Here is a 142,358-nt window from a genome sequence, read left to right on the forward strand (position 1 = left end):
CAAATGAACAATCTCAAACTGGAGGACACAGCTGCCTATTACTGCTCAACTTGCATAGTGAGAGGAAATGAATCTGAAACTGAGCAAAAACCTTCTTATCAGGGCAGCTCTGAAAATTGAGTAAGAATAGAATAGAGTAGAATAGAATCGAGTTGAGTAGTGTAGAATAGAATAGAGTAGAGTAGAGTTGAGTAGGGTAGAGTAGAATAGAGTTGAGTTGAGTTGAGTTGAGTAGAGTAGGATAGAGTACAGTAGAGTAGAACAGAACAGAACAGAATAGAATAGAATAGAATAGAACAGAATAACAAAGTTGCAAGGGACCTTGGAGGTCTTCTAGTCCTATTCCTGTTTAGGCAGGAAACCCTACGCCACTTCAGACAAATGGTTATCCAACATCTTTTAAAAAATTTCCAGTGTTTGGAGCATTCACAACTCCTGGAGGCAAGAGGTTCCAATAATTGATTGTTCTAACTGTCAGGAAATTTCTCCATAGTCCTATGTTGCTTCTCTCTTTGAATATTTAGTTACAGAAAGTTTAATTGGTCTACTGGAAGTGAGAAACAGCTGACAAATCTCCATAGTGATATGTGGAATCTCAGAACTGATCTTGGAAGAAGAAGTTGGGACTCTGTTTAGCTAATCTCAGAGAAGTATTGAATTAAAATAAAATAACAGAGTTGGAAGAGACCTTGGAGGTCTTCTAGTCCAACTCTCTGCTTAGGCAGGAAGCCCTACACCCCTTCAGACAAATGGTTATCCAACATCTTCTTAAAGTATTCCAGTGTTGGAGCATTCACAACTTCTGGAGGCATGTGGTTCAATTGATTAAGGAAATTTGTTCTTAGCTCTAGGTTGCTTGTCTCCTTGATTAGTTTCCACCCATTGCTTCTTGTCCTGCCCTCAGGTGCTTTGGAGAATAGATTGACTCCCTCTTCTTTGTGGAAGCCCCTGAGATATTGGAAGATTGCTATCATGTCTCCCCTAGTCCTCCTTTTCTTTGAACTAAACTTACCTAGTTTCTGCAACCCTTCTTCATATGGTTTAGCCTCCAGTCTCCTAATCAACTTTGTTTCTCTTCCCTACAGAAATATTTGAGGTAGAAATATGGATTGCTGTCCCAGGCTGCAAGGGGGACTCCATGTCCCACCTTAGGCAGGTGAACTGGCCAAGTTCTACATGACAATCTTGTGAGGTGGGTTGGGCTGAGAGAGAGAATAACCAACTCAAAGTCACCCTGCCAGTTAACTTTTTCTGCAATTTCCCAAATGCTTTCCTATCCATTTAGCAGGGATGTCTTAACTGTATTATGACCCCGAATAGCTGAACTCCAAATCTTTCTGATTGAAAAGCTCAGTGTCTTAGCCACTGAGCCACCCTAAAATTAAACATATATTTATTTTTTTGGCACTTCCAACAAAATCGCTGTTGAAACATTAAATATATACTGGCCACAACAATTAATCAACATGATAAACATTTGAACAATACACGATGCTTGAAAAAACACACTAATACTCAGTAAGCCATTCAGTTGATGTTCTTATATGATACAAGATGCTTTGAAGGCTTAACATTCACAGATTAGTATGGGGCTCCTATGCTTGTGGGGCCGCAGGCATCGGGCCCCTCAGTTAAGGCAGCCCTGATTATCCTGGCATAAGACAGGAAATGAAGCATAAGGATGATCTTTCTAAATATCCAAACTGCCACACAGATATTGAGGAAACATCTGGACCTAAAGAATCTCCTCAGAGAATTAGGAAGATTGTGTCCTATCCTCACTTTGAACACCAGGGGGCAATGTTATCACACCAAACTCCAAGGACTATGGGTTTTTTTTTTAGTTTTAGTTTTATTAAACATTTATAGGCCGCCCTTTTCCCTGAGGGGACTCAGGGCGGCTTACAATAATAGGGAAGGGGAGTGCAGGACAAAACACAAAAAGAAAATGTGAAAAAGAAAAAAATAATTGGCGGTAAAAACACAACATTCATTCAACATTCGGGAGGGGCGAAAGTAAAGTCTTATCCCCAGGCCTGACGGGATAGCCAGATCTTAAGGGCCGTGCGGAAGGCCTGGACGGTGGTGAGGGTACGGATCTCCATGGGGAGATTGTTCCATAGCGTTGGAGCTGCAACTGAGAAGGCTCTCCTCCGCGTAGTCGCCAGTCGGCACTGACTGGCGGATGGAATTCGGAGGAGGCCTACTCTATGCGATCTGATGGGACGGAGGGAGGTAATTGGCAGAAGGCGGTCTCTCAAATAGCCATATATGGGGGTGGGGTAGAGAATAAAACAAGCATTTTGAGATATTGCTACATTTTGAAAATGTGACAATTTTTTTATTTTATTTTTTGTCATAGTTCACTGAATGTTCTCTCAAAAGAATTTCATATCTCAGAGGTCCTTTGGTCTTGACCACAAAGCTGAGGATTTTGATACAATTGTTGGTGTTTTTCAGGAGGGAAACTGCCTGGAAGGTTAAGGGTATTTCAAATTTCCCTGCAGAGACATCACCCTGGCAACAAAAGTGTGTATAGTCATGGCTATGTTTTACAATTTTGTTGTTCAATCAATGGACTATGCAGCTATTCTGTCTGTAATAGCGTAGCCAAAATAATTTGTCTGTGGTTAAGGGTTAATCAATGCCCCTTTTGACTCTTTTATCCCAACAGATATGCAAATCAAGACACAATTTCCCCTTTTAAGAAGCGCAACTTACTTTTAAGACAACACGCACCAACATAAACCTTGTGCTTTTTCCAGAATCCTCTCCTATCAATTTCATCTATTCATTACAAGGAGCAAAATGTTGCTAAACCTTCTGTCCATACTTGTAATCCTTAAAGGTAATTATTACCACTACATAGTTGATTTCTATGCTCTCCTCTTGCATGCAAGGCATCTATTTAAAAAGATCCTTTCCTTTTAGGAGTCCAATCTCAAATCCAGTTGGTGGAGTCTGGAGGGGATGTGAGAAGACCTGGGGAGTCCATCCGTCTCTCCTGCCAAGCCTCTGGATTCACCTTCAGCAGCTACTGCATGGACTGGGGGAGACAGGCTCCAGGGAAAGGACTGGAGTGGGTGGCATATATAAGCTCTGGTTCTAGCCCTTACTACTCTGACAAAGTGAAGGGACGCTTCACCATCTCCAGGGACAATGCCAAAAGCCAGCTGTATCTGCAAATGAACAGCCTCAAACAAGAGGACACAGCTGCCTTTAATGTACTGGAAACACAGTGAGAGGAAATGAATGTGACACCAAGCAAAAACCTTCTCTTCCTTTGAGAAGATTTCCAAAGCGATTAAGTTACAGAAGGTTGAATCCATCGCTGAAAAGCCACAAGGAGTTGGTTGGTGGCCTAGAGGTGGCGCTCTCACCCTCACAAAGTTTGATACTAGGCAGAGACATATATTTCTCTCCCTGGGCACACTGAGAGCATATCTGCTGAACAAAACTCCGCATTGGCAACAGGAAAAGCATCTGGCCATCAAAACACTCTTCTAGCCTCATTCAGTTGCCTACACTCCACCTCACAGGGGATTATAGGGTCATTAAAAGGAGAAGATGATGATCACTGAAGAACGACACATAAAACTCGATCGTTGCTTATTCCTGGGCTGTTCTTGGAATAAGAGGCAGGGAACCTGTTTAACAGAAGGGTAGCAGATGAGCTGAAAATTGCAAGGTAGTACAGGTAGTTCTCGACTTGCAATGCTTCATCTACTCACTGTGTAAAGTTAAAACTGCACTGAAAAAAAGTGACTCATGAATCTTCTTTAGCATTAGGAACTTTGCAGCATCCCCATGGCCATCTCATCAAAGTTCAGAATCTTGGCAACTGACTCATATTGATGATGGTTATATTGAGTCATGTGATCACTTTTTGGGACCTTCTGATGTGCCAAGTCAATGGGAAAGCCAGTTCACTTATCAACCGTGTTACCCACTTAACAGTGACAGCGATCCACTCAACCGTTGTGGCACGAAGGGTCTTAAAATGAGGCAAAACTCATTTAACACATGCTTCATTCGCCAACAGAAATTTGGGGCTAAATTGGGTCCTTAAGTCAAGAATTCAACAGTACTAATCATGTATCATTATTACATGATGTCCAAGAAACTGCAAATGCTATACAAAGGTGTTGTGGCCCAGCAGGAGCCGTTGGCGCTACAAACAGACTCCGCCAGCGAGGGGCCTTATGAGTTGGCTCTGGAAGAGGTGGAGGACCCTGGACAGAGTTCAGACTCTGAGCAGGGTGCAGAGAGGCTGGTTGGCCACCAGGAGACATCTGAGGCATGTAGCAGCAGTGAGAGCCGAAGGGAGTGTGCTCCTGACATCATGCCTTGGAGTAGGGATGAGGAGACAAGAGAGGTGGTCTTGGATGCCCGGCAACGCCGGGTAGATCGACATAAAGAGCAGCTGCACAGTTACAAAAGATGATTGGATTCAGGTGGTTGCAATTAGGCTCCTCTCAAGATATTATTTAAGGAGATACTCGGGGAGGAGTCTGATTTGCAGGATTCAACGTCATTCTTAACACTGGAGAAGCTGTTGTCTGTCGAAGTGTGAGTTGCTGCTAAGGTTCTTATCTGTTTGTTATGCTTGGCTTTCAGCCCCTGATGTTTTGGTTTCTGTGCTGTGAAATTCCAGTTAAGCTTGTCTCGGCATTCGTTACTGGATGGAAGTGTGGGTCAGAACACAAAGGGTTTTTAAATGTTTGTTGAAAGGGTAATTATAAATAAGGTACTTTTTATCATCTTGGATGGACTTGTGCTAAAGCCAACAAAGAGGATTTTGTACAAGCTTATTCTAATATGTTGAATTATGTTTTGAGAAGAGGTGAAATTTGGCAGGTCTTTGCTTAACTTACCCCCAAAAAATCCTGCCCTCCTATTCTCCTATCAATACACAGAAAGAAAAGAACTTGTCCTCACTCTTCTTCAGAGTGGATTGCTATTTGAGAATCATCATCATCATCATCATCATCATCATCAATCATCGTCACTGTCTACCCACTGCAAGATGAAGGCTTCTTCCACACGTTTCCAACCCATATGGTCCTGAGCTTCCTTTTCCCAATTGGACCCCCCATACTTGCTGATGTCTTTGATCCACCTTGTTTTAGATCTCTTCAAGTGGGATCCGTTCTATGACCTTCTTGGTCCACCTGCTCTAAGACATGCATTGTATATGCAAGATAAATCTGCATGATTAATAAAAAGAAGAGCTTTTGTGGCTTCCGGTTTGATCAGAGGGTCGTTTTAACTTCTCCTAAGGCTTCAGGGAAACCTCCTGAAGGTCCCTGAAGGGTTCAGAGAGCTTAAAACGACACTCTGAGCAAATCGGAGGTGACTTGGTTGTGGGGTATGGAATAAAACAAGTGTCTTTAGATATTGTCTCATTTTGGAGACATGAGCATAAAGTAGGATAGGACAAGATAGGATAAGATAGGATAGAATAAAATAGAATAGAATAGAATAACAGAGTTGGAAGGGACCTTGGAGGTCTTCTAGACCAATCCCTGCTTAGGCAGGAAACCCTACGCCACTTCAGACAAACGGTTATCCAACATCTTCTTAAAAAACTTCCAGTGTTTGAGCATTCACTACTTCTGGAAGCAAGGTGTTCCAATAATTGATTGTTCTAACTGTCAGGAAATTTCTCCATAGTTCTATGTTGCTTCTCTCTTTGATTAGTTACAGAAAGTTTCACTGGTCTACTGGAATTGAGAAACAGCTGACAAATCTCCATAGTGATATGTGGAATCTCAGAACAGATCTTGGAAGAAGAAGTGTGGACTCTGTTTAGCTAATCTCAGAGCAGTATTGAATTAGAATAGAATAACCGAGTTGGAAGAGACCTTGGAGGTCTTCTAGTCCAACCCCCTGCTTAGGCAGGAAGCCCTACACCACTTCAGACAAATGGTTATCCAACATCTTCTTAAAGACTTCCAGTGTTGGAGCATTCACAACTTCTGGAGGCAAGTGGTTCCACCGATTAAGGAAATTTGTCCTTAGCTCTAGGTTGCTTCTCTCCTTGATAGGTTTCCACCCATTGCTTCTTGTCCTGCCCTCAGGTGCTTTGGAGAATAGATTGACTCCCTCTTCTTTGTGGCAACCCCTGAGATATTGGAAGATTGCTATCATGTCTCCCTTAGTCCTCCTTTTCATTAAACAAAACTTACCTAGTTTCTGCAACCCTTCTTCATATGGTTTAGCCTCCAGTCTCCTAATCAACTTTGTTGCTCCTCCCAACAGAAATATTAGAGGTAGAAATATGGATTGATGTCCCAGGCTACAAGAAGGACTCCAAGTCCAGCCGTAGGCAGGTAAACTGGCCAAGTTCTACACCACAATCTTGTGAGGTGGGTTGGGCTGAGAGAGAGAATAACCAACTCAAAGTCATCCTGCCAGTTAACTTTTTCTGCACTTTCCCGAATGCTTTCCTATCCATTTAGCAGGGATGTCTTAACAGTATTATGACCCCCCCCAACCGTTGAACTCCAAATCTTCCTCATTGAAAAGCCCAGTGTCTTAGCCACTGAGCCACCCTTAAAATCAAACATATATTTATTTTTTGGAACTTCCAAGAAAATTGCTGTTGAAACATTAAATATATGCTGGCCACAAAAATTAATTGACATGATAAACATTTGAACAATACACGAGGCTTGAAAAACACAATAATGCTCAGTAAGCCATACAGTTGATGTACTTATACGATACAAGATGCAATGAAGGGTTAATGTACACAGATTAGTATGGGGCCCCTATGCTTGTGGGGCCACAGGCAACAGCCCATCAGGCCCCTCAGTTAACGCAGCCCTGAGTATCCTGGCATAAGACAGGAAATGAAGCATGAGGATGATCTTTATAAATATCCAAACTGCCACAAAGATATTGAGGAAACATCTGGACCTAAAGAATCTCCTCAGAGAATTAGGAGGATTGCGTCCTCTCCTCACTTTGGACACCAGGGGGCAATGTTGTCACACCAAACTCCATGGCCTATGGGGGTGGGGAAGAGAATAAAACAAGCATTTTGAGATATCGCTTCATTCTGAAAATATGACAGTTTTTTATTTTATTTTTGTCATAGTTCACTGAATGTTCTCTCAAGAGAATTTCACATCTCAGGGGTCCTTTGATCTCGACCACAAAGCTGAGGATTTTAATAAAAATGTTGCTGTTTTTCAAGAGGGAAACTGCCTGGAATGTGTAAGGGTATATCAAATTTCAAAGCAGAGACATCACTATGCCAATAAAAATGTTTATTTTCAAGGCTATGGTTTCCCCACTTGCAGTGTATGGCTGTGAAATTTGGACCATAAGAAAGGCTGAATTGAGGCCTTTGAACTATGGAGCTGGAAAAGACTCCTGGGAGTCCCTTGGACTGCAAGGAAATCAAACTGGTCGGTCCTATAGGAGATCAACCCTGACTGCTCTTTAGAAGGCCAGATCCTGAAGATGAGACTCAAATACTTTGAGCAGCTAATGAGGAGGAAGGACTCACTGTAGAAGAGCCTCCTGCCAGGAAATATTTAGAGCAAAATAAGAAGGAGAATGAGGTGGATCGATGGAGTCAAGGAAGAATTCAGCATGAGCTTGAATGGACTCCAGACGATGGTAGAGGACAGGATGTCCTGGAGGAATGTTGTTTATGGGGTCACAATGGGTTGGACATGACTTTGCAACTAAGAAAAAGAAATTTCAAATCTTTGATTAAAATGCAAATAGTTCAGGCTCTTTTATCCCAACAGATATGCAAATCGAGACACAAATTCCCCTTCAAAGGAGACCAATGGTTTGCCACTTCAGACAACTCCCATCAACATAAACCTTGTGCTTCCTCCAGAATCCTCTCCTATCAATTTTACCTATTCATTACAGGGAGCAAAAATGTGGTTAAACCTTCTGTCCATACTTGTAGTCCTCAAAGGTCATTATTGCCACTATATAGTTCGTTTCTATTTTGTGCTCTTGCATGCAATAGATCTATTTAAAAGCTCCTTTCTTTTTAGGAGTCCAGTCTCAAGTGCAGTTGGTGGAGTCTGGAGGGGATGTGAGAAGACCTGGGGAGTCCCTCCGTCTCTCCTGCCAAGCCTCTGGATTCACCTTCAGCAGCTATAACATGCACTGGGCGAGACAGGCTCCAGGGAAAGGAATGGAGTGGGTGTCATGGATAACCTATCATTCTGGCACAATTACTTACTCTGACAAAGTGAAGGGACGCTTCATAGTCTCCAGGGACGATGCCAAAAACCAGCTGTATCTGCAAATGAACAGCCTCAAAACTGATGACGCAGGAGTCTATTACTGTGCAAAAGACACAGTGAGAGGAAGTGAATCTGAAGCCAAGCAAAAACCTTCCTTTCTTCATTCTCCAGCTATATGGAACCGAAGGCATCAAAAAAAGGAGGCTACATAAGACGTTTTGGTGCTCCGGTGGGTGGCTGGGAGCGGGCGGGCCCTGGAGGTGTCACCCACAGTCCAGGGCTACTGGTTCACCCAAACCGATCCGAACCTGCTGAATGCCCCCACTGTTCTTGAGAGACTATAATCCTTACATTTAAGCCATGTCTGAATTTAGAACAGAAATCGGAGCATATTGAGGTTTCCCTGCAATTTAATGTATTTGGGGTTTTCCATACTATAAAAAAGTAATTTTGCAGCAAACATCAGAAGTGCTGGCATTTTGATGTCTTCTGTAATAAATAAGTTTACTCTCTATTGTTTTGCATCATTTTGAGAAATACTGATTTTATTTTCAAGCCTTTTTTTCCCCTTAAATTACAATAAATTAGTCCTTTCTCCCATGAAATGAAAGGGGGGGGGAAACGTAACACAATCCCTTTCTAATTCAAATATACATTTAATGTATTTGGTTCTCCATAAAATAAAAAAGTAACTTTGCAGCAAACATCTGAAGTGTTAGCATTTTGATGTCCTCTCTAATAAATACATTTATTCTCTATTACTGTGCATCATTTTGAGACATGTTGGATTTTTCCAAGATTTCCTTTTATTTAATGTACAATCAACTGCTCCTTTCTCCCATTAACTCACAGGGGAAACAATTGTGTCCCAATCCTTTTCTTAATTGAAAAATGCATGTGCAAGTTATTTTCACTGAAATGTTTTAGTCAATGCCCTGTGTGGCTCTTTTATCCCAACAGATGTCCAAATCAAGGAACAATTTCCCTTTTAAAGTTTGCCTTTTCAGACAACACCCACCAACATAAACCTGATGCTACTTCCATAATATTCTCCTATTACTTTCATCTATTCATTACAGGGAGCAAAAATGTGATAAAACCTTCTGTTCACACTTGTAGTCCTCAAAGGTAATTATAGCCACTCTATAGTTAAATTCTATGTTGTGCTCTTGCATGCAAGAAATCTATTTCAAATTATTGTACAATAATTTATTTGGCAAAAACAAATGCAAATTGTCTTCTGCACCTTTTGGAAGCAATAGATGCAGAACCACTAGTCACAATATTGTTGTGCAATTAACAACTATGCAGATAGAGCTGTCATTATGACCTCATGTCTGTAATAGAGTATCTGAAATAGTACTTCTCTGGATAAGGGTTAATCAATGCCCTGTGTGGCTCTTTTATCCCAACAGATATGCAAATTGAGACACAATTTCCCCTTTTAAGGAGCCCAATGGTTTGCCGCTTCAGACAACTCCCACCAACATAAACCTTGTGCTATTTCCATAATCTACTCCTATCAATTTCATTTATTCACTACAGGGAGCCAAAATGTGGTTAAACCTTCTGTCCATACTTGTAGTCCTCAAAGGTAATTATTGCTACTATATAGTTGATTTCTATGTTCTGCATGCAAGACATCTTTTTTTTAAAAAAACTTTTCTTTTCAGGAGTCCAATCTCAAGTCCAGTTGGTGGAGTCTGGAGGGGATGTGAGAAGACCTGGGGAGTCCCTCCGTCTCTCCTGCCAAGCCTCTGGATTCACCTTCAGCAGCTATGAGATGGTCTGGGTGAGACAGGCTCCAGGGAAAGGCCTGGAATGGGTGGCATACATAAACACTGGTTCAGGAACCCTCTACTCAGACAAAGTCAAGGGACGCTTCACCATCTCCAGGGACAATGCCAAAAGCCAGCTGTATCTGCAAATGAACAGCCTCAAAACCGAAGACACAGGAGTCTATTACTGTGCAAGAGGCACAGTGAGAGGAAGTGAATCTGAAGCCAAACAAAAACCTTCCTTTCTTCAGAACAGCTCTTCAGATGACTGAGCCCCAGATGATCCTGGATTAGTCAATGAGGATTGATCACTGTTCTAGTGAGGACTTCACACAGTACTGATTATTTTTTAGGTGTCACAGTCTTTGCTATAAGAAAATGAAAAATTCACCTACTCAGTTTGAATGCCAATGTAATCCTAAACTGTGTTAAACAGAGAGATAGAATCAAGATCATGTGAATTACCAGCAAGACTACACAACTGGAACAGTGCATCCAATTTTGCTCACCACGTTATACAAAAGTTGCTGAGATTTTGGAAAGAGAAGAGCAACAAACATGACTGGGCACCTTAAGGCTGAGACATATGAAGAACAGTTTCAGGAATTGGGTAGGGCTAGTATAATAAAAAGAAGGACTAGGGGTGACACCATTACAGTATTTTGAAGGGCTGGCACAAAGAAGAAGAGGTCAAACTATTCTCCAAAGTACCAGAACGCAAGACAAGAGACAATGGATGGAAACTAATGAAGGAGAGGAGCAGCTTAGAATTCAATATGAAACTGAGAATTTTCATAATGAGATGGATTTTTAGTTTTCGTCCCCAGAGAAACTTATCAAGGTATTTCAAATGTTTGCTGGAAATGGAAACAAAACAACTTATACCTTGCACATATAAATCAGTTAAAATATATTACAGATAGAAATATATACGCCAATCCAGCAGATTTTAATTCTCTCAATGCAATTCAAAAGAATCTAGAATCTCAAGCGAGTATAATACTTGCTGGGAAGCCATTCCTGGGTTCAAACCAGGTAAAATACAACAAACACAATATTTTGCATAATACAACGTTAATTATTTATCATTCTGTTTGAATTGAGATACTTTATTTGGTCAGAATGGAGGCCTTTGAACTCTGGTGCTGGAGAAGACTCCTGCGAGTCCCTTGGACTGCAAGATGATCCAACCGGACAGGCCTAGAGGAGATCAAACCTGACTGCTCTTTAGAAGGCCATATCCTGTAGATGAAACTGAAGTATTTTGGCCACCTGATGAGAAGGAAGGACTACCTGGAGAAGAGCCTCATGCTGGGAATGATGGAGGGCAAAAAAAGAAGGGGACGGCAGAGAAGGAGGTGGCTGAATGGAGTCACCCAAGCAATGTTCCCTCTAATTTTTTTTCAATGTGAGCAGAAAAGTATAGTGTTTGAGTGGCATATTTTCATCCCTGAGCACCTGAATTTTTTTCACAGATGTCACCTAAGACAACAACGAAATCAGTATTATTTGAAACTCAAAGTTATGTTTATTCAAGGTACCCGCTTAATTAAAAGTGTTATATAATATCAGTATCACTTAACAACACAAAATGTTGGCTCAGAAAGTCTGGCATTTGAAGCACGCAAGTCTTAAAGCTGTTGTTACAAGATCCTTGCACCCATAACCCTTTAGGGAAAAAAACCTTGGGGTCTTCAAACCTGACAGCTTTAAGACTTGTGGACTTCAACTCCCAGAATTCCTCCTCCAGTCATGTTGCGGCGACATCATCTGCGTGGATCTGCTCCATCTTCATTTTTTTTCACAAGGGGCAGGGCTGCCACTGAAGATGCCAATGAGCCCTTGCTGTCACTAGAATAACTGCTGCCACCGCCTCCTCCTCCTCCAACAGCACCACCACATTTGCTGCCCAGCGCTGCAGCTGAGGTGAAGCTGCCAAAACTCCCGCTGGCGCCCCCGCCCATGGCAGCGACGGCGGTGCCTCCCCCTCCTCTCGGAGCACCTCAGCTGGACTCCAGGTTACCACTGCTGGCGCCTCCACCTCTGCCGTGCTTTTGAGAAGCCATGAGGCCTTTTTTTCCTGCTCCCGCCCCCTCCGCCGCCTTCCTACTAGCTCCCGCGGCCTCATGGCTCCTCAAAGGCACGGCAGAGGAGGAAGGGGGAGGGATAATGCGGGGGCCAGCTCAGGTGCTCCATGTGGAGGGAGAGGCACCACTGCCACAGGCGGGGGTGCTGATGGGAGCTTTGCGGCTTCACCTCAGCCGCAGCGTCGGGCGGCAAATCTGGCAGTGCTGTTGGAGGAGGAGGAGGTGGCAGCAGATATTCTGGTGGCAGCGGGGGCTTTGGGGTTCACTTCAGCCGCAGAGCCGGACGCAAGCAGCTAGGATTGGCCGTCCAAAAAGGACCTCCCTGGGCTTGCTTTGCTGAACACGGGGCGACTGATCCTAGTTTGAGTGGACGCAGCCGGCACAAACTACCATCAATCGCTCCATGCACATCACAACAAGTCTGGGGTGGTCCTTTGTGGGCGGCCTGTTCTAGCCACCTGCAAAGGACTTCCCCACGTTTGATTTGCTGAACGTGGGGCGACTGACGGTAATGAGCGGCGCAGCCGGCGCCTAGGAGGTCCTAGGAGACCGGCTGTGCTGTGTAAGTTCCTGCCACCATCCCCGTGCCCGTGCTAACCCTAGATTTCCTGAGGCCACTCAGCCTGTGATAGAAATCACTGCACGGCAGTTAGAAATGGCTGCGCGGTGTTTTCTTGCCACGTGCACGGCCGTGCAGCCGCGCATCTTAGAGGGAACAGTGCACCCAAGCAGTCGACGTGAGCTTGAATGGACTCCACAAAGGATGGTAGAGGACAGGAAGGCTTGGAGGAATGTTTTTTATGGGTTCATGATGGGTCAGTCATGACTTCGCAACTAACACCAACAGATTTCAAATCTTTGATTAAAATGCAAACAAAATGAAAGGATTTTTTTTCATGGAGTTATGACTATGAGTGTTATTATTATTTTGATTTTTATGGCTGCAGGTATTGGTGAATTATTCCTGAGAAGAGAGTGGACTGCCATTTGTCAGAAATGGTGTTGGGTCTCCTGTTCAGGCAGGGGGTGGACTAGATGACCTACAAGGTCCCTTCCAGGTCTATTAATCTGTTTAAGGTTACATTAAAAAAAGAATTGATCAAAACAACACACAAAACAGCAACATGTGGAATTGTCCGCTGCCCTGAGTCATTGGATGTGATGTGAGACTATAGATGTTTAAGGTAGCCCTCAAATTTAGGCAGTCATACAAATTTGAATATTGCACTAGGATTGGGAAGGGCTGAATAAATCTATATCAATTCAGTTTAGTTTGTTACAGTCATAGACCAGCACAAATAAAAACACTCACTAAATATACAATTGAAAATTCCAGGATAAAATAAATAGATAACAACTAAAATCAATGATAAAATCTCATCTGTCAATGATACATGGTCTAACTCAGGGGTTGGCAACCTTAAACAATCAAAGAGCCACAAAGGTCTTAACCAGAGGCCCTCCGTTCAATTCTTGAGCCAACTGGAAGTCCCATTGACCCACCATAGAGTCCACTCCTTTTTCCTCTACCTGTCCTAACTGAAAGCCCTATCAATTCTGGAGCTGACTGGAAAACCCACCAGTTGCCATTGAGTCTCCAACTGGAGTACCCTGTTCTCCCAAACTGGAAGCTCCTCTCAAATTTGTGGTGCCGACTGGCGATAGGGAGTCGCAGCAGATGGATGAAAGAGCCACATGCAGCTCCAGAGCCATGGGTTGCTGACCCCTGGTCTAATTACACTAAAATTATAATCAAACTGTGTTGCCCATAGTCAGTTTTATACTAAAGGATTAAGTAGTGCAACGGGTTTCCAACATTTGTTGTCTAAGACAACTATCGTGTTTTAGACACGTTTTTCTGATGGGTGCAGAATGTAGTTACCTTCCCTCTATTTATGGAATGTTCATTCTCAAATACTTTGGCCACCTAATGAGAAGGAAGGACTCACTGGAGAAGAGCCTAATACTGGGAACAATGGAGGGCAATAGAAGAAGGGGACAACAGAGAATGAGGTAGCTGGATGGCATCAAAAACGTAGGATGTTTTGCATCCACGGCAGGAGGGTGGGTTGGCAAGGTCCCCCACCCCCAGTCTACTGCTTCCAGTTTGGGAGAACCCGTCCAAACCGGCTGAATACCACCTCTGTAACCAGAAGATTCAGCAATCTATTACTGGGCAAGAGGCAAAAAAGGGGGAAGTGAATCTGAAGCCAATTGAAAATGTTTCTTTCTTCACTCTTCAAATTTACTAAGTCCCAGGTCCTGGACTAGTCAATGAAGTTTGATCCCTTTCTAGTGAGAAATTCAGGTAGAACTGATTTCTTCCAGGTAGCAAAGAGTTTGGTGTAAGAAAATGAAATATTCCAAGTTAACTTACTTGGTTTGAAAGCCAGTAGTTGCATTACCAGAGGGATAGAATCAAGATCGTGTGAAGTATAAGTAGCGCTTCATAAAGCCTTAGTAAGGTCACACCTGGAATACTGCACCCAGTCCTAGTCACCACATTATTTAAAAGATGTGGAAACTTTGGAAAGACGACAGAGAAGAACAACTAAGATGGTTAAAAGTCTGGAGGGTAAAACACATGAAGAACGGTTGTAAGCTTTATTTTGAAATTTTCAGATCTGTAATGTTCCCAGAGAAGCTGAGAACGTTTATAAAATGATTAATGTTTGTCACCAGATAAAATGTCTGAACATTTCAAATCTTTCCTGGATATGAAATCATTGAGGTGCATATTATATTTGGCTCATGTGAAAAAAACATCTTTAAAAATGCATACAGATATATACACCAATCTAGAAGATTGTAAAGTTCGCCTCAATGTATTACAAAAGAACTTAGTTGAGAGACTATAATCCTTACTAACAAGCCATGTTGGACTTTAGAACAGAAATCAGAGCTTATTGAAGCTTCCCTGCAACTTAATGCATTTATTCATTTTTATTTATATATTTTGTTTGTCAAACATGCACAAGGTAGCAGGAATAACCTGAACGAAGGAAAAGGGGGTAAGTAGGACAGGGATGGTAGGAACACTGGTGTGCTTATGTACAACGGGAATGGGAAGAGGTCCATGGTAGACAGTTGGAGGTTGAAGCCGTGAAGGATTCGATGATGTAACAACAGAGTCAGGTAGAGCATTCCAGTTGTTGACCACTCTGTTGCTGAAGTCGCATCTTCTGCAATCGAGGCTGGAGGGGTTTACCTTGAGTTTGTTTCAATTGTTTGCCCGTGTATCATTGTGGTTGAAGCTGAAATAGTCACTGACAAGTAAGACGTTGTAGCAGAGAATTCTGTGTACTGTTGCTTAGATCACATCGTAGGACGTATTTGAGGTTTTCAATAAAATAAAATAGCAATTTTGCAGGAAACATCAGATGTGGTAGCCTTTTGATGTCGACTCTAATAAACAAGTTTACTCTCGATTGCTTTGCATCGTTTCGAGAAGTGTTGATTTTATTTTCAAGCCTTTGTTTTACTTAATATACAATAAATTTGTCCTTTCTCCATTAACTGATTGGGGGGATGTAACACAATCCTTTTCTTAGTTGAAAAATGCACAAGAAAGCTATATTCACTGAAATGTATTAATCAATGCCCTGTGTGGCTCTTTTATCCCAACAGATATGCAAATCGAGAGACAATTTCCCCTTAAAAGAGCCCAATGGTTTGCCTTTTCAGACAATTCCCACCAACATAAACCTTCTGCTATTCCCTGAATCCTCCAGAATCCTATCAATTTCATCTATTAGCAAAAATGTGGCTAAACCTTCTCTCCATATTTGTAGTTCTCAAAGGTAATTATTGCCACTATATATATTATATTTTGCTATTGCATTCAAGAGATCTATTTAAAAAAGCTCCTTTCTTTTTAGGAGTCCAATCTCAAGTCCAATTGGTGGAGTCTGGAGGGGATGTGAGAAGACCTGGTGAGTCCCTCCGTCTCTCCTGCCAAGCCTCTGGATTCACCTTCAGCAGCTACTGGATGGTCTGGGTGAGACAGCCTCCTGGGAACGGACTGGAATGGGTGTCCTTCCTAGACACAGCTTCTAGCACTTACTACTCTGACAAAGTGAAGGGACACTTCACAATCTCCAGGGACAATGCCAAAAGCCAGTTGTATCTGCAAATGAACAGCCTCAAAACCGAAGACACAGGAGTCTATTACTGTGCAAGACACACAGTGAGAGGAAGTGAATCTGAAACCAAGCAAAAACCTTCCTTTCTTCACTCTTCAACTTTATGGAGCCCCAATCCTGGATTAGTCAATCAGGATGGATCACTGTCCACTGAGAGCTTCATGAAGGACTATTTTGTTCTTGATATCACAGAGTTTGCTGTTAGAAAAATTTAAAAAGTTCATCAGTCTGTTTAAAAGCCAGGGCAACCCTAGGCTGCATTGACAGACTGATAGAATCAAGATTACATGAAGCATCACTTTAAAAAGCCTTTGGAAGATCACACCTGCAATGATGCAACCAGTTTTGGTGACCACATTATAAAAAAAAGATATTGAGACTTTGGAAAGAGGGCAGAGAAGAGAAATAAGTTGACTGGCATCTGGAGGCTGAGACATACAAAGAACAATTGCAGGATTTGTGTATGGTTAGTCTAATAAAAAGAAGGACTAGGGATGACATTTTTTGCATAAAGCAAAATAAAGGCTAAGGGGGCAATCTTATAGTAAACATCAGCTGTTCTAGCCCTTTAATATCTTCTCTAATGTTCGGACAGTGCTGGCTTTTTGGCTTTGAAACGGAGATGAGCAGCCCACCTAAGATTTGTTAAAGACTAGCAGATATGTACAGTGCATATAGGGATGAAAGTAGAACCTATTTTTTCTATTTGCATTTTTTTTTGTGCTTTTAAACTGCTAGATTAGCAGAAGCTGTGGCAAGTAACTGGAGCTCCCCCCCCCCCCCCGTTATGCAGCATTAGGGATTGGAACGACTGAACTGCTGACCTTTCTGATTGAAAAGCTCAGCGTCTTAGCCACTGAGCCACCTCGTCCCTTAAAGTTAAACATATATTTATTTCATTGGTGCTTACAACAAAATCAGTGTTGAAACATTAAAAGCATGCTGTGGCAGAAAAACTAATCAACATGATAAACATTTGAACTATAGACGAGGCTTGAAAGAACACAATAATACTCAGTAAACCATACAGTTGATGTACTTATATGATACAAGATGCATTGAAGGGTTAACCTACACAGATTAGTATGGGGCCCCTATGCTTGTGGGGCACAGGCAACAGCCCATCAGGCTCCTGAGTTAAGGCAGCCCTGAGAATCCTGGCATAAGATAGGAAATGAAACACGAGGATGATCTTTCTAAATATCCAAACTGCCACACAGATATTGAGGAAACATCTGGACCTAAAGAATCTCCTCAGAGAATTAGGAGGATTGCGTCCTCTCCTCACTTTGGACACCAGGGGGCAATGTTGGCACACCAAACTCCATGGCCTATGGGGGTGGGGTACATAACATAACAAGCATTTCAAGATATTGCTTCATTTTGAAAATATGACAGTTTTTTATTTTAAGTTTTGTCATAGTTCACTGAATGTTCTCTCAAGAGAATTTCACATCTCAGGGGTCCTTTGATCTTGACCACAAAGCTGAGGATTGTTGTTCAAGAGGGAAACTGTCTGGAATGTTTAAGGGGATTTCAAATTTCCATGCAGAGACATCACCCTGCCGACAAAAGTCTGTATAGTCAAGGCTATAGTTTACAATATTGTTGTCCAATTAATGGACTATGCAGCTAGAGTGTTCATACCAGAGGTGGGTTCCTACCAGTTCGCACCTATTCGGTAGAACTGGTTCGTCAAATCTACTGAACCAGTTAGAAGAGGTTCCACCAGTGGACCCGGAATGCAAGCCACACCTACAGAAGGAGAGGTTCCAAAAATTTTTGAAACCCACCACTGGTGAGTGTGTAATGTCCCGCAGTTATCTACGCATTAATAATGATCTAGTAATATTTCCTTATACATTTTAGAGACCTTTCCTTACATAATTGGTGTTTTCTTTCATACTTTTGGATTTCTAATTTCTGTTTCCGTTAGTTGGCAATTGCTAAAACCAATCCCACGTGAAAAAGTATTGAAAGCCTTCTTGATTTTAATTGTCAATTTATTTATTCCTGCACATTGTAATATTTCTTCATTTACATATCTCTGTTTTTCCACTGTTGTGCAAACACAATTCCAGCAGCTGCTAACATGTGTAAAATTAAATATATATTATAATCCCTTTCAAATAGCCAACAAAATATTTCTGGTTTTAATTCCATATCTTGCTTTACGATTGCTTCTAACCACTAACTTCTGAATAGCTACTTGGACTGACCTAAGTACTAATTCATAATTTCATATCCGGTCACATGGGTGGCAAGCCACTCCCACAAAGGAGGCCACACCCACAGAGTACGTTCCAACAATTTTTGAAACCCAACACTGGTTCATACTGTCTGTAATAGCGTAGCCGAAATAGTATGTCTGTGGTTAAGGGTTAATCAATGCCCCTTGTGACTCTTTTATCCCAACAGATATGCAAATCAAGACACTATTTCCCCTTTAAAGAAGCCCAATTTACTTTTAAGACAACACCCAGCAACATAAACCTTGCACTATTTTCAGAATCCTCTCCTATCAATTTCATCTATTCATTACAGGGAGCAAAAATGTTGCTCAACCTTCTGTCCATACTTGTAGTCCTCAAAGGTAATTATTGCCTATATATATGTGTGTGTGTGTGTGTGTGTGTGTGTGTGTGTGTGTGTGTGTGTGTGTATCCATCCATCCATCCATCCATCCATCCATGCAAGGCATCTATTTAAAAAGCTCCTTTATTTTTAGGAGTCCAATCTCAAGTCCAGTTAGTGGAGTCTGGAGGGGATGTGAGAAGACCTGGAGAGTCCCTCCGTCTCTCCTGCCAAGCCTCTGGATTCACCTTCAGCAGCAACTGGATGTACTGGGTGAGACAGGCGCCAGGGAAAGGACTGGAATGGGTGTCACGGATAACTCATGATTCTGGTGCTAAAATATACTCAAACAAAGTGAACGGGCGCTTCACCATCTCCAGGGACAATGCCAAAAGCCAGCTGTATCTGCAAATGAACAGCCTCAAAACGGAAGACACAGGAGTCTATTATTGTGCGAGAGACACAGTGAGAGGAAGTTAAGCAAAAACCTTCCTTTCTTCAGAAATGCTCTTCAACTTGACTGAGCCACAAATCAGGGATCAGTTAATGGGGATTGATGACTGTCTAAGGAGAAGGCCAGGACATTTTGTTCTAGGTATCAAAGGGTTTGCTGTGACAAAACAAAAAAATCCAAGACAGCTTCCCTGTTTGCCAAGTTATTTGGCTTCCCTGGAATGGAATGTAGTTTTTTTAGTGTCAGGGCAGAAGGATGGAATGAAACTTTTGGATAATCCTTCTCAATATCCAATCTGGCAAGCACACATTGAAGAAATAGCTGCCGTTATAGAATCTCCTTGGAGATTCAAGAAGAGGCGTCCTCTGCTAAGTTTTGACCCTGTGGGCAATGTTGTCACAGAATCCAACTGCCTTTGCAATTGGAGAAGTTGTGTTATGGAATAAAACATGTATAATTATATATATTTTCTTATCACAGGATAACAGAGTTGGGAGAGACCTTGGAGGTCTTCTAGTCCAATCACCAGCTCAAGCAGGGGGCCCTATACCTGTCATGGCGAACCTATGGCACGCATGTCACAGGTGGCACATGGAGCCATATCTGCCAGCATGGAAGCAGCACGTATGTGCGTGCTGGCCAGCTGATTTTTGGACTTCTGGAGGGCAGGAGGAGGCAGCTTTCCCCCTCCTGAGGCTTCAGAAAAGCCTCTGGACCTCGGGGAGGGTGAAAAACAGGTCCAATGGGACAACTGGAATTTTGTTTCTGAATATGGTACATTGTGCATTGTGGGTGTGGGGCATGCGCTCATGTGCTATCCCACATTTTGGCATGTGTTTACAAAAAGGTACCCCACATCATTTAAAGACTATAGTTGTACAGCCTCTTCTTAAAAACCTCCAGTGATGTGACCCCCAGAAAAATTAAGTGGCCTACTTCCACTTAATCCTCCAGGGAAAGATTGAAGGCAAATGAGGTCCAGGCAGAAGAAAAACACCATGGCTTCAAAACTTAAGGGACAGGTTTGGACAAAATTCAGAATCACTTTTTCATGGGGCTGTTGACAAAAATAGAATTGCCAACACGACCACCCGCACTGCATTTCGGACATTAAAGCATTAAAGAGAGTCCAGAGATGTTTTACATGAAGAGTACTCAACTTCTCTGCCCGTAATAAAATTCCTTATACCACCAGGCTTGAAATTTTAGGCCTTGATAACCATGAACTGCGCCGTCTACATTCCCAACTCAGCTTAGTACACAAGATTATCTGCCATAACGCCTATATAAAGTATATATTATAAAGATATTCTGTTGTTGATAAATGATTTTAATAAGGAAGTAATCAAAAATTGGTCTATATATGAAGTGAGTATTTAGAATACCTTGCTGAAAAATGAAGGAATAACATCTTTGTTTGAATGTATGATGTACAAGGACAATAATGAACATAAGCATACTCAATAGATGATTGGTGGGATTATACATAATTGAAAATAGTGATATACAAACATAAATAGTGGGTAATTCTTTTTTTATATATTGTAAAAGTATTCAGAATGGGATAGGTGATTATATAAAGGTATATTATTATTAAACAGACAATCAAGAATGTAAGGGAATTAGGTTTATTGAAAAAAAATATTCATTGCTATTGAATATATGTTGTACAATGAAAGTGAGGTATTCAGTTATATTAGATGGAAAATATTTGATTATATATGTAGTTGAGAATATGGATGCAAAAACACTTCTAATGAAACGACGTGCTGTATATAATGGATGAGAATTTTTTTTATGTTGTCTTTTTATGTTTAAACATAAAATAAAAAAATTGAAAAATAAAAGATTATCTGCCATAACGCCCTGTTAATGACTGCTTTTACTTTAACTGCAATAACTCAAGGGCTATCAATAGATACAAGCTAAATGTAATCCATTCTTATCTTGATTGTAGGAAAAAGGATTTCAGCAATAGGGTAGCAAATGTGATCCTCTTGTTAGTTCCTCTAAACCCCATACCTTTTTACCTTTAACTGTCTACCGTGGACCTTATGCATTTTTTAAAAGCTCCCTAAGGGGGAGTTCAGAAGTGCACCAGTGTGCCAACCATCCCTGTCCTACTGTCCCATTTATATGTATTCTTTTTATGTGTGTTTATGGCTATGTTTTCCTTATTTATATCCATTTATTTGTGCCATTTTATCATGTGTTTTCAATCTTTTTTCCTTGTACTTGTTGACAAACAAACAAACAACAAAAACAAATAAACATTTGATGATGAATATGGCACAACAAGAAGAAGGAGATGGAACATCTAACGTAAACAGAAAAAATTTTCATCAACGGTGTTTGTCATCGAAAATGTGTCGATTGATTTCAAATCTTTCCTGGAAATGAAAACGATATGAAGGACTGGATCCATTTTATTTTATTTCTTTAATCGTTCAATGAAAAGTCCTCAGGAAAATTGTACATCTTGGGAGACTTCAATGTGAAAATGAGAATTTTCATTAAAAAGATGGATTTGGGGTCCTCGTCACCAGAGAAACTTATCTAGGCCTTTCAAATCTTTTCTGGAAATGGAAACAACATAAAATAATCATATTGTCTTATTCCAAAAACATATCAAACAGCTAAAATATTATAGATATAAAGATGTAAACAGAGGTTTTTAAACTTTCTCTCAATGGAATTCCAAAAACTTAGCATCTTGAGAGAGTATAAGCTTTATTCGGAAGCCATTTACACAAGATAACCGAAAGCAAACAATATTTTTGATAATACAAAGATAATGGTTTATCATTCTCTCAATTGTTTATTAATTGAGATACTAAATTTGGTCAGAATATGAATTCAGTTTCTGAGTTGATTTGACTCAACTAGTCTAGCATTCAAAGTGTTCCTTGAAGCTTAACTGTCATTTAATGTATTTGGGATGTTCCATAAAATAAACAAATGTTAAGGAAGCAATTAAGGGATGCGGTGGCTCAGTGGCTAAGATGCTAATAAACTCTAATAAACAAGTTTACTCTCTATTGTTTTGCATCATTTCGAGAACTGTTGATTTTATTTTCAAGCCTTTGTTTTACTTAATATACAATAAATTTGTCCTTTCTCCATTAACTGACGGGGAGGGGATATAACACAATCCTGTTCTTAATTGAAAAATGCACAAGAAAGCTATATTCACTGAAATGTATTAATCAATGCCCTGTGTGGCTCTTTTATCCCAACAGATATGCAAATCGAGAGACAATTTCCCCTTAAAAGAGCTCAATGGTTTGTCTTTTCATAAAACTCCCACCAACATAAACCTTCTGCTATTTCCATAATCCACTCCTATCAATTTCATTTATTCACTACAGGGAGCAAAAATGTGGTTAAACTTTCTGTCCATACTTGTAGTTCTCAAAGGTAATTATTGCCACTATATAGATTATTGCTATATTTTGCTCTTGCATGCAAGAGATCTATTTAAAAAAGCTCCTTTCCTTTTAGGAGTCAAATCTCAAGTGCAGTTGGTGGAGTCTGGAGGGGATGTGAGAAGACCTGGAGAGTCCCTCCATCTCTCCTGCCAAGCCTCTGGATTCACCTTCAGCAGCTATGGCATGTACTGGGTGAGACAGGCTCCAGGGAAAGGACTGGAATGGGTAGCCCGCATAAGTACAGGCTCATCTCCTCCCACTTACTACCCAGACAAAGTCAAGGGACGCTTCACCATCTCCAGGGATGATTCCCGCAGCCAATTGCATCTGCAAATGAACAATCTGAAACCGGAGGACCCAGCTGTCTATTATTGTGTGAGAGACACATTGAGAGGAAGTGAATCTGAAACCAGACAAAAACATTCTTATCTTTCAGTAGCCCTCAAATTTAGGGAGTCATAGAAATTTGAGTATATTTTTTGCACTAGGATTGGGAAGGACTGAATAAATCTATATCAGTTCAGTTCAGTTTATTACAGTCATAGACCAGAACAAATAAAAACACTCAGTAAATATACAATTGAAAATTCCAGGATCAAATGAATAGATAACAACTAAAATCCATGATAAAATCCCGTCTGTCAATTATACATGGTCTAATTAAGGGGTTGGCAACCTTAAACAATCAAAGAGCCACAAAGGTCTCAACCAGTGGCCCTCCATTCAATTCTTGAGCCGACTGGAAGTCCCATTTACCCACCATAGAGTCTACTCCTAGTGCAAAATCCTTTTTCCTCTACCTGTCCTAACTGAAAGCCCTATCAATTGTGGAGCTGACCAGAAAACCCACCCTTTGCCATTGAGTCTCCTCCTGGCGTATCCTGTTCCCCCCAAACCGGAAGCTCCTCTCAAATTTGTGTTGCCAACTGGAAACAGGGAGCCGCAGCAGAGGGATGAAAGAGCCACATGCAGCTCCAGAGCTTTGGGTTGCTGACCCCTGGTCTAACTACACTAAAATTATAATCAAACTGTGTTGCCCATAGTCAGTTTTATACTAAATGATTAAGCACTGCAACGGGTTTCCAACATTGGTTGTCTAAGACAACTATGGTGTTTAAGACATGTTTTTTCTGATGTGCGCAGAATCCAGCTACCTTCCCTGTAGTTATGGAATGTTCATTCTCAAATACTTTGGCCACCTAATGAGAAGGAAGGACTCACTGGAGAAGAGCCTAATACTGGGAACAATGGAGGGCAATGGAAGAAGGGAACAACAGAGAATGAGGTGGCTGGATGGCATTGAAAACATAGGATGTTTTGCAGCCATGGCGGGTGGGTGGGTTGGCGAGGTCCCCCACCCCCACCCCCACCCCCAGTCCACTGCTTCCAGTTTGGGCGAACCAGTCCAAACCGGCTGAATACCACCTCTGTAACCAGAAGATTCAGCAATCTATTACTCGGCAAGAGACACAAAAGGGGGAAGTGAATCTGAAGCCAATTGAAAACGTTTCTTTCTTCACTCTTCAACCTTACTGAGTCCCAGGTCCTGGACTAGTCAATGAAGTTTGATCGCTTTCTAGTGAGAAATTCAGGCAGAACTGATTTCTTCCAGGTAGCAAAGAGTTTGGTGTAAGAAAATGAAATATTCCAAGTTAACTTACTTGGTTTGAAAGCCAGTAGTTGCATTACCAGAGGGAATGTGTGAAGTACAAGTACCGCTTCATAAAGCCTTAGTAAGGTCACACCTGGAGTACTGCACCCAGTCTTAGTCACCACATTATTTAAAAGGTGTGGAAACTTTGGAAAAACGACAGAGAAGAACAACTAAGATGGTTAAAATTCTGGAGGGTAAAACACATGAAGAACGGTTGTAAGCTTTATTTTGAAATTTTCAGATCTGTAATGTGCCCAGAGAAGCTGAGAACGTTTATAAAATGATTAATGTTTGTCACCAGATAAAATGTCTGAACATTTCAAATCTTTCCTGGATATGAAATCATTGAGGTGCATATTATATTTGGCTCATGTGAAAAAAACATCTTTAAAAATGCATACAGATATATACACCAATCTAGAAGATTGTAAAGTTCGCCTCAATGTATTACAAAAGAACTTAGTTGAGAGACTATAATCCTTACTAACAAGCCATGTTGGACTTTAGAACAGAAATCAGAGCTTATTGAAGCTTCCCTGCAACTTAATGCATTTATTCATTTTTATTTATATATTTTGTTTGTCAAACATGCACAAGGTAGCAGGAATAACCTGAACGAAGGAAAAGGGGGTAAGTAGGACAGGGATGGTAGGAACACTGGTGTGCTTATGTACAACGGGAATGGGAAGAGGTCCATGGTAGACAGTTGGAGGTTGAAGCCGTGAAGGGTTTGATGATGTAACAACAGAGTCAGGTAGAGCATTCCAGGCATTGACCACTCTGTTGCTGAAGTCTCAATAGACTGTATAGTCAAGGCTATAGTTCACAATATTGTTGTCCAATTAATGGACTATGCAGCTAGAGTGGTCATTCTGTCTGTAATAGCGAAGCCGAAATAGTATGTCTGTGGTTAAGGGTTAATCAATGCCCCTTGTGTCTCTTTTATCCCAACAGATATGCAAATCAAGATACAAATTCCCCTTTAAAGGAGCCCAATTCATTTTAAGGACAACAGCCACCAACATAAACCTTGCACTATTTCCAGAATCCTCTCCTATCAATTTCATCTGTTCATTGCAGGGAGAAAAAATGTGGCTAAACTTTCTGTCAATACTTGTAGTCCTTAAAGGTAATTATTGCCACTATATATATATATATTATTTGATGTTCCTCTCTTGCATACAAGATAGCTATTTAAAAAGCTCCTTTCTTTCAGGAGTCCAATCTCAGGTCCAGTTGGTGGAGTCTGGAGGGGATGTGAGAAGACCTGGGGAGTCCCTCCGTCTCTTCTGCCAAGCCTCTGGATTCACCTTCAGCAGCTACTGGATGGCCTGGGTGAGACAGGCTCCAGGGAAAGGACTGGAATGGGTGTCATGGATAAGCACTGGTTCTAGCACTTACTACTCTGACAAAGTGAAGGGGCGCTTCACCATCTCCAGGGACAATGCCAAAAGCCAGCTGTATCTGCAAATGAACAACCTCAAAACCGAAGAGACAGGAGTCTATTACTGTGCAAGAGACACAGTGAGAGGAAGTGAATCTGAAGCCAAGCAAAAACCTTCCTTTCTTCACTCTTCAAATTTTGGAGCCCCACGTCCTGGATTAGTCAATGAGGATTTATCACAGTCTACTGAGAGCTTCATGAAGGACTATTTTGTTCTTGATATCACAGAGTTTGCTGTTAGAAAAATTTAAAAAGTTCATCAGTCTGTTTAAAAGCCAGGTCAACCCTAGGCTGCATTGACAGACTGATAGAATCAAGATTACATGAAGCATCACTTTAAAAATCCTTTGGAAGATCACACCTGCAATGATGCATCCAGATTTGGTCACCACCTTAAAAAAAAGATATTGAGACTTTGTAAAGAGGGCAGAGAAGAGTAACAAGATGATGAACATCTGGAGACTGAGACATACAAAGAACAATTGCAGGATTTGTATATGGTTAGTCTAATAAAAAGAAGAACTAGGGATGACATTTTTTGCATAAAGCAATATAAAGGCTAAGGGCAATCTTATAGTAAACATCAGCTGTTCTAGCCTTTTAATATCTTCTCTAATGTTCGGACAGTGCTGGTCCTTTGGCTTTGAAACGGAGATGAGCAGCCCACCCAAGATTTGTTAATGACTAGCAGATATGTACAGGGATGAAAGTAGAACCTATTTTTTTCTACTTGCATTTTTTTTGTGCTTTTAAACTACTAGATTGGAAGAAGCAGTGGCAAATAACTTGAGCACCCCCCGTTATGCAGCATTAGGGATTGGAACGACTGAACTGCTGACCTTTCTGATTGACAAGCTCAGCGTCTTAGCCATTGAGCCACCTCGACCCTTAAAGTTAAACATATATTTATTTCATTGGGGCTTAAACAAAATCAGTGTTGAAACATTAAAAGCATGCTGTGGCAGAAAAACTAATCAATATGATAAACATTTGAACAATACACGAGGCTTGAAAGAACACAATAATACTCAGTAAGCCATATAGTTGATGTACTTATATGATACAAGATGCATCGAAGGGTTAACATACAAAGATTAGTATGGGGCCCTTATGCTTGTGGGACTTCAGGCAACTGCCCATCACGCTCCTGAGTTAAGGCAGCCCTGAGAATCCTGGCATAAGATAGGAAAGAAACATGAGGATGATCTTTCTAAATATCCAAACTGCCACACAGATATTGAGGAAACATGTGGACCTAAAGAATCTCCTCAGAGAATTAGGAGGATTGCATCCTCTCCTCACTTTGGACACCAGGGGGCAATGTTGTCACACCAAACTCCATGAATTATGGGGTTGGGGTACAGAACATAACAAGCATTTCGAGATATTGCTTCATTTTGAAAATATGACAATTTTTTATTTTATGTTTTGTCATAATTCACTGAATGTTCTCTCAAGAGACCTTCACATCTCAGTTGTCCTTTGATCTTGACCACAATGCTGAGGATTTTAATAAAATTGTTGGTGTTTTTCAGGAGGGAAATTGTCTAGAATGTTTAAGGGGATTTCAAATTTCCATGCAGAGACATCACCAACAAAAGGCTGTATAGTCATGGCTATAGTTTACAATATTGTTGTCCAATTAATGGACTATGCATCTAGAGTGGTCATTCTGTCTGTAATAGCATAGCTGGAATAGTATGTCTGTGGTTAAAGGTTAATCAATGCCCCTTGTGACTCTTTTATCCCAACAGATATGCAAATCATGACAAAATTTCCCCTTTAAAGAAGCCCAACTTATTTTTAGGACAACACCCAACAACATAAATCTTGCGCTATTCACACAATCCTCCCCTATCAATTTCATCTATTCATTACAGGGAGCAAAAATGTGGCTAAACCTTCTGTCCATGCTTGTAGTCCTCAAAGGTAATTATTGCCACTATATATATATTATTTTTATGTTCCGGTCTTGCATGCAAGATATCTATTTAAAAAGCTCCTTTCTTTTTAGGAGTCCAATCCCAAGTCCAGTTGGTGGAGTCTGGAGGGGATGTGAGAAGACCTGGGGAGTCCCTCCGTCTCTCCTGCCAAGCCTCTGGATTCACCATCAGCAGCTATGGGATGCACTGGGTCAGACAGGCTCCAGGGAAAGGACTGGAATGGGTGGCATACATAAGCTATAATTCTGACACAATTAGATACTCAAACAAAGTGAAGGGACGCTTCACCATCTCCATTGACAATGCCAAAAGCGAGCTGTATCTGCAAATGAACAGCCTCAAAACCGAAGATACAGGAGTCTATTACTGTGCAAGAGGCACAGTGAGAGGAAGTGAATCTGAAGCCAGGCAAGAACCTTCCTTCCCTCAGAGCACCTCTTCAATTTGATTCAGCCTCAAATCCTGGATTAGTCACTGAGGATTGATCACCATCTGGTGAGAACTTTAGGGCTCTTTTCCTCTGGATGTCCATTTGGAGAATTTGCTGAGGGAGAAAAATGAAATGCGAGGAAAATGGCTTGACATTCCCAGCTTCCCAATGTAGAAGGTGATCTGGCTTCTTGGGGGAGGTGTGTGGAATCCACAGAATAGGCAGTAGTTCTTTCGTGTCATGGTGGAAGCAGAGGCCGGTTTCACATAAGTTTACCACCAGTTTGCCGCACACCAAAAATGTGACCGCACATGCATGCACACTCTCTTTGCAAGCATGCATCCCTTCTGTGCATGTGCTTTGTTCACACACAAAACTTCCATACATGAATGTGGCTTAGAAAATGTGGCTAAGTAGGACGACATATTGCTGGAGCGGATGCCCGAGGATGGACTATCTGGGCTGTCCTTCGGGGGGAACATCCATAGCCACTCAGTCTTGTTGGGATTGAGCACTCAGTCTTGTCGGGATTCTGCATGTGTGGAGGACAATTTCAGTCAAATGAGCATGCACAAGCAATGTACGGTTGGTGCATGTTTAAAGTGAAGCCAGCAGCACATGAGCTGCATGTGAGGAAAGAATGCGTGAAGCGAACTGATACCAATCAGTACAGGAACTCTCCCCTAAGTGGGAGGTGAATTTCATTACATTATTTTATTATTAGTTTTACTGTTTTTAGATGTGGTTTTTATATTCAGTAAGCTGCCTTGAGTCACCATGGATGAATAGGCAGCCATATAAATTTAATAATAAAATTAAAAAGTAAAAATCTAATGTTCTGGAAACTGTCAATGAGAGACAAAGGTTTCTCAATTTTTTGCTGAAAATGCAATTATAAATAAGAGAGCCAAGGTGGCGCAGTGGTTAAATGCAGCACTGCAGGCTACTTCAGCTGACTGCAGTTCTGCAGTTCGGCTGTTCAAATCTCACCGGCTCAGGGTTGACTCAGCCTTCCATCCTTCCGAGGTGGGTAAAATGAGGACCCGGATTGTTGTTGGGGGCAATATGCTGACTCTGTAAACCGCTTATGAAGCGGTATAGAAGTCTAACTGCTATTGCTATAAAAAATAATAATAATAATAAGGAACTTTTATTATCTCTGGTGACCTGGTGATAAAGCAAAGAAATATTGGGGCCAGATTTCAATTACCTAGAAAGCTTCCTTCACATATTATTTTATACTTCAATCCCCTTCTTTCTAGCAATATTGTATTGTATTATATTGTATATCTTATTTTATTTTCTTTTTTAAAATTTATGCACTGCATGTCTCCACCAAGAGCAAGTCTAGGGGGTGTCAAATTTCCTAACAATGCCCTAATTGATCCATAATTATTGAGTCAAGTCATTAATACAAAACCAGTGATTTATTAGGTGCTCCATTAGGCAATATCTGTTCGCAGTCAAGACTGTGCTTTGTTTGATTTACTTCTGAACTTTACCCCTGTTCCTTCCCTACCCTCGGTCTGTGTCATAAATCACATTACCCTATATATGCACCCCTCCCAAATTGGATAAAGTAATCTGAGTTCTGACTCCAGCCGACAGTATATGTGGCATGAACTCCCACTCATTCTGTCCCCACGACAACACCGAGAGTTGACAGGGGGCTCATACTGCAATAATATAATATTAACAAGATGCCATTATTTATTTCTTTTCTACAGTATATTATTTATCATTCTTTGGTTGCCAAATTAAAAACTAAATTAATAAGAAACACCTCACCGGCTTCAAATATAATAACTTTCTTTCCTACTTGGAAACTCAGATGTGGACATGTAATACAACTATCGGCTTAAAATTATGCTTTATTGCTTGGCTTACAGTGTTGTTTTGCTTTTTCAGCATTATGCTCTTTGCAGTATCCCCATCATCATTTGAGTTTCCCTTTGCTGTCAGCCTCTGTTTTGCCGCTTGCTTTCGGCTGACATTGAAATGGGGAGGGAGGGCATGGAATTTGGGAGTGGGAATTAATCTGTACAGGAGGACTGTTAATTGGGATCTATTGCGCATGTGGAAAGGAGGGGAGTTTCCCGCCAAGGCCAACTGACCGGCATACCAACCTGATGATGATTTTTGAAGCTGTCTCCCATCTGACAGCTGTGGAGATATGGGATTGGACTATGGGCTGGGGTTACCAAGGGGAGGGGAATGGGTCATGTATTGATATCAAATGCTTTGCGCGCTTTTGCTCAGATCCAGCTTTGCTTAGCTTCTACTTACTTATAATCAGTACTCTTAATTCTGCAAAATGGAGTTATTTCTCGGTTATTAAGTGAAGCAGCCTTGACATTTGCTTTCTTAGGGTTTTCTAACTGTTTTCCTTTCTTTCTTAGGATTGCAAAATTACATAAAGGTGAATGAGGTGAATGCACTGGGGAGATCTTTTATCTCATCCAATATGCAAATGGAGACACAATTACCTCCTTAAAAGAGTCATGGGGTTTCCCTTCTCAGGCAACACCCAGAGATACAAATTGTGTTCACTTGCCCAAATCCTTCCCTGCCCATTCCTTCTCACAGGGAGCAAAATGTGGTTCAACGTGGTGTCCTTACTAGTACTCCTCAGAGGTAACTATTCTCTCAATAGAGTGTCTATATCCATGCTCTCGTTTTAGGTGTAAGAAATCTCAATTAAAATACTTTTCTTTCAAGGTGTCCAATCTGAGGTTCAGTTGGTGGAGTCTGGAGGGGATGTGAGAAGACCTGGAGAATCCCTCCGACTCTCCTGCCAAGCCTCTGGATTCACCTTCAGCGGTTATAGTTTGACCTGGGTGAGACAGGCTCCTGGGAAAGGACTGGAATGGGTTGCATACATCTATCCTGATTCTAGTGGAATATTTTACTCAGACAAAGTCAAGGGACGCTTCACCATCTCCAGGGACAATGCCAAAAGCCAGATGTATCTGCAAATGAACAGCCTCAAACTAGAGGACACAGCTGTCTATTACTGTGCAAGAGACACAGTGAGAGGAAGTTAATGTGGCACCAAGCAAAAACCTTCCCTTCCTTTGAGCAGCTTCCCAAATTGATTTAACTACAGAAGGGTGAATTTGTAAAACCACCACTGAAAAGCAGCACATAAAACTCCATCATTGCTTATTCCTGAGTTGTTCTTGGAATGATATATAGTGTCCTGCAGAGGTGAGTTCCTCCTGGTACGGTACAGTACACCAAAAGAGGTAGTAAAAATCTGGCATTCCGGATAAGTCTGGTAGTAATGGTGGCCTGGCCATTCCAACAAACTTTGTCAGAAGCTTTTTCTTAAAAAAAAGTTTTTCTCTCTCCCAGTTCTGGCAAGGGAAAAAAAGCTTTAAAAATAAAAGAGAGAGGGAGGGAGGGAGGGAGGGAGGGAGGGAGGGAAGGGAAGGGAAGGGAAGGGAAGGGAAGGGAAGGGAAGGGAAGGGAAGGGAAGGGAAGGGAGAAAGAAAGAGATAGAACTTACTTTGCAGCCAGGAGATTCAGCAAAGGAGAAAAACAAATGCTGTCACTTTAAATCGGAACTGAGCATGCTTGGCTGTGGAATTCTGGGAGTTGAAGTCCACAAGGCTTTTTTAAATATTTTTTTATTTTATTTTCAAAACAAACATCCTTCTTTACATGCTGTAGAAAGTGTATCAGTTGGTTACAAAAAGACTTTTGTGCATCTCTTCCACAGTCAACAAACATAATTCATATTAACTCAAGTATTTTAACTCAGATATTTATACATGTTACCATCATCATACCTCCATTTTCATTTGACTATAATTATTTAAACACCCTTCATCATAAAATATACCAAGATTTAATACATAACCACATACTGGCCTTTCATTTACTATTTCTAAAATCCTCCATTGACACTGAATCCTTATGTCCCATTCTATCTAAACATCCCTAATATTTAATAACAAAAATTTCTAATCCTCCGTTCCAAATCACTGTTTACAATTTACATCCAGTTTTCTTATGTTATACCCTTATCTATATGTACGTTGTTAACCTTATCTCTCCTTTATTTAACTATATCCTGTATCATAACATTTTCCCCTAATAATCAAAGCTTTAAGTATATCTAACAGTTCTTTTTTTATTAACCTTCATATATAATCCAAAGGGATAGCTAATCTTCCTTTCATGGGTACCATTCAATATTCATATTCAATTATTACTCATCATGACACTACACATTGCATACAATAGTAACATTATCAATTATTTATTTGACTATATCTATTGTCACTAAATTCACTAAGTTTGACTAGTTTTAAATTATACTCTTCCATCTATCAACCTGTATCTTTCCAATAGCAAAACAGACTCATATCTTCTGCCATTTGTGGCGTCAATCCTCTAATCATCTCCTTAGTCAACTTTGTATGGACTCCTCTTAGCAACTCCTTGCTTATAAAATCTCTCATGTAATCTCGATGCTCTTCTTCTGTTCCTTAATCAGCTTATCTTTGATTGTTAGTGGTGTTATCAATGATATTGCTAATAAAATTTCTCTCTTTAAGTCCATAAATTCTTTTGTTTTTTCTTCTTCTATATCTTGCCATCTGGGATAAATTTCCCCTCCATTTAGTTCCTCTTTCAGTATTCCACTCTTTTCATTTTCAGAGACAAACCAATCACCATAAATATCAGCAAATTTAATTTCTTTATATTCATTTTCCACTTCATTTTTTTGGCATTTAACCACCACATTTTCCACTTGATAAACATCTTCAACTTCTTCATCATATTTTGCTGTTAGATGCTCTAAGTCTTCCAGCTTCTTCTCTATCCTCTCATATGTATTTGGTAGTTTCTGTATTTCTGTGAATATCTTTTGCAGACTTATTTCTTTCTGCTGTTGAAATTGTGCCATTATCCCCAACTAACAAACACAGCTGCTCTGGCTTGGAAGGTTAATAAAATTAAGCATAGATTCACAATAATATTTTGCTTTCACTTTTTTTCTGGTTAAAGATATACTTCAAAGGGACATATATGTGCTTTCCTTCTTATCAGTCTCTATAACCAAGCAGTGAGACCTTGTACTGCTAAACCAAAATAATCAGTGAGAGAAAAAAGAATGTTTTGTTTCCTACACAAACCTTCCAGCCTCCAAGTAGCAGTATTATGTTGCAATTTTCCTTGTTTCTTTTTGTATTTCAAGTTAAGAAAAAAAGTCTGATTCTTAAATGAGTTAGGAGAACACCCACAGTAATGAAAGAGAAAAAATTTAGTCCATAGGTTACAGAGAATAATAAAAGAAAAAAAAATAGAAGAAAAAAACTTAATCCATTCATTTTAAAAGGCTTGCATAAATCCCATCCATGAAGATAGCATTTAAAAGGTAAGATAACCTCCTGTCCAAAACCATTCCAAATTTAATTCCCCCACTTATTTCTTCTGTTCTTCAATTTAAATTAATTTTAAGTTTTTTAATAGGCAGTCTCTTTAAAAAGGTAAAAGCTCCACACCAGCTGGAAACACTTTCTCTTTCCATATCCTTCCATTTTGGAGTCGCCCCGACTTCTTCAGCCTTGGCTGGATTTTTTGTCTCCAGCTTGAAGAACTTCTCTTGCATCGATCAGGGACTTTGCGATGTCCCTGAGGTCAGAAAGACATATTCTTCCTGTTCACCATCTCTTTGGGACGGTTTAGGTCCGATTGGACCACCCAGCAGCATTGAGACCGCACGTCCGTATCGTTGCGACGTTGGCCCCTCCTCCGAAGTCCACAAGTCTTGATGCTGCAAACTTTAAATTGAAATCTGCTTTAAATTGAAAAGCTGCTCAGAAGGAGGTTTGCAAAGTGACATTCGGCAGTTTATTTTTGGGTCAGCTGAACAACAAACTGGATAAAAGGTAGGATTCTTATGTGGTTCTATGTTTTTGAAGTTTTGGGGTTTGGATGATTCCCTGCTTGTGAATGGAGCCAAACTTTCTATAGGCTCATTATCTCATTATCTCTGGCAGGAATATGAAATGAGCCTTCCTGGGAGTAATATTTTATTTGGGGGGGGGGTTGGTTGCTTCCCACAGAGGGAAGGGAGAAAGAAAGAAAGAAAGAAAGAAAGAAAGGAAGGAAGGAAGGAAGGAAGGAAGGAAGGAAGGGAGAGAGAGAGAAAGAGAGAGAAACAGCACAGTAATTTAAGGCTAGAAGGCTCCTCAAAGGTCATCTAGTCCAACACCCTGCTGCAATAGGAAACCTTATATTGTCTGGATTATTTTGGTGCCTCTAACAGAGAGGAAAATTGTCAGAAAGGAGAAGGAGTTTACTAGGACAAGTAACTGCCACGCAGAGGAAGGCAGAGATAGTCCTTGATTTATGACTACAATTGAGCTCCAAATTTTGGTTGCTAAGCAGGAGGGTTGTTTAGTGAGCTTCACCACATTTTACCCAATCCATGACATTTCCTGGTGAGTGACATCAAGTTGGCCATGCCCACCCTGTCACATGACCACCAAGCCACACCCACAAAATAGGCCATATCCAAAAAGCAGGTAGTAAAAAAAAATGAAACCCACCCCTGGTATCCTAAAGTTATGTGATTACCTTTTGGGACCTTCTGACAAGCAACGTCGATGAGGAGGTTTGTTCTACTGAGCAACCATGTTACCAACTAAACAATTACAGTGATCCACTTAACAGTCTTTGCAAGAAAGGTTGTAAAATGAGGAAAAACACTCATACCACATGTTTCATTTAGTAACTAATCCTGTATTGTTATTATGTTAAGCCCAAGAAACTGGAAATGATATGCAAGTTTAAGCAAAGAGGATTTATTACCAAAAAAATAATAATAACCTTGAATATAATGTTGCTCTTTACTATCATACCATTAGGCAGGAATGAAACTTTATGATCATCTTTCTAAATATCCAAACTGCCATACACATATTGAGGAAACAGCTGGACATAAAGAATGAGGAAGGTGTCTCCCCTCCTCACATTGGACACTGGGGGGCAGTGTTGTCCCATGAAACCCCATTGCCTCTCCACCCAGTGGGGGTGGGGTAGGGAATAAAAAAATTGGCATCAGATATTCTCTCATTCTGGAGGCTATTTTTTTTTATTTCCGTAATAAATAACTGAAAATATCTCACGTAGGTTTCACATTTCAGGAGGGGAGAATTCTCACCATGAAACCCTAAGTGCAAAAGGAATCTACAAGAATAATAAAGAGAAGAGCGTCTGTTTTAATTACTTTAATTAATTTTAATTGCCATAAGGAAGAGGTTTCCTTTCCTTTCTAAGGGTTGCAAAATTGCATAAAGGAGAATGAGGAGAATGCACTTGGGGAGTTCTTTTATCTCATCCAATATGGAAATGGAGACACAATTTCCTCATTAAAAGAGTCATCTGCTTTCCCTTCTCAGGCTACACCCACCCATACAAATTGGGTTCACTTGGCAAAATCTTTTCCTCTCCATTCCTTCTTACAGAGAGCAAAATGTGGTTCAACCTGGTGTCCTTACTAGTAGTCCTCAGAGGTAACTATTTTCTCTATAGAGTGTCTATACCTATGCTCTCGTTTTAAGCGTAAGAGATCTCATTTAAAATACTTTTGTTTCAAGGTGTCCAGTCTCAAGTCCAGTTGGTGGAGTCTGGAGGGGACGTGAGAAGACCTGGAGAGTCCCTCGGTCTCTCCTGCCAAGCTTCTGGATTCACCTTCAGTGGCTTTTACATGGGCTGGTTAAGACAGGCTCCAGGGAAAGGACTGGAATGGGTGTTGTTATGTATTCTGAAACATGCAAAAGGGCCAGCAACCGCTCTGCTGCGCCCTGATTGGCTAGGATGCATCAGAGGCTGTTGCTAGCCTTCCTTAACAGCTAATCTTCCCTGATTGGCCGAGGTGCTGCATCAGCAGTGGCTGTGCAGTACCCGGCCCTGATTGGTTATTATAATTGTTACAACTACTATAAATACTGGGCGCATTTTGTGAAAGGTTCGAATCGTGGTCATCTTACTTCTGTAACAATAAAGATCATCTTTCTGGCTATCCATGGCTCCTGCGTTTCCATCCACCCAATCCTTAAAAGGTGTCATACATCTATACCGATTCCAGTAAAAAGCTCTACTTAGACAGAGTGAAGGGACGCTTCACCATCTCCAGGGACAATGCCAAAAGCCAGCTCTATCTGCAAATGAACAGCCTCAAACAAGAGGACACAGCTGCCTATTACTGTACTGGAAACACAGTGAGAGGAAGTGAATGTGACACCAAGCAAAAACCTTCTCTTCCTTTGAGAAGATTTCCAAAGCGATTAAGTTACAGAAGGTTGAATCCATCACAGAAAAGCCACAAGGAGTTGGTTGGTGGCCTAGAGGTGGTGCTCTCGCGCTCACAAAGTTTGATACTAGGCAGAGACATATATTTCTCTCCCTGGGCACACTGAGAGCATATCTGCTGAACAAAACTCCGCATTGGCAACAGGAAAAGCATCTGGCCATTAAAACACTCTTCTAGCCTCATTCAGTTGCCTACACTCCACCTCACAGGGGATTATAGGGTCATTAAAAGGAGAAGATGATGATCACTGAAGAACGACACATAAAACTCGATCGTTGCTTATTCCTGGGCTGTTCTTGGAATAAGAGGCAGGGAACCTATTTAGCAGTAGGGTAGCAGATGAGCTGAAAATTGCAAGGTAGTACAGGTAGTTCTCGACTTGCAACGCTTCATCTACTCACTGTGTAAAGTTAAAACTGCACTGAAAAAAAGTGACTCATGAATCTTCTTTAGCATTAGGAACTTTGCAGCATCCCCATGGCCATCTCATCAAAGTTCAGAATCTTGGCAACTGACTCATATTGATGATGGTTATATTGAGTCATGTGATCACTTTTTGGGACCTTCTGATGTGCCAAGTCAATGGGAAAGCCAGTTCACTTATCAACCGTGTTACCCACTTAACAGTGACAGCCATCCACTCAACCGTTGTGGCACGAAGGGTCTTAAAATGAGGCAAAACTCATTTAACACATGCTTCATTCGCCAACAGAAATTTGGGGCTAAATTGGGGCCTTAAGTCGAGAATTCAACAGTACTAATCATGTATCGTTATTATGTGATGTCCAAGAAACTGCAAATGTTACATAAAGGTATTATGACGAAGCAGGAGCCATTGGTGCTACAAACGGACTCTGCCAGCGCGGGGCCTTATGAGTTGGCTCTGGAAGAGGTGGAGCACCTTGGACAGGGTTCAGATTCCAAGCAGGGCGCAGAGAGACTGGTTGGCCACCAGGAGGCGCCTGAGGCATGGAGCAGCGGTGAGAGCCAAAGGGAGTGTGCTCCTGACGTCATGCTTTGGAGTAGTGACAAGGAAACAAGGGAGGTGGTCTTGGATGCCCGGCAATGCCAGGTAAATCGATGTATAGAGCAGCTGCGCAGTTACAAAAGATGATTGGACTCAGGTGGTTGCAATTAGGCTCCTCTCAAGATAGTATTTAAGGAGAGACTCGGGGAGGAGTCTGATTTGCAGGATTCAACATCATTCTTAAAGCTGGAGAAGCTGTTGTCTGTCGAAGTGTGAGTTGCTCTTAAGGTTCTTATTTGTTTGTTATGCTTGGCTTTCAGCCACCAAGGTTTGGTTGCTTGCTAATAAAGTGCTGTGAAATTCCAGTTAAGCTTGTATCGGCATTTGTTACTGGACGGAAGAGTGGGTCAGAACACAAAGGGTTCTTAAATGTTTGTTGAAAGGGTAATTATAAATAAGGTACTTTTTATCATCTGGGATGGACTTGTGCTAAAGCCAACAAAGAGGATTCTGTACAAGCTTATTCTAATATGTTAAATTATGTTTTGAGAAGAGGTGAAATTTGGCAGGTCTTTGTTTAACTTACCCTAAAAAAAAAAAACCTTGCCCTCCTATTCTCCTATCAATAGACAGAAAGTAAAGAGCTTGTCCTCACTCTTCTTCAGAGTGGATTGCTATTTGAGAATCATCATCATCATCATCATCATCATCATCATCATCATCATCATCATCAATCATCGTCATTGTCTACCCACTGCAAGATGAAGGCTTCTTCCACACGTTTCCAACCCATATGGTCCTGAGCTTCCTGTTCCCAATTGGACCCCCCATACTTGCTGATTTCTTCGATCCACCTTGTTTTAGGTCTCTTCAAGTGGGATCCATTCTATGACCTTCTTGGTCCACCTGCTCTAAGACGTGCATTTTATGTGCAAGGGAAATCTGCATGATTAATAAAAAGAAGAGCTTTTGTGGCTTCCAGTTAGATCGGAGGGTCGTTTTGACTTCTCCTAAGGCTTCAGGGAAACCTCCTGAAGGTCCCTGATGGGTTCAGAGAGCTTAAAATGACACTTTGCGCAAATCGGAAGTGACTTGGTTGTGGGGTATGGAATAAAACAAGTGTCTTTAGATATTGTCTCATTTAGGAGACATGAGCTTAGAGTAGGATAGGACAAGATAGGATAGGATAGGATAGGATAGGATAGGATAGGATAGAATAGAATAGAATAGAATAGAATAGAATAGAATAAACAATGTTAGAAAGGACCTTGGAGGACTTCTAGTCCAACCCCCTGCTTAAGCAGGAAACCTTATACCATTTCAGACAAATGGTTAACATTAGAAGAAATGGATAATAGAAAAAAGTTTTTTTTTTCCAATCATAAATAAAGTGTTAATATTGTTAATGGGCTAAAATATGCTGCAGGAAAAAAAACCATTCTTGATTTTTTTTCAGTCTCTCTTTCTGCCTTTATTATCATTTGTGTTTGTTTTGTATGCAAAGAAACCTAGGAGACCAATGCACGGAGGGCTTCTTTGATCCCAATGTTTATGAATTCATTCATTCATTCATTCATTCATACACTCACTCATTCATTCATTCATTCATTCATTCATTCATTCATTCATTTGCTTCTTTGTTTATTTATATCATGTTTTATCTTATATATGTTGTTGTTATGCATTATCCATTTTAACGTTGTAAGCTACCAAAGAGTTATCTTGTGTTGAGAGGGGTGGCAATTAAATTTCAAAAATAAAGTAAAGTAAAATAAGGTAAGGTAATTAAAGTAAAGTAAAATAAAGTAAAACAAAATATAAAATAAGTAATTAACTACATTTGTGTTCTGTCCCCCCTTCTCCGCTCGTTAACCGACGACAGGCAAACAAACTTAAAAGGAACTCTCTTTATCAGTTCTCGGCTCAAACTGGCTGCGAGCCCAAAAATAAACAGAAATAAAGTCTCTTTCAAGAAGATAACAGAATACAAAACAAAAACTCTTACAAAGCAATGCACTTCTCCAAGTTCCTCCTTGAATCAGGGTTACAGAAAGCAAATCACTTCTCCAAGTGCTCTCAAATAAACCACAACCGATGATCAATGAATGCATGAATGAACAAAGGAACGTTGACTCCTGCAACCAGGGCGTGGCACCATCCGTCCTTTTATAACCAGACAACCCACTAACGAGCCCCAGCTGCATTGTTAAACTTGCATCCCGAAAAGACTCACAGAAGACTGCTGCTGAGTCACAACACATTTGTATCTTGCCAAGCAGCCGTGGTGGTGCAGTGGTTAGAGTGCAGTATAGCAGGCTACTTCAGCTGACTGATAGCTGCAGTTCGGCAGTTCAAATCTCACTGACTCAAGGTTGACTCAGCCTTCTGTCCTTCCCAGGTGGGTAAAATGAGGACCCAGATTGTTGGGGGCAAGAGGCTGATCTGGAAACTGCTTAGAGAGGACTGTAAAAGCACTATAAAGCGGTATATAAGCCTAAGTGCTGTTGCTATTTTTTAATAAATAATTCAAGGTGGTGAATATATCCGACCCTCCTTTCCTTCTCTTATTTTCCCTAGAACCACAACAACAACAAAAACACCATTGTGAGAAGGTTTGTGCTGAGAGAGAATGAGTAGCTCGAGGTCTCTCAGCTGGCTTTCATAGCTAAGACAGGCCTGAACTCAAGGTCTCTTGCTTCCTAGCCTCCTGCCTTAACCACTAGGCCAAACATATCTGGTTGGATAGGCAAATTGAGGCAAAATGTCCTCTTTAAAGGAGCCTCTGTGCTTTCCCTTTTCAGCCAACACGGTTTGTGAAGTTTCCTGAATCCGTTTTTATTCATTGCAGGGACAGAAAATGGTCTTGTGGCTAGTCTTGGTATCCATATTAGTCCACTTTCAAGGTCATCCTTTCTTCTCTAAACAATTTCCTTCCATTTCCTGTTTCCTGATCAAAAAATCTAATTGAAATATGTTTTTTTTTTAAAGGAGTCCAATCTCAGGTCCAGTTGATGGAGTCTGGAGGGGATGTGAGAAGACTTGGAGAGTCCCTCCGTCTCTCCTGCGAAACCTCTGGATTCACCTTCAGCAACCATTACATGTACTGGGTTAGACAGGCTCCAGGGAAAGGACTGGAATTGTTGGCCAGCATAAGTACAGGCTCATCTCCTTCCACTTACTACCCAAATAAAGTCAAAGGCCGCTTCACCATCTCCAGGGATGATTCCCGCAGCCATCTGTATCTCCAAATGGACAATCTCAAACTGGAGGACACAGCTGCCTATTACTGCTCAACTTGCACAGTGCGAAGAAGTGAATCTGACGCTGAGCAAAAACCTTCTCAGAGCAGCTCTGAAAATTGAGTTAGAATAGAATAGAGTAGAATAGAATAGAGTTGAGTAGAGTAGAGTAGAGTAGAGTAGAGTAGAGTAGAGTAGAGTGGAGTGGAGTGGAGTGGAGTGGGGTGGGGTGGGGTGGGGTGGAGTGGAGTGGAGTGGACTAGACTGGATTGGAATAGAATGGAATAGAATAGAATAGAATAGAATAGAATAGAATAGAATAACAGAGTTGGAAGGGACCTTGGAGGTGTTCTAGTCCAATACCTGCTTAGGTAGGAAACCCTACACCACTTCAGACATATGGTAATCCAAAATCTTCTTTAAAAACTTCTAATGTTGGAGCATCCACAACTCCTGGAGGCAAGATGTTCCAATAATTGATTGTTCTAACTGTCAGGAAATTTCTCCATAGTTCTATGTTGCTTCTCTCTTTGATTATTTAGTTACAGAAAGTTTAATTGGTCTACTGGAAGTGAGAAACAGCTGACAAATCTCCATAGTGATGTGTGGAATCTCAGAACTGATCTTGGAAGAAGAAGTGGGGACTCTTTTTAGTGAATCTCAGAGCAGTATTGAATTAGAATAAAATAACAGAGTTGGAAGAGACCTTGGAGGTCTTCTAGTCCAAATCTCTGCTTAGGCAGGAAGCCCTACACCACTTCAGACAAATGGTTATCCAACATCTTCTTAAAGACTTCCAGTGCTGGAGCATTCACAACTTCTGGAGGCAAGTGGTGCTCCTGATTAAGGAAATCTGTCCTTAGCTCTAGGTTGCTTGTCTCCTTGATTAGTTTCCACCCATTGCTTCTTGTCCTGCCCTGAGGTGCCTTGGAGAATAGATTGACTCCCTCTTCTTTGTGGAAACCCCTGAGATATTGGAAGATTGCTATCATGTCTCCTCTAGTCCTCCTGTTCATTAAACTAAACTTACCTAGTTTCTGCAACCCTTCTTCATATGGTTTAGCCTCCAGTCCCCTAATAAACTTTGTTGCTCTTCCCTACAGAATTATTAGAGATAGAAATATGGATAGATGTCCCAGGCTGCAAGAGGGACTCCATGTCCCACCTTAGGCAGGTAAACTAGCCAGGTTCTACACCACAATCTTGTGAGGTGGGTTGGGCTGAGAGAGAGAATAACCTACTCAAAGTCACCCTGCCAGTTAACATTTTCTGCACTTTCCCGAATGCTTTCCTATCCATTTAGCAGGGATGTCTTAACCGCATTATGACCCTGAACCACCGAACTCCAAATCTTTCTGATTGAAAAGCTCAGTGACTTAGCCACTGAGCCACCCTAAAATTAAACATATATTTATCTTTTTGGCACTTTCAACAAATTCTCTGTTGAAACATTAAATGTATGCTGTCCACAACAATTAATCAACATGATAAACATTTGAACAATACACGATGCTTGAAAAAAGACAATAATACTCAATAAGCCATACAGTTGATGTACGTATATGATACAAGATGCATCAAAGGGTTAAGATACAGAGATTAGTATGGGGCCCCTATGCTTGTAGGGCCGCAGGCAACAGCCCATCAGGCCCCTGAATTAAGGCAGCGCTGAGTATCCTGGCATAAGACAGGAAATGAAACATGAGGATGATCTTTCTAAACTGCCACACAGATATTGAGGAAACATCTGCACCTAAAGAATCTCCTCAGAGAATTAGGAGGAGGATGTCCTCTCCTCACTTTGGACACCAGGGGGCAATGTTGGCACACCAAACTCCATGGCCTATGGGGGTGGGGTAGAGAATAAAACAAGCATTTTGAGATATTGCTTCATTTTGAAAACGTTACAATTTTTTATTTTATTTTTTTGTCATAGTTCACTGAATGTTCTCTCAAGAGACTTTCACATCTCAGGGGCCCTTTGGTCTCGATCACAAAGCTGAGGATTTTAATAATAATTGTTGGTGTTTTTCTGGAGGGAAACTGCCTGAAATGTTTAAGGGGATTTCAAATTTCCATGCAGAGACATCACCCTAGCAACAAAAGTGTTTATAGTCAAGGCTATAGTTCACAATATTGTTGTCCAATCAATGGACTATGCAGCTAGAGTGGTCATTCTGTCTGTAACAGCGTAGCCGAAATAGTATGTCTGTGGTTAAGGGTTAATCAAGGCCCCTTGTGACTCTTTTATCCCAACAGATATGCAAATCAAGACACAATTTCCCCTTTAAAGAAGCCCAACTTACTTTTAAGGCAACACCCACCAACATAAACCTTGGGCTATTTCCAGAATCATCTCCTATCAATTTCATCTGTTCATTACAGGGAGCAAAAATGTGGCTAAACCTTCTGTCCATACTTGTAGTCCTTAAAGGTAATTATTGCCACTATATATATATTATTTTATGTTCTGTGAGATCTATTTAAAATGCTCCTTTCTTTTCAGGAGTCCAGTCTCAAGTCCAGTTCGTGGAGTCTGGAGGGGATGTGAGAAGACCTGGGGAGTCCCTCCGTCTCTCCTGTCAAGCATCTGGATTCACCTTCAGCAGCTACTGGATGGACTGGGTGAGACAGGCACCAGGGAAAGGACTGGAATGGGTTTCAAGGATACATCCAGGTTTATCTCCAATTTACTACTCAGACAAAGTCAAGGGACGTTTCACCATCTCCAGGGACAATGCCAAAAGTCAGCTGTATCTGCAAATGAACAACCTCAAAACCGAAGACACAGGAGTTTATTACTGTGCAAGAGGCACAGTGAGAGGAAGTGAATCTGAAGCCAAACAAAAACCTTCCTTTCTTCAGAACTGCCCTTCAAATGACTGAGCCGCAGATGATCCTTTATTAGTCAATGAGGATTCATCACTGTTCTAGTGAGGACTTCACGCAGTACTGATTATTTTTTAGGTGTCAGAGTCTTTGCTATAAGAAAATGAAAAATTCACCTACTCAGTTTGAAAGCCAATGTAATCCTAAATTAAACAGAGAAATAGAATCAAGTTCATGTGAAGTACTAGCAAGACTACACATCTGGAACAGTGCATCCAATTTTGCTCACCACATTATACAAAAGTTGTTGAGACTTTGGGAAGAAGACAGAGAAAAGAAACAAAGATGACTGGGCACCTTAAGGCTGAGACATATGAAGAACAGTTTCAGGATTTGGGTAGGGCTAATATAATGAAAAGAAGGACTAAGGGTGACACCATTACAGTGTTTTGAAGGTCTGGCACAAAGAAGAAGAGGTCAAACTATTCTCCAAAGTACCAGAAGGCAAGACAAGGAACAATGGATGGAAAGTAATCAAGGAGAGAAGCAGCTTAGAATTCAATATGAAACGGAGAATTTTCATAATCAGATGGATTTTTAGTTTTCGTCCCCAGAGAAACGTATCCAGACATTTCAAATGTTTGCTTGAAATGGAAACAAAGTGTCTTATTTAGTGCACATATAAATCAGTTAAAATATATTACAGATACAAATATATACACCAATCCAGAAGATTTTAATTCTCTCAAAGCAATTCAAAGAATCAAGAATTCCGAGCGAGTATAATCCTTGCTGGGAAGCCATTCCTGGGTTCAAACCAGGTAAAATACAGCAAACACAATATTTTGCATAATACATCGTTAATTATTTATCATTCTGTTTGAATTGAGATACTTTTTTTGGTCAGAATGGAGGCCTTTCAACTCTGGTGCTGGAAAAGACTCCTGCGAGTCCCTTGGACTGCAAGGTGATCAAACCGGTCAGTCCTAGAGGAGTTCAACCCTGACTGCTCTTTAGAAGGCCAGATCCTGAAGAGGAAATGCAAATACTTTGACCACCTGATGAGAAGGAAGGACTCCCTGGAGAAGAGCCTCATGCTGGGAACGATTGAGGGCAAAAGAAGAAGGGGATGGCAGAGAAGGAGATGGCTGAAGGGAGTCACCGAAGCAGTCGGCGTGAGCTTGAATGGACTCCACAGAGGATGGTAGAAGTTCAGGAGAGCCTGGAGGAATGTAGTTTATGGGGTCATGATGGGTCAGACATGACTTCACAACTAACACCAACAGATTTCAAATCTTTGATTAAAATGCAAACAAAACAAAAGGATTTTTTTTCATGGAGTTATGACTATGAGTGTTATTATTATTTTGATTTTTATTGGCGAATTATTGTTGAGAAGAGAGTGGAGTGCCATTTGTCAGAAATGGTGTTGGGTCTCCTGCTCAGGCAGGGGGTGGACAAGATGACCTACAAGGTCCCTTCCAAGTCTGTTAATCTGTTTAAGGTTGTATAAAAAAAAATTGATCAAAACAACACACAAAACAGCAACATGTGGAATTGTCCGCTGCTCAGAGTCATTGGTTGTGATGGGAGGCTACAGATGTTTAAATTAAGAAATAAAATCATACTGAAAATATCTTGGTCTGCATTCAGTTCATCTGGGTTTCTTAAAAAGGGCATAAAAAGGTGAAGGTTCCCCTTGCAGTCAATATGAGCTTCTCTCAAAACAGGGTGAGACATTCCCCTGGGAAAGGACTGGAATGGGTAAGGACAGGTTCATCTCCTTCCACTTACTACCCAGATAAAGTCAAGGGACGCTTCACCATCTCCAGGGATGATTCCCGCAGCCAATTGTATCTGCAAATGAACAATCTCAAATCGGAGGACACATCTGTCTATTATTGTGTGGCAGAAACATTGAGAGGAAGGGAATCTGAAACCAGACAAAAACTTTCTTATCTTTGAAAAGCCCTCGAATTTAGGCAGTCCTAGAAATTTGAATATTGCACTAGGATTGGGAAGGGCTGAATAAATCTATATCAATTCAGTTTAGTTTATTACAGTCATAGACCAGAACAAATAAAAACACTCCGTAAATATACAATTGAAAATTCCAGGATCAAATAAATAGACAACAACTAAAATCCATGATAAAATCCCGTCTGTCAATTATACATGGTCTAATTAAGGGGTTGGCAACCTTAAACAATCAAAGAGCCACAAAGGTCTTAACCAGAGGCCCTCCGTTCAATTCTTGAGCTGACTGGAAGTCCCATTTACCCACCATAGAGTCTACTCCTAGTGCAAAATCTTTTTTCCTCTGCCTGTCCTAACTGAAAGCCCTATCAATTGTGGAGCTGACCAAAAAACCCACTCCTTGCCATTGAGTCTCCTCCTGGCGTACCCAGTTCCCCCCCAAACCAGAATCTCCTGTCAAATTTGTGGTGCCGACTGGTGACAGGGAGCAGCAGCAGAGGGATGAAAGAGCCACATGCAGCTCCAGAGCCATGGGTTGCTGACCCCTGGTCTAACTACACTAAAATTATAATCAAACTGTGTTGCCCATAGTCAGTTTTATACTAAAGGATTAAGCAGTGCAACGGGTTTCCAACATTTGTTGTCTAAGACAACTATGGTGTTTTAGACATGTTTTTTTCTGATGGGCGCAGAATCCAGCTACCTTCCCTGTAGTTATGGAATGTTCATTCTCAAATACTTTGGCCACCTAATGAGAAGGAAGGACTCTCTGGAGAAGAGCCTAATACTGGGAAAATGGAGGGCAATGGAAGAAGGGGACAACAGAGAATGAGGTGGCTGGATGGCATCGAAAACATAGGATGTTTTGCAGCCCCGGTGAGTTGGTGGGTGGGTGAGGTCCCCCACCCCCAATTCACTGGTTCCAGTCTCAGCAAACCAGTACAAACCGGCTGAATACCACCTCTGTAACCAGAAGATTCAGCAATCTATTACTGTGCAAGAGGCACAAAAGGGGGAAGTGAATCTGAAGCCAATTGAAAACATTTCTTTGTTCACTCTTCAATTTTACTGAGTCCCAGGTCCTGGACTAGTCAATGAAGTTTGATCGCTTTCTAGTGAGAAATTCAGGCAGAACTTATTTCTTTTAGGTAGCAAAGAGTTTGGTGTAAGAAAATGAAATATTCCAAGTTGACTTACTTGGTTTGAAAGCCAGTAGTTACATTACCAGAAGGATAGAATCAAGATCGTGTGAACTATAAGTACCGCTTCATAAAGCCTTAGTAAGGTCACACCTGGAATATTGCACACAGTCTTCGTCACCACATTATTTAAAAGATGTGGAAACTTTGGAAAGACGTCAGAGAAGAACAACTAAGATGGCTAAAAGTATGGAGGCTAAAACACATGAAGAACGGTTGGAAGCTTTATTTTGAAAATTTCAGATCTATAATGTTCCCGGAGAAGATGAGAACCTTTATAAAATGATTGACGTTTGTCACCAGATAAAATGTCTGAATATTTCAAATCTTTCCTGGATATGAAATGATTGAGGTGCATATTATATTTGGCTCATGTGAAAAAAAATGTTTAAAAATGCATAGAGATATATACACCAATCTCGAAGATTGTAAAGTTCGGCTCAATCTATTACAAAAGAACTTAGTTGAGAGACTATAATCCTTACTAACAAGCCATGTCTGACTTTAGAAGAGAAATCAGGGCTTTTGAAGCTTCCCTGCAACTTAATGTATTTATTTATTTTTATTTATATATTTTGTTTGTCAAACATGCACAAGGTAACAGGTATAAGAATGAACATAAACCTGAACAAAGGAAAAGGGGGTAAGTAGGACAGGGACGGTAGGAACACTGGTGTGCTTATGTACAACCCCTCTTAGGAATGGGGAGAGGTCCATGGTAAACAGTTGGAGGTTGAAGCTGTGAAGGGTTTGATGATGTAACAACAGAGACAGGGAGAGCATTCCAGGCGTGGGGGTGGGGTAGAGAATAAAACAAGCATTGTTAGATATTGTCTCATTCTTGAAACATGCTAATTTTGGGGGGGCATAGTTCTCTGAATGTTCTCTCAAGAAAATTTTGCATCTCATGATTCTTTGATCTCGACCACAAAGCTGAGGATTTTAATAAAATGTTGCTGTTTTTCACGAGGGAAACTTCCTGGAATGTTTAAGGGTATTTCATATTTCAAAGCAGAGACATCACTCTGCCAATAAAAATGTTTATTTTCAAGGCTATGGTTTCCCCACTTGCAATATATGGCTGTGAAAATTGGACCATAAGAAAGGCTGAATTGAGGCCTTTGAACTATGGAGCTGAAGAAGAGTCCTGGAAGTCCCATAGACTGCAAGGCAATCAAATTGGTCAGTCCTAGAGGAGATCAACCTTGATCAATGCCCTGAGTGGCTCCTTCATCCCAACAGATATGCAAATCGAGACACAATTTCCCCTTTAAAGGAGCCCAATGGTTTGTCGCTTCAGACAACTCCCACCAACATAAACCTTGTGCTATTTCCACAATCCTCTCCTATCAATTTTATCTATTCATAATAGGGAGCCAAAATGTGGCTAAACCTTCTGTCCATACTTTTAGTCCTCAAAGGTAATTAGTGCCACTATATAGTTTATTTCAATGTTCTGCATGCAAGATATCAATTTAAAAAGCTCCTTTCTTTTTAGGAATCCAATCTCAAATACAGTTGGTGGAGTCTGGAGGAGATGAGAGAAGACCTGGAGAGTCCCTCCGTCTCTCCTGCCAAGCCTCTGGATTCACCTTCAGCAGCTATGACATGCACTGGGTGAGACAGGCTCCAGGGAAAGGACTGGAATGGGTGTCATGGATAAACCCTTCTTCAGGAACCCTCTACTCAGACAAAGTGAAAGGGCGCTTCACCGTCTCCAGGGACAATAACAAAAACCAGCTGTATCTGCAAATGAACAGCCTCAAAACCGAAGACACAGGAGTCTATTACTGTGCAAGATACACAGTGAGAGGAAGTGAATCTGAAGCCAGGCAAGAACCTTCCTTCCCTTAGAGCAACTCTTCAATTTGATTCAGCCTCAAGTCCTGGATTAGTCACTGATGATGGATCACCATCTAGTGATTACTTCTGGGCTCTTTACTTCTGGATGTCCATTTGGAGAATTTGCTGAGGGAGAAAAATAAAATGTGAGGAAAATGGCTTGACATTCCCAGCTGCCCAATGTAGAAAGTGATCTGGCTTCTGGGGGAGGTGTGTGGAATCCAGGACTCTGAAGGGAGCTGATAACTGACATACAGCCCTGGCCCCATCTCTGTCTCTGACACAGAGCCCTCATCAGAGCCTTTCCCAGATTCCAGGACTGGCCCATCTTCCTCCCCCACCTCCTCACTGTCTCGATACACTGCCAGCTCCACTGGCCACTGGTGGGCCACAACAGGCATGGCCATCTGCAGGTCACCATTACTGGTTCACCCAAACCTGTACGAATCAGCTGAATACCCCCACTGGTTGGAAGAGTAGAAATGAAACTTTAGGAGAATATTTCAAAGTATCCAAAAATTGAAGAAACATCGGGAGCTAAAGAATCTCTTTGGAAAGTTAGGAAAATGCAACCTCTCCTCATGTTTGACCCTTAGGGGCAACGTTGTGGCAGAAAACTCCCTGTCCTATGCACACAATGGTTGTGGGGTTGGGAATAAAACAAGCGTCATTAGATATTGTCTCATTTTGGAGACATGAGCATAGAGTAGGATAGGATAGGATAGGATAGGATAGGATAGGATAGGATAGGATAGGATAGGATAGGATAGGATAGGATAGGATAGGATAGGATAGAATAAACAATGTTAGAAGGGACCTTGGAGTACTTCTAGTCCAACCCTCTGCTTAGGCAGGAAACCTTATACCATTTTAGACAAATGGTTGACATTACAACAAATGGATAGTAGAAAAAAATTAGCTCTTTTTTTGTAATCACAAATAAAAGTGTTAATATTGTTAATGGGCTAAAATATGCTACAGGGGGAAAAAATCATTCTTGATTTTTTTTAGCCTCTCTTTCCGCCTTTATTATCATTTGTGGTTCTTTTGTATGCAAGGAAACCTAGGAGACCAATGCACGGAGGGATTCTTTGATCCCAATGGTTATGAATTCATTCATTCATTCATTCATTCATTCATTCATTCATTCATTTGCTTCTTTGTTTATTTATATAATGTTTTATCGTATATATGTATATGTTGTATATGTTGTTGTTATGCATTATCCATTTTAACATTGTAAGCTACCAAAGAGTTATCTTGTGCTGAGAGGGATGGTAATTAAATTTAAAAAATAAAGTAAAATAAGGTAAGTTAAGGTAAGGAAAAGTAAAGTAAAATAAAGTAAAAGAAAATATAAAATAAGTAATTAAATACATTTGTATCCTGCCAAAGAGCCGAGGTGGTGCAGTGGTTAGAGTGGAGTATTGTAGGCTACTTCAGCTGACTGCTAGCTGCAGTTTGGCAGTTGAAATCTCACGGACTCAAGGTTGACTCAGCCTTCCAGCTTTCCGAGGTGGATAAAATGAGGACCCAGATTGTTGGGGGCAAGAGGCTGATCTGGAAAATGCTTAGAGAGGGCTGTAAAAGTACTATAAAGCGGTATATAAGCCTTAGTGCTGTTGCTATTTTTTATAAATAATTCAAGGTGGTGAATATATCCGACACTCCTTTCTTTCTCTTATTTTCCCTATAACAACAATAACAAAACTAAAACAGCTTTGTGTGAAGGTTTGTGCTGAGAGAGAGAGAGAGAGAGAATGAGTAGCTCAAGGTCTCGCAGCTGGCTTTGAGAGCTAAGACAGGCCTGAACTCAAGGTCTCTTGCTTCCTAGACTGCTGCCTTAACCACTAGGCCAAACATATCTGCTTGGATAGGCAAATTGAGGCAAAATGTCCTCTTTAAATGAGTCTCTGTGCTTTCCCATTTCAGCCAAAAGAGTTTGTGAAGTTTCCTGAATCCGTTTTTATTCATTGCAGGGACAGAAAATGGTCTTGCGGCTAGTCTTGGTGTCCATATTAGTCCACTTTCAAGGTAATCCTTTCTTATCTAAACAATTTCCTTCCATTTCCTGTTTCGTGATCAAAAAATCTAATTGAAATATGTTTTTTTTAAAGGAGTCCAATCTCAGGTCCAGATGATGGAGTCTGGAGGGGATGTGAGAAGACTTGGAGAGTCCCTCCGTCTCTCCTGCGAATCCTCTGGATTCACCTTCAGCAACCATTATATGTATTGGGTTAGACAGGCTACAGGGAAAGGACTGGAATTGTTGGCCAGCATAAGTACAGGCTCATCTCCTTCCACTTACTACCCAGGTAAAGTCAAGGACCGCTTCCCCATCTCCAGGGATGATTGCCGCAGCCAGCTGTGTCTGCAAATGAACAATCTCAAACTGGAGGACAAAGCTGCCTATTACTGCTCAACTTGCACAGTGAGACGAAGTGAATCTGACGCTGAGCAAAAACCTTCTCATCAGGGCAGCTCTGAAAATTGAGTAAGAATAGAATAGAGTAGAATAGAATAGAGTTGAGTTCAGTTGAGTAGAATAGAGTAGAGTAGAGTAGAGTAGAGTAGAGTAGAGTAGAGTAGAACAGAACAGAACAGAATAGAACAGAATAGAATAGAATAACAGAGTTTGAAGGGACCTTGGAGGTCTTCTAGTCCAATCCCTCTTTAGGCAGGAAACCCTATGCCATTTCAGACAAATGGTTATCCAACATCTTTTTAAAAATTTCCAGTGTTTGGAGCATTCACAACTTCTGGAGGCAAGATGTTCCAATAATTGATTGTTCTAACTGTCAGGAAATTTCTCCATAGTCCTATGTTGCTTCTCTCTTTGATTATTTAGTTACAGAAAGTTTAATTGGTCTACTGGAAGTGAGAAACAGCTGAGAAATCTCCATAATGATATGTAGAATCTCAGAACTGATCTTGGAAGAAGAAGTGGGGACTCTGTTTAGCTCATCTCAGGGCAGTATTGAATTAGAATAGAATAACAGAGTTGGAAGAGACCTTGGAGGTCTTCTAGTCCAACCCCCTGCTTAGGCAGGAATCCCTACACCACTACAGAAAAATGGTTATCCAAGATCTTCTTAAAATCTTCCAGTGTTCGAGCATTCACAACTTCTGGAGGCAAGTGGTTCCACTGAATAAGGAAGGTTGCTTGTCTCCTTGATTAGTTTCCACCCATTGCTTCTTGTCCTGCCCTCAGGTGCTTTGGAGAATAGATTGACTCCCTCTTCTTTGTGGCAACCCCTGAGATATTGGAAGATTGCTATCATGTTTCCTCTAGTCCTCCTTTTCATTAAACTAAACTTACCTTGTTTCTGCAACCCTTCTTCATATGGTTTAGCCTCCAGTACCCTAATCAAATTTGCTCTTCCCTACAGAAATACTAGAGGAAGAAATATGGATTGTTGTCCCAGGCTGCAAGAGGGACTCCAGGTCCTACCTTAGGCAGGTAAACTGGCCAAGTTCTACACCACAATCTTGTGAGGTGGGTTGGGCTGAGAGAGAGAATAACCAACTCAAAGTCACCCTGCCAGTTAACTTTTTCTGCACTTTCCCAAATGCTTTCCAATCCATTTAGCAGGGGTGTCTTAACAGTATTATGACCCGCCGAACTCCAAATCTTCCTCATTGAAAAGCTCAGTCTCTTAGCCACTGAGCCACCCTTAAAATTAAACATATATTTATTTTTTTGGCACTTCCAACAAAATTGTTGTTGAAACATTAAATATATGCTGGCTACAAGAATTAATCAACATGATAAACATTTGAACAATACACCAGGCTTGATGTACTTATATGATACAAGATGCTTTGAAGGGTTAACATTCACAGATTAGTATGGGGCCCCTATGCTTGTGGGGGCCTCAGGCAACAGCCCACCAGGCCCCTCAGTTAAGGCAGCCCTGAGTATCCTGGCATAAGATAGGAAATGAAACATGAGGATGATCTTTCTAAATATCCAAACTGCCACACAGATATTGAGGAAGCATCTGGACCTAAAGAATCTCCTCAGAGAATTAGGAGGATGGTGTCCTCTCCTCACTTTGGACACCAGGGGGCAATGTTGGCACACCAAACTCCATGGACTATGGGGGTGGGGTAGAGAACAAAACAAGCATTTTGAGATATTGCTTCATTCTGAAAATATGACAATTTTTTATTTTATTTTTTGTCATAGTTCACTTAATGTTCTCTCAAGAGACTTTCACATCTCAGGGGCCCTTTGGTCTAAACCACAAAACTGAGGATTTTAATAAAATTGTTGGTGTTTTTCAGGAGGGAAACTCCCTGGGATGTTTAAGGGGATTTCAAATTTCCATGCAGAGACATCACCCTGCCAACAAAAGTGTGTATAGTCAAGGCTATAGTTTACAATATTGTTGTCCAATTAATGGACTATGCAGCTATTCTGTCTGTAATAGCATAGCCGGAATAATATGTCTGTGGCTAAGGGTTAATCAAGGCCCCTTGTGACTCTTTTATCCCAACAGATATGCAAATAAAGAAACAATTTCCTCTTTAAAGTAGCCCAATTTACTTTTAAGACAACACCCACCACCATAAACCTTGTGCTTTTTCCAGAATCCTCTCCTATCAATTTCATCTATTCATTACAGGGAGCAAAAATGTGGCTAAACCTTCTGTCCATATTTGTAGTCCTCAAAGGTTATTATAAGTCTACTGCTATTATTGCCACTATGTATATTATTTAATGTTCTGCTCTTGCATGGAAGATATCTATTTAAAAAGCTCCTTTCTTTTCAGGAGTCCAATCTCAGGTCCAGTTAGTGGAGTCTGGAGGGGATGTGAGAAGACCTGGAGAATCCCTCCGTCTCTCCTGCCAAGCCTCTGGATTCACCTTCAGCAGCTACTGGATGACCTGGGTGAGACAGGCTCCAGGGAAAGGCCTGGATTGGGTAGCCTACATAAGCTCCAGTTCTGGTACTATTAACTACTCAGACAAAGTCAAGGGCCGCTTCACCATCTCCAGGGACAATGCCAAAAGCCAGCTGTATCTGCAAATGAACAGCCTCAAAACCGAAGACACAGGAGTCTATTACTGTGCAGGAGCCACAGTGAGAGGAAGTGAATCTGAAGCCAAACAAAAACCTTCCTTTCTTCACACTCGAAATTTCTGGAGCGCCAGGTCCTAGATTACTCAATGGAAGAAATCCATTTACTCTGCAGAGGGCAGAGAAGAGCAATAAGATGATTGACATCTGGAGGCCCGAATACTCTGCCAGCCAAAACGGGCTTCCGAGTTCCACTTTTGGGTCCAACTGCCTCTTGCAACCCTCTGCCAGTAAAAATGGAGCTTGCAAGAGCCACTTGTGGCCTTCTGGACCTCCATTGTTGCAGGCTTTCGAACCACGGGCCAGTCCTTCGCTGTTTCCAGAGCAACCGATATGTAAATTTAGATTCAATTTCCCCTTTAAAGAAACCCCTTGCTTTCCCTCTTCAAACAACACAAACCTTACACTATTTCATGAATCCTCTATTTTCAGTTTCTTCTACTCATTACAGGAAATACAAATGTGGCTAAACCATGTGTTCTTACTAGGAATCCTAAGAGGTCATTATTTCAACTACCTGTATTTTTCCAAGTATAAGACATACATTTTCCCCCAAAAAAGAAGGTGAAAATCTGGGTGTGTTTTAAACACCAAATACAGCATTTTTGGCCCTTTTTTGTGAAAGAGCAACTACGATCTTTATTAGTATGAAGAATAAAACACATGAAGAACAGTTGGAAGCCTTATTTCCAAAATTTCAAATCTGTAATACTCAGAGAGAAGCTGAGAATCTTTATAAAATGTTATATCTTTATTGTTTGTCACCAGAGAAAATGTCTACGTATTTCAAATTTTTGCTAGATATGAAAACATTGAGGAACATATTATATTTGGCTGATATGATTTTTAAAAAAATAAATTGCATACAAATATAAACACCAACAAAGAAGATTGTAAAGTAATACATTGTCTCAATGTATTAAAAAAGAACTTGATTTCTCAAGCAGAGGTGGGGTTCACATAATTTTATTACCGGTTCGTCGCACACTGAAAATGTCCATGCACAACTTTTGCGCATGCACTTTGCTCCCATGTGAATCTTGCATGAATGCATATGCCTTAGAAAACATAGTTAAATAGAACGGCATAGTGCCGGGTCTGGTGTGTGTGTGTGGGGGGCAACCTACAGGTTGCTACTACCGGTTCCCTACCGATTCGAACTGTCTGAACACCCCCACTGTTCTTGAGAGAGTATAATCCTTCCTAATAAGCCATGTCTGAGTTTAGAACAGAAATCAGAGCATATTGGAGCTTCCCTGCAATTTAAGGTAAGTGCTGGACTTTTGATGTCCTCTCTAATAAATTAGTCTATTCTCTTATTACCCTGCATCCTTTTAAGATGTGTTGGATTTTTTCAAGCCTTTGTTTTACTTAATGTACAATCAACTGGTCCTTCCTCCCATAAACTCACAGGGAAAACAATTGTGTCCCAATCCTTTTCTTAATTGAAAAAGGCATGTGCAAGTTATATTCACTGAAATGTATCAATCAACACCCTGTGTGGCTCTTTTATCCCAACAGATATGCAAATCAAGGAACAATTTCCCCTTTAAAGGAGTCCAATGGTTTGCCTCCCAAATAAACATTGTGTTATTTCCTGATCTATCTCTTTTCAATTCCTGCCAATCAGCAGAGTGGGCAAACATGTGGCTAAACCTTGTGTCCTTACTAGCAGTCCTCAAAGGTAATTATGACCCCTAACTAAAGTGTATTTCCATGTTGTGCTCTTGTATACAGGAGATCTCATTAAAATATATTTCTGTTTAGGAGTCCAGTCTCAAGTCCAGTTGGTGGAGTCTGGAGGGGATGAGAGAAGACCTGTAGAGTCCCTCCATCTCTCCTGCCAAGCCTCTGGATTCACCTTCATCCAATATGGGATGCACTGGTTGAGACAGGCTCCTGGGAAAGGACTGGAATGGGTTGCACTCATCTATTATGATTCCAATAAAAAGTTCTACTCAGACAAAGTGAAGGGACGCTTCACCATCTCCAGGGACAATGCCAAAAGCCAGCTGTATCTGCAAATGAACAGCCTCAAAACTGAAGACACAGGAGTCTATTACTGTGCAAGGAGCAGAGTGAGAGGAAGTGAATCTGAAGCCAAGCAAAAACCTTCCTTTCTTCATTCTTCAACTTTATGGAGCCCCACATCCTGGATTAGTCAATCAGGATTGATCACTGTCTACTGAGAGCTTCAGGAAGGGCTATTTTGGTCTTGATGTCACAGAGTTTGCTGTAAGAAAAATGAAAAAGGCCAAGTTCATCAGTCTGTTTAAAAGCCAGGGCACCCCTAGGCTGTATTAACAGACTGATAGACTAAACATCCAAGGTGCATGGAACGCTGTTACCTTTCCACCAAAGGTGGTTCCTATTTTTTCTACTAATTTTTAAATGCTTTCAAATTGCTTGATTGGCATAAGATGGGACAAATAAAAGGAGTTCACTCTGTCATGGGGCTCTAGGGATTTGAACTGCCGAACTGTCAACCTTTTTGATTGACAGGCTCAGCGTCTTATCCACTGAGCCACCACGTCCCTTAAAGGGCATATGAAAAGAGAAAAAAGTTACAAGACTTTTCTTGAACTCAGCTATCCTGTACTTTTCCTGTTCTATCTCCAACATGTATCTTTTAAGAATTCTTACCATGTAATCATCATCTGTTACCTTCATTTTGGAAGCTGAAAATTTCAGATCTATAATGTTCCCAGAGAATCTGAGAATCTTTATAAAATGATTAATGTTTGTCACCAGATAAAATGTTTGAATATTTCAAATCTTTCCTGGATATGAAATCATTGCGGTGCATATTATATTTGCTTCATGTGAAAAAAATGTTGAAAAATGCATACAGATATATACACCAATCTAGAAGATTGTAAAGTTCGGCTCAATCTATTACAAAAGAACATAGTCGAGAGACTATAATCCTTACTAACAAGCCAATTCTGACTTTAGAACAGAAATCAGGGCTTATTGAAGCTTCCCTGCAACTTAATGCATTTATTTATTTTTATTTATATATTTTGTTTGTCAAACATGCACAAGGTAGCAGGTATAAGAATGAACATAAACCTGAACAAAGGAAAAGGGGTAAGTAGGACAGCGACAGTAGGAACACTGGTGTGCTTATGTACAACCCCTCTTAGGAATGGGGAGAGGTCCATGGTAGACAGTTGGAGGTTGAAGCTGTGAAGGGTTTGATGATATAACAACAGAGTCAGGTAGAGCATTCCAGGTGTTGACCACTCTGTTGCTGAAGTCGCATTTTCTGCAATCAAGGTTGAAGAGGTTTACCTTGAGTTTGTTTCAATTGTTTGCCCGTGTATTATTGTGGCTGAAGCTGGAATAGTCGTTGACAGGTAAGATGTTGTAGCAGAAAATTCTGTGTACTGTTGCTTAGATCATATCATAGGATATATTTGAGGTTTTCAATAAAATAAAAAAGCAATTTTGCAGCAAACATCAGATGTGGTAGCCTTTTGATATCCGCTCTAATAGACAAGTTTACTCTCTATTACTTTGCATCATTTCGAGAAGTGTTGATTTTATTTTCAAGCCTTTGTTTTACTTAATATACAATAAATTTGTCCTTTCTCCATTAACTGACGGTGGGGGGAATGTAACACAATCCTTTTCTTAGTTGAAAAATGCACAAGAAAGTTATATTCACTGAAATGTATTAATCAATGCCCTGTGTGGCTCTTTTATCCGAACAGATATGCAAATAGAGAGACAATTTCCCCTTTAAAGGAGCCCAATGGTTTGCCTTTTCAGACAACTCCCACCAACATAAACCTTCTGCTATTTCCAGAATCCTCCAGAATCCAATCAATTTCATCTATTAGCAAAAATGTGGCTAAACCTTCTCTCCATACTTGTAGTCCTCAAAGGTAATTATTACCACTATAAATATATATTATTCAATGTTCCGCTCTTGCATACAAGATATCTATTTAAAAAGCTCCTTTCTTTTCAGGAGTCCAATCTCAAGTCCAGTTGGTGGAGTCTGGAGGGGATGTGAGAAGACCTGGAGAGTCCCTCCGTCTCTCCTGCCAAGCCTCTGGATTCACCTTCAGCAGCTCTGATATGGCCTGGGTGAGACAGGCTCCAGGGAAAGGACTGGAATGGGTGTCATGGATAACCACTGGTTCTGGCACTTACTATTCTGACAAAGTCAAGGGACGCTTCACCATCTCCAGGGACAATGCCAAAAGCCAGCTGTATCTGCAAATGAACAGCCTCAAAACCGAAGACACAGGAGTCTATTACTGTGCAAGATACACAGTGAGAGGAAGTGAATCTGAAACCAAGCAAAAACCTTCCTTTCTTCACTCTTCAACTTTATGGAGCCCCACATCCTGGATTAGTCAATGAGGATGGATCACTGTCTACTGAGAGCTTCATGAAGGACTATTTTGTTCTTGATATCACAGAGTTTGCTGAAAGAAAAATTTAAAAAGTTCATCAGTCTCTCCACTGAGAGCTTCAGGAAGGACTATTTTGTTCTTGATATCACAGAGTTTGCTGTTAGAAAAATTTAAAAAGTTCATCAGTCTGTTTAAAAGCCAGGGCAACCCTAGGCTGCATTGACAGACTGATAGAATCAAGATTACATGAAGCATCACTTTAAAAAGCCTTTGGAAGATCACACCTGCAATGATGCAACCAGTTTTGGCGACCACATTATAAAAAAAAAAAAGATATTGAGACTTTGGAAAGAGGGCAGAGAAGAGAAATAAGTTGACTGGCATCTGGAGGCTGAGACATACAAAGAACAATTGCAGGATTTGTGTATGGTTAGTCTAATAAAAAGAAGGACTAGGGATGACATTTTTTGCATAAAGCAAAATAAAGGCTAAGGGGGCAATCTTATAGTAAACATCAGCTGTTTTAATATCTTCTCTAATGATCGGACAGTGCTGGCTCTTTGGCTTTGAACCAGAGATGAGCAGCCCACCTAAGATTTGTTAATGATAGCAGATATGTACAGGGATGAAAGTAGAACCGATTTTTTTCTACTTGCATTTTTTTGTGCATTTAAACTGCTAAAGTAACTGGTGCTCCCCCTCCCCCCGTTATGCAGCATTAGTGATTGGAACGACTGAACTGCTGATCTTTCTGATTGACAAGCTCAGCGTCTTAGCCACTGAGCCACCTCGTCCCTTAAAGTTAAACATATATTTATTTCATTAGTGCTTACAACAAAATCAGTGTTGAAACATTAAAAGCATGTTGTACCAGAAAAACTAATCAACATGATAAACATTTGAAGAACACACGAAGCTTGGAAAAACACAATAATACTCAGTAAGCCATACAGTTGATGTACTTATATGATACAAGATGCATCGAAGGGTTAACATACACAGATTAGTATGGGGCCCTTAGGCTTGCGGGGCCGCAGGCAACAGCCCATCAGGCCCCTGAATTAAGGCATCCCTGAGTATCCTGGCATAATATAGGAAATGAAACTTGAAGATGATCTTTCTAAACTGCCACACAGATATTGAGGAAACATCTGGACCTAAAGAATCTCCTCAGAGAATTAGGAAGATTGTGTCCTCTCCACACTTTGGACATCAGGGGGCAATATTGTCACACCAAACTCCATGGACTATGGGGGTGGGGTAGAGAATAAAACAAGCATTGTTAGATATTTCTTCATTTTGAAAATGTGACAATTTTTTATTTTATTTTTTGTCAAGAGACTTTCACATCTCAGAGGTCCTTTGGTTTTGAACACAAAGCTGAGGATTTTAATAAAATTGTTTGTGTTGTTCAGGAGGGAAACTGCCTGGAATGTTTAAGGGGATTTCAAATTTCCATGCAGAGACATCACCCTGCCAACAAAAATGTGTATAGTCAATGCTATAGTTTACAATATTGTTGTCCAATTAAAGGACTATGCAGCTAGAGTGGTCATTCTGTCTGTAATAGCGTAGCCGGAATAGTATGTCTGCAGTTAAGGGTTAATCAAGGCCCTGTGTGACTCTTTTATCCCAACAGATATGCAAATCAAGACACAATTTCCCCTTTAAAGAAGCCCAATTTACTTTTAAGGCAACACCCACCAACATAAACCTTCCACTATTTCCAGAATCCTCTCCTATCAGTTTCATCTATTCATTGCAGGGAGCAAAAATGTGGCTAAACTTTCTGTCAATACTTGTAGTCCTCAAAGGTAATTATTGCCACTATATATATACATTATTTAATGTTCCGCTCTTGCATACAAGATATCTATTTAAAAAGCTCCTTTCTTTTCAGGAGTCCAATCTCAAGTCCAGTTGGTGGAGTCTGGAGGGGATGTGAGAAGACCTGGAGAGTCCCTCCGTCTCTCCTGCCAAGCCTCTGGATTCACCTTCAGCAGCTCTGATATGTCCTGGGTGAGACAGGCTCCAGGGAAAGGACTGGAATGGGTGTCATGGATAAACACAGCTTCTGCCACTTTCTACTCTGACAAAGTCAAGGGATGCTTCACCACCTCCCGGGACAATGCCAAAAGCCAGCTGCATCTGCAAATGAACAGCCTCAAAACCGAAGACACAGGAGTCTATTACTGTGCAAGAGGCACAGTGAGAGGAAGTGAATCTGAAGCCAGGCAAGAACCTTCTTTTCTTCACTCTTCAACTTTATGGAGCCCCACGTCCTGGATTAGTCAATGAGGATTGATCACTGTCTACTTAGAGCTTCAGGAAGGACTCTTTCATTCTAGATATCACAGAGTTGGCTGTAAGAAAAAAGAAAAAGGCCAAGTTCATCAGTCTGTTTAAAAGCCAGAGCAACCCTAGGCTGTATTAAGGGAGTGATAGAGTCAAGATTACATGAAGCGTCACTTCATAAAGCCTTTGGAAGATCTCACCTGCAATGATGCATCCAGTTTTGGTGACCACATTATAAAAAAAAATGATATTGCGGCAGAGAAGAGTAATAAGATGATTGGCATCTGGAGGCTAAAATGTAAAAAGAATAGTTGCAGGACTTGTTTATGGCTAATGTAATAAAAAAAAAAGGACTAGGGGTGACATTTTTCACATAAAACAAAATAAAGATTAAAGGAGCAATCATGTCTTCTTACTAGGAGTCTTAAGAGCTAATTATCTACCTGTATTTTTCTGAGTATAAGACAAACCTTTTCTCCTCAAAAAGAGAGGGTGAAAATCGGGATGTGTCTTATACATTGAATGCAGCACTTTTGCCTCCCAAAACCCTGCCCTCTTCACAAAAATGGACCTGCAGAGCATTTGGGAGGCCTGCAAAGTGCTCCTGAGGTCTGGGAAGGGCAAAAACGAGGAAAATAATTCGTCTGTTTCATGAGGGAAACTGCCTGGAATGTGTAAGGGTGTTTCAAATTTCAAAGCAGAGACATCACCCTGCCAATAAAAATGTTTATTTTCAAGGCTATGGTTTTCCCAGTTGCAGTGTATGGATGTGAAATTTGGACCATAAGAAAGGCAGAGCGCTAAAGAATTGAGGTCTTTGAACTCTGGTGCTGGAGAAGACTCCTGCGAGTCCCTTGGACTGCAAGGTGTTCCAACTGGACAGTTATAGAGGAGATCAACCCTGACTGCTCTTTAGAAGGCCAGATCCTGTAGATGAAACTCAAATACTTTGATCACCCAATGAGATGGAAGGACTCCCTGGAGAAGAGCTTAATTCTGGAAAACATTGAGGGCAAAAGAAGAAGGGGGTTACAGAGAATGAGGTGGCTGGATGGAGTCACCGAAGAAATAGGCATGACCTTAAATATACTCCGGAGGATGGCAGAGGACAGGAAGGTCTGGAGAAATGTTCTCCATGGAGTCATGATGGGTCGGACATGATTTCGCAACTAACAACAATAAATTTCAAATCTTTGATTAAAATGCAAACAAAATGAAATGATTTTTTTCATGGAGTTATTATTATGAGTAATATTATTATTTTGATTTTTATGGTTATCCATATTGGTGAATGAATCCTGAGAAGAGATTAGGCTGCCATTTGTCAGAAATGGTGTTGGGTCTCCTGCTTAGGTGGGGGGGTGGACTAGATTACCTAAAAGATCCCTTCCAAGTTTGTTAATCTGTTAAAGGTTGTCTAATAAACAATTGATCAAAACACCACACAGAAAAGCAAGATATGACTTGTCCATTGCCCAGACTTCTTGATTGTAATGGGAATCTATAAATATTTAATTAAGGAATAAAAACCATAATGAAAACACCTTGGTCTGCATGCAGTTTATCTGGGTTTCTAAAAAAAAGGGCATAAAAAGGAAAAGGTTCCCCTTGCAGCCAATATGAGCTTCTCTCAAAAAAAAACCTAATTAAGGAAATAAACCTTCTTAAATGTAGGTTCTTACTAGGAGTCCTCAGATGTCATTATTTCAACTGCCTGTATTTTTCCAAGTATAAGAAATACATTTTCCCCAAAAGAAGAAGATGAAAATCTGGGTGTGTTTTATACACTGAATACAGCATTTTTCGCCTATTTTCTCGAAAGAGCAACTAAGATTGTTAAAAGTCTGGAAAGTAAAATTCATGAACAACAGATGGAAACCTTATTTCCAAAATTTCAGGTCTTTCATGCTCAGTGAGAAGCTGAGAATCCTTATAAAATGTTACATCTTTAATGTTTGTCACCAGAGAAAATGTCTACGCATTTCAAATCTTTGCTACATATGAAAACATTGAGGGACATATTATATTTGGCTGACATGAACTTTTTAAAAGTAAATTGCATACAAATATATACACCAATAAAGAAGATTGTAGAGTAATACATTGTCTCAATGTTTTAAAAAAGAACTTGATTTCTCAAGCAGAGGTGCGTTTCACATCATTTTATTACCGGTTCGCCGCACACCGAAAATGTACCTGCACGCCTTTTGTGCATGTACTTTGCTCCCATGTGAAGCTTGCATGCATGCATGTGCCTTAGAAAACATAGCTGAATAGGATGGCATAGCGCCGGGTCAGGTGGGTGGGGCAACCTACAGGTTGCCACTACCAGTTCTCCAGAACCGATTCAAACTGTCTGAAAACCCCCACAGTTCTTGAGAGTCTATAATCCTTGCTAATAAGCCATGTCTGGCTTTAGAGAAGAAATCAGAGCACATTGAAGCTTCCCTGCAATTTAAGGTAAGTGCTGGACTTTTGATGTCCTCTCTAATAAGTTAGTTTATTCTCTATTACCTTGCATCGTTTTGAGATGTGTCGGATTTTCCAAGCCTTCATTTTACTTAATGTACAATCAACCGGTCCTTTCTCCCTTAGACTCACAGTTAGAAAAAATGTGTCCTAAAATGCATGTGCAAGTTATTTTCACTGAAATGGATTAATCAATGCCCTGTGTGTCTCTTTTATCCCAACAGATATGCAAATTGAGACACAATTTCCCCTTTAAAGGAGCCCAATGGTTTGCCGCTTCAGATAACTCCCACCAACATAAACCTTGTGCTATTTCCACAATCCTCTCTTATCAATTTTATCTATTCATTACAGGGAGCCAAAATGTGGCTAAACCTTCTGTCCATACTTGTGGTCCTCAAAGGTAATTAGTACCACAATATAGTTTATTTCAATGTTCTGCATGCAAGGCATCTATTTAAAAAGCGCCTTTCTTTTTAGGAGTCCAATCTCAAGTCCAGTTGGTGGAGTCTGGAGGAGATGTGAGAAGACCTGGAGAGTCCCTCCGTCTCTCCTGCCAAGCCTCTGGATTCACCTTCAGCAGCTATGACATGCACTGGGTGAGACAGGCTCCAGGAAAAGGACTGGAATGGATTGCACGTATCTATTATGATTCCAGTAAAAAATTCTACTCTGACAAAGTGAAGGGACGCTTCACCATCTCCAGGGACAATAACAAAAGCCAGCTGTATCTGCAAATGAACAGCCTCAAAACTGAAGACACAGGAGTCTATTACTGTGCAAGACACACAGTGAGAGGAAGTGAATCTGAAGCTAAGCAAAAACCTTCCTTTCTTCACTCTTCAACTTTATGGAAACAGTATTCAGGAAAAGCCTGGAATGGGTGTATATATAAACACCGGTTCCAGTACTTCCTAAACAGACAATGTGAAGGGGCACTTCACCATCTCCAGGGATAATGCCAAAAGCCTGTTGCAGCTGCAAACTAATAGTACAGGGCTGGGATTCACTGGTTTACCACCAGTTTGCAACTGTGAGCTTCCACAGCAATGTTCCCTCTAAGCTGCTTGGATGCGCGGCCGCGCATGTGGCAACAAAACACTGCACAGCAGTTTCCAACTGCCGCATAGTGGTTTTTGTGAGACACCTTCCACAATAATAGGAGAGGAGAGCCATCCCAGAGACAACAGCGATCAAATCAGTTCTAGGTCCACGAGGCAGAGAGAAGGGGTGTGGGGGTTTGGAGAAGGCATGGGACGGGCTCCCAGCAGCGGGTGCTTGGATTTGCCATGAGAACTCGTCTCTCCTGCCTCTCCCCTTCCCGGTTCAGTCATTGGGCGGCAGATCGAAAGCATGAGCCAAGCTGGTTCATTCCTTTAGAGAGGCAACTTTCCCATCGAATGATTTGCTGTCCTAGACTCGAGGAGACCCTATGCAGTCCCACTCGCCTGGCAGGGATGCCAGCAAGTGTTGGGCTGAAGGAAGGAGGGATACACGTGCTCACAAGAGAGAGAGAGAGAGAGAGAGAGAGAGAGAGAGAGAGAGAGAGAGAGAGAGAGAGAGAGTTGGTGGGCAGACATAGAACTTCGTTAAATTTGTTTCTCTGTGTGTGGGTGTATATATACATGTCTCCATGGGTGCAATTGTGCAAGCATTTTTTTCCTCTTTAAGAGAATTTTTGGATTTCTCCTCACCAAACTTTTAAGGTTGACAGAGTTAAAGTTGAAATATAAAGAGATTGTCAATCGCCATACTCTTAGATTGACAGGCAATTATGGACTATCTTGATTATATCCTCCTTTATCTCTCTTCTCTTTCTCTCTGCTTCTTTTCCATTCTTCTGTCACTTTCTCTCTCCTTCTCCCTTTTCTCTCCTACTTGTCTCTTTCTGTCTCTCTTTCTCTGTCCTTTCCCACTCTTCTGTCTCTTTCATTCTCCTTCTCTATCTCTTTCTCTCTCTCTTTCCTCTTTTTTCTTCCTCTCTTCCTCTCTCCCACTCTTTTATCACTTTCCCTCTCTCCCCCTTCCCCTCTACCACCCAACCTGTTCCCATACTTATCTTTGACTGATCATGTTTGAAATAATTTACCTTCTTTTCTAAATAGGCGCAGTTCCCTTACCGGATCCCTCACTCACTCATACACACAGACACACATACACACACACAGAGAGACACACACACAGACAAATACACACATGGACCCACGCACAAAACCATTTTCCTCCATTCCAATTCAGATCCTATAAATCAATTGCTCTGTGAAACATCTGTGAAAAATTCAGGTGCTCAGGCATGAAAATGTGCCGCTCAAGCACTATACTTTTCTGAACAGACTGAAAAAAATTAGAGGGAACATTGTTCCACACCCTTGTGTCATGCATGTGTGTGCCTTTGATGTATATGCTTTGGTCATGCACATTGCCTGCATGCATGCAGGTGGCATCAAAAACGAGGCTACATAAGACGTTTTGGTGCTCCGGCGGGTGGCTGGGAGCAGGCGGGCTCTGGAGGTGTCACCCACAGTCCAGGGCTACTGGTTCACCCAAACCAATCTGAACCGGCTGAATGCCCCCACTGTTCTTGAGAGACTATAATCCTTACATTTAAGCCATGTCTGAATTTAGAACAGAAATCAGAGCATATTGAAGCTTCCCTGCAATTTAATATATTTGGGGTTTTCGATAATATAAAAAAATAATTTTGCAGCAAACATCAGAAGTGATGGCCTTTTGATGTCCTCTCTAATAAATAAGTTTACTCTCTATAGTTTTGCATCATTTTGAGAAGTGCTGGTTTTATTTTCAAGCCTTTTTTACTTAAGTTACAATAAATTAGTCCTTTCTCCCATGAAATAAGAGGGGAGTGGAAACGTAACACAATCCTTTTTTAATTGAAATATGTATTTAATGTATTTGGGGTTTTCCATAAAATAAAAAAGTAACTTTGCAGCAAACATCTGAAGTGTTAGCATTTTGATGTCCGCTCTAATAAATACATTTATTCTCTATTACTGTGCATCATTTTGAGACATGTTGGATTTTTCCAAGGTTTCCTTTTACTTAATGTACAGTCAACTGGTCCTTTTTCCCATTAACTAACAGGGGAAACAATTGTGTCCCAATCCTTTTCTTAATTGAAAAATGTACATGCAAGTTATATTCATGCTAATGTATTAATCAATGTCCTATGTGGCTCTTTTATCCCAATGGATATGCAAATCGAGACACAAATTCCCCTTTTAAAGAGCCCAATGGTTTGCCTTTTCAGAGAACTCCCACCAACATAAACCTTGTGATGTTTCCAGAATCCTCTCCTATCAATTTTATCTATTCATTACAGGGAGCCAAAATGTGGTTAAACCTTCTGTCCATACTTGTAGTCCTCAAAGGTAATTATTGCTACTATATAGTTGATTTCTATGTTCTGCATGCAAGACATCTTTTTTTAAAAAAAACTTTTCTTTTCAGGAGTCCAATCTCAAGTCCAGTTGGTGGAGTCTGGAGGGGATGTGAGAAGACCTGGGGAGTCCCTCCGTCTCTCCTGCCAAGCCTCTGGATTCACCTTCAGCGGCTATTACATGAGCTGGGTGAGACAGGCTCCAGGGAAAGGGCTGGAATGGGTGGCATACATGTACACTGCTTCAAGTACTTACCACTCTGACAAAGTGAAGGGGCGCTTCACCATCTCCAGGGACAATGCCAAAAGCCAGCTGTATCTGCAAATGAACAGCCTCAAAACCGAAGACACGGGAGTCTATTATTGTTCAAGACACACAGTGAGAGGAAGTGAATCAGAAGCCAAGCAAAAACCTTCCTTTCTTCACTCTTCAACTTTATGGAGCCCCACGTCCTGGATTAGTCATTGAGGATTAGTCTACTGAGACCTTCAGGAAGGACTCTTTCGTTCTATGTATCACAGAGTTTGCTCTAAGAGGAATGAAAAATGCCGTGTTCATCAATCTGTTTAAAAGCCAGTGCAACCCTAGGCTGCATTAACAGAGCGAAAGAATGAAGTTCATGTGCCGCTTCATGAAGCCTTTGTTAGATCACACCTGGAATGTTGCATCCAGTTTTGGTCACCACATTATGAAAAAAAATGTGGAGACTTTGGAAAGATGACAACTATGAAGGTTAAAAGTCTGGAGGGTAAAACACATGAAGAACGGTTGGAAGCTTTTGTAGGGTTTTTACAGTGAATCATCTGGATGGTCCTTAGAACTGAGGTTACATGTGTAAGTAGAAACTGCAGCAATCTGCAGAAAATATTTGCCTGTCTGCTATTGTTTGCTTGCAGTGTTCCCAGGCATGTTCGAGGACACGGGATGATACAAAGTAATAACCTGCAACATTTTATTCACTCATTTGATAACACTTGATTTACTCAGCTATTACAACGTGAACGTTCTCACGAACACCAATGATGTAAGGACTAACCAATTATTGTGCTTTGGAGACTTGTTAGCCAATAATGATATAATGCATAAAGCTCAAAGAAGCTGAAAACACTATAAGAATGATGTTTCATGATTAATAATTTTGCTGTTGATTCTCATGTTAATTCTGGATGCTCAATAAACTTTGGTTGATTCAGCTATCCGTGAGTGGACATTCCTTTCATCTTCAGCCTCGGGAACCCTAAATGCTACAGCTTTATTTCCAAAATTTCAAGTCTATCATGCTCAGCGACAAGTTGAAAATGTTAATAAAATGATATATCATTAATGTTTGTCACCAAATAAAATGTCTCAGTATTTCAAATCTTTGCTGGATATGAAAACATGGATGGACATATTATATTTGGCTGTTACGAAAAAAAAGTTTTCAAAATGCGTACAAATATGCACATCAATCCAGAGGATTGCAAAGTGATACATTGTCTCAATGTATTACAAAAGAAGTTAAGTTCTCGAACAGAATTGGATTTCACGTAATTTTTTCAGCCTTCGTTGAACTTAATGTACAATCAACTGGTCCTTCCCCCCATAAACTCACAGGGGGAAAAACGGTATCCCAATCCTATTCTTAATTGAAAAATTCATAAGGAACTTATATTGGTTGAAATGTATTAACACATAACCACAAATCCTCGGTCATAGTGACTACAATAGTTTTCCAAAATGTATGGAACACTCCTATTTTTAGAAATGGACCATTCTGGTTGCGAATAGAAACCAATAAGGATGTATGCAGCATCACAGCATGTGGTGTTTCCTACAGTGGCATTTGAATTTGATTTGTGGTTATTTTGATCACAGATCTTTATTAATGTACATATAAAGTTATAATGTTGGGGCCATGTTTTCCGCCAAAAAGTGAGATTTGGTGAGCCAAACTTCGAGGAAGCTGTTCTAACATGGTATGAAGAAGGAGAGAGTGATCTGAATGAAGTGGGATCGGATTGCGACAAAATGTTTTGTAATAGACAATGAGAAACACCACCACCCCTACCTATTTAGCTTGATGAAGCTCCTGATGACATGGATGACCAGGTAAAATCTACGTTCTGCAATCATTTGTATGACAAGAATAAATTCAAATGGTCTTCTGTAACTTTTGGAAGCAATAGATCCAGAACCAATAGTCGAAATATTGTTGTGCAATTAATGGACTATGCAGCTATGCATTCTGTCTGTAATAGCGTAGCTGAAATAGTATGTCTGTGGCTAAAGGTTAATCAATGCCCCATGTGACTTTTTTATCCAAATAGATATGCATGTGCCTAAACCTTCTGTCCATACTTGTAGTCCTCAAAGGTAATTATTGCCACTATATATATTATTTTTATGTTCTGCTCTTGCATGCAAGGGATCTATTTAAAACACTCCTTTCTTTTTAGGAGTCCAATCTCAAGTCCAATTTGTAGAGTCTGGAGGGGATGTGAGAAGACCTGGGGAGTCCCTCCGTCTCTCCTGCCAAGCCTCTGGATTCATTTTCAGCAGCTATAGCATGCACTGGGTGAGACAGGCTCCAGGGAAAGGACTGGAATGGGTGTCCCTCATAAACACTGCTTCTAGCACTCACTACTCTGACAAAGTGAAGGGGCGCTTCATTATCTCCAGGGACAATGCCAAAAGCCAGCTGTATCTGCAAATGAACAGCCTCAAAACTGAAGACACAGGAGTCTATTACTGCTTGCGAGAGGCACAATGAGAGGAAGTGAATCTGAAGCCAGGCAAGAACCTTCCTTCCCTTAGAGCAACTCTTCAGTTTGATTCAGCCTCAAGTCCTGGATTAGTCACTGAATATAATATATGCTGGCCACAACAATTAATCAACATGATAAACATTTGAACAATACACGATGCTTGAAAAACACAATAATACTCAGTAAGCCATAAAGCTGATGTACGTATATGATACAAGATGCATCAAAGGGTTAAGATACAGAGATTAGTATGGGGCCCCTATGCTTGTGGGTCTGCAGGCAACAGCCCATCAGGACCCTCAGTTAAGGCAGCCCTGAGTATCCTGGCATAAGAAAGGAAATGAAACATGAGGATGATCTTTATAAATATCCAAACTGCCACACAGATATTGAGGAAACATCTGGACCTAAAGAATCTTCTCAGAGAATTAGGAGGGTGGTGTCCACTCCTCACTTTGGACACCAGGGGGCAATGTTGTCACACCAAACTCCATGGCCTATGGGGGTGGGGTAGAGAATAAAACAAGCATTTTGAGATATTGCTTCATTTTGAAAACATGACAATTTTTTATTTTATTTTTTGTCACAGTTTACTGAATGTTCTCTCAAGAGAATTTCCCATCTCAGGGGTCCTTTGATCTCGACCACAAAGCTGAGGATTTTAATAAAATTGTTGGTGTTTTTCAGGAGGGAAACTGTCTGGAAGGTTTAAGGGGATTTCAAATTTCCATGCAGAGACATCACCCTGCCAACAAAAGTGTGTCTAGTCAAGGCTATAGTTTACAATATTGTTGTCCAATTAACGGACTATGCAGCTTGAGTGGTCATTCTGTCTGTAATAACGTAGCCGAAATAGTATGTCTAGTATAGTATAGTATAGTATAGTATAGTATAGTATAGTATAGTATAGTATAGTATAGTATAGTATAGTATAGTATAGTATAGTATAGTAGTATAGTATTATAGTACATATTATAGTATGTATGTGTGTTAATCAATGCCCCGTGTGACCCTTTTATCCCAACAGATATGCAAATCAAGACACAATTTCCCCTTTCAAGAAGCTCAACTTACTTTTAAGGCAACACCCAACAACATAAACCTTGCGCTATTTACAGAATCCTCTTCTACCAATTTCATCTGTTCATTACAGGGAGCAAAAATGTGGCTAAAACTTCTGTCCATACTTGTAGTCCTCAAAGGTAATTAGTTCCACTATATAGTTTATTTCAATGTTCTGCATGCAAGATATCAATTTAAAACGCCACTTTCTTTTTAGGAATCCAATCTCAAATACAGTTGGTGGAGTCTGGAGGGGATGTAAGAAGACCTGGAGAATCCCTCCATCTTTCCTGCCAAGCCTCTGGATTCACCTTCAGCAGCTATTACATGAGCTGGGTGAGACAGGCTCCAGGGAAAGGACTGGAATGGGTGGCATACATAAGCTCTGGTTCTAGTTCAATTAGCTACTCTGACAAAGTGAAGGGGCGCTTCACAGCCTCTAGGGACAATGCCAAAAGCCAGCTGTATCTGCAAATGAACAGCCTCAAAACTGAAGACACAGGAGTCTATTACTGTGCAAGTGACACAGTGAGAGGAAGTGAATCTGAAGCCAAACAAAAACCTTCCTTTCTTCACACTTGAAATTTATGGAGCCCAAGGTCCTAGATTACTCAATGGAAGTAATCCATTTACTCTGCAGAGGGCAGAGAAGAGCAATAAGATGATTGACATCTGGATGATTGACATCTGGAGGCTAAAACCTACAAAAAACTGTTGCAGGGCTTGTGTATGGTTATCTAATGAAAAAAAAGGACTAGGGGCAGTTGTTAACTTCAAAATTTGTACTACTAGTTTTGTGGGCTTGGAGTGTTGGGCATGACCGGGGAAGGATACTGCAAAATCCCCATTCCCTTCCTACTCCAGTGGAAAGGAGACTGCAAAATCCCCATTCTGTCTCCACTCCAGGGGAATGATACTCCAAAGTACCCATTCCCACCCAACTCCAGGGAAAGGATATTGCAAAATCCCCATTCATACTCCACTCCACGGGAAGGATCCTGCAAAATCCCCATTCCCACCCCCTCTAGGGTGAAGGATCCTGCAAAATCCCCATTCTGTCTCCACTCCAGGGGAAGGATACTCCAAGATACCCATTCCCAACCAACTCCAGGGAAAGGATATTGCAAAATCCCCATTCAGACTCCTTTCCAGGGGAGGGATACTGCAAAATCCCCCCCCCCCACTCTGGGGTCAAATAGAAGTGGTATTTGCTGCTTCGCCGAACTATTCAAAATTTCCGCTACTCCTTCTCCAAAACCTGTCAGAACCTGCTGAATTTCACCCCTGACTAGGGGTGACCTTTTTTGCATAAAATCTATATCATATGAATTGGCATCCTGTAAATAGGTTCACTGAGCTAATCTTGGAAACAAGCTTGCAAATTCTTTATTTAGATTTAGGAAGATTTAGGAAGCTTCCCCTCATGACGTTGAACACAGGGGAGGGGGGCAATGAGCCACATGAAATCCCATTGCCTATACAATGTGGGGGAGTGGGGAGGTAGGGAATACTTCAATTATCAATGGTTCTTTCTGAACTTAAACGGAAGGGAAATGGACTGGAATGTTAATCACAAAATGGACAGACAAGTTAGGTTCACTGAAATGTACTAGGCAATGCCATAAGGCAGAAGTGTCAACCTTGATTTCATTGAGGGCCAAATCAGGGTTGTGTTTTACCTTGCGGGGTGGGGCTGGGGGGAGCAGGATGGGCATGGCCAGCTGAATGTCACTCGTGTTGGGGTGTCTGTGGAGGCCCAAATAATCTGCCAGCAAAAATGGAGCTTGCAAGGTCCACATGTGCCCCTCCTGAGCTCCATTGTTGCAGGCTTTCGAACCACGGGCCAGTCCTTGGCTGCTTTGAGAGCAGACCTGCAGGCTAAGTGTAAGCACATTGTGGGCCCGATCAGGCCCCCTGGGCCTTGTGTTTGACGCCCCTGCACTGAGGCATTATTTTATCCCAACTGATATGTAAATGAGGGATCAATTTCTCCTTTAAAGAAACCCCATGCTTTCCCTCTTCAAACAACACCCCTCAACACAAACCTTACACTATTTCATGAATCCTCTCTTTTCAGTTTCTTCTACTCATTACAGGGAACAAAAATGTGGCTAAACCATGTGTTCATACTAGGAATCCTAAGAGGTCATTATTTCAACTACCAGTATTTTTCAAAGTATAAAACAAACATTGTCTCCAGAAAAAGAAGGTGAAAATCTGGGTGTGCTTTATACACCGAATACAACGTTTTTGGCCTGTTTTCACGAAAGAGCAACTAAGATTGTTAAAAGTCTGAAGGGTGAAACATGAAGAACAGTTGGGAGCCTTAATTTCAGAATTTCACATCTGTAATGCTCAGAAAGAATCTGAGAATCTTTATAAAATGTTATATCTTTAATGTTTGTCACCAGAGAAAATGTCTACGTATTTCAAATCTTTGCTAGATATGAAAACATTGAGGGACATATTATATTTGGCTGACATGAACTTTTTAAAAATAAATTGCATACAAATATATACACCAATAAAGAAGATTGTAGAGTAATACATTGTCTCAATGTTTTAAAAAAGAACTTGATTTCTCAAGCAGAGGTGGGTTTCACATCATTTTATTACCGGTTCGCCGCACACTGAAAATGCCCATGCACAAGCCTTTTGAGCATGCACTTTGCTCCCATGTGAAGCTTGCACGCATGCATGTGCCTTAGAAAACGTAGCTAAATAGAACGGCATAGCGCCGGGTCTGGTGTGGGGGCCAACCTACAAGTTGCTACTATTGGTTCACTACCGATTTGAATCGTCTGAAAACCCCCACTGTTCTTGAGAGAGTATAATCCTGACTAATAAGCAATATCTGAGTTTAGAACAGAAATCAGAACATATTGGAGCTTCCCTGCAATTTAAGGTAAGTGCTGGACTTTTGATGTCCCCTCTAATAAATTAGTTTATTCTCTATTACTGTGCATCATTTTGAGATGTGTTGGATTTTCCTAGCCTTCGTTTTCCTTATTGTACAATCAACTGGTACTATCTCCCATAGACTCATAGGGGAAAATATGTGTCCCAAAATGTATGTGCAACTTATATTCAGTGAAATGTATTAATCAATACCCTGTGTGACTCTTTTATCCCAACAGATATGCAAATCGAGACACAATTTCCCCTTTAAAGGAGCCCAATGGTTTGCCGTTTCAAACAACTCCCACAACCATAAATCTTGTGCTATTTCCAGAATCCTCTCCTATCAACTTTATCTATTCATTACCGGGAGCCAAAATGTGGTTAAACCTTCTGTCCATACTTCTAGTCCTCAAAAGTAATTATTGCCACTACATAGTTCCTTTCTGTGTTCTTCTCCTGCATGCCAGAGATCTATTTAAAAAGCTCCTTTCTTTTTAGGAATCCAATCTCAAGTACACTTGGTGGAGTCTGGAGGAGATGTTAGAAGACCTGGAGAGTCCCTCCGTCTCTCCTGCCAAGCCTGTGGATTCACCTTCAGCAGCTATGGCATTCACTGGGCGAGACAGCCTCCTGGGAAAGGACTGGAGTGGGTTGCATAGATAACTTCTGGTTCTAGCACTTACTACTCTGACAAAGTGAAGGGACGCTTCACCATCTCCAGGGACAATGCCAAAAGCCAGCTGTATCTGCAAATGAACAGCCTCAAAACCGAAGACACAGGAGTCTATTACTGTGCAAGTGGCACAGTGAGAGGAAGTGAATCTGAAGCCAAGCAAAAACCTTCCTTTCTTCACTCTTCACCTTTATGGAGCCCCACGTCCTGGATTAGTCAATGAGGATGGATCACAGTCTACTGAGAGCTTCAGGAAGGACTCTTTCGTTCTAGATATCACAGAGTTTTCTGTAAGAAAAATTAAATACAAATGCTAAGTTCATCAGTCTGTTTAAAAGCCAGTGCAACCCTAGGCTGCATTAACAGAGCAAAAGAATCAACATTATGTGAAGTATCACTTAAGGATGTGAATCTGAAACCAGACAAAAACTTTCTCTATCTCTGAGTATCTCTAAAATTTGGGAAGGACTAAATAAATCTATATCAATTAAGTTCAATGTATTACAGTCAGAGGCCGGAGACCAGAACAAATAAAAATGGTCAGTAAATATACAATTGAAAATTCCAGGATAAAATAAATAAATAACAACTAAAATCTATGATATAATCCGGTCTGTCGATTATATATGGTCCATCTGTACTAACATTATAATCCATAAACTGTGAGAACCCGTCAGTTTAATACTAAAAGGGAAAGGGATAAGCAGTGCAATGGGTTTGCCACGTTTGTTCTATAAAACAACAATGGTGGATTAGACATGTGATGAACTGGGTCAGACAGGACTGCCATCCATCACAAAGGTTTACGGTCTCCTGCTTGAACTGGGTGTTGGACGAGATGACTTACAAGCTTCCTTCCAACTCTGTTAATCTGTATCTCCAGGGACAATGCCAAAACCCAGCTGTATTTGCAAATGAATAGCCTCCAAACTGAAGACACAGCAGTTGATTACTGTGAAAGAGACACAGTGAGAGGAAGTGTAACCAAACATTGAACCTGTGCCAAAGAAGAACCTTCCTTTCTTCAAAAAAATATCTTCAACTTGACTGAGTCACAGATCAGTCAATGGAGATTGATGACTGTCTAATGAGAATTTCAGGCCATCTTGTTCTAGGTATCAAAGGGTTTGCTGTTACAAATTTAAAAATTCCAAGACAACTTCCCTGTTTCCCAGTTGATTTGGCTTCCCTGGAATGAAGTATAGTTTTTTTTTAGCGTCAGGGCAGAATGATGGACTGAAACTAATGGATAATCCTTCTCAATATCCAAACCGGCACACAAACATCAGAGAAATAGCTGCTGTGATAGAATCTCCTTGGAGATTCAAGAAGAGGTGTCTTCTACTTAATTTTGACTCTGCGGGCAATATTGTCATAAAATCCAACTGCCTTTTGCACCTGGAGAAGTTGTGTGATGGAATAAAACGTATAATTGTATATTTTCTAATCACAGGATAACAAAGTTGGGAGAGACCTTGGAGGTCTTCAAGTCCAATCACCAGCTTAAGCAGGAGGCACCATACCTCTGATGATGAACCTATGGCATTTGTGCCACAAAAAATATGCGAAGCCATATCTGCCAGCACACAAGCCGTCAGGTCCAGGGTGAATGTGCATGCCAACCATCTGATTTTTGGCCTTCTGGAAGGCCGTGGAAGGCCATTTTCACTGTCCCCAGGCTTTAGGAAATCCTCTGGAACCTGGGGAGGAAAAATGGGTCCAATAGGCCAACCGGATCAGTGGTTAAGACACTGATCTTGTCAATCAGAAAGTTGGCAGTTCGGCAGTTCGAATCCATAGCCATACATAGTGGAGTAAGCTGCACTATGCACGTATTGGCTGCACGTATTGGTGAATTATTCCTGAGAAGACAGTGGAGTGCCATTTGTCAGAAATGGTGTTGGGTCTTCTGTTCAGACAGGGGGTGGACTAGATGACCCACAAGGACCTTTCCAAGTCTGTTAATCTGTTTAAGGTTGTATAAAAAAACGATTGATCAAAACTACACACAAAACAGCAACATGTGGAATTTTCCTCTGCCCAGAGTCATTGGTTGTGATGGGAGGCTATAGATGTTTAATTAAGAAATAAAAACCATACTGAAAAGATCTTGGTCTTCATTCAGTTCATCTGGGTTTCTTAAAAAGGGCATAAAAAGGTAAAGGTTCCCCTTGCAGTCAATATGAGCTTCTCTCAAAACAGGGTGAGACATTCTCCTGGGAAAGGACTGGAATGGGTAGCCCGCATAAGTACAGGCTCATCTCCTTCCACTTACTACCCAGATAAAGTCAAGGGCCGCTTCACCATCTCCAGGGATGATTCCCGCAGCCAGTTGTATCTGCAAATGAACAATCTCAAACTGGAGGACACAGCTGCCTATTACTGCTCAACTTGCACAGTGAGAGGAAGTGAATCTGATGCTGAGCAAAAACCTTCTCATCAGGGCAGCTCTGAAAATTGAGTTAGAATAGAGTAGAGTAGAATAGAGTAGAGTAGAGTAGAGTAGAGTAAAGTAGAGTAGAGTAGAATACAGAATAGAATAACAGAGTTGGAAAGGTCCAGAATAGAGTAGAGTGCTCTACATGGGGCAGCCCTTGAAGAGTATTCGGCGACTTCAGCTTGTCCAGAATGCAGCCGCCCGAGCGATTGTGGGTGCACCTCGGTTCACCCACGTAACACCTATCCTCCGCGAGCTGCACTGGCTGCCTATTGGTCTCCGGATATGCTTCAAGGCGCTAGTCGTCACTTATAAAGCCCTTCATGGTATTGGACCTGGGTACTTGAGAGACCGCCTACTGCCAATTACCTCCACTAGACCAATTAGATCCCACAGACTAGGCCTCCTCAGAATTCCATCCGCCGGCCAGTGTCGACTGGCTACTACCCGGAGGAGAGCCTTCTCTGTGGCTGCTCCAACCCTCTGGAACAAACTCCCCGTGGAGATTCGTACCCTCACCACCCTCCAGGCCTTCCGCATAGCCCTTAAAACCTGGCTGTTCCGACAGGCCTGGGGCTAAAGATTCGCTGCCCCCTATCTCGAGTGGTATGATTGTTGTGCTTTTTAACCATGTATTGTTCTGTATTGTTGTTAAACTGTTTGTATTCCACCTTCCCTTTTTGAGCTGTGAGCCGCCCTGAGTCCCCTCGGGGAAAAGGGCGGCATACAAATGAAATAAAACTCAAACTCAAACTAGAATAGAATAGAATAGAATAGAATAGAATAGAATAGAATAACAGAGTTGGAAGGGTCCTTGGAGGTCTTCTAGGCCAATCCCTGCTTAGGCAGGAAACCCTAAGCCACTTCAGAAAAATGGTTATCCCAACATCTTCTTAAAAAACTTTCAGTGTTGGAGCATTCACAACTTCTGGAGGCAAGATGTTCCAATAATTGATTATTCTAACTGTCAGGAAATGTCTCCATAGTTCTATGTTGCTTCTCTCTTTGATTATTTAGTTACAGAAAGTTTAATTGGTCTACTGGAAGTGAGAAACAGCTGACAAATCTCCATAGTGATGTGTGGAATCTCAGAACTGATCTTGGAAGAAGAAGTGGGGACTCTGTTTAGCGAATCTCAGAGCAGTATTGAATTAGAATAAAATAACGGAGTTGGAAGAGACCTTGGAGGTCTTCTAGTGCAATTCTCTGCTTAGGCAGGAAGCCCTACACCACTTCAGACAAATGATTATCCAACATCTTCCAGTGCTGGACTTCCAGTGCTGGAGCATTCACAACTTCTGGAGGCATGTGGTTCCACTGATTAAGGAAATTTGTCCTTAGCTCTAGGTTGCTTCTCTCCTTGATTAGTTTCCACCATTGCTTCTTGTCCTGCCCTCAGGTGCTTTGGAGAATAGATTGACTCCCTCTTCTTTGTAGCAGCCCCTGAGATATTGGAAGATTGCTATCATGTCTCCCTTAGTCGCCCTTTTCATTAAACTAAACTTACCTAGTTTCTGCAACCCTTCTTCATATGGTTTAGCCTCCAGTCCCCTAATCAACTTTGTTGCTCTTCCCAACAGAAATATTAGAGGTAGAAATATGGATTGATCCCCCAGGCTGTAACAGGGACTCTGAGTCCAGGCTTAGGCATTTAAACTGGCCAAATTCTACACGACAATCTTGTGAGGTGGGTTGGGCTGAGAGAGAGAGAGAGAGTAACCAGCCCAAAGTCACCCTGCCAGTTAACTTTTTCTGAACTTTCCAAAATGCTTTCCTATTGTTGAAAGAAACAATAGGGTTCAGCTCCAAGTGGGGAAGAAGACACTGGAGACATGGAGGCTGCTTGGAAAGATGGTTTATTGTTGGACAGGGCCACATGCCTTGAGCCCTGACCAGAAAAGGTGATCACATGTTTCAAAGTTGATGGAGAAGAAGAGAAGGGCTGAGGAAGGAGCTTGCTAGGCTTTTTATACCCTGTTTAGTCCCACCTCTGTTTCCTGTTCCTGTGTAAGAAATGTATTCTGACTGGTTATCAAACTCCCATGGTGCCATGCAGGGGGCTACTCTCTAGGCTGTGATGAGTTCTCAGATGCCTTGTGGTCAGTTGAATAATATCCCTTCCCCCTACAGCTGCAGTGAGGAGAAGTCTTTATTATGTAAAGTGGGCTAGCCTGGCCATCTTAATGGCCCATTAGCTGGGGATGGGCAGAAAGCTATAGGCAACTATTGTCTTTTAAAACATGTTTCTTTTCACATCCAGAGAAATATTCTGCCTTTTCAATATTTCCTAGGATATTTCATTTTTCTGGGAGAGGGCTGGATGATAACTTCCCACACTATCCATTTAGCAGGGATGTCTTAACAGTATTATGACCCCCCCGAACCACCAAACTCCAAATCTTTCTGATTGAAAAGCTCAGTGTCTTAGCCACTGACATTTAGACATTTTTTTTTTTAGACATTTATTACGATTTATAGGCCGCCCTTCTCCCTGAGGGGACTCAGGGCGGCTTACAATCACGGGAAGGGGGTGCAATAATACAAGACAAACAGTGAGTAAACAAGATAGATAATAAAACACCAACTTGCATTCAACAGTCAACACTCGGGCGGGTAATTTAAAAACTTATCCCCAGGCCTGCTGGGAGAGCCAGGTCTTAAGGGCCGTGCGGAAGGTCTGGATGGTGGTGAGGGTACGAATCTCAATGGGGAGATCGTTCCACAGGGTCGGAGCTGCAACAGAAAAGGCTCTCCTCCGTGTAATTGCCAGTCGACATTGACTGGCAGATGGAATCCGGAGGAGGCCCAATCTGTGCGATCTAATCGGTCGAAGGGAGGTAATCGGCAGAAGGCGGTCTCTCAAGTACCCAGATCCACTACCATGGAGTGCTTTAAAGGTGGTCATCAATACCCTGAAGCGCACCCGGAGATCGACAGGTAGCCAGTGCAGCTCGCGGAGGATGGGTGTAATGTGGGCGAACAGCGGTGCGCCCACTATCACTCGCGCGGCTGCATTCTGGACTAACTGCAGTCGCCGGATGCACTTCAAGGGCAACCCCATGTAGAGCCCATTGCAGTATTCCAGCCTAGAGATCACAAGGGCTCGAGTGACTGTTGTGAGAGCCTCCCGGTTCAGGTAGGGCCGTAACTGGCGGACCAGGCGAACCTGGGCAAATGCCCCCCTGGTCACAGCCGACAACTGATGGTTAAAAGTCAGCTGTGAATCCAGGAGAACTCCCAGATTACGGACCCTATCTGAGGGGTATAAAATTTGACCCCCCAGCCTGAGTGTTGGAATGTCAGCCAAATTGTTGGGAGGGAAACACAACAGCCACTCGGTCTTGTCCGGGTTGAGTACCAGTTTGTTAGCGCTCATCCAGTTCTTAACGGCCTCAATGCCCCGGTTCATCACGTCCACCGCTTCATTGAGTTGGCACGGGGCGGACAGATACAGTTGTGTATCGTCCGCATATTGATGGTATTTTATCCCGTGCCTCTGGATGATCTCGCCCAGCGGTTTCATGTAAATGTTAAATAGTAGGGGGGATAAGACCGAACCCTGCGGCACCCCATATGTTAGGGGCCTCAGGGACGATCTCTGCCCCCCGACCAACACCGACTGCGACCTGTCCGAGAGGTAGGAGGAGGAACACTGCAGAACAGTGCCGCCCACCCCCACCTCCCACAGTCGTCGCAGAAGGATACCATGGTCGATGGTATCGAAAGCCGCTGAGAGGTCATGGAGAACCAGGATGGACGCATGGCCTCCATCTCTGGCCCTCCAGAGATCATCGGTCAATGCGACCAAAGCGGTTTCAGTGCTGTAACCGGGTCTGAAGCCGGACTGGAAGGGGTCAAGATAGCTAGCTTCCTCCAAGGCCCGTTGAAGCTGGAAGGCCACCACCTTCTCGACAACCTTCCCAATAAAGGGGAGGTTGGAGACAGGACGATAGTTGTTTAAAATGGCTGGATCCAAGGATGGTTTCTTCAGGAGGGGTCTCACCACCGCCGTCTTAAGTGCGGCGGGGAAGTGCCCCTCCCGAAGGGAGGCGGTCACGACCGCCTGGATCCAGCCATGTGTCACCTCCCTGCTGTTGGCAACCAGCCAGGAGGGACACGGGTCCAGAATACAGGTGGAGGCACTTACAGCTCGAATGGCCTTGTCCCCATCCCCAGAGGCAACATCCTGGAACTCAACCCAGAGATGGTTTACCAAGTAATCCCCCTGTGTCTCAGCTGGATCTACGGCAGTGGAGTCCAAGTCCGAACGAAACCGAGCAACTTTGTCCGCCAAGAACTGGGCATAGTCCTCAGCCCTACCCTGCAAGGGGTCTCCCGCATCCCTCCTATTAAGGAGGGAGCGGGTGATCCTAAACAGGGCGGCCGGGCGTGACTCGGCGGACGCTACCAAGGCGGAGATATGCGTTCTTTTGGCAACTCTTAGTGCCCGGATGTAATCCTTGGTGCAGGTAGTCAAAAGTGCTCGGTTCTCCTCGGACTTATCGGACCTCCACAGGTGCTCTAGGCGTCTCCTCCGGCGCTTCTTCTCCAGGAGTTCCTCGGTGAACCAAGGAGGTCTCCGGGATCTGCTGACCCGGAGGGGCCGTAGTGGCGCAATCCAGTCAAGAGACTCCGACGCCGCCGAATGCCAGGCGGCAACCAGAGTCTCCGCCGAACTGTGGGCGAGAGTGTCGGGAATTACCCCAAGCTCCGTCTGGAACCTCAAAGGGTCCATAAGTCGCCTGGGGCGGAACCACCTGGTCGGTTCCTCCTCCCTACGGTGGGGGTTTGGCCTCCGGAAGTCAAGCCTCAGTAGGCAGTGGTCTGACCACGACAGGGGTATGATCTCATTACCCCTCAGACCAAGATCACGCATCCACTGCTCCGAGAAGAATACGAGGTCGAGCATGTGACCCGCTGTATGAGTTGGGCCCCGAATTACCTGGGTCAAGCCCATGGCTGTCATGGAAGCCATGAACTCCTGCGCCCCGTCAGAGCGTTCACCGAGCGATGGCAGGTTAAAGTCCCCCAGAACTATAAGCCTGGGGAGCTCAACTGCCAGCTCGGCTACTGACTCGAGGAGTGAGGGGAGGGATGCTGCAACGCAGTTGGGAGGCAGGTACGTTATCAGCAAACCCACTTGACCCTTGAGGTCCAACTTTATCAGCAGGGACTCACACCCGGCAAGCTCCGGAGCAGGGACCCTACGAGGTAACAGAGACTCCCGGATAATAATAGCCACACCGCCACCACTTCCCTGGGCTCTCGGCTGATGAAGCACCTGAAATCCCTCTGGGCACATCTCTACAAGGGGGACTCCTCCTTCTGTGCCCAGCCAGGTTTCAGTAATACATGCCAGGTCTGCCCTCTCGTCAACAATTAAGTCCCGGACGAGGGGAGCTTTGTGAACAACAGACCTGGCATTTAGCAACAGCAGCCTGAGACCAGGGTCCTGACTACTCGCGCCATCTGGTCTTGGAGTGGGACTCATAGGGCCGGAAGGAGGGATCTCTGTAATGTAGCGAACCCTCCTTCCCCGGTAATGGCTTGCCCTAAAGTCCCCGCCATATCTGCCCCTCCCTGTTATGACCGCAATGCTCCGACCCTCTCCCGTGGCCATAGTCCCCCCGACCACCCCGGTGACCCCCGCAAACCCCGGCAGGTCCTCCGAGTCAATCATACCCAAGCTCTCACACAAGCAGTCCTCACGAGTAATTAAAAAACAAGCTACCCTCAAATTAAACATATATTCATTTTTTTGGCACTTTCAACAAAATTGCTGTTGAAACATTAAATATATGCTGGCCACAAACATTAATTGACATGATAAACATTCGAACAATACACGATGCTTGAAAAACACAATAATAATCAGTATGCCATAGAGTTGATGTACTTATATGATACAAGATTAGTATGGGGCCCCTATGCTTGTGGTGCTTCAGGCAACAGCCCATCAGGCCTCTGAGTTAAGGCAGCCCTGAGTATCCTGGCATAAGACAGGAAATGAAGCATGAGGATGATCTTTCTAAATATCCAAACTGCCACACAGATATTGAGGAAACATCTGGACCTAAAGAATCTCCTCAGAGAATTAGGAGGATGGTGTCCTCTCCTCACTTTGGACACCAGGGGGCAATGTTGTCACACCAAACTCCATGGACTATGGGGGTGGGGTAGAGAATAAAACAAGCATTTTGAGATATTGCTTCATTTTGAAAATGTGACAATTTTTTATTTTATTTTTTGTCATAGTTCACTGAATGTTCTCTCAAGAGAATTTCACATCTCAGGGGCCTTTTGGTCTTCACCACAAAGCTGAGGATTTTAATAAAATTGTTGGTGTTTTTCAGGAGGGAAACTGTCTGGAAGGTTTAAGGGGATTTCAAATTTCCATGCAGAGACATCACCCTGCCAACAAAAGTGTGTCTAGTCAAGGCTATAGTTTACAATATTGTTGTCCAATTAAAGTACTATGCAGCTAGAGAGGTCATTCTGTATGTAAAAGCGTAGCTGGAATAGTATGTCTGTGGTTAAGGGTTAATCAAGGCCCCTTGTGACTCTTTTATCCCAACAGATATGCAAATCAAGACACAATTTCCCCTTTAAAGAAGCCCAACTTACTTTTAAGGCAACACCCACCAACATAAACCTTGTGTTATTTCCAGAATCCTCTCCTATCAATTTCATCTGTTCATTACAGGGAGCAAAAATGTGGCTAAACCTTCTGTCCATGCTTGTAGTCCTCAAGGGTAATTATTGCCACTATATAGTTTATTTCTATGTCCCACTCTTGCATACAAGATATCTATTTAAAAAGCTCCTTTCTTTTCAGGAGTCCAATCTCAAGTCCAGTTGGTGGAGTCTGGAGGGGATGTGAGAAGACCTGGAGAGTCCCTCCGTCTCTCCTGCCAAGCCTCTGGATTCACCTTCAGCAGCTTTGAGATGAACTGGGTGAGACAGGCTCCAGGGAAAGGAGTGGAATGGGTGGCATATATAAGCTCTGGTTCTAGCATTTACTACTCTGACCAAGTCAAGGGCCGCTTCACCATCTCCAGGGACAATGCCAAAAGCCAGCTGTATCTGCAAATGAACAGCCTCAAAACCGAAGACACAGGAGTCTATTACTGCTTGCGAGAGGCACAGTGAGAGGAAGTGAATCTGAAGTCAAGCGAAAACCTTCCTTTCTTCACTCCTCAACTTTATGGAGCCCCACGTCCCGGATTAGTCAATGAGGATGGATCACTGTCTACTGAGAGCTTCATGAAGGATGGTTTTGCTCTAGATATAACAAGGTTTTCTGTCAGAAAAATGAAAAAGCCAAGTTCATCAGTCTGTTTAAAAACCATGGCAGCCCTAGGCTGCATTAACAGAGTGATAGTGTCAAGATTACATGAAGCGTCACTTCATAAAGCCTTTGGAAGATTACACCTGCAATGATGCATCCAGTTTTGATGACCACATTATAAAAAAAAGATATTGAGACTTTGGAAAGAGGGCAGAGAAGAGTAATAAGATGACTGGCATCTGGAGGCTGAGACATACAAAGAACAATTGCAGGATTTGTGTATGGTTAGTCTAACAAATAGAAGGACTTCAGCTTGTCCAGAACGCAGCCGCGCGAGGGATTGTGGGTGTACCTCGATACACCCGTGTCACACCTATCCTCCGCGAGCTGCACTGGCTGCCCATTGGTCTCCGGACACACTTCAAGGTGCTAGTCGTTACTTTTAAAGCCCTACATGGTATCGGACCTGGGTACTTGAGAGACCGCCTCCTGCCAATTACCTCCCAAAGACCTATTAGATCCCACAGACTAGGCCTCCTCTGAATCCCATCTGCCAGCCAATGTCGGCTGGCAACTCCCCGGGGGAGGGCCTTCTCTGTGGCTGCTCCAGCCCTCTGGAACGATCTCCCTGTTGAGATCCAGACCCTCACCTCCCTTCCGGCTTTCCTCAAAGCAACTAAGACCTGGCTGTTCCGGCAGGCCTGGAGCTGTTGAATCTTCCAGCCCCATCCGAGGTTACGACTGTTGCTGTATTTTTAAATTGTTTGTCATTTTATTTTATTTTGTACCCCCCTTCCCTTTCATATTATTAGCTGCCCTGAGTCTCTCGGGAATAGGGCGGCATACAAACTAAATAAAACCTTAAAACCTTAAACCTGTTGTGGGTCATAATTTTTTTTAAAAAAAAAAAGGTTAAGCAATTTCGTAGCAAACATTTCAACTCTGATGTTCTCGCATTTGAATATCATTTGTAATAAGAAACTTTATGATCTATTACTTTGAATTGTTTTGAGATGAGTTATTATTTTTTTCTTTCGGTTCACGTACAAAAAAACCCTGTCCCTTTCTCCTATTAACTCATTGTGGGGGGGGAAGGGTCCTAACCATTTTCACAGGACTGGAATATGAATTGCAAAATACACATTCAAGTTGTGTTCACTGAAATGTATTGCTCAACGCATTGAGGGACTCTTTTATCCCAAACCAATATGTAAATCAAGGCATAATTTCCCCTTTAAAGGCACCTCATTGGTTTCCCTCTTCAGACAAAATCCACCAACATAAACCTTGAGCTGTTTCCTGAATCCTCTCCTGTCACTTACATCCATTCAGTAGAGCAAGCAAAAATGTGGTTAAACCTTGTGTCCTTACTAGCAGTTCTGGAAGGTAACTAACAATTTCTTTCTTTCTTTCTTTCTTTCTTTCTTTCTTTCTTTCTTTCTTTCTTTCTTTCTTTCTTTCTTTCTTCCTTCCTTCCTTCCTTCCTTCAGTCATTTGTTTATTTATATTTATATATCTACTGAGTTTATTATTTCCTCTATGTAAAGCTTATTTCCTTGTTTTGCTCTTGTACGCAGGAGATCAATATATAAAAAAAACCCTTTCTTTTTAGAAGTTCAATCTCAAGTACAGTTGGTGGAGTCTGGAGGGGATGTGAGAAGACCTGGAGAGTCCCTCAGTCTCTCCTGCCAAGCCTCTGGATTCACTTTGAGCAGCCATGGGATGAGCTGGGCGAGACAGCCTCCAGGGAAAGGACTGGAATGGGTGGCATGCATAACCTCTGGCTCTAGCATTTACTACTCAGACAAAGTGAAGGGACGCTTCACCATCTCTAGGGACAATGCCAAAAGCTAGCTGCATCTGCAAACGAACAACAATTTCTTTCTTTCTTTCTTTCTTTCTTTCTTTCTTTCTTTCTTTCTTTCTTCCTTCCTTCCTTCCTTCATTCATTCATTCATTCAGTCATTTGTTTATTTATATTTATATATCTACTGAGTTTATCAAACATGTAAAAGATAACAGGTATAAGCATAGGCATAAATATGAACATACGTATAATCTTTATTGTCACTGTACTTAAATACAATGAAATGGATTTCATAACATAATTATTGGAGCATAATAAATGGGTACGTATAAATGGAGACAGTAGGACAGAAATGGTAAGCATGCAGATATGCTTATATACACCCCTTACAGACATCTTAGAAATGGGGTGAGGTCAACAGTAGATAGTCTTAAGTTAAAATTATGGGGGGGTTAGGGATGTAACAACAGAGTCAGGTAGTCCATTCCTGGCATGGACCACTCTGTTGCTGAAGTCGTTTTTTTCTACAATTGAGTTTGAAGCGGTTTACCTTGAGTTTGTATCCATTGTTTGCTCATGTATAATTGTGGTTAAAGCTGAAGTAGTCATTGATAGGTAGGAGGTTGTAGCGGATAATTTTATATGCTACGCTTAGGTCAAACCATAGGCAGCATAGTTCTAGGTTGTCAAAGCCCAAAATTTCAAGTCTGGTGGATAAGGTATTCTATTGTGAGTAGAGGAGTGGAGGACTCTTCTTGTGAAATACCTCTGGACCCTATCAATTGTAGTAATATCTGATATTCAGTGTCAGGCATGCCTCTTTCAATATCCAAGAAAGAAAAACCTCAATGCCATGTTAATAGAGATAAAGTACTTTTACTAGATATGAAGTGGAAGCAGCTAAAAGGAAGGCAAGATCTGAGCCAGAAAGGTGGGAACATATACATATCAAACGTTTACCCAGCACCCTTCTCCCCAATTCCTCAACCCAGTGTCCAATCTGCAACTCCCTAAGGTGTCATGTGGGGTGCATCTTCCAACAGCCTCATCAAGTTGGTCTGCTCATCAGCCACCAGCATGTGCAGAAGATGGTGAGAACAAGACTCCGCCAGTACAATATAATTCCCATCCCCAATACCATGCCCCCCGCCATTCCTATGGTAGCCGATAGTAAGCAAGCATAGCAGAGCAGCCATAAGCAAGTAACCAAAACAGAGGCTGACATGGATTCCAGGCAGACGAGCTGTATTCAAGAATTGGTCTAGCAAAGGTTTTGTATGCCCTGATTTGTAGTACAATACTACCAGAGAAGAAGCTTCACAAAATTAGGTTGATATCTCTTAATGTATTTTTGGCAATTCTGTTACAGTGAGTTCTGGCGCTTAAATCGTTTGAGATAACTACTCATCTATTTCTCCTATATAAAGCTTATTTCCACATTATGCTCTTGTATGCAGGAGATATAATTTTTTTAAAATAAAATCTTTCTTTTTAGGAATTCAATCTCAAACACAATTGGAGGAGTCTGGAGTGGATGTGAGAAGACCTGGAGAGTCCCTCCGTCTCTCCTGCCAAGCCTCCAGATTCACCTTCAGCAGCTATTACATGCACTGGGTGAGACAGGCTCCAGGGAAAGGACTGGAATGGGTGGCATACTTTAGTTCTGGTTCTACCATTTATTACTCTGACAAAGTGAAGGGACGCTTCACCATCTCCAGGGACAATGCCAAAAGCCAGCTGAATCTGCAAATGAACAGCCTCAAAACTGAAGTCACAGGAGTCTATTACTGTGCAAAAAATACACACAGTGAGGGGAAGTGAATCTGAAGCCAAGCAAAAACCTTCCTTTCTTCAGAAAAGCTCTTCAATTTGACTGAGCCACAGATCAGGGATTCGTCAATGAGGATTGATCATTGTCGAGTGAGAATTTCAATAGCAATAGCAATAGCAATAGCAGTAAGACTTATATACTGCTTCACAGGGCTTTCAGCCCTCTCTAAGCGGTTTACAGAGTCAGCATATTGCCCCCACAGTCTGGGTCCTCATTTCACCCACCTTGGAAGGATGGAAGGCTGAGTCAACCTTGAGCCGGTGAGATTAGAACCGCTGAACTGCAGATAACAGTCAGCTGAAGTGGCCTGCAGTACTGCACTCTAACCACTGCGCCACCTCGGTTCTTAATATTTTTTCTTCTAGGTATCAAAGAGTTTGCTGTGACAAAATAAAATAAAAAATCCTAAGCCCACTTCCCTGTGTTACAGTTGATTTGGCTTCTCTGGAATGGAATATAGCTTTTTGTAAGAAGGATGGAAATAAACTTTAGGATAATTCTTCTAAATATCCAAACTGGCAAACACACACTGGGGAAAACATCTGCTCTGTTAGAATCTCCTTGGAGAATTAAGGAGACTTGTCCTCTGCTCAGTTTTGACTCTGTTGTAGTCCACCGGCAGCAGAGTTGAACAGTGAGGAGGTTAGGGTAGAAAATGGGCCAGTCCTAGAGTCTGGCTAGGATAAGAGCTCTGTTTTAGAGGTAGAGTGGGAGCCAGGGCCATCTGGGAGTTATCTTCTACCTCTGGAGACTCCAGAGTTGGACATCATCAAGGCAGAGGAACAGGGAGAGCCTGTTCCTAGTGTGTGCATGTGCACAACTGCCAGAAGGCAAGAACAGTTAAGTGACAAGGGATGACTCGAGAATAAGGCTTGGAGGTGATTAGCCCCTCCCATGGGACATAAAGGAGGAGCAAAGGCACATGAGCCTTTGCAGGAAGCAACTTTGTTCGTTCTCTGTTGGTTTACATTCTGAAGCTTTGTTTGTTTGTTTGTTTTTAATAAATGTTTTTTTTAATTTTAATTAAAACAAGTACAGCATCTTTCTTTACATCTGTAAAAAATATATCAATCGATTACAGACAAGCTTTGGTACATCTCCTCCACGGTCAACAAACATAACTCATATTAACTCAAGCATTATCATATATCCATTTTCATTTGACTGTAATTATTATTTAAAGATATTAATAAAAGTAATAATCTTGAACAATACCTGCCCACACCAGTGGGAAAAGAAAAAATCAAAAAGAAAAGGCAAAAAAAATAAAAAATAAAAAAATAAAGCAAAAGAAGACAAAAACGACAAAGGACAAGGCAGGAAAAGAAACAAAACACAGGTATCTATTATAAAAAAGAAGAAGTATATCAACTGGTTACAACATGCTTTGGTGCTTCTCTTCCATTAACTCATATTAATTCAAATATCTTAACTCAAATGTTTACCATATTAACATCATTATACCTCCAGTTTTAATTACCTATAGGTTATTTAAACATCCTTCATCCTTAGCTATGCCAAAGAACTAATCCCTAACACATGCTGACATTTCACCCACTCACCCGTAAAATCCTCCACCAACATCAAATCCCCATATCCTATTTTAGCTGAATATCCACAATATTTAATCATATCATATATCACAACATTTTCCCAGTATTGATTAACATTTGATTGTATGTATTTTATTTAGTTTTTATAATAGTGATAATCATTGTAATTAATACTCTTTATGTATAATCCAAAAATGTTTTCTCATATCCAATTGTTATTTATCATATCGACTCCACATCGCATCAATATCAACCATTATTCAGCTATATCTGTTACAAAAAGAGCAATTAGGTTTAGCTAGTTTTCAATTGTATTCTTCAATCTATCAGCCAATTCCACATTGTATGCATTACCATCAATATCAATTATTATTCAGCTATATCTATTACAAATTAAAGTAATCAGATTTAGCTAATTTTAAGTTGCATTCTCCATCTGTCAGCCTGTGTCCCTCCAATAGCAAAATTTTCTCAAACCAATTGCCATTCGTTGGATAAATTTACCAAATGTTTTTATAAGCAAGTCCAAACAAAGATATCTTCGCACCTTTTGGCTCTGAATGTCAGTGATGAAATAATAATGTTGTCCCGGGCTTGTAAAACTTTTCAAATTGGCTTTAATTCTCAAGGGTGGAGTTTTCATTTCTCCTGCACTCTGTCTCTTTAAATGAATCTTCTTTATAGCTCCCCCCCTCCTTTCTTCCTCTGAGGTAGACCAGACGCCATTTCTCACATTTTCCATTTGTATTTCAGGAACATTCAAACATTCAACGATCTCAGTTTTTCCTTCATATTTTAAAATCAGATGATCCAATTTTCTTTCCAGTCTCTGAAAAGAGTCAAAAAGCTCTCGACATGCGGAAAAAAGAATCTGGAGTGAGACCTTAGAAGTATTTTCAGACGCCATGATGTGTCGCAGTTAAAAATTGCAAGTAAAAACACGCTGGAAACTGTGCAATCTTATCTAATCGTAAACACAGCCAAGTAATAAAAATGTCAGATCATGAAGGGCTAATTAGTAGAAAATTGACTTTACGATCCACTTAGAAAGAGTCAGTGGGGAGGGCTGCCGAAGAGTTCCTTGAAGCGTTTAAGAAATAAAGTAGCCACCAGCCATAAATCCATTAAAAAAAGACCAATTCGCCGCTAGATTCGTCTATTCTTTGGTTTCAATTAGCTTAAGCTTTTAGTGCGGACAGTCTCTCTTGAATAATAAAATCAGCTTACCAGATGACATCACTTCTGCCATTCTTAGGGGCAACCTGCAGTTTCAGTTAGCACACAGCTAATCCAGAAAGGAATTGGCACGAGAGGTTAATACCCCCCCCCCCAGAGACTTTGCGAATGTCTCTGAGGTCCTGGGTCTCCCCTCACCTTTCACTGTCGTCTCCGGGACAGCTAGGGTCCAAAAACCCGTCCAAAAATCCTTCGGTATAGAGGAATTTCAGGAATAGCCTGAAACTCCGTCTTCTCACTGCTAAGCCCCACCTTCTCTCCCCTGAAGCTTTGTTTTGACTCTGTGCACAATGTGGCCTTGCCAGGCTAATTATCAATTAGGTCTTTGGCAGCATTTCAAGGGAGCTAAATGTGAGTGCTTATCAGCTTTATCCTGAAGGACTGTGGCAGACTAGTGTTGGACTCTTTAAAAATTATTTTTGACTCATTACGGGCTGTGAATGGACATAATTCACAGCCTTTGAAATAAAAAGAGACTTTTAGGGGCTAAGCATGTGCTTTTTATTGCATCAGGAAGCCAAAGTCAGAACAGACTCTCTGAACAATGTTGTCACAAAATGTAACTGTTTATGCACATCTGGGATAAATTGAATTATTTACAAATCCAATCCCAGATCCTTGATTAACCAATTATGACTGATCATCTCTCAGCCGGTCTAGGGCAGCATGTGGAGATAAAACAAGGGCTCCTTACAGTCCAGAATCCAAGAAACCTCTGAGCTTTATTTCTGCTACAAGCTTGGACCACAGTACATAACAAATGTAATCAAGATAAAGCCAGCACTGGGAGCTTCTGCCTTCCAGCACTTTTTATCTGCTTGCATCCCCCTAGTAGACACTATCCAGTGCAGCAAATTCCCTCCCCTCGCAGCTTATCAGAACATAACAAATTTAAACAGCCAGTCCAGCTCTGCATCTCAGTGCTGGTGGTGTGATGTCATCAATCATCGTCGCTGCTTGTAGACAGGATTAGAGACCCAATGCTGGAATTAGATTACCCACTGCCAATCCCCCTAAAAATGTTGAACCTTGGACTGGGGCTTGACAGGAGGCTCCCCTCTACCAGGGGACCACCTAGAAGACAGAGGCAGAAGGGGTATCACCATATACATTATTTGCCAAACCCCCCTGCTTTATATGGGTATTTGTTATGGAATTTATGCACTAGTTGTGTGGCCCTGATATCAGCAAACTACTATGAAAGACCAGATGAATCTTACCAAGTAACGGTGGTAACCACAATTCGACCATCACCGGTTTATTACTTGGACAATGGGAAAGGGACAAAGGTATTTGGGACCCAACTTCTTACTCGGGATATGTAATTTGAGATATTTTCTGGATAGGTACACCTGATTCCCCACCCAAAAGGGTGTATGATCAGTCCTCTTCTTGTTAACCTGTTTTTTGTATTCATTAGCGGCCTTTTGTAAAGATGCTTTGTCATGAGACCAGGTTTCCTGGATCTTATCAGACCATTTTTTGGGGGTCCCTGAACTGTAAAAATGTGCCAGGCAAAACTTGCCTGAACAAGTGGGTGTGCTCCTCCACCGTTTTGGTGTAGATCAAAATGTCATCCAGGTAGACAAGGACCTCCTTGATATAAATTCTCATTAATCAGCTGCATGAACACAGTTGGGGCTCCTTGCAACCCCAACAGCATGACCTGGAACTGGTAGCTTCCCAGGGGACAATTGAAAGTTGTCTTCCAGTCATCCCCGGGTCAGATGTGCACTTGATAGGCTTCTGGTAGGTCAAGCTTCATGAAAAATTGACCCGTCCCTAGTGTGGCGAGTAGCTCTTTCATTAGCAGTAGAGGGTATAGATGTTCTATAAACACTCCGTTTAAGCCACGGAAGTCCACACATAAACACAGACCCACAATTTTTTTTTTCCTGGAATAGAACTGGGGCCACCATCCTGACCTACTAGGCCAAATAAAGCCCCTGGCCAGGTTTTTGTATATGTAATGTCTTAATTCCTTTAGCTCTTTCAGCATCATGGAATACATATGAAGTTTGGGCAGTTTAGCTTCAGGAATCAACTCAATGGCAGAATCGGTTATATGGTGCAGGAGCAGCACTTCGCACTCCTTCTCGTTAAACACATCTGCCAAATCCTCATATATACTTGGGAAACCCAGGCTTACATTCCCCTGGCCTGCTTGCAACTCAGCCTCCTCCTGAACCCCTTTCCCCTACTCTTTAGCTGATGGATCAGGATCCAACCCCAGTCATACCTACCAGAATCCCCCTTCTTAACAAATGATGGGTTCCCACTTATCCAACCATGCTAACCCTAAGATGATTGATGTTATCATTTTTTCTACTACTATGAACCTGATTTTCTCCCAATGTTTACCTATTTCCAGAATAATTGGTTCTGTACAATGGGTAGCTGGTGCCCCTCCAAGCACAACCCGTCCATCTGTTCACACCTTATCAACTCTCCCTCGCAGCTTATCAGAAGATAACAATTTTAAACAGCCCACCCAGCTCTGCATCTCGGTGCTGGTGCTGTGATGTCATCAATCATCATCACTGCTTGTAGACAGGATCAGAGGCTCCATGCTGGAATCAAGTTACCCACTGCCAATCCCCCCTAAAAATGTCAAGCCTTGGACTGGGGCTTGACAGCGGCTCCCCTCTACCAGCAGACCACCTAGAAGACAGAAGGCAGAAGGGTTATCACCATATACATTATTCGTCAAACTCCCAGGTTTATATGTTGAGCCTCGGACTGAGGTTCAACCTCACCTTTTTTTTAATCAAAATACTTTTTTTTTATTTTCCATTTTCATAGTATATAACCACATGTATACTATTACATAGTCAATATGATATTGTATCAAGTAATTATTAGATCAGTTCCTCTTGCCATCAACTCCCAGAAAGATAATAATCAATTATTAGCTCTTCTGCTCTCCATACACCACTTTCTTCTGCCTCTCTCCTCCCCCTCCTACCTCCTTTCTTCCCTCCATCATCCTTTTCTACTCTACTTCCCCTTCCTTTCTCCTTCTCCTCTCTCCTCATTCCACTCCTCCTTATTCTCCTCATCTTCCCCCCTTATCCTCTCTCCTATCCCTCTCTTCCTATCTTTCTTCTCTCCTCTGCTTCCTCTCATTCACTTGGTGTATTTCAGCTTCTGAGCAAACTCCATTCTATGTTTATGGTATTTATGCTTCCATATCAATATACTTAACATATCTTAGTTTTAAAGAAAAAATAAGAAAAAACAGTATACATGACATATTACTTTAAAATCTAACAGCCCTCTTCAAGCCTAATATACTTCCCTCCCTCCCACCCTCCCACCCAACCTCACCTTTTAATGTGATCCTTAAGAGTCTTTTCTTCTAGTTATCCAATTAGAGTGTTTGCCTGGAAAAAATGTAAAATGGTGTAAATGGCTTGAAAATTCCAGTTTCATCTTCCCTGTTTACAAGGTGATTGATCTTCAGAAAAAAAATGGAATGGAATATTGTCCTTTAGTATCATGGCAGAAGCCTGGAAATGAAACTTCAAGATAAACCTTCTAAACATCTAAACTGCAATTCACCTATTGAGGAAACATCTGCATCAAAAGCATCTCCTTGGAGAATATTGAGCATGCTTCCTTCCTTGTTTTTGACACTGGAGGGCAATATTGTTGCATGAAATGCCATGGTCGATGCAACAAGTGGTGGTGGGGAAGGGAATAAAACAACCTTCATTAGAAACTTTGGAGGTTGAATGCTTTTTTTATTCCTATAATATTTCAATGAGGAGTTCTCGAGAAAATGTCACATCATTCTGTTTGAAGTGAGAGACTATGACTTAATTTTCTGAGCTGAGAAAACCTGACTAGTCTGACTAGAATCATAAGAAACAACACTTAGTGATAGTCATAAATAAGCAATCTAATTATACAAGGAAACGCATTAAACAATATGACTTTTAAAGATACAAGCAACAAGATTATAGTCATAAGTGGGTAGAGATAAGTACTTGGAAGGAAGAGAAGAACAACCGTAATGAGTCTTAATAGATAATTTGTCAGTGTTGTAGGAATTAGTTGCTTAGCAGAGTGATGGCATTTGGGGAAAAACTGTCCTTGTGTCTCATTGTTCTGGTGTGCAGTCTCCTACAATATCGTTTTGAGGGTAGAGGTTGAAACAATTTATGTCCAGGATGTGAGGGGTCTGTAGTTATTTTCACAGTCCTCTTTTCACTCGTACAGTATACAGGTCTTTGATGGAAGGCAGATTGGTAGCCATTGCTTTTTCTGCAGTTCTAATTATCCATTGAAATCTGTGTCTGTCTTGTTTGGTTGCAGAGCTAAATCAGACAGTTATAGAGGTGCAGATGACAGACTCAACAATTCCTCCGTAGAACTGAATCAGCAGCTCTTTGGGCAGCTGTGAACTACACATGCAAGTTGTGTTCACTGAAATGTTTTTCTCAATGCACCGAGGGACTCTTTTACACTGGCAGATATGTAAATTGTGACACAATTTCCCCTTTAAAGGAGCCCTTTGGTTTCCCTCTTCAGACAAACCGTCCTTGTGCTATTTCCAGAATCCTCTCCTGTGCATTTCCTCTTATTCATTGGAGGAGCAGAAATGTGGTTAAACCTTCTGTCCTTACTAGTCATCCTCAAAGGTAATTATATAATTGTTGCCCTGTGTAAAGTTTATCTCCATGGTCTGCTCTTGTATGAAGAAGATCTCATTTTCTTTTTAGGAGTCCAGTCTCAAGTCCAGTTGGTGGAGTCTGGAGGGGATGTGAGGAGACCTGGAGAATCCCTCTGTCTCTCCTGTCAAGCCTCTGGATTCACCTTCAGCAGCTATAGCATGAACTGGGTGAGACAGGCTGAAGGGAAAGGACTAGAGTGGGTGGTGTGGCTACGTCGTGATGGAGGACAAACCTACTACTCTGACAAAGTCAAGGGCCGCTTCACCATCTCCAGGGACAATGCCAAAAGCCAGCTGTATCTGCAAATGAGCAGCCTCAAAGCTGAAGACACAGCTGTCTATTACTGTGGGAGAGACACAGTGATAGGAAGTGAATCAGAAACCAAACCTTCCTTTCTTCAGAGCTGCTCTTCAACTTGACTGAGCCTCAGACTCTCGATTAATCAATGAGGATTGATCAACGTCTACTGAGAACTTCAGGGTGTTTGGTACTGCATATCAGAGAAGTTGGTGTAAGAAAATGAAATGCTTCTGACTGTCACTGTTACAGTAGAATGAGGCATTAACAACAATCACAGCTTTTTGCTTGTCCATCATAGAATGAAAAAAAAAATGTTTTTCTTGTCTGGTAACACTGTACTAGGGCATACAAAAGCTTTTCTCAAATGCAGCTCATCTGCCTGGAATCCACACTGTATATCGGACATTAATACAATGGAGTGGGTCCAGAGGTATTTCATGAGAAGAGTCCTCCACTCCTCTGCTCACAATAGAATCCCTTATGCCACCAGGCTCGAAATTTTGGGCTTGGACAACCTGGCACTATGCCACGTATGGTCTGACCTAAGAATAGGACACAAAATTGTCTGCTACAACGTCCTACCTGTCAATAACTACTTCAACTTCAACCTCAATAACACACAGGCAAACAACAGATACAAACTCAAGGTTAACCACTCCCAACTCGATCACAAAAAAATATGACTTCAGCAACATAGTGGTCAATGCCTGGAATGCTCTACCTGTCTCCATTGCTACATCCTCAAGCCCTCAGAGCTCTACATGGGGCAGCCCTTGAAGAGTATTCGGAGACTTCAACTTGTCCAGAATGCAGCTGCGCGGGCGATTGTGGGTGCACCTCGGTACACCCACATTACACCTTTCCTCCGTGAGCTGCACTGGTTACCGATTAGTCTCCGGATATGCTTCAAAGTGCTAGTCGTAACTTATAAAGCCCTTCATGGTATTGGACCTGGGTACTTGAGAGACTGCCTGCTGCCAATTACCTCCCAAAGACCCATTAGATCACACAGGGTTGGCCTCCTCCGGGTTCCGTCTACCAGCCAATGCCACCTGGCTACTACCCAGGGGAGGGCCTTCTCTGTGGCAGCTCCGGCCTTCTGGAACGAACTCCCCGCAGGGATTCGGACCCTCACCTCTCTCCAGGCCTTCCGAAAAGCCGTCAAAACCTGGCTTTGCCGGCAGGCCTGGGGTTGATGAGTTTCCCTCCCCTCTCGACTTGTATGGTTGTATGATTCTTGGTTATTTTAATTATTTGTATTCTGTTTTATGTTCCCCTTTTCCCCCACTTGAGTTGTTCGCTGCCCTGAGTCCCTCCCGGAGAAGGGCGGCATACAAATAATAAAATTCAATTCAATTCAATTCAATTCCACCTTAAACTGCCTACCATGAACCTCAGCACATTCCTAAGAGGTCCGTCAAAAGGATGTGCATAAGTGCACCAGCATGCCTACTGTCTCTGTCCTAAAGTCCCCATTTATTGGTACTCATTTCCCTTGTCCGTGTCCATGTTTATACTTATACCTGTTATCTTGTACATGTTTGACAAACTAAATAAATGAAATAAATAAATATATGCATTTCTATAAAGATCTATCAATGTAATCTGTAAAACCCAAAATCAAAGTTCTACATCAAGCACAAAGTTGAGAAGCGGTTTCCATGTGGAAATAGCAATAGCAATAGCAATAGCAGTAGACTTATATACCGCTTCATAGGCCTTTCAGGCCTCTCTAAGCGGTTTACAGAGAGTCAGCATATTGCCCCCAACAATCTGGGTCCTCATTTTACCCACCTCGGAAGGATGGAAGGCTGAGTCAACCCTGAGCCGGTGAGATTTGAACCGCTGACCTGCTGATCTAGCAGTAGCCTGCAGTGCTGCATTTAACCACTGCGCCACCTTGGCTCTTTCCAAAAGTACAAAAGTACAAAAGTACTTATATTCTTTTCCTTAATCAAGGGAGTCAGTTTTCCCATTTCAGCCAACTCCATCAATCTCTGCAACCAATCGTTCATAGTAGGAACCGGGGTCTCCTTCAATTTTTGCACATGCAATAGTGTTGATAGCATATATAGTAACAAAGCTCCATTTTTTTTCTCTTCATTTTCCAATTAAACCCAAGAGGAAAAGTTCTGATTTTCCCAATTTCTCCAATTGTTATCTCCATTTTCAAGATTTTCTGCATTAAAATATGAGTCATACTACAAATTTATTTTGCTTTGTCACATGTCCACCATAGATGATGAAAATTCCTTTCTTTAGAATAGACTAGACTAGAATAGACTAGAATAGAATATAGAATATAGAATATAGAATATAGAATATAGAATATAGAATATAGAATATAGAATATAGAATATAGAATATAGAATATAGAATATAGAATATAGAATATAGAATATAGAATATAGAATATAGAATATAGAATATAGAATATAGAATATAGAATATAGAATATAGAATATAGAATATAGAATATAGAATATAGAACATAGAACATAGAACATAGAACATAGAACATAAAATAGAGAATATAGAAACAAATATAGTATACAGAATATAGGAATGAATAGACTAGACTAGACTAGAATATAGAATATAGGAATAGAATAGAATATAGGAATAGAATAGAATAGAATAGAATAGAATAGAATAGAATAGAATAGAATAGAATAGAATAGAATAGCTTTATTGGCCAAGTGTGATTGGACACACAAGGAATTTGTCTTTGGTGCAGATGCTCTTAGCGTACATAAAGAGAACAAAGTACATTCATCAAGAATCAAAAGACACTGTACTTAGTGATAGTCAAGGTTACTAATAAGCTATCAAATCATACTAGAAAACAAATAAAGCAATGTAAATTGAAAGAAATAAGCAACAAGGTTGCCTATGCATAAATGGGAAGAGATAGATACTAGGAAGTAAGAGAATAGCAATAGCAATAGCAATAGCAGTTAGACTTATATACCACTTCCTAGGGCTTTCAGCCCTCTCTAAGCGGTTTACAGAGTCAGCATATTGCCCCCAACAACAATCCGGGTCCTCATTTTACCCACCTCGGAAGGATGGAAGGCTGAGTCAACCCTGAGCCGGTGAGATTTGAACAGCCGAACTGCTGAACTGCATTCAGTTGAAGTAGCCTGTAGTGCTGCATTTAACCACTGCGCCACCTCGGCTCCTAAGAATACAATAATACAATAATAATAATAATACCATAATACCAATACACAATATTTGACAGTATTGTGGGAATTAGTTGTTAAGCTGAGTGATGGCATTTGGGCAAAAACTGCCCTTGTGTCTAATTGTTCTGGTGTGCAGTGCCCTGTAGCATCATTTTGTGAGTAGAAGTTGAAACAATTTATGTCCAGGATGCGAGGGGTCTGTAGATATTTTCACAACCCTCGTTTTGACTCCTGCAGTATACAGGTCCTCAATGGAAGGCAGATTGGTAGCCATTGTTTTTTTCTGATTATCCTCTGAAGTCTGTGTCTGTCTTGTTGGGTTGCAGAGCCAAACCAGACAGTTATACTTTTACACTTCCAACATACACGTCAAAAATATGTTGGGAATTAAAACAACTGTCATTGGAGGCTGACATTTTTTAAAAAAATATTTATATAATAGTTCACTGAAATGGTTAATAAACAGGAAAGGAAATGGGTCCCAACCCTTTTCTTAGGACTGGAATGTTAATTGAAAAGTGTGCATACAAGTGAAACTCACATATATTAATCAGTGACCCAAGGGGCTGTTTTATCCCTTCAGATATGTAAATCAAAGTACAGTTTCTTCTTTAAAGGAGTCCCATGTTTTCCTTCTTCAGACAACACCCACCCACATAAACCTTGTACTATTTAAAGAATCCTCCTCTGTCACTTCTCTCTATTCATTGGAGCAAGCAAATATGTGGCTAAATCTGGTGTCCTTGCTAGTAGTTCTCAAAGGTAACTATCTCAAACAAAGGTAACTCAAAGGTGACATCTCAAACGTATGAAAGAGATCTCATTAAAACAAATTACTTTTTTTCAGGAGTCCAGCCTCAAGTCCAGTTGGTGGAATCTGGAGGAGATTTGAGAAGACCTGGAGAGTCCCTCCGTCTCTCCTGCCAAGCCTCTGGATTCACCTTTAGTAGCTACTGGATGGCTTGGCTTAGACAAGATCCTGGCAAAGGGCTGGAATGGGTAGCATGGCTACGTCATGATGGAGGAGAAATCTACTACTCAGATAAAGTGAAGGGGCGCTTCACCATCTCCAGGGACAATGCTAAAAGCCAGCTGTATCTGCAAATGAACAGCCTCAAAGCTGAAGACACGGCAGTCTATTACTGTGTGAGAGAAACACACAGTGAGAGGAAGTGAATCTGATGTCAGACAAGAACCTTCCTTTCTTCAAAGCTGCCCTTCAACTTGACTGACTTTCAGACTCTGGATTAATCAATGTCTACTGAGAACTTCGGGGCATTTGGTTCTGCATATCAGAGAGGTTGGTGTAAGAACATGAAAAGCTCCAAGTTCTCCTTCCCTATTTGACTTGGCTTCCCTGGAATGGAGTGTGGACCTTTAGTAGCAAGTCAGAAGGAAGGAAATGAAAGTTTAGTGTAATCATTGTAAAAACACAAACTTCCAACACATATTGGGGGAAGTACCGTATATTCTCTGAAAGGATTTCCTTGGAAAATTAAGAATCTCTTTACTTTGGCTTGGCTTCACTGGACTGGAATGTCATCATTAAGTGTCATGGTGCAAAGATGGAGATGAAGCTTTTGGATAATCCTTCTAAATATCCAAACTGCCAATCATATGTTGGGGAAATATCTGCTCTGAAAGAATCTCCTAGGAGAATTAAGGAGATACACTATATTGCCAAAAGTATTCGCTCACCCATCCAAATAATCAGAATCAGGTGTTCCAATCACTTCCATGGCTACAGGTGTATAAAATGAAGTTTCTAGGCATGCAGACTGTTTTGACAAACATTTGTGAAAGAAGGGGTCGCTCTCAGGAGCTCAGTGAATTCCAGCGTGGAACTGTGACATGGTGCCACCTGTGCAACAAATCCAGTCATGAAATTTCCTTGCTCCTAAATATTCCAGTCAACTATCAGCTGTATTATAATAACGTGGAAGTGTTTGGGAATGACAGCAACTCAGCCATGAAGTGGGAGGCCACGTAAACCCGTCCAACGTCAGTGTGTGACCTCACAAATGCGCTTCTGGAAGAATGGTCAAAAATCCCCATAAACACACTCCTGAACCTTGTGGACAGTTTTCCCAGAAGAGTTGAAGCTTCTATAGCTGCAAAGGGTGGACCGACGTCATATTGAACCCTATGGATTAGGAATGGGATGTCACTTACAGTAAGCTCATATGCAGGTAAAGGCAGGTGAGCAAATACTTTTGGCAATATAGTGTATATCCTCTGCTGAGTTTTGACTCTGCGGACAATGCTGTCACAAAATCCATCTGCCTACATACCTGGAGATGTTGTGTTAGGAAATAAAACATGTACAATTGTATATTTTCTTGTTTTGGAAGTGTTGGATAGGACCTTGCAGGCTGTCTGAAGCAGGATATCCTATACCTTTTCAGAAAAAAAAAAGTTGTCCAGACTCTTCTTAAAGAAACCTCCAGTGATGGAGCACCCAAAACCTCTGAAGTCAAGTTGTTCCATTAATTATACGGTCTCACTGTTAGGAAATCTCTCCTTAGTTCTAGGTTGCTTCTTTCTTTGATTAGTAGTTTCCATCCATTGTTTCTTTCCCTGCCTTCAGGTTTTTTAGACAATAAGCCCTGGCTGCAGAAATTGTGAAGTAAATTGCCTTGTGCATTGGTCATCTGAAACAAATTGTCAGTTTGAACATGGTATTAACATGTATGTGCATTTAAAAGAGAACTGCAGAACTCTGTATAACGAAAATGAAAGATGGTTGACCAGTGATGGCGAAATCTTTTTGACTCGTGTGCCAAAAATGGGGGGAAGCACAGGGGGAGTAGTTGTGTGTGGGCATGCCACACCCATAATGCTATGCGCACAACCACAGCATGCATGCATGCATGACCAGTGCTCACCCACCATTTTTGGCGTGCTTTTTTTGCCCTCCCCAGGCTCCAGAGGCTTTATAAGAGCCTGGGGAGGGTGAAGACAGCCTCCCCGCTCCCCGGCAAAAAAAGACCACACGAGCAACTTGGAAGTGAATTACAGTTTGTATGTAGGGCTGTTTTTTGTCCTCCAGAGCCTTCAGGGAAGCCTCCTGAAGGCCCCTGGAGGCTCCAGAGGGCTAAAACCAGCCCTACGAGCAAACCAGAAGTCTGTTCCTGAACTTCCGGTTTGCCCATACGGCCGGTTTTTCACACTCAGGGAAGCCTCCAGAGGACGAAAAATGGCCTCAAAAGAAGGCCGAAGTCAGCTGGCCAGCGCGCATACGCACGCTGGCCAGCTGAGAGGGCAACGCCTTGCGTACCCTGACAAATGGCTCCGCATGCCACTTTGTGGTTCTGTGAACAGGCTGAATAGTCAAGGCTGCCTGTCTGGCTGCCTGCCTAACAATCCCAGTAGCTTATACACACCTCAAAACTTCTTGCCCATTTGTAATTAACCAAAGGAACGAAAAAGAAAAAGAAGAAATAACCACATAGCCATTTCCTCAGCAGGCAAATTCTTCTTAGTCCTAGGTTGCTTCTCCCTTTGGTTAGTGTCCATCCATTGTTTCTTGTTCCTTTTGGTGTTTTGGAAAATGGATTGATCCCTTCATTTTTGGAGGAGCCCCTCAAATTTCTTGACAGAACAATTAATCAGTGGAACAACTTGTCTCCAGAAGTTTTGAATGCTACAACACTGGAAGTTTTTAAGAAGATTTTGGGTAATTATTTGTCTGAATTGATGTAGGGTTTTCTGCCTAAGCAGGATGTTGGACTAGAAGACCTCCAAGGTCACTTCCAACTCTGGTATTCTATTCTATTCTATTGTATTCTATTCTATTCTACTCAACTCAACTCAACTCTATTCTATTTTCAGAGCTGCTCTGATGAGAAGGTTTTTGCTCAGCATCAGATTCACGTCCTCTCATTGTGCAAGTTGAGCAGTAATAGGCAGCTGTGTCCTCCAGTTTGAGGCTGTTCATTTGCAGATACAGCTGGCTGCGGGAATCATCCCTGGAATCATCAAGCGGCCCTTGACTTTATTTGGGTAGTGTTGGACTAGAAGACCTCCAAGGTTGCTTCCAACTCTGTTATTCTATTCTATTCTATTCTATTCTATTCTACTCTACTCTACTCTACTCTACTCTACTCTACTCTACTCTACTCCATTCCAATCCATTCCATTCTATTCCATTCCATTTTATTCTATTCCATTCCATTCCATTCCATTCCATCTAAATATTGGAACAGTGCTATTTTATTGTGCTGTTTTATTGTGAGTTAGACTAAGGAGAAATTTCCAACGGGTGAGACTATCAAGTTGGCCATGCCCATCCAGTCACATGACCACGCAGCCAGTCATTAGGGCAGAGAACTGGTTGTTAACTTCTTTGAATCCCACCACTGGCTCCCAACCCTTTTCTCAGGAATGGAATGTTAATTGAAACACACACACACACACACACACACACACACAAAACACACACACACACACAAAACACACACACACACACACACACAAACACACACACACACTGAAGTTACAGAGCCGAGGTGGCACAGTGGTTAAATGCAGCACTGCAGGCTACTTCAGCTGACTGCAGTTCTGCAGTTCTGCAGTTCGGCTGTTCAAATCTCACCGGCTCAGGGTTGACTCAGCCTTCCATTCTTCTGAGGTGGGTAAAATGAGGAGCCGGATTGTTGTTGGGGGCGATATGCTGACTCTGTAAACCGCTTAGAGAGGGCTGAAAGCCCTATGAAGCGGTATATAAGTCTAACTGCTATTGCTATTGCTATATTCACTGAAGTGTTTTTACTCAATGTCAAGTGGGGCTTTTTTTATCCCAACAGATATGTAAATCAAGGCATAATTTGTGCTTTAAAGGAGCCCCATGCTTTTCCTTTTCAGACACAATCCACTGACATAACCTTGTGCTGTATCCTGAATCCTTTCCTGTCCCATCCTTCCATTCATTACAGGGAGCGAAAAAATGTGGTTAAATCTTCTGTCCTTACTAGTTGTCCTCAAAGGTAATTATTTCCTCCATGTAAAGTTTATTTCTATTATCTGCTCTCGTATGCAAGAGATCTCATTTAAAAACCTTTTCTTTTCAGGAATCCAATCTGTGGTCCAGTTGGTGGAGTCTGGAGGGGATGTGAGAAGACCTGGGGAGTCCCTCCGTCTCTCCTGCCAAGCTTCTGGATTCACCTTCAGCAGCTATGAGATGGTCTGGGTGAGACAGGCTCCAGGAAAAGGACTGGAATGGGTGGCATACATAAACATCGATTCTGGTACTTCCTACTCAGACGAAGTGAAGGGACGCTTCACCATCTCCAGGGACAATGCCAAAAGCCAGCTGTCTCTGCAAATGAATAATCTCAAAGCTGAAGACACAGCAGTCTATTACTGTGCCAGGGACACAGTGAGAGGAAGTGAATCTGAAGCCAAACAAGAACCTTCTGTCAGGCCTGCTGCAATATTCCTTTTGAATCTTTGACCTGCCACACTTTCTATTATTCTACTATACCTTTTCTATTGTGGAAAAATGGGAGGGGAGAATGTAGGACTGAAATATGATGTAGGCAAAACAAAATTCTTTCTAGAAAGCCAAGGTCATCCTTTTGTCTTTGCACCTCTGCACCTGACCGGAAATGGATGGGTGGAAGCTGCCAGCATGGCAGTGGAAGTTTGGACCATGTGATGGACTTGTGGGTGTGGGGGCAAGATCTTAAACTTTCAACTGGGTGGGGAACACTGGGAAGCTTTCAGATTCGAGTTTTCCCAGATGTGCCAACATGGCTCTCTTAATAAATTGGAACTTTGAGCAATATTTTGCCTTGGACTCTGATTTACTTTTGGATGCTGTTTGGAACTCTGACACCTTCCTTTCTTCAGAGCAGCTCTTCAACTTGCCTAACCCTCAAAATCTGGGTTATCAATGAGATTTGATTATTGTCTTCCTTTTTTAGATCCGCTTTTCAACTTGATTGAGTCCCATCTAGCACCTACCATCTCTGGAGGTAAATTGTTCCACTGATGAATTGTTCTCACTGTCAGTAAATTTCTCCTTAGTTCTAGGATGCTTCTCTCCTTGATCAGTTTTGCTCCATTACTTCTTGTCCTGACTTCACATCTGGATAAAGCATACATAACTGGGTGCCATACATAGCAAAGTTTCCACTAACACTTACTACTCAGACAAAGTGAAGGGATGCTTCACCATCTCCAGGGACAATGCCAAAAGCCAGCTGTGTCTGCAAATGAACAGCCTCAAAGCTGAAGTCATGGCAGTTTATTATTGTGTGAGAGATACAGTGGGATGATGTGAACCTGAAGCTAAACAAGAACTTTCCTTTCTTCTTCAACTTGTCTAAGCCTCAAATCAATAAGGATTGATCACTGTCTATCTAGCGAGAACTTCAGGGTGTTTTATTCTGGATATCAGAAAATTTGCTGTAAGAAAATATAGGATGATGAAAATGGCTTAAAAATTGCAGTTTCATCCTCCTTGTTTGCAAGGTGAACTATCTTTAGGGGAAAAAAAAACATGGAATGGAATATTGTCCTTTAGTATCATAGCAGAAGAGGGATGCAGTGGCTCAGCAACTAAGACACTGAGCTTGTCAATCAGAAAGGTCGGAAGTTCGGTGGTTCAAATCCCTAGCACCACATAACAGAGTGAGGTCCTGTTACTTGTCCCAGCTTCTGCCAACCTAGCAGTTTGAAAGCATGTAAAAATCCAGGTAGACAAATAGGAATCACCTTTGTTGGGAAGGTAACAGTGTTCCGTGTGCCTTCAGGATTTAGTCATGTGGACCATGGAGACATCTTTGGACAGCGCTGGCTCTTTGGCTTTGAAATGGAGATGAGCACTGCCCCCTAGAGTCAGGAATGGCTAGCACGTATGTGTGAGGGGAACCATTACTTTTACCTTTTTTATCATGGCAGAAGACTGGAAATGAAACTTCAAGGTAAACCTTCTAAACCACTTATTTTCAACCCATGGTGTACATACCACCATCACCCCCTGGAAAGTGATACGTGTATGACAGGTTGAAAAGCACTATAAAAAAATGTAGCGGTAGTTTGTAGTGGTGATATCACCACACAGCAGAGGTGGGTTCCTACCAGTTCGCACCTATTCGGTAGAACCGGTTCTTCAAATCTACCGAACTGGTTAGAAGAGGTTCCACCAGTGGACCCGGAAAGCAGGCCACACCTACAAAATTTTTGAAACCCACCACTGCCTCCCCCCACAGACAGACAGACACAGAGAGAGAGAGAGAGAGAAAGAGAAAGAAAGAAAGAAAGAAAGAAAGAAAGTGAGAGAGAGATGAAAGAAAAAAAGAAAAAAGGGACAGAGAGACAAAAGGAAGGAGAGGGGGGGAGAGAACACATGGCCAGCAAGCAACTCCCACCAGGTCACATGGCCAGCAAGCCACTCCCACAAAGGAGGCCACACCAACAGAGTAGGTTCCAAACATTTTTGAAACCCACCACTGCCACACAGGGTTGTAGGAGAGTCAGCCAGAGCTTGGCTCCAAATAATTGGTACTTGTAGGAGCAGAGTGCAGCCTTGGGGAGAGGACCTGCACCAAAGAGAAAAGGAGGAGGAAGGGGGAAAGAGGAGAGGAGAAGAGAGAATATAAAAGGAGGGGATTTGGTGGGGGGAAGGGAGACAGAAAAAAGACAACAGGGAAAGAGAAGGGGACAGGCTTCTATGAGACAAGCAGAGGGAGAGAAAGGGATAGAACCAGTGGTGGGTTTCAAAAATTGTTCGAACCTACTCTGTGAGTGTGGCCTCCTTTGCGAGAGTGGCTTGTCGCCCATGTGACTGGATGGGAGTGGCTTGCTGCCCATGTGACCGGATATGAAGATGCTAACGACACTTGTCAGAACCACCTTAAATTACCTCACACACAGCACTGGCATGCATAAGAATATGATGGAAACTTGTTTTTTAAAAGGCATCTTTGGTTTGCGTTAAAACAACTTCAACACACGCAATGTTCTGATTGCACCACAAACGCAGTAGTCATCCTTACCTTTCACAGAGGCACTGAGTTTTATAAATATGAGCGTGATAGTGTAGAATAATCATATCCAAGGACCAGTGGTGGGTTTCAAAAAATTTTGGAATCTCTTCTGTAGGGGTGGCCTGCTTTCCGGGTCCACTGGTGGAACCTCTTCTAACCGGTTCGGTAGATTTGACGAACCGGTTCTACCGAATAGGTGCGAACTAGTAGGAATCCACCTCTGGTGTAAAGATAGTTCTCAACTATCTACGACCCGATTTGAGCCCCAAATTTATATTGTTTAGTGAGAAATTTGTTAAATGAGTTTGGTCCCAGTTTACGAATTTCCTTGTCACGTTTGTTCAGTGTATCCCTGCCGTTGTTAAATTAGTCACACCGTTGTTCAGTGAATCTGCCTTCCCCACTGACTTTGCTTGTCAGAAGGTTGCAAAAGGGGAATCCCGTAAGCCTGAAACCCCGTGACCGTCATAAATATGAGGCCAAGCATCTGACGGTAAATCCCATGACCCGGGGATCAAGAGGGGGTATTCAGCAGGTTCTGACCAGTTCTGACAAACCAATAGCAAAAAATGGAGTAGTTCGGAGAACTGGTAAATACTACCTCAGACTGGCCATGCCCACATCTATTCTCTGCCTCCCGAGTCCCAGTTGATGTTCACCAAAATGTCTTTTATCCCAACAGATATGTAAATCAAGGCACAAACTCCCTTCAAAGGAGCCTCATTGGTTTCTCTCTTCAGACAACACCCACCAACCTAAACCTTGTGCTATCTCCTGAATCCTCTCTTGCTTGCCAATTCCCTCCACTCATTAGAGGGAGCAAAAATGTGGTTAAACTTTGTGTCCTTACTAATACTCCTGAAAGGTAATAATTATCCCTGCATAAAGGTTTTTTTTCCCATATTCTCATCCTTTATGCAGGAGATCTCATAAAAATACCTTTCTTTTTAGGAGTCCAGTCTCAAGTCCAGTTGGTGGAGTCTGGAGGGGATGTGAGAAGACCTGGGGAGTCCCTCCATCTCTCCTGCCAAGGATCTGGATTCACCTTCGGAAGCTACCACATGAACTGGGTGAGACAGGCTCCAGGGAGAGGCCTGGAGTGGGTTGCACACGTCTATACTGATTCCAGTGGAAAGTTCTACGCAGACAAAGTGAAGGGACGCTTTACCGTCTCCAGGGACAATGCCAAAAGCCAGCTGTATCTGCAAATGAACAGCCTCAAAGCTGAAGACACAGCTGTCTATTACTGTGCGAGAGACACAGTGAGAGGAAGTGAATCTGAGGCCAATCAAGAACTTCTCACAGAGCAGCTCAATCACGGATGGTTGAATTGGAATGAGAAGAAGTGAACAAATCCCCATTGACAGCATGTGGAAACTGAGGACTGATCTTGGAGTAAGCCGTGGGTAACCTAGTTAACACTTTGGTAGGGCGGGGGGAGACTCCGGTTAGTTGAATCAACTGGTTAGTTTACAAAACATTAAAGTTTAATTTGAGCTAGAAACATGGAATTATATCTGGAGTCTGGAGGGAATGTGAGACGATCGGGAAATTTCCTTCCTCTCTCCTGCCAAGCCTCTGGTTTCACCGTCAGCAATCACTGTGTGGGTTGGGGGAGACAGGCTCCAGGGAAAAAATTGGAGAGTGGGGCAGAGATAAACTCCATTTCTAGTTATGTTTTCTACTCAATGTGAACGGCCGCTTCACCATCTCCAGAGACAATGCCAAAAGCCAGCTGTGTCTGCAAATGAACTCCCTCAAAGCTGAAGGCACAGCAGTTTATTATTGCTTATTTATTACTTACCGTATTTTTCAGAGTATAAGATGCACCAAGGTTTAAAAACGCAAATAAAAAACAGGCCCGTTTTTTTAAAAAAAGGTCATGAATAGCCCTTAGGAGGCTTGTAGATTGTTCCTGGGGGGAGGGGGGAAAAAGGAACAAAAAACGGGCCCATTTTTTGTCAAAAAAGGGTATTAGGAAGCTTATAGATTGCTCCTAGGGGCTGGGGAGAGGCAAATTTGAGCAAAAATGGCTCATTTTTTGCTCATTTCTGCCCTCCCCAGCCCCCAGGAGCTCTCTGAAAACCTCCTACAAGCTATTCAGGGCCATTTTGATGAAGGGGGCAGGGTTTTAGGAGGCAAAAAAAATGCTGAATTCAGTGTATAAGATGCACCATAATTTTCAGCTTCTTTTTTGAAGGAAAAGGGTGTGTCTTATACTCTGGAAAATGCGGTAATGTTTATTAATAAATTTTAATATTTATTAATAAATATTACTAGGTGTGAAGCTTCTTCGCCAGTGACATTGTATTGCTAACTAGGGCACACAAAACCTTTGCCAGATCAATTCTCGAATACAGCTCGTCTGTCTGAAATCCACACTGTACATTGGATGTCAATACGATTGACCAAATCCAGAGGAACTTCGCGAGAAGAGTCCTCCACTCCTTTACTCACAATAGAATTCCCGATGCCACCAGACTCTGGACAATAAGAGCACATTAAGTGACCAGGCTTGAAATTGTGGGCTTGGACAATCTGGAACTGAGCCTCCTGTGATATGATCTAAGCAACAGTACACAGAATTGTCTATTATAACGTCTTACCTGTCAACTTCAGATCCAAGCACAATAATTAACACGAGCACACAATAGATACAAACTCAAGGTAAACCGCTCCAACCTCGATTGTAGAAAATACGACTTCAGCAACAGAGTGGTCAATGTCTGGCATGCTCTACTGGACTCTGTTGTTACATTCTCAAACCCTCCACAGCTTCAACCTTAAACTGTCTACCGTGGACCTCACCTCATTCCTAAGAGGTCCATAAAGGGGGCATGCATAAGCGCACCAGTGTACCTTCCATCCCTGTCCGACTGTCCCCATTTATTTGTACTCATTTCCTTGGTTCATGTCCATGTTTATACTTATACCTGTTATCTTGTACATGTTTGACAAACTAATACATACAAATACAAATTGTATGGGAAACACAATGAGAGGAAGTAAAACTGAAGCCAGACAAGGACCTTCCTGTCTTTGGAGCAGCTCTCTAATAGCAATAGCAGTTAGACTTATATACCGCTTATATACCGCTTATATACCGCTTATATACCGCTTCATAGGGCTTCATATTAGACTTATATACCGCTTATATACCGCTTCATAGGGCTTTCAGGCCTCTCTAAGCGGTTTACAGAGTCAGCATATCGCCCCCACAGTCTGGGTCCTCATTTCACCCACCTCGGAAGGATGGAAGGCTGAGTCAACCTTGAGCCGGTGAGATTAGAACCGCTGAACTGCAGATAACAGTCAGCTGAAGTGGCCTGCAGTACTGCACCCTAACCACTGCGCCACCTCGGCTGTCTAACTTGACTGAACCCCAGAACCTGGATTACCAGTAAGTCAATGAAGATTGATCACTGTCTAATGAGAACTTCAGGCTGGTTTATTCTGAGTATCAGAAAGTTTGCTGTAAGGAAATATAAGATGATAAAAATGGCTTGAAAATTGCTGTTTGAACGTCCCTGTTTGCAAGATGATCTATCTTTTTAAAAAATGAAGTAACATGTGGAATGAAATATTGTCTTCTAGTATCATGGCAGAAGCCTGGAAGTGAAACTTCAGGATAAACCTTCTAAACATCCAAACCAACATTCTCACATTGAGGAAACATCTGCACCAAAAGAATCTCCTTGGAGAATTAGAAAGATGGGTCTTCTCCTCTTTTTGGACACTGGGGGGGCAATGTTGTCACATGAAATCTCTTTGTCTAGGCACCAGGTGGCGGTTGGGAAGAGAATTAAAACAAATGTTATCCGATATTGTCTCATTGTAGAGGCCAGATCATTGTTTATTTTATTTCTGTAATAATTCGCTGACATCTTCTCAAGAAAAATTTACATCTCTGGAGTCCTTAACATGAAAATTGGATTTTGGTGATTGTTCTGACCCCCCTCCATCTGGTGATTAACGCCAATACAGGCTTACTGTTAGCCACACTTTATTCACAGTAATGACTCACAGGCAAGACGTTGGCAGCAACCCAGACTCCCACAGATAAGAGAGACAATACAAAAGCTTCTCCAGCTTGGTATGAATGGTTGTGTCCTGCAAAAGGTCTCCTCCCAAAGTCTCTTCTTATATACTCTCTTGGGAGGAGCCAAGCCACAACCACCTGGGCTTGATTATCTCTTATGAGTCTGCCTCCGTAATTGCTGCCTACACTTCTCCACCCTTCTCTGCCAGGCGTCAGGGACCAACTCCCTTTGCTCCTCCCCACTGCTCCAGTGCCTGACGTCAGGGACAAACTCCCTTTGAACCTCACTACTGCTCCATGCCTCAGGCGCCTCCTGGTGGCCAACCAACCTCTCTGGTCCCTGCTCAGAGTCTGAACCCTGCCCAGGGTCCTCCACATCTTCCAGAGCCGACTCATAGGGTCCCTCACTATCATAGTCCATCGGCAGATCCAACGGCTCCTGCTGGGCCACAACAGGTGACCAAAAAAACTTATCTAAGTATTTCAATATTCCATTTAATTAAACATTTCAAGGCAATCTTCCAAGGGAGTTTTGCATATCCAGTTTTGCAGTTTCTGGAATAAAATATTCCAGCTCGCAACAGCTTCCGTATCTCACGAGCTCTGAAACCTGATTTTGATCCCAGATGTTGATGTACTATTGCTGTCTCTGACTCCTCACTTTTGTTTTGTTCTTTGCAAGATTCTTTTTGTGTCGTTTGTGCATTTGAATGGGTGTTTGATTCTCTAATTAAGGTTGGGAATGAATTTTGTTTTAAAGATTTATTTGACTCATAATTAAGCTATAGGGCAGTGGTGACATTCACTTACCTTTGCTTCAGTGGTGGGTTTCAAAAATTGTTCGAACCTACTCTGTGGGTGTGGCCTACTTTGTGGGAGTGGCTTGCCACCCATGTGACCGGATGGGAGTGGCTTGCCGCCCATGTGACCGGATATGAAGATGCCGATGACACTTGTCAGAACCACCTTAAATTACCTCACACACAGCACTGGCATGCATAAGAATATGATGGAAACTTGTTTTTTAAAAGGCATCTTTGGTTTGCGTTAAAACAACTTCAACACACGCAATGTTCTGATTGCACCACAAACGCAGTAGTCATCCTTACCTTTCCCAGAGGCACTGAGTTTTATAAATATGAGCATGATAGTGTAGAATAATCATATCCAAGGACCAGTGGTGGATTTCAAAAAAATTTGGAACCTCTTCTGTAGGTGTGGCCTGATTTGCAGGTCCACTGGTGGAATCTCTTCTAACCAGTTCGGTAGATTTTCCGAACCGGTTCTACCAAATAGGTGCGAACTGGTAGGAACCCACCTCTGCTTTGCTTCCAGTACCTTTGCTACTGTTTATGGGACTAGAATGATAATTACAAAATGTACATGGGAGTTATGTTCACTGAAAAATCATGTATCCCCATAGATATGTAAATGGAGACACAATTTCCCCTTTAAAGGAGCCTTCTTGGTTTCTCTCTTCAGACAACACCCACCAACCTAAATCTTGTATGGTTTTGTGAATCCTCTGCAGTCACTTCCCTCCAATCATTAGAGAGGGCTGAAACATGTTGCTAAATCTTGTGTCCTTACTAGTAGTCCTCAAAGGTAATTATTCCCTCCGAATAGAATTTATTTCCATGTTCTGTTCCTTTATGCAAGAGATCACATTTTGGAGGGGAAAAAAAAACCCTTTCTTTTTAGGAGTGGAATCTCAAGTCCAGTTAGTGGAGTCTGGAGGGGATGTGAGAAGACCTGGAGAGTCCCTCCGTCTCTCCTGCCAAGCCTCTGGATTCACCTTCAGCAGCTATCACATGATCTGGGTAAGACAGGCTCCTGGGAAAGGCCTGGAATGGGTTGCACACATGGATATTGATTCCACTGGAAAGTTCTATTTGGACAAAGTGAAGGGACGCTTCACCATCTCCAGGGACAATGCCAAAAGCCAGCTGTATCTGCAAATGAACAGCCTCAAAGCCGAAGAGACAGGAGTCTATTACTGTGCTGGAGGCATAGTGAGGAAAAGTGAATCCAAAACCTAACAAAAATATCCCTTTCTTCAGGGCAGCTTGGGGGCAACCCCCAAATCCTGAAGTTAACAATGAGACTTAATCATTGAGAATTGATCATTGATCAGTGAGAATGTCAGGATGTTTGGTTCCTAAGTATCAAAAAGTTTGCTGTAACAAAACATAAAATTACATCTGTTTCCTTGTTTATGAGTTAATTTGGCTTCACTGGAATGGAAGATAGTCCTTTAGTATTGTAGGAAGTTATCTCCCAGCCCTCTCCCAGAAAAATGAAATATCCTAGGAAATATAGAAAAGGTAGAATATTTCTCTGGATATGAAAAAGGAAGCAACATGTTTTAAAAGACAGAATAGCTGCCTGCAGCTTTCTGCCCATCCCCCTTTGTCAATGAGCCATTAAAGCCTGAGCTAGACCACTTTACATAATAAAGAGTTCTCCCCTTCAGCTCCAGAGTGATGGGATTAAGGCATGATTATATTGGCCCTTTCCCCAACTCACTACAGGGCATTTGAGAACTCAACCAAACCTGGATTCAAAACGCAGTCTAGAGAGTTGCCCCTGCATGGGCCCATGGGAGTCTGATAACCAATCAGAATACAAGCTCAAGATCAAAGGCCAGAGAGGACATAAAATCAGGGGCTCGGCTTCTCTTCCTTCCCTTCTCTTCTCTACCAACACTGAAGCATGTGATCACCTTTTCTGTTCAGGGCTCAAGCCATGTGGCCCTGTCCACCAATAAACCATCTTTCCAAGCAGCCTCCATGTCTCCAGTGTCTTTTTCCCCATTTGGAGCCAAACCCAGAAGGACATTTCTTTCATCAGTATCATAGAAGAAGGATGGAAAGGAAAATTTAGGATAATCCTTCTGGCAAACCTGCATTGGGGAAATATCTGCTCTGAACAAATCTCCTTGGAGAATTAAGAAGATGTGTCCACATTTGGTGGGAAGGTAACAGCATTCCATGCACCTCTGGCGTTTAGTCATGCCAGCCACATGACCACAGAGATGTCTTCGGACACCGCTGGCTCTTCAGCTTTGAAACAGAGATGAGCACTGCCCCCTAGAGTCAGTTTTGACTCCCCAAGCCATGTTACCTGGAAGGTAGCTGGGATTTTCCATATAATAAACAACGGTTGATCAATCAATATCATAGCAAACACCCTGATTCAAATGTGCTAGCTTTTTAAAATCCTCTCTAATATGTTTTCTTAAGCCAGACTAAAGGTCAGTTTATTCTCTATGACATAAAATAATTTTGAAAAGTAGTGATTTTTTTTTCAAGTTAACTACTTTTTTTTAGTTAATGCACAGTAAACTGGCATTTCTCCTATTAACTCGAAGGAAAAAAAACGTGTCCAACTCTTTTCTTAGGACTGCAATGTTATTTACAATATGCACAAGTAAGTGATGTTCAGAGAAGTGTGTTGACTCTTTTATCCCAACAGATACATAAATCGAAGCACAATTTCCCCTTTAAAGGAGCCCCATGGTTTCCCTTTTCAGGCAACACCCCCCAACCTAAACATTGTGCTATTCCCTGAATCCTCTCTTGTCAATTCTCTCCACTCATTGGAGGGAGCAAAAATGTGGCTAAACCTTGTGTCCTTACTACTAGTCCTTAAAGGTAATAATTATCCCTACATGAAGTGTTTTTCCATATTCTCGTCCTTTATGCAGGAGATCTCATTAAAAAAAAAAAAACTTTATTTTTAGGAGTCCAATCTCAAATCCAGTTGGTGGAGTCTGGAGGGGATGTGAGAAGACCCGGGGAGTCCCTCCTTCTCTCCTGCCAAGGATCTGGATTCACTTTCAGCAGTTACCACATGGGCTGGGCGAGACAAGCTCCTGGGAAAGGAATGGACTGGGTGTTATTTATAAGCAACGATTCTGATACTATTGGCTTGGAATTCAGCAGCGACAGAGGCTCTTAGCCGGATTGCGCCTTTACGGCCGCTCCGAGGCAGTGGATCCAGGAGGGCCCCTTGGTTTACTGAGGAACTCCGGGAGATGAAGCGCCGAAAGAGATGCCTAGAGCACCGATGGAGATCCAGAAAATCCGAGTCGGACCGAGCACTTTTAACATCTAGCATCAGAGTCTACATCTGGGCAATTAGGACGTCAAAAAGAACATACATTGCCTCTCTGATTGCTTCTGCTGAGTCGCGCCCAGCCGCCTTGTTCAGGATAACCCGTTCCCTCCTAAATAGGAGGGGTATGAGCGATCCTTTGCAGGGCAGAGCTGAGGACTACGTCCAATTCCTCGTGGACAAAGTTGCTCGGTTTCGGAAGGACCTGAACTCCAATCCCGCAGAACCAGCTGAGGCACCAAGGGATAATCTGGTAGGACATCACTGGATTGATTTTCAGGCTGTTACCCCTGAGGACGTGGACAAGGCCATGAGAGCTGTAAGTGCCTCCACATGTGTACTGGACCCGTGCCCCTCCTGGCTGGTTGTTAACAGCAGGGAGGTGACACGGGGCTGGATCCAGGCGGTTGTTGCCGCCTCCCTTCGGGAGTGGGTCTTTCCCCCCGCATTAAAGGCGGCGGTGGTGAGACCCCTCCTGAAGAAACCATCTTTGGATCCAGCTGTTCTAAACAACTATCGTCCAGTCTCCAACCTCCCCTTTGTGGGGAAGGTTGTTGAGAAGGTGGTGGCCTTTCAGCTCCAGTGGTCCTTGGAGGAAACCAGTTATCTAGATCCCTTCCAGTCGGGTTTCAGGCCTGGCTACAGCACGGAAACCACTTTGGTCGTGTTGATCGATGATCTCTGGAGAGCCAGGGATGGAGGTCATGCCTCCATCCTAGTACTCCTTGACCTCTCAGCGGCTTTCGATACCATCGACCATGGTATCCTTCTGCGACGACTGCGGGAGGTGGGGGTGGGAGGCACTGTCTTACGGTGGTTCTCCTTTTACCTCTCGGACAGGTTGCAGTCGGTGTTAGTTGGAGGGCAGAGATCGACCCCTAGGCCCCTAATGTATGGGGTGCCTCAGGGTTCGGTCCTGTCCCCCCTCCTTTTTAATATCTACATGAAACCACTGGGTGAGATCATTCGACGGCACGGGATAAAATACCACCAGTATGCGGACGATATACATCTGTATCTGTCCGCCCCGTGCCAACTCAATGAAGCGATGGACGTGATGAGCCAGAGCCTCGAGGCTGTTAGGGACTGGATGGGGGTTAACAAGCTTGTACTCAATCCAGATAAGACCGAATGGCTGCTGTGCTTCCCTCCTACTAATTGGCCAAGTGTTCCATCTCTCAGGCTGGGGGGTCAAATAGTACGCCCCTCAGATAGGGTCCGCAACTTGGGAGTCCTCCTGGACCCACAGCTGACTTTTGAACAGCATTTGTCAGCTGTGACCAGGGGGGCATTTGCCCAGGTTCGCCTGGTGCACCAGTTGTGTCCCTACCTGAACCGGGAGGCTCTCACAACAGTCACTCGTGCCCTTGTGACCTCTAGGCTGGAGTACTGCAACGTGCTCTACACGGGGCTGCCCTTGAAGAGTATTCGGCGACTTCAGCTTTTCCAGAATGCAGCCGCGCGAGCGATCGTGGGTGTGCCTCGATTCACCCACGTAACACCTATCCTCCGCGAGCTGCACTGGCTGCCTGTTGATCTCCGGATTCGCTTCAAGGTGCTAGTTGTCACCTACAAAGCCCTCCGTGGTATTGGATCTGGGTACTTGAGAGACTGCCTACTGCCAATTACCTCCACTAGACCAATAAGATCCCACAGACTAGGCCTCCTCTGAATCCCATCAGCCGCCCAGTGTCGACTGGCAACTACCCGGAGGAGGGCCTTCTCTGTGGCTGCTCCGACCCTGTGAAATGAACTCCCTGTGGAGATTCGTACCCTTACCACCCTCCAGGCCTTCCGCATAGCCCTTAAAACCTGGCTGTTCCAACAGGCCTGGGGCTAAAGACTTGCAGCCCCACTTCGAATGGTATGATTGTTGTGTTTTTTAACTGTGTATGGTCTTTATATTTTGTAACTTTGTTTGTTTTTCCCCTCCCTTGAATTGTGAGCTGCCCTGAGTCCCTTCAGGGAAAAGGGCGGCATACAAATAAAGTAAATTCAAATTCAAAGTGAAGGGACGCTTCACCATCTCCAGGGACAATGCCAAAAGCCAGCTGTATCTGCAAATGAACAGCCTCAAAGCAGAAGACACAGCTGTCTATTACTGTACAAAGAGTCACAGTGAGAGGAAGTGAATCTGATGCCAGACAAAAACTTTCTTTTCTTCAAAGCACGTCTTCAACCTGTCTAAGCTTCAAATCCTGAAATTATCAATGAGATTGGATCATTGTCTAGTGAGAACTTTAAGAATTTTGAGTGTAGGTATTAAAAAAAGATTACTGTAACAAAATTAAAAATCCCAAGTCTACCAGCTGACTTGATTTCACTGGAATGGAGTTGTTTAGTGTCCTGCTGGAAAAATGGAAAGGAAGCCTTAGAGTAATGCTTCTAAGTATCCAAACTGGCAAACATAAATTGGGGAAATATATGCCCTGAATGAATCTCCTTGGAGAATTAAGAAGAAAGTGTCCTCACTTCAGTTTTCACTCTGGAAGATGTGCTGCCATAGAAAATCCAATTGCCCAGCTAGAGGGGATGGGCTAAAGAATTGTGGGAAGTTATCATCCAGCCCTCTTCCAGAAAAATGAAATATCCTAGGAAATACTGAAAAGGCAGAATATTTCTCTGGATGTGAAAAGTAAGAAACATGTTTGAAAAGACAGAATAGCTGCCTGCAACTTCCTGCCCATCCCCCTTTGTCAATGAGCCATTAAAGCCTGAGCTAGACCAGTTTACATAATAAAGAGTTCTCCCCTACAGGTCCAGAGTGATGGGATAAAGGCATGATGATTTTGGCCCTATACCCAACTCACCACATGGTGTCTGAGAACTCAACCAAACTTGGATTCAAAATGCAGCGTAGAGAGTTGCCCCTGCATGGGCCCATGAGAGTCTGACAACCAATCAGAATACAAGATCAAGATCAAAGGCCAGAGAGGACATAAAATCAGGGGCTCAGCTTCTCTTCCTTCCCTTCTCTTCTCTACCAACACTGAAGCATGTGATCACCTTTTCTGTTCAGTGCTCAAGCCATGTGGCCCTGTCCACCAATAAACCATCTTTCCAAGCAGCCTCCATGTCTCCAGTGTTTTTTTCCCCACTTGGAGCCGAACCCAGAAGGACATTTCTTTTATCAGTATCATAGAAGAAGGATGGAAAGGAAAATTTAGGATAATCCTTCTGGCAAACCCGCATTAGGGAAATATCTGCTCTGAACAAATCTCCTTGGAGAATTAAGAAGATGTGTCCACATTTGGTGGGAAAGTAACAGCATTCCATGCACCTCTGGCATTTAGTCATGCCAGCCACAAGACCACCGAGATGTCTTCGGACAGCGCTGCGTCTTCGGCTTTGAAACAGAGATGAGCACTGCCCCCTAGAATCAGTTTTTACTCGCCAAGCCATGTTACCTGGAAGGTAGCTGGATTTGGATTTGGATTTGTTTATTATTTATAGGCCGCCCTTTTCCCTGAGGGGACTCAGGGCGGCTTACAATTTGTGGGGAGGGGAATACAAGACAAGACATGAGACAATACATAAGTAAAAATAGAACACAACATTCATTCATCATTCGGGTGGGGACGGATTAGAATCTTTATCCCCAGGCCTGACGGGATAGCCAGGCCTTGAGGGCTGTGCGGAAGTTCTGGACGGTGATGAGGGTGCGAATCTCCACGGGGAGATCGTTCCAAAGGGTCGGAGCTACTACTGAAAAGGCTCTCCTCCACGTAGTTGCCAGTCGACACTGACTGGCGGATGGAACTCGGAGGAGGCCTAATCTGTGTGATCTAATAGGTCGTAGGGAGGTAATTGGCAGGAGGCGGTCTTTCAAGTACTCAGATCCACTACCATGGAGGGCTTTATGGGTGGTAAGTAGCACCTTGAAGCGCACCCGGAGATCAACAGGTAGCCAGCGCAGCTCGCGGAGGATAGGTGTTATGTGGGCGAACCGCGGTGCGCCCACAATCACTCGCGCGGCCGCATTCTGGACTAGCTGAAGTCGCTGGATGCTCTTCAAGGGCAGCCCCATGTAGAGCCCGTTGCAGTATTCCAGCCTAGAGGTCACAAGGGCCCGAGTGACCGTTGTGAGAGCCTCCCGGTTCAGGTAGGGATGCAACTGGCGCACCAGGCGAACCTGGGCAAATGCCCCCCTGGTCACAGCCGACAGGTGGTGGTCAAAGGTCAGCTGTGGGTCCAGGAGGACTCCCAAGTTGCGAACCCTGTCTGAGGGGTATAAAATTTGGCCCCCCAGCCTGAGTGATGGAACACTAGCCAAATTATTGGGAGGGAAACACAACAGCCACTCGGTCTTGTCCGGGTTGAGTACCAGTTTGTTAGCTCTCATCCAGTCCCTAACGGCTTCGAGACCCCGGTTCATCACGTCCACCGCTTCATTGAGTTGGCACGGGGCGGACAGATACAGCTGAGTATCGTCCGCGTATTGATGGTATCTTATCCCATGCCTCCGAATGATCTCGCCCAGCGGTTTCATGTAGATGTTAAATAGTAGGGGGGATAAGACCGAACCCTGCGGCACCCCATATGTTAGGGGCCTAGGGGTCGATCTCTGCCCCCCAACCAACACCGATTGCGACCTGTCCGAGAGGTAGGAGGAGAACCACTGCAAAACAGTGCCTCCCACCCCCACCTCCCGCAGTCGTCGCAGAAGGATACCATGGTCGATGGTATCGAAAGCCGCCGAGAGGTCAAGGAGAACCAGGATGGATGCATGGCCTCCATCCCTGGCTCTCCAGAGATCATCGGTCAATGCGACCAAAGCGGTTTCTGTGCTGTAACCAGGTCTGAAGCCGGACTGGAAAGGGTCAAGGTAACTAGCTTCCTCCAAGGACCGTTGAAGCTGGAAGGCCACCACCTTCTCAACAACCTTCCCAACAAAGGGGAGGTTGGAGACTGGACGGTAATTGTTAAGAACGGCTGGATCCAAAGATGGTTTCTTCAGGAGGGGTCTCACCACCGCCGCTTTAAGTGCGGCGGGGAAGTGTCCCTCCCGAAGGGAGGCGGTAACGACCGCCTGGATCCAGCCTTGTGTCACCTCACTGCTGTTGGCAACCAGCCAGGAGGGACATGGGTCCAGTACACAAGTGGAGGCACTCACAGCTCTTTTGGCCTTGTCCACATCCCCAGGGGCAACATCCTGAAACTCAACCCAGAGATGGTCTGCCAATTTATCCCCTTGTGCCTCGGCTGGATCTGCAAAGGTGGAGTCCAAATCCGACCGAAACCGAGCAACTTTGTCCGCTAAGAACTGGACATAATCCTCAGCCCTACCCTGCAAGGGGTCCCCCGTATCCCTCCTATTTAGGAGGGAGCGGGTTATCCTAAACAGGGCGGCTGGGCGGGACTCAGCAGACGCAACCAAGGTGGCAATATACGTTCTTTTTGCTGTCCTCAATGCCCTGATGTACTCCTTGGTGCAGGTTGCCCTGATGTACTCCTTGGTGCTGGGATTTTCCATATAATAAACAATGGTTGATTAATCAATATCATAGCAAACACCCTGATTCAAATGTGCTAGCTTTTTAAAATCCTCTCTAATATGTTTTCTTAAGCCAGACTAAAGGTCAATTTATTCTCTACGACATAAAATAATTTTGAAAAGTAGTGATTTTTTTCAAGTTAACCACTTTTTTTTAGTTAATGCACAGTAAACTGGCATTTCTCCTATCAACTCAAAGAAAAAAAAAAAATGTCCAACTCTTTTCTTAGGACTGCAATGTTATTTACAATATGCACAAGTAAGTGATGTTCAGAGAAGTGTGTTGACTCTTTTATCCCAACAGATACGTAAATCGAAGCACAATTTCCCCTTTAAAGGAGCCCCATGGTTTCCCTTTTCAGGCAACACCCCCCAACCTAAACATTGTGCTATTTCCTGAATCCTCTCTTGTCAATTCTCTCCACTCATTAGAGGGAGCAAAAATGTGGCTAAACCTTGTATCCTTACTACTAGCCCTTAAAGGTAATAATTATCCCTACCTGAAGTGTTTTTCCATATTCTCGTCCTTTATGCAGGAGATCTCATAAAAAAAAAAAAACTTTATTTTTAGGAGTCCAATCTCAAATCCAATTGGTGGAGTCTGGAGGGGACGTGAGAAGACCCGGAGAGTCCCTCCATCTTTCCTGCCAAGGATCTGGATTCACCTTTGGAAGCTACCACATGAACTGGGTGGGACAGGCTCCAGGGAAAGGTCTGGAGTGGATTGCAGGTATCTATTCTGATTCCAGTGGAAAGTTCTACGCAGGCAAAGTGAAGGGACGCTTCACCATCTCCAGGGACAATGCCAAAAGCCAGCTGTATCTGCAAATGAACAGCCTCAAAGCTGAAGACACAGCGGTCTATTACTGTACAAAGAGTCACAGTGAGAGGAAGTGAATCTGATGCCAGACAAAAACTTTCTTTTCTTCAAAGCACATCTTCAACCTGTCTAAACCTCAAATCCTAAAATTATCAATGAGATTGGATCATTATCTAGTGAGAACTTTAAGAATTTTGGGTGTAGGTATTAAAAAGATTCCTTCTTATCGACCCTGCTATCACCTGGAAAAGGATCAAAAATTGGTTGGAAGAAATAACAAAGGTTAAGTTAGATTGGAAACCTGAACTCTTTCTATTAGGAATCATACGATGAAATACAAAAAAGAAATACAATATCTAATATTACATATACTTACAACAGCAAGGATCGCTTTCGCCCAGAAGTGGAAAAATAAACTAACCCCAAATGAAGATGAAATAATAAGAAAAATTATGGACTGTGCCGAAATGGATAAATTAACAAAAGAAATACAGGGGAAAGAAGAATCAGAATTTTATCGGATATGGGATAATTGGTATAGTTGGATGGAGCAAAGGAATAAAATGAAAAAATAGAATAACACTCAAAAATAATAATTATGAGTAAAACAAGGGGGGCAGGATTTGTGAATTCAAATCAGGACGATAGCTGGAAAATAAACTGTAGAATCCTAAAGAAAAAAGGAAAGGATATGAAACAAAGTTGGGTGTGTGGAAATACCATCCCCAAGAAAACATGAACTGGGATCTGAAAGAGACACCTATAACAATAGAAAAAGAAAGGAAGGGAAGAAGGAAGGAAGGAAAGGAGGGGAGGAAGGAAGTAGAGAATGGAGGGACGAAGGAAAGGAAAGGAGTGGAGGGTAGAAGAGAGAGGAAGAGAAGGAGAGAAAGTAGGAGAAGAAGAAGAAGTGTGGTGGAGAGGTAAGGGAAGAAGAAAGAGGTAAGGGAAGGTGGGTAGAGGGGAGAGAAAAAAGAAGAAGAGGAGGGAGGAAGAGAAAGAAAGAGAAGGAGAGAAGGTAAGAAGGAGAAGAAAAAGGGTAGGAGTAGGGAAGAGGTAAGGGAAGGAAGAAGGGGATGGAGATGAGGAAGGAAGGAAGTAGAGAAGGAAGGGAGGGAGAAAAGAAAAGAAAGAGAAAACAAGATGGTGTCTTAGTAGGTGTGAAGGATGGTAAACGAAGCATTTTAAACTATACCTTATAACCTTCCAAATGGGATAACAATAATATAAGAATGGCAAAGAAAAAGAATAATTATCTGAATATATATATCTATAATCTGTATGTAAGAGAACAAATGACAGTAAAAATATATAGCATAATATAGGTAAATAATATTTGGTCATAAGTAGCTAAGTTTAAATAAATAAAGAAATGTACATACAAATGGATAACGAATAAGGAGACTATGAATAAAAGATAGAAATGTATAGTAGGAAAAACACTAACTGCAAAGAAACTGATTCGGAACTGCTATATGATATATGATGGAACTTATTGTTCCTATGTTGTTTTTAAGTTATGTGTTTGTTTTTGTTGATGTGCTTATGTGTTTAAAAAAAAAAATGTATCACATAAAAAGATTACTGTAACAAAATTAAAAATCCCAAGTCTACCAGCTGACTTGATTTCACTGGAATGCAGTTGTTTAGTGTCCTGGTGGAAAAATGGAAAGGAAACCTTAGAGTAATGTTTCTAAGTATCCAAACTGGCAAACATAAATTGGGGAAATATATGCCCTGAATGAATCTCCTTGGAGAATTAAGAAGAAAGTGTCCTCACTTCAGTTTTCACTCTGGAAGATGTGCTGCCATAGAAAATCCAATTGCCCAGCTAGAGGGGATGGGCTAAAGAATTGTGGGAAGTTATCATCCAGCCCTGTCCCAGAAAAATGAAATATCCTAGGAAATATTGAAAAGGCAGAATATTTCTCTGGATGTGAAAAGAAACATGTTTTAAAAGACAGAATAGCTGCCTGTAGCTTCCTGACCATCCCCACATTAAGAAGGCCAAGCTAGTCCACTCTACATAATAAAAGACTTCTCCACCAGCTACAGGAAAGCATGATGATATTGGCCCTTTACTCAATTCGCCATGTGGCATCTGAGACCTCAACCAAACCTGGATTCAAAACACAGCCTAGACAGTAGCCCCTGCATGGCCCCATGGGAGTCTGGCAACCAATCAGAATACATTTCTTACACAGGAACAGGAAACAGAAAGGTGGGACTAAACAGGTTATAAAAAGCCTAGCAAGCCCCTCCCTCAGCCGTTCTCTTCTTCTCCACCAACATTGAAGCATGTGATCACCTTTTCTGTCCAGGGCTCAAGCCATGTGGTCCTGTCCACCAATAAACCATCTTTCCAAGCAGCCTCCATGTCTCCAGTGTCTTTTTCCCCACTTGGAGCCGAACCCAGAAGGACATTTCTTTCAACAGAATAAAATCGGTTTTTGATATATTGATATATTTTGTTTTTGGAAGTGTGATATTTTTTTTAAAAAATAGTTCTGTAATAATTCACAAAAATATATGAAGGAAAGGGAAGCGGTAGCTCAGTGGCTAAGATGAGGAGCTTGTCGATCAGAAAGGTCAGTAGTTCAGCGGTTTGAATCCCTAGTGCCGCGTTACTTGTCCCAGCTTCTGCCAACCTAGCAGTTCAAAAGCACGTAAAAATGCAAGTGGAAAAATAGGGACCACCTTTGGTGGGAAGGTAACCATGTTCCATACACTTTCTGTCTTTAGTCATGCTGGCCACATGACCATGGAGACATTTTTGGACATTGCTGGCTCTTCGGCTTTGAAATGGAGATAAGCATTGCCCGTTAGAGTTGGGAACAACTAGCACGTAATGTGTTTCCCTGAAATTATGACATGTCCTCATAATATGGCCATGCCACATTTTTCTGGTGGGCAAAAATATAAGCCCTCCTCCATAAATAAGCCCCCTGGACAACCTCCCACCTCCAGCCAGGCAGAGCACCACTCATCAACCTAGCGGTATCCCGAAGGTACCAAGCCGTGGGAAATGGGGGGGAGGCAAAGGTGATTGTGTTGCCTGGTGCCTTCGAGATACCACTAGGTTGGTGAGTAGCACTGTGGCCAACTGAAGAGAGGGGTTGCCCGGCGGCTGCTCTCTTGCAAGCGGGCTCCCATAGAACCGGGCACAGCCCCAGGGGCAAATGGCTCTGTTGCGCTGTCACACCAGTGCAACACAACAGCCATGAAGCGACCACGCTTAAGAGCAGCCACCCAGCAAACCCCCTTTCCAGCCGGACACAGTGCCATTCACTGATCACGGGGTATCGCAAGCTGCATGAATGCCTCTTCACCGCCACCCGGAGCCTTCAAAATGGCAGTGAATGGCGCTCTGCATGGCTGGAGAGGGGGGTTGCACAAGCAGATGTTCCGCTCTCGCTCACGTGCCTCCCAGCCCCACGATGCCCTGCCCAGCTCTTCCCCAAAGAGCCAGGGCACCTCGGCTGCCGCCACCGCTGTCACCACCATCCTAGAATGGCTTTTTTTATTATTATTATAAATTTTTATTTATTTATTTTACAACTCCTCCTTCTTTACATATTGTAGAAAGTGTATCAGCTGGTTACAAAAGGCTTTTGTGCATCTCTTCCACCGTCATCAAATATAATTCATATTAATTCAAATATCTTAACTCAAATATTTACTATATTAACATCATCATACCTCCACTTTTATTTGACTATAGTTATTTAAACATCCTTCATCCTTAAATATACCAAGATTCAATACATAACCACATACTGGCATTTCATTTACTTATTTGTAAAATCCTCCATTAACATTAAATTCTCATATCCTGTTTTAGCTACACATCCATAATATTTAATACCAAAATTTTCTAATCCTCCATGTATATAATTTATTATCATTATCCTTTCTTTATTTAACTATATCCTATATCATAACATCCCCCTATTAGTTAAAACTTAACTGTATTTAATTTTGTTTTTATTATAATTATTATTGTTATTAATAATCTTTATATATAGTCCAAAATATTTCTAACCTTCCCTTCTCATATCCAATTACTACTTATCATAACAGCTCAACATTGTATACCTAGAACGGCTTTTTCAGCGGCTTCCAAACGGAGTCTTCCAGCAGTGGCCACTCTGGGCGTACGCTCTATGGTTGTATGCTCTGCCAGCAGCTGGCCCACAACTGTGAGGCTGGGAGGCGTGTGAGCGAGAGCAGAACAGCCGCCTGCACAACCCCCCTCTCCAGCCATGCAGAGCGCCATTCACTGCCATTTTGAAGGCGCCAAGCCACGGGAGCCGGGCGGCAGTGAACAGGCACTCACATGGCTTGGCGATACCCCTAGGTCAGTGAATGGTGCTCTGCACGGCTGGTTCCCAGCTAGAAAGGGTGTGTGCCGGGTGGCTGCTCATGAGCGTGGTCACTTCATGGCTGTTGTGTTGCACTGCTGAGACAGCGCAACACAGCCATTTGCCTATGAGGCTGTGCCCGGCTCTTTGGGAGCCCGCTCGCAAGAGAGCAGCCGCTCTGCAACCCCAAAACAATAAGCCCTCCCCTCATAATAAGGCCCAAGCCATATTTTGTAGGTAAAAAGAAAATAAGACCCTGTCTTATTTTCGGGGATGTGCAAGGGGAACCTTTACCTTTATATGAAGGAACTTTTCCATCTCAGGAGGATACAGAGCTGACCTGGAAGCTGAATTTTTTAAAATAAAATAAGCTATATATATATATATATTTTTAATAAATGTTTTTTAATTTTAGTTTAAAACAGGTACACATCTTTCTTTACATCTGTAAAAAATATATCAATCAATTACAGATAAGTTTTGGTACATCTCCTCCACAGTCAACCAACATAACTCATATTAACTAAGGCATTATTATATATCCATTTTCATTTAACTGTAATTATTATTTAGCAATATTGATGAAAGTAATAATCTTGAACAATCCCTGCCCACACCGGTGGGAGAGGAGAAAATAAAAAAAAAAAAGAAAAAAAAAAGGACAGATAAAAGATAAAAATTAAAATAAAGAATAAAAAATAAAAATAATACAAAAAAAGACAAAAACGACAAGAGACAAGGCAGGAAAACGAAACAAAACACAGGTGTCTATCATGAGAAAAAAAAAGAAGTATATCAACTGGTTACAACATGCTTTGGTGCTTCTCTTCCATTAACTCATATTAATTCAAATATCTTAACTCAAATATTTACCATATCAACATCATTATACCTCCAGTTTTAATTACCTATGGTTATTTAAACATCCTTCATCCTTAGCTATACATTACATAATTAATCCATAACACATGCTGACAATTCATTTACTTATTTATAAAATCCTCTATTATCATCAAATCCTCATATCCTATTTTAGCTGGACATCCATAATATTTAATTATATCATATATCATAACATTTTCCCAGTATTGATTAACATTTGATTGTATGTATTTTATTTAGTTTTTAATAGTGATAATTATTGTAGTTAATACTCTTTATGTATAATCTTCCAATTGTTAGTTATCATATCAACTCCACATTATATACATTACTATCAATATCAATTATTATTCAACTATATCTGTTACAAGAAAAAGCAATTAGGTTTAACTAGTTTTCAATTGTGTTCTTCAATCTATCAGCCAGTTCCAAATTGTATATATTACTATCCATTCCATCTATCAGCCAGTGTCTCTCCAATAGCAAGATCCTCTCCAGCCAATTGCCACGCGTTGGATAAATTTACCAAATGTTTTCATAATCAAATCCAGACAAAGATATTTTGGCACCTTTGGACTCTGAATGTCAGTGACGAAATAATAATAATGTTGTCCTGGGCTTGTAAAATTTTCCAAATTAACTTTAATTCACAAGGGTGGATTTTCCATTCCTCCTGCACTCTGTCTTTTTAAATGAGTCTTCTTTATAGCTTCCCCCCTCCTTTCTTCCTCTGAGATAGACCAGACACCATTTCTCACATTTTCCGTTTGTATTTCAGGAGCATTTAAACATTCAATAATCTCAGTTTTTGCTTCATATTTTAAAATCAGATGATCCAATTTTCTTTCCAGTCTTTGATAAGAATCAAAGAGTCCTCTACATGCGGAAAAAAGTCTCTGAAATGAAATCTTAGAGGTATTTTGGGACACCATGATGTGTGTCGCAGTTAAAAATTGCAAACTCTTTTTTTTTTCCACAGACTTCTTAGTCTCTCACAGGCTGTGATTGTAAACAAAGCCGAGTAGTAAAGTAATAAAAGTGTCGAATCGTGACGGGCTAATTAGTAGAAAATAATTTTACAATCCACTTAAGGAGATTCAGAGGGGGGAGGGTGTCGAGGAGTTTCTTGAAGCATTTAAGAAGTAAAGTAACCACCAGCCATAAATCCATTAGAAAAAGCCAATTCGCCGCTAAATTTCCCTGTTCTTTGGTTTCAGTTATCTTAAGTTTTTAACGCGAACAGTCTCTCTTGGATAATAAAATCAGCTTACCAGATGACATCACTTCTAGCATTCTTAGAGGCAACCTGCAGTTTCAGTTAGCACGCAGCTAATCCAGAAAGGAATTGGCACGAGGAGTTAATACCCCCCCCCCCGAGATTTGCGGGTATCTCTGAGGTCCTGAGTCTCTCCTCACCTTCACTGTCTTCTCCGGGACAGCTAGGGTTCAAAGAACCCGTCCAAAAATCCTTCGGTATAGAGGAATTTCAGGAGTAGCCTGAAACTCCATCTTCTCACTGCTAAGCCCCGCCTTCTTTTCCCAAAATAAGCTATAATTTTTGTTTGATACCAGAAAATCTTTCTAGGCCTTCAAACCTGCCCAGCTATTTTCTGAATTTTGCTCCTTTTTTATTCCTTTTCCATTAATATATATTTGATGCCCTTAATCTTGAAGCTCTCTTCTCTCAGTTGGGTTGAATCAAGGGTGGAAGACATTGATCATAACCAACCTCCTTTTCAAGAAGCCCCTGAGATTAAATTTTTGGGACTGTCTTCCTCTCTTGATGTAGTGGCTTGGTATTTACTGCTACAACCCCTCTAGCTTCTGAGTAAAATTGGAGCCCTCATCTACCTTGATTAATAAGGCTATTAATGTGAGAAAGAATGTGGTGCCCTCATACTATACACCTGAAGATTTTTCACGTCTCTAAGGAAAATCAATCCCATAATGTCCATGTCACAGAGCGACACATTTATTTATATGTAATCACTCTTTTTGACCTTTATACTTATAATTAAACATGTCTCTCTTGACATCCAATACAACCCATAACAGAGAAACTGTTCTAAAAGTATTTTAGAATACTTAGTAAAATACATCCCTGTTGTGGCCCAGCAGGAGCTGTTGGATCTGCCACCTGACTCCGACAGCGAGGGGCCCTATGAGTCGGCTCTGGAGGATGTGGGGGACCCTGGACAGGGTTCCAACTCTGAGCAGGGTGCAGAGAGGCTGGTTGGCCACCAGGAGGCACCTGAGCCTTGGACCAGTGGGGAGGAGACAAGGGAGAGTGAGCCGGTTGCCAGTAGTGAGTTGTTCCTGGATGCACGCCATCGAAGAGCTAGTAGGCGTCAGGAACAATTACGCAATTACAGGAGGTAATTGCACTCAGCTGGTGATCATTAGGCTCCTCTCCAGACTATAAAAAGGCTACTTGTGTAGACGCCCCTCTTTGCAGAAGTCAACGCAGTGATTACAAATTGGAGAACTTATGTACCTAGTTTGGCAGGCTGGATTGCTGCCAGGGTTTGTCTGAATTGCTGCCAAGGTTTGTCTGAGTTGCTGCCAAAGTCCTTATCTGTTTGTTCTGCTTGGCTTTCAGCCACCGAGGTCTTGGTGTCTTGCTATTAAAGTACATTCCAGTTAAACTTGTCTCGGGATTCATTATTGGACGGAGGAGGGGGTCAGAACACATCCCTATCGCACAACAAAAGTTTTGGATGACTTAGTAAACCTGTGAAATCTCCCAAATATTCTTCTCTCCTCCATAAAATTATTCTTAGGAATTAACTTTTTGTATCCTGTTTCTATTATATTTCTTAAACCATGCTTTCTTGCACTTTTCATCCCCCCTTATATTGAGTTGTTTTTGAGCACTGGTGGAATTTTTCAAATCTTCATTCAAAGCAATCATGCCTTTGTCCCCTGTTGTTGTTATCAGCCATTCAGTCACATCTGACCCTCAGCCCCTCTATCGATCATGACTCTCCATGCCCATCTGCCTCATAGTGTCTCCTTTAAGTCCGCTATGGTCATTCCGGTGTCATTCTTTATTGTGTCCAGTCAGTGGGTAGTAGAGTGTCTCCTTCTTCTTTTTCCGCTGATCATTCCCAGCATGATTGATTTTTAGAATGATTCAGCTCTCATGACGTGCCCTCTGTTTAGCTATCTTGACTTCAAGTGACATTTTTGGTGAGGTTTGGTCTAAGGACATATATTATTATTGCAACAACAGAATTGTATCATAGCAGCCAGTTGTTTCACCGGAATTGGCATTGGTTACTAGTCGGGCCCAACCCAGGGGCCTAGGACGTCGTAACGTATTTTCGTAATATGCGTGCAGATCCAAGCAGTGCAGCTGTTTGCATTTGACTGATGGTGATTTTGTCAATTTTTAACTGTTTTAAATGTAATTCCAGTGCTTTTGGAATAGCACCCAGTGTGCCAATTACCACTGGAATTACCACTGCTGGTTTGTGCCATAGTCGTTGAATTTCAATTTTTAAGTCCTGGTATCTTGCAATTTTTTCATGTTCCTTCTCGGCGACCCTCCTATCACCTGGTATTGCGATGTCTATGATTGTGACCTTATTTTTCTCAACCAGTGTGATGTCTGGTGTATTATGTGCCAGTATTTTGTCCGTTTGTATGCGAAAATCCCACAAGATCTTGACCATCTGATTTTCGGTGACTTTCAGGCTGATGTTCCCACCAGTTTGTTGCTGTTTTAATATTATAATTTTTGCACAAATTCCAATGGATCATTTGTGCTACTGAATTGTGCCGCAATTTATAATCAGTCTGCGTGATTTTTTTTACAGCAGCTGAGTATGTGATCAACAGTTTCATCAACTTCTTTGCAAAGTCTGCATTTAGCATCATCAGAGGATTTTTCGATTTTGGCCTTAATGGCATTTGTGCAGATAGCTTGTTCTTGCGCAGCCAGGATTAGTGACTCTGTTTCTTTCTTTAATGTACCTGTTGTTAACCATAACCAAGTTTGTTCACTGTCCACTTTATCTTTTATTTTTTCCAGAAATTGGCCATGCAGTGCTTTGTTCTGCCAACTCTCCATTCTTGATTTTATCACATGTTTTCTGTATTCTTGTTTCGTCTGTTGGGCCTTCAGTAGTTTTTTGTTCTTTATTTCGATTAATAGATGTTCTTGACTTTCTTTTAAATAATCAGCCAGTGCATGTTTTTCTTCTTCAACTGTTTGCTTCACTTGTAATAATCCTCTGCCACCTGATTTTCGGGGCAGTTACAGTCTATCAGTATCACCACGTGAATGTAAACTGTAGTGCATTGTCATTAGTTTCTTGGTTTTTCGGTCCAAAAGGTCCAAATCAGCTTGTGTCCAGTTAACTATACCAGCTGTGTATCTTATAACTGGTATTGCCCAGGTATTTATGGCCTTGATTGTATTTCCACCATTCAATTTAGATTTCAAAATCCCAAAATCAGAAATTGCTGATTTTGTTTATATTGGATGATTCGTGCCTCATATCTTTCAATTTTTCTAGCTGTTGCTGTTATCTGCTGTTTTACAATCTCTACAGCTTCATTGATGTTTCTTGTATCCAATCTATATCTTCTGATTAGCCGATCTATGGTTTTGTTGTTTTTAAGCCGTTGCTCATGCATGTTCTTTAAGTTACTAGCATCTACCCTTAATTTTTTGACTTTTTGTTCTAATCGGATTTTCTGCTTTGGCTTTGATGCTTTTTCTGTTTTGTGACTAGGTACTTTGATTTTAATGCCTAGTTCATTAGTGACTATTACAGCTGCGCTGTACATTAACTGGTTCGTTTCCAAGATGGATCCCGATTCAATTGTTGAAAACACTGCATTAGCCATTTTCATGACAGGGACCAAAATTTTCTTAGGCACAGTTTTTAGTGATGGTAAACGTTGCCTTTCCTCATTAAGCAGAAAATGCTCCATGATCTTATCCTTCATTTCTTTTTGTTTTTGAGTTAGCTCATCAGTTGGTTCAGTGATAACTGGTTCTAGTGGTGGTGGTGTTATTTCCTCCTCGAGAGCTTCTTCTGGGAGTTCTACTATAATGTCTTTAGTTGTGTCTTGAATATCAGTTATTTCTGCTTGTGATATTGTTTTTTTTGGTTTTGTAATTTGCCTGAATTTCCTCAAGTTCAACTTCACTAAACACTTTATTCTGTGTGATAAATCACCTTTGATCTGCTAGTCGTTGTTCACTAACATTTGAATCTGGATATTGTTGTTTCCATAATTCATACATTCGCTTTAAATAACCTCTTTTTTCTGGCTCTGAGTTGTAGTAACAGGCCATTATGGCACGGTTTTCATCTGCACTATATTTTTGTCGTTTTGTTAGCTGGTCCACTTGTAGCCCACTTGTCGACGGATGTCCAGGGACCCCAACATCCGCCGCGGCCCTTGTTAACCCGCGCAATGATCGATGCGGTATAAAATTTTTATTCGTTTCTTTCACCATATTGTATGGGTTGGCAGGTTTTTTTTATGGGGCCAGTTGCCAACTTGACCCCAACCCTCTTCCTTTCTCATCCAGGCTTGGGACCGGCAACGGCAGAGTTGTTGTTGTTGTTGTTGTTGTTGTTGTTGTTGTTGTTATTATTATTATTATTATTATTATTATTATTGAAGGAATTACAAAGAACAGGGGGTCAATCTATTCTTCAAAGCTCTTGAAGGCAGAACAGGAAAGCAATTGATGAAAATTAAGAAGCAATCTAGAACTCAGGAGAAATTTGCTGACAGTGAGAACAATTAATCAGTGGAACAACTTGCCTCCAAAGTTGTGAATGTTCCAAAAGTTGTGAATGCTCCAACACTGGGGGTTTTTAAGATGAGATTGGAGAACCATTTTTCAGAAATGATACAGGGTTTCCGGCCTGATCATGGGGGGTTGGACTAGAAGACCTCCAAGGTCCCTTCCAACTCTGTAATTTTGTTATTCTATTATTAGTACTCAAAGGAAAAGTTTTAAAAAAGCATGCCTGGTATCAGTTTTCTTAAAACGGGAACACTATTTGAAAACAACATATGTAGGCCTGGTCAAAGAAATCTCTAAGTAAATGCATTGATGACCTCTTTTATCCCAAGCAATATGTAAAGCAGAAAACAATTTCCCCTTTTAAAGGAGTCCACTTTTTTCCATTTTCAGACTGCACCCACCAACACAAAGTTTCTCTCTCTCTCTCTGCTTCCGTTCCTATTGATTCCCATCCATTGGTCAGCGGGAGCAAAAATGATCCTGTGGATCAACTTGTTGTCCTTGCTATCAGTCCTTAGAGGTCATTCTGTCTTCCCTAGTAAGTTTCTTCCCATGTTAATTCTTGTATGCAGGAGAAGTAATGATAATTGCTTTCCTTTTAGCTGTCCGATCTGAGATCCAACTCATGGAATCTGGAGGGGACATGAGAAGACCTGGAGAGTCCCTCCATCTCTCCTGCCAAGTCTCTGGATTTGACATCCGTGGCTATTCCATGCAGTGGGTAAGACAGGCTCCTGGGAAAGGACTGGAATGGGTGGCAGAGATAAGCTACAATTCTGGTAGCATTGACTACTCAGGCAAAGTGAAGGGACGCTTCACCATCTTCAGGGACAATGCCAAAAGCCAGCTGTATCTGCAAATGAACAGTTTCAAACCTGAAGACACGGCAATCTATTACTGTACCACGTACACAATGAGAGGAAGTGAATCTAAAGCCAAATAAGAACGTTCTTTTCTTTGACTTACAACTTTGTTCAGTCCCAGATCCTGGATTAATCAATGGGGATGAGTCATCATCTACTGACAATGTAAAGTGTTTTTGTTCTTGCTGTTCAATTAGGGCAGCAACAACAATTCTTGGAAGAAAACGAAAAATGACTTAAATGGCTTGGAAAATCCAAGTTTACACTCCTTGTTTACCAGGTGATCTGGCTTCAAAGAAAAAGAGAAAGAGAAAAAAAGGGAAGGAAGGAAGGAAGGAAGGAGGGATGGATGGAAGGAAGGAAGGAAGGAAGGAAGGATGGAGCAAAAGCACTTAGAAATATACACTGCTTCACAGTCCATTACAGCCAGTGGTGGGATTCAGCCAGTTCGCACCTATTCGGGAGAACTGGTTGCTAACTTTCTAAGCAGTTCGGAGAACTGGTTGTTGGAAGAAATCTCATTTTGTTTTTTTCACTTTACAGGCTAATCCTATAAGGAAAGCAGGAAGGAAACATTCTGGTGTTGTTTCTAGCCTAATCTTTATTGCCCTGCTTACAGAAATTGCCTCTCTGGTTAACCCTTATCACATTGTAACAGCCAAGGTGAAGCGCCCATCAACGTGAGTGATGTTGAGTTGGCCACACCCACCAAGTCACATGACCACCAAGCCCCACCTACCCTGCTGGTCATTAGAGCAGAGAACCGATTGTTAAATTATTTGAATCCCACCACTGATTACAGCCCTCTCTAAGTGGTTTACAGATTCAGCCTATTGCCTCCAACAATCTGGGTCCTCATTTTACCCACCTCAGAAGAATGGAAGACTGAGTCAACCTTGAGCCTGGTGAGATTTGAACTGCCAAATTGCAGGCACCCAGTCATCATCAGAGGTAGACTGCAGTACTATACTCTAACCATTCCACTCACCACAGAAAGAAAGAAAGAAAGAAAGAAAGAAAGAAAGAAAGAAAGAAAGGAAGGAAGGAAGGAAGGAAGGAAGGAAGGAAGGAAGGAAGGAAAAGAAAAAAGGAAAAAAGAAAGAAAGAAGGAAAGAAGAAAGAAAGAAAGAAAGAAAGAAAGGAAAAAAGAAAAAAGGGAAAAAGGGAAAAAGAAAAAAAAGAAAGAAGAGAAAAGAATGAAGAAAAAGGAAAAAAGAAAAAAGAAAAAAGAAAAAAGAAAAAAGAAAAAAAAGGAAAAAGGAAAAAAGAAAAAAGAAAAAAAAGAAAAAGAAAATAAAAACAAAGCCCATCATCACATACAGTATGTTGTTTGGTTACAGGTGTTTTAACATTTATCCTTCTTATACATTTATTATTTCATTTAATAGGTTATAATTTAGTATCGTTTCTTATTCCCCTACCTTTTTTTCCCCTTTGGTGTGTTTTTTTTTCTTTTTTTTTTCTTTTTTCTTTTTCTTTTTCTATTGTTGTGTGTATATGTTGTCTATGTAACAAAAAGAAAAAAAAAATATAAAAAAGGAAAAAAAGAAAAAAAGAAAAAAGGAAAAAGAAAAAAAAGAAAAAAAAAGAAAAAAAGAAAAAAAGAAAGATAGAAAGAAATGAATTTAATATGGTCTATTACTACAAAAATAGTGATAGCACTTAGACTTATATTGTGTTTACAGCCCTCTCTAAGTGGTTTATAGAATTAGCATATTGCCACCAACAATCTGGGTCCTCATTTTACCAACCTTGAAAGGAGGAAGGCTGAGTCAACCGAAAGCCAGTGAGAATCAAACTATTGGCAATTGGCAGAATTAGCCTGCATTGTAACCACAGCCCCACCATGGCTCTTAGTGTGGCAACATCAAGTAATGTGGCATTTCCGCAGAAGTAATGTATGGCTGTGAGAGTCAGGTGGTTAGGAAAGCTGAGTGCCAAAGGATTCACCCTTTTGAACTATGGTGCTGCAGAAAACTCATGGGAGACCTGTGGAATGTCGAGGAGATCACATACATCAATCCTAAAAAGAAATCCAATTTGACTGGATCTTTGAAATCTTTGAAAGGACAGATCTTGAATCGGAAGCTCAAATACTTTGACCAGAACTTCCTGATGTTGGGAAAGATTAAAGGCAAAAGGAGAAGGGGAGAGCAGAGGATGAGATGGCTAGATAGTGTCATTGATGCAGAGAAAAAAGATTTGTGCAAACTTTTGGGAACAGTGGAGAATGGAGGGGGCTGGTATGCTGTAGACCATGGTCTCACAGAGAGTTGGACACAACTTATTGACTGAACAACAAGAATAACAACAGTATCATGGCACAAGGCAAGAAATGAAAGTTTGAGTTGATATTTCTGGCTCTTAAAACTGCCATATCATGTTGAGGAAACATCTGGACCAAAAGAAGCTCCTTGGAGAATTATGAAGATGTCTCCTAATAATCACTTTTGACACTTGATGGCAATGTTGTCACATGAAACTCCCTTCCTCATGCACCCAGTAAGGTTGGGGGAGGGAATAAAACAAGTGTCATAACATACTGTCTCATGTTTTTTGAGTCATGACCATTTTGTACATTATTTCTATTCAATAGTCCACTGAAAAAAATCTCAAGAAAAGTTAAGGTCTCAGGAGGCTACAATCTTTATTGTGAAGCTGAGAATTCTTATAAAAATGTGAATATTGTGTGTGTCTCACCTTAGAAACTGTATGAAGCTATTTGAAATCTTTGCTGGAAATGAAAACTACAGAGAGGGTCCTTTTATCATTTTTTGGTGGGCAAGCAAATAAGTTAAAAAATTTATGGATGCAAATTCATACATTAAACCATAAAATTTTAAAGGCTAAAGAGCAATTGATAGCCAATATTTTTCTGCTGGGACTAATGGACCGTGAAAAAATAGAGAAGAGAAGGGAAGAGAAGAGAAGGCTAGGGGAGGGAAAAGGAGGGGAGGGGATAAATATTTCTATTTAATAGTCCACTGAAAAGATCTCAGGAAAATTTTAAATCGCAGGAGGCTACAATCTTCATTGTGAAGTTGAGAATTTTTATTAAAAGATGAATCTTGGGTATGTCTCACCTTAGAAACTGTAGGAAAGTATTTCAAATATTTGCTGGAAATGAAAACCACAGAGGGACATTTTTATCACTTTTGGTGGGCAAGCAAAACAGTTTAAAAATTATGGATGCAAATCTATACATTAATACCCCAAATTTTAAAGGCTGAAGATTGATGGAATCCCAACATTTTTCTGTTGGGACTGATGGACAGTGAAAAAGAAGGGGAGGGGAGGGGAGGGGAGGGAAGGGAAGGGAAAGGAAAGGAAAGGAAATTAATAAACCCTGGTTTTTGTATAAGCAATCAATGCAGGGAAACACATATCTGCCCAACAATTGAAAAGTTCAATAAGGCACAGAATGGGAGATTGGCTGAGAAGGTGATGGAACTTGCAAAGATTGTAAAGCTAACTTATTTATTTAGGAAAACCAAATGGATATTGATGGTTGATTAGAAATCATGTTTCCATAAACTTTTTTCAAAGAAGGATGAGGAGGGGGGGAAGGGAAAAAGGGGGGGAAGGGATGGGAAGGAAAGGAAAAAGAAAGGAAGTAAAGGAAGGGAAGGGAAAGGAAGAAAGAAATCCTGGATCTTTGTTTTTATGTACAATAACTGTAGGGCAACGACATTGTGCTCAACAATGAAAAGCTCATTTTATCACTTTTGGTGAACAAACAAATAAGTTAAAAAAATTGGATGCAAATTCGTACATTAAACCACAAAATTTTAAAGGCTAACGAGCAATTGATAGCCAATATTTTTCCGTGGGACTAATGGACAGTGGAAAAAAGAAGAGAAGGGGAGGGGAGGGAAGAGAATCAAATGAAAAAGGAAAGGAAAGAAAGAAGAAAGGAAGAGATTGCAAAAAGAAAGAGGAAAGGAAAGGAAAAAAAAAACCTCTTGATCTTTGCTTTTATAATCAAAAACTTCAGGCAACTACAATCTACCCAACAATGGAAAAGTTAAATATGGCCCAGAATGGAAGATTGGCTGAGAAGATTGTGTAACCTGCAGTGATGGCAATAGCAGTTAATAGCAATAGCAGTTAGATTTATATACCGCTTCATAGGGCTTTCAGCCCTCTCTAAGCGGTTTACAGAGTCAGCATATTGCCCCCAACAACAATCCGGGTCCTCATTTTACCCACCTCGGAAGGATGGAAGGCTGAGTCAACCTTGAGCCTAGTGGGATTTGAACAGCCGAACTGCTGAACTGCAGTCAGCTGAAGTAGCCTGCAGTGCTGCATTTAACCACTGCGCCACCTCGGCTCAAATCTAACTTATTTGTTTGGGAAAACCAAATGGTTATCCATGGTTGATTGGAAACCACATTTTCATAAACTGAGAATCGCTATAGATATTCCTTAAATAGAGTCACTTTTTAGAAATGCTGAAACTAGCAAGTTCTTTGTCATTACTGTAATGTAAAAGCTGACTTCCCATTTTTTTTTGCACTGGAAATCTTTGCAAAACTCATTCATGTAGAGACTGTTAAAGGAAAAGTAAGAGGTCATTGCAGTGAGGAACTCTTTTATCTCAACCAATATGTAAATCAAGGCACAGGTTCCTCTTTCAAGGAGCCACCTGTTGTCCTTTTAAAGCTACACCCGCCAGCACAAAGTTTGTGCACTTCCCTGAATTGTTTCTTGTCAATTCCCTTCCATTCGTTACAGGGAAGAAAAATGATTCTGTGGCTAAGCTTGGTTTCCTTATTAACAATCCTCCACGGTAATTATTTCCTCTCTATTCAGGGTCATTCCATTTGTTGCTCCTGAACACAGGAGAGTTTATTGATTCACATTTCTTTGTAGGTGTCACGTCTCAAGTCCAGTTGGTGGAGTCTGGAGGGGACGTGAGAAGACCTGGGGAGTCCCTCCGTCTCTCCTGCCAAGCCTCTGGATTCACTTACACCAGCTATTGGATGAACTGGGTGAGGCAGGCTCCTGGGAAAGGACTGGAATGGATTGCAAGGATAGCTTCATCTACAATTTACTACTCAGACAAAGTCAAGGGACGGTTCATTGTCTCCAGGGATGATCCCCGTAGTCAGTTGCATCTGCAAATGAACAATCTGAAAGAAGAGGACACAGCTGTCTATTACTGTGCGAGAGACACAGTGAGAGGAAGTGAATCTGAAGCCCATCAAGAACTTTCTCTGCCTCTGAGCAGCTTTCCAAGTTGATTCAGTCACACACAGTTGAGTTAGCATACTAGAACTGAGAAGGGTCTGATAAACCTATATCTCAATAAGACAGATCTTGGAAAACATTCACCAAGCTGCCTTGGAAAAAGCCACAGGGAAACCTATTAGCACATGGTTGAGGAGCAAGATTGAAATGTCCTAGTAGTAGAAGAGAAGAAGAATAATGTTTTATTGTCATTGTACCTCAGACAACAAAATCAAATGCTATCTTACAAACCAGTGACGTGTGGTGAGGTTTATGTCTGGTGAGGCACTGACGCAATTTTTTTTTAGACTTGTGGACTTCAACTCCCAGAATTCCACAGCCAGGCATGCTCAGTTCCAAATTAAAGCAATATCATTTATTTTTCTCCTTTGCGAAATAAGCTTCCTTCTTTCTTTTTCTTCTCCCTTCCCCTCCTTCCTCCCTCTCTCCCTCCCTCCACCCTCTCAAACACACACACACACACACACACACAGTTGGATTGGAGGGGGTCAGGGAGACCACAGGAGGAGGCAGGAAGCCAGTCAAAGAGCCATACTGGAGCACACACACTTTCCCCCAGCCCAGCTTCACTGATTACAGGTTTGAAAAGACAACGTGGCTCTGCTTGCAATTAAACTGCACTTGGGGAGGGAGAGCACTTCTCTTCAGCCTTTGCCCAAATCCCCACACCACTAGGATGGAGTTTGAATTCCTCCCCCTGTCCCACCCACACGTACCTTTTCCAGCTGTTTCAGAGTCACCGTGTGGATGAGTCTGCTTAACTGTTTAAAAAAGCCTCTAAAAAAGCACTCTCTACAGGTGGAGGCAGGAGAACTACGTGCCTCATCTACGTCAGGAATTTTTCAGCTTTTAACCCTTGATTAACTCTGCTCGAGTGATCATAAAACTCCAGACTAGATGAGGCATATTGTTCTCCTGCCTTCTCCTGTAGAGCATGCTTTTTAGAAGCTTTTTAAAACAGTGAAGCACTAAGCAGAGTCATCCACGGTGACTCTGGCAGCAACTAGCTCAGCCTGACCTCAGCTCTTGCCTTTTTCCTTTTACATTTTTTTTCCTTTTCATAATGACAGTGGTGAGGCTCTGCCTCCCCTGCCTCCCCAGACTGCACGTCACTGTTACAAACTGCGAAGTTTAAACAACAAGAATAATAAAATAATAATGATGATGTTTCTAAGTGGGAGAAATGTGGATTCCTAGCTTGCTTTCTTCATCCATTGATTGAAATCCAATCCCCATATCTCCAAATCTTTCCATATCACAAACGCGCTATTTAATACTATATCTGCTCTGAACAAATCTCCTTGGAGAATTAAGATGATGTGTCCTTGCTTCAGTGTTGGCTCCCCAAGCCAAGTTGCCTGGAAGGTAGCTGGGATTTCCATATAGTAAACAATGGTTAATAAAGCAATCTAATATCAAATGTTCTAATTCAAACGTGCTTGCTTTTTTTAAATCCTCTGTAATAAGTTTCCTTAAGCGAGACTAAAGGACAATTCATTCTCTATGACGTAAAATCATTTTGAAAAGTAGTGAATTTTTCAAGTTAACTCTTTGTAGTTAATGAACAGTAAACTGACCCTTTTTTCTATTAATTCAAAGGGAAAAAAAACTTTGTGTCCAACCCATGTAATGTGAATTACAAAATGCACATGGAAGTGATGTATACAGAAGTGTGTTTCTTAAGTTCTCTTTTATCCTAATAGATATGTAAATTGAGGCACAATTTCCCCTTTAAAGAAGCCCCGTGGCTTCTCTCTTCAGACAACACCCTGGAAAGTAAACCTGCTGTAAGTTCCTGAATCCTCCCCTGTCACTTCCCTCCATTCATTAGAGCAAGCAAAAATGTGGCTAAACCTCGTGTACTTACTAGTACTCCTGGAAGGTAATTATTATCCCTATGTAAAGTGTATTGGCACATTCTGCTCCTGTATGCAAGAGATCTCATTAAACAAACAATCCCTTTCTTTATAGGAGTTCAATCTCAAACACAGTTGGTGGAGTCTGGAGGGGATGTGAGAAGACCTGGAGAGTCCCTCCGTCTCTCCTGCCAAGCCTCTGGATTCACCTTCAGCGGCTTTGGGATGATCTGGGTGAGACAGGCTCCTGGGAAAGGACTGGAATGGGTTTCCTACATCTATTCCGATTCTAGTGGAAAGTTCTACTCAGACAAAGTGAAGGGGCGTTTCACCATCTCCAGGGACAATGCCAAAAGCCAGCTGTATCTGCAAATGAACAGCCTCAAAACCGAAGACACAGGAGTCTATTACTGTACGAGATACACAGTGAGAGGAAGTGAATCTGAAGCCAAACAATAACCTTTGTGTCTTCAGAGAAGCTTATCTAACCCTCAAATCCTGGAGTTATCAATGAGGTTTGGTCATTGAGATTTGATCAGTGAGAACCGAGGACCGAGGTGGCGCAGTGGTTAGGATGCAGTACTGCAGGCCACTTCAGCTGACTGTTATCTGCAGTTCAGCGGTTCAAATCTCACCAGCTCAAGGTTGACTCAGCCTTCCATCCTTCCGAGGTGGGTGAAATGAGGACCCAGACTGTGGGGGCGATATGCTGACTCTGTAAACCGCTTAGAGAGGGCTGAAAGCCCTATGAAGCGGTATATAAGTCTAACTGCTATTGCTATTGCTAACCTCAGGATGTTTGGTTCCTAAGTATCAAAAAGTTCGCTGTAACAAAAAAAAATAAGTCTATTTCCCTGTTTATGAGTTAATTTGGCTTCACTGGAATGGAATGTAGTCTTTTAGTATCATGGGGGATTGAGGGAAAAGAAGATTTAGAATAATCCTTCTGGCAAACACACATTGCGGAAATATCTGCGCTGAACAAATCTCCTTAGAGAATTAAGAAGATGTGTCCTTGCTTCAGTTTTGACTCCCCAAGCCATGTTATCTGGAAGGTAGCTGGGATTCTCCACATAATAAAGAATGGTTGATTAATCAATCACCTGTAAGTTTTTCACATGTCTAAGGAAAATCAATCCCATAATGTCCACATCACAGAACTACAGGTAAAGGTAAAGGTTCCCCTTGCACATATGTACTAGTCATTCTCATCTCTAGGGGGCAGTGCTCATCGTTTCAAAGTCGAAGAGCCATCACTGTCCAAAGATGCCTCTGTGGTCATGTGGCCATCCGTGACCTGACAAATGCGCGAACGTCAAAAGCGCGCTGACAAAACCGCGGTGCTAAAACCGCGATGTCAAAAGCGCACCGACAACAGCACGCCGACAAAAGTGCACCGACAGAAGCGCGATTTAAGTTAAGGTAAGGTTTAGGGTTAGGTTTAGGTTTAGGTTTAGGTTTAGGTTTAGGTTTAGGGTTAGGGTTAGGGTTAGGGTTACAGCGCGCTTCTGTCGGCGCGCTGTTGTCGGCGCGCTTCAGCACTCATTCGTCGGCGCGGTTTTGTCGGCACGGTTTTGTCACCGCGGTTTAGTCCGGCGCGCTTTTGTCGTTCGCGCATTTGTGGTGGAACCATGGCCATCATGATTAAGTGACGAAGGCTCATGGAACGATGTTACCTTCCCACCGAAGGTGGTACCTATTTTTCTAGCTCATTCCGTTACACGCTGCTAGGGATTCAAACCACCAAACTGCCAACGTTTCTCTGGTCGACAAGCTCAGCATCTTAGCCACTGAACCACTGTGTTCCACTCACAGAACTATATACTTACTCAAATTTAATCACTCGTATTGACCTCTGTACTAATAATTATATGTGTCTGTCTTGACATCCAATACAATCCATAACAGAGAGAACAGACATAACTGTTCTAAATGCATTTCATCACAAAACAAAACTTGTGTTTTTGATGACTTAGTAAACCTGCAAAATCTCCCCGATATATTTTCTTCCCCCTCCTCTCTGATAAGAATATTTTTGGAGTTAATTTTTTTTATATCTTGTCTCTATTATGTTTTCTTATAGCATGCCTTTGTCTACATTTAATCCCCGTTATATTGAATCATTTTTTAGCAGTGATGGAAGTTTTCAAATCTTCTTTCAAAGCAATCATGCATTTATCTCCTGTTTGTCCCCGGAGGGAGGGGGCTGGCGTACTGTGGTCCATGGGCTCACAGAGAATTGGACACAACTTAGTGACTGAACAACAAGATTAACAATAGTATCGGGAGGAAGAGCCAATGTCATGACGGTACAATGTGCAGTCTTGACACTCCGAGACTGCCGTTGATACTTTTGCCACTAAACAGTCCATTTGGACCTAAACCGTCCCGCAGAGATGGTGATCAAGAAGATGAAGCCTTGACTTCCGGGGCGGGACTTTGCCGTTGGCGGCGGCTTAATGGAGCTGCCCCCAGATCTCTGGTTCGGTATCTGCTTAAACACCTAGCAGATACCTCATTCTTCAGGCAAGAAGATTGCAGAGAGAGATCCAGCTGGTAAGAGCTTTCTTTGAAGTTTGCAGCTTTTTTTTTTTTGCTGCGAACAGAAAGGGGGAGACAACCAAAGCTGAGTCATGCTCCAGCCAGAAATCTCGGCTGTTCTAACAGCACAAGGCAAAGAAACCCCTCTTAGGACAATTTTTGAGACATTTATCTGAAACTAATACAAGCAGAGCCTGTACCTGAGAACTTTATTTGCTTTTTCTAGAAAAAATCCTAGCTTCAGTTTAATAAAAGCTTCCTTTGTGCAACTGCTCCCAAGATGGCGTTTCTGTACCCTCCGCACTTGTAATAATGGTACATTCCTACTTCCCTGGCAAGGAATCAAAGGAATAGCCTCCCATTAATTAATTAGCTCCACTTCTCTGAAGATTTTTTCTTATCAATTTCTAAAAGTTTTCAAGGGCTCTTTGCTATGATAGAGACATTCCAAACAGAGGTGTTTTTTTTTTCTTTTTGCTGAACTGTTTTGGTGTAATGCCAGTCTTTTGAAACCTTCCGTAAACT

General features: G+C 41.8%; 10 gene segments (V, D, J or C); all 10 read left to right on the top strand.

The window, feature by feature from the left end:
- Positions 1-30,747: 30,747 nt before the first annotated feature.
- Positions 30,748-31,197, top strand: LOC116522867. The segment is given in 2 exon segments: positions 30,748-30,787; positions 30,872-31,197. Coding segments are annotated over 2 exon segments (366 nt in total).
- A 10,092-nt stretch (positions 31,198-41,289) lies between these two features.
- Positions 41,290-43,520, top strand: LOC116521945 (the record flags this gene model as incomplete). The annotated part of the segment is given in 4 exon segments: positions 41,290-41,356; positions 41,792-41,862; positions 42,948-43,122; positions 43,195-43,520. Coding segments are annotated over 4 exon segments (639 nt in total), but the record flags the coding sequence as incomplete, so codon positions are not given.
- Positions 43,521-48,074: 4,554 nt separating this feature from the next.
- On the top strand, positions 48,075-51,029 carry LOC116521946. The segment is given in 4 exon segments: positions 48,075-48,114; positions 48,192-48,516; positions 49,562-49,638; positions 50,851-51,029. Coding segments are annotated over 4 exon segments (621 nt in total).
- A 6,386-nt stretch (positions 51,030-57,415) lies between these two features.
- LOC116520768 lies at positions 57,416-57,918 on the top strand (the record flags this gene model as incomplete). The annotated part of the segment is given in 2 exon segments: positions 57,416-57,509; positions 57,596-57,918. Coding segments are annotated over 2 exon segments (363 nt in total), but the record flags the coding sequence as incomplete, so codon positions are not given.
- Positions 57,919-63,113: 5,195 nt separating this feature from the next.
- LOC116521947 lies at positions 63,114-75,992 on the top strand. The segment is given in 4 exon segments: positions 63,114-63,153; positions 63,231-63,542; positions 66,834-66,915; positions 75,734-75,992. Coding segments are annotated over 4 exon segments (693 nt in total).
- A 7,065-nt stretch (positions 75,993-83,057) lies between these two features.
- On the top strand, positions 83,058-94,778 carry LOC116521948. The segment is given in 3 exon segments: positions 83,058-83,113; positions 84,497-84,642; positions 94,408-94,778. Coding segments are annotated over 3 exon segments (573 nt in total).
- Positions 94,779-98,569: 3,791 nt separating this feature from the next.
- LOC116520767 lies at positions 98,570-99,023 on the top strand. The segment is given in 2 exon segments: positions 98,570-98,609; positions 98,695-99,023. Coding segments are annotated over 2 exon segments (369 nt in total).
- A 3,769-nt stretch (positions 99,024-102,792) lies between these two features.
- LOC116521950 lies at positions 102,793-106,528 on the top strand. The segment is given in 4 exon segments: positions 102,793-102,832; positions 102,917-103,240; positions 104,720-104,773; positions 106,521-106,528. Coding segments are annotated over 4 exon segments (426 nt in total).
- A 135-nt stretch (positions 106,529-106,663) lies between these two features.
- Positions 106,664-107,187, top strand: LOC116521951. The segment is given in 2 exon segments: positions 106,664-106,703; positions 106,790-107,187. Coding segments are annotated over 2 exon segments (438 nt in total).
- Positions 107,188-139,278: 32,091 nt separating this feature from the next.
- On the top strand, positions 139,279-139,751 carry LOC116521952. The segment is given in 2 exon segments: positions 139,279-139,318; positions 139,408-139,751. Coding segments are annotated over 2 exon segments (384 nt in total).
- Positions 139,752-142,358: the final 2,607 nt, after the last annotated feature.

The sequence above is a fragment of the Thamnophis elegans genome, chromosome Z (genome assembly GCF_009769535.1).
Source record: "Thamnophis elegans isolate rThaEle1 chromosome Z, rThaEle1.pri, whole genome shotgun sequence".
Taxonomy (NCBI): Eukaryota; Metazoa; Chordata; class Lepidosauria; order Squamata; family Colubridae; genus Thamnophis; species Thamnophis elegans.